The sequence below is a fragment of the Triticum dicoccoides genome, chromosome 7A, assembly GCF_002162155.2.
Source record: "Triticum dicoccoides isolate Atlit2015 ecotype Zavitan chromosome 7A, WEW_v2.0, whole genome shotgun sequence".
Classification (NCBI taxonomy): Eukaryota; Viridiplantae; Streptophyta; class Magnoliopsida; order Poales; family Poaceae; genus Triticum; species Triticum dicoccoides.
The window spans coordinates 392,578,992-392,704,354 of record NC_041392.1 but is presented as its reverse complement, the minus strand read 5'-3'; the positions used below and the strand labels follow the sequence as shown (position 1 = coordinate 392,704,354).

General features: G+C 44.7%; 1 protein-coding gene and 3 long non-coding RNA genes across 15 annotated transcripts; 3 read left to right on the top strand and 1 right to left on the bottom strand.

The window, feature by feature from the left end:
* The first annotated feature begins 51,225 nt into the window (after positions 1 to 51,225).
* On the top strand, positions 51,226 to 66,573 carry LOC119328573 (uncharacterized WD repeat-containing protein C2A9.03-like). Of its 5 annotated transcripts, none has more exons than XM_037601547.1 (10): positions 51,226 to 51,356; positions 51,553 to 51,730; positions 51,835 to 52,002; positions 62,514 to 62,600; positions 64,828 to 64,968; positions 65,064 to 65,168; positions 65,257 to 65,348; positions 65,430 to 65,535; positions 65,626 to 65,712; positions 65,803 to 66,573. In XM_037601547.1, exons 2-10 carry the CDS (start codon positions 51,590 to 51,592, stop codon positions 66,214 to 66,216), a joined length of 1,341 nt encoding a protein of 446 aa, XP_037457444.1. In that variant the 5' UTR covers positions 51,226 to 51,356; positions 51,553 to 51,589; the 3' UTR covers positions 66,217 to 66,573. The 5 variants fall into 5 exon arrangements, with proteins under 5 accessions (XP_037457444.1, XP_037457442.1, XP_037457441.1 ...); XM_037601545.1 differs by having other exon boundaries at positions 51,266 to 51,440; XM_037601544.1 differs by having other exon boundaries at positions 51,266 to 51,452.
* Positions 66,574 to 67,277: 704 nt separating this feature from the next.
* On the top strand, positions 67,278 to 70,387 carry LOC119330664. 8 transcript variants are annotated; one of them, XR_005160199.1, is made up of 6 exons: positions 67,278 to 67,509; positions 67,594 to 67,972; positions 68,167 to 68,262; positions 68,432 to 68,992; positions 69,065 to 69,221; positions 69,951 to 70,387. It is a non-coding gene; the product is annotated as an uncharacterized LOC119330664 (long non-coding RNA). The 8 variants fall into 8 exon arrangements; XR_005160197.1 differs by having other exon boundaries at positions 68,167 to 68,992; XR_005160198.1 differs by having other exon boundaries at positions 67,594 to 68,262.
* Positions 70,388 to 73,777: 3,390 nt separating this feature from the next.
* On the bottom strand, positions 73,778 to 77,314 carry LOC119332273. The gene is made up of 3 exons (XR_005160888.1): positions 76,644 to 77,314; positions 74,209 to 74,507; positions 73,778 to 74,110 (listed from the first exon to the last, which is right to left on the bottom strand). It is a non-coding gene; the product is annotated as an uncharacterized LOC119332273 (long non-coding RNA).
* A 1,451-nt stretch (positions 77,315 to 78,765) lies between these two features.
* LOC119327471 lies at positions 78,766 to 79,835 on the top strand. The gene is made up of 2 exons (XR_005158523.1): positions 78,766 to 79,207; positions 79,526 to 79,835. It is a non-coding gene; the product is annotated as an uncharacterized LOC119327471 (long non-coding RNA).
* The last annotated feature ends 45,528 nt before the right edge of the window (positions 79,836 to 125,363 follow it).

The following is a 125,363-nucleotide window of genomic DNA, read 5'->3' as shown; positions in this document are numbered from 1 at the left end:
ATGGAAATACTCCATGACAAGAGCAACATGAGGTTGAAAACCCTCCTCGCCAAGAGCAACACGAGTTTGACAATCATCAACAACATGGACGTCATCATCCCCGGCCCCAACACAATGAAGAGCAATGCTACGGCAAGCTAAAGTTCACCATGCCCAAGTTCAATGGAAGCAACGATCCCGAAGAGTATCTTTCATGGTCATTGAAGGTCGACAAAATCTTCCATTTGCACAACTATGAAGAAGATAAGAAGATCGCGATGGCATCCCTTGAGTTTCAAGACTATGTCCTCATTTGGTGGGAACAAGTTATCGAGCGCCGAGAGGCAAGAGGTGAACCACCCATCACTACTTGGGCGCAAATGAAGGATGTCATGAGAGCATGCTTTGTGCCTACCTACTACAACCGTGACCTCTTCAAGAAACTCCAACTACTCAAGCAAGGAACCAAGAGCGTTGAAGAGTACTACAAGGAGATGGAGATTGCCGTGATAAGAGCCAACGTCACGGAAGATATGAGCAAACTATGGCACGTTTATTGAATGGACTCAACCATCCTATCAAGAAGATCGCCGACTTCCAACCATACTCAAACCTCATCGAGCTTCTGCATCAAGCTACAAAAGCGGAACATCAAGTGCAAGACGATTACAAGTATGCCAAGTTCTCATCCAAGTCCTACGGCTTCTCCAACACCCAAGCTTCAATGACTCCAAAACCATCTACCAAGCCTTCTACAAGCAACATCGACAAGTCGAGTTCCAAGAAAGCTTCGTCAACTCCAAGTCATCCTCCTACAACGAGCAACTTCAAGCCGAGAGCTTCATCATCCTCAACCCCAACCAATGAGACCGTCAAGAAAAGTTCCTTCAAATGCTTCACATGCGGAGGCCGAGGCCACAAGTCCTATGAGTGCACCAACAAGCGGACCATGATCCTCAACGACGACTGCACCTACTAATCGATGAGTGAAGGAGAAATGGACACTCTTGAACAAGTCGCCATGCACCTGTTGGGGAACATAGTAATTTCAAAAAAAATCCTACACACATGCAAGATCATGGTGATGCACAGCAATGAGAGGGGAGAGTGTTGTCTACGTACCCTCGTAGACCGAAAGCGGAAGCGTTAGCACAACGCGGTTGATGTAGTCGTACGTCTTCACGATCCGGCCGATCAAGTACCGAACGCACGGCACCTCTGAGTTCTACATACGTTCAACTCCATGACGTCCCTCGAACTCCGATCCAGCCGAGTGTTGAGGGAGAGTTTCGTTAGCACGACGGCGTGGTGACAATGATGACGTTCTACCGATGCAGGGCTTTGCCTAAGCACCGCTACGATATGATTGCTACCTCTTGAGCTTGCGTTGGTTTTCCCCGAAGAGGAAGGGATGATGCAACAGAGTAGCGTAAGTATTTCCCTCAGTTTTTGAGAACCAAGGTATCAATCCAGTAGGAGGCCATGCTCAAGTCCCTCGTACATGCACAAAATGATAGCTACTCGCAACCAACGCGATTAGGGGTTGTCAATCCCTTCACGGTCACTTACGAGAGTGAGATCTGATAGATATAATATTTTTTGGTATTTTTGGTATAAAGATGCAAAGTAAAAAGTAAAGGCAAAGTAAAAAGCAAAGCAAGATTAAAGTGATGGAGATTGATATGATGAGAATAGACCCGGGGGCCATAGGTTTCACTAGTGGCTTCTCTCAAGATCATAAGTATTCTACAGTGGGTGAACAAATTACTGTTAAGCAATTGACAGAATTGAGCATAGTTATGAGAATATCTAGGGATGATCATGTATATAGGCATCACGTCTGTGACAAGTAAACCGAAATGATTCTACATCTACTACTATTACTCCACTCATCGACCGCTATCCAGCATGCATCTAGAGTATTAAGTTAAAAACAGAGTAACGCCTTAAGCAAGATGACATGATGTAGAGAGATAAATTCATGCAATATGAAATAAACCCCATCTTGTTATCCTCGATGGCAACGATACAATACGTGCCTTGCTGCCCCTTCTGTCACTGGAAAAGGACACCGCAAGATCGAACCCAAAGCTAAGCACTTCTCCCATGGCAAGAACTACCAATCTAGTTGGCCAAACCAAACGGATAATTCGAAGAGACTAGCAAAGATAACCAATCATACATAAAAGAATTCAGAGAAGATTCAAATATTATTCATAGATAGACTTGATCATAAACCCACAATTCAACGGTCTCAACAAACACAGTGCAAAAAGAAGATTACATCGAATAGATCTCCACGAGAGAGGGGGAGAACTTTGTATTGAGATCCAAAAAGAGAGAAGAAGCCATCTAGCTACTAACTATGGACCCGAAGGTCTGAGGTAAACTACTCACACTTCATCGGAGGGGCTATGATGATGTAGAAGCCCTTCCGTGATGACGGCCCTCTCCGGCGGAGCTCCGGAACAGGCCCCAAGATGGGATCTCGTGGATACAGAAACTTGCGGCGGTGGAATTAGGTTTTTGGCTCCGTATCTGTTTGTTTGGGGGTACGTAGGTATATATAGGAGGAAGGAGTACGTCGGTGGAGCATCGAGGGGCCCACGAGGCAGGGAGGCAAGCCCTAGAGGGGCGCCCCCCACCCTCGTGACCGCCTCTCTGATGCCTTGGCGTAGGGTCCAAGTCTCCTGGATCACGTTCGGTGAGAAAATGACGTTCCCGAAGGTTTCATTCCATTTGGACTCCGTTTGATATTTCGTTTCTTCGAAACACTGAAATAGGCAAAAAGCAGCAATTCTGGGTTGGGCCTCCGGTTAATAGGTTAGTCCCAAAAATAATATAAAAGTGGAAAATAAAGCCCAATAGAGTCCAAAACAGTAGATAATATGGCAAGGAGCAATCAAAAATTATAGATACATTGGAGACGTTCAGGCATCCCCAAGCTTAATTCCTGCTCGTCCTCGAGTAGGTAAATGATAAAAAAAGAATTTTTGATACGGAGTGCTACTTGGCATAATTTCAATGCAAATCTTCTTAATTGTGGTATGAATATTCAGATTAGGAAGATTCAAGACAAAAGTTCATATTGACATAAAGAATAATAATACTTCAAGCAAACCAACAAAGCAATTATGTTTTCTTAAAGTAACATGGCCAAAGAAAGTTCATCCCTACAAAATCATATAGTTTAGTCATGCTCCATTTTCGTCACACAAGAATGCTCTCATCATGCACAACCCCGATGATAAGCCAAGCAATTGTTTCATACCTTAATAATTTCAAACTCATAAACTTTCACGCAATACATGAGCGTGAGCCATGGATATAGCACTATGGGTGGAATAGAATGATGGTGGGGGTTATGTGGAGAAGACAAAAAAGGAGAAAGTCTCAAATCAACGAGGCTAATCAATGGGCTATGGAGATGCCCATCAATTGATGTTAATGCAAGGAGTAGGGATTGCCATGCAATGGATGCACTAGAGCTATAAATGTATGAAAGATCAGCAAAAGAAACTAAGTGGGTGTGCATCCAACTTGCTTGCTCACGAAGACCTAGGGCACTTGAGGAGGCCCATTGTTGGAATATATAAGCCAAGTTCTATAATGAAAATTCCCACTAGTATATGAAAGTGATAACTCAAGAGACTCTCTATATGAAGAACATGGTGCTACTTTGAAGCACGAGTGTGGAAAAAGGAATAGTAGCATTGCCCCTTTTTATTTATTTTCTTTTTTTGGGCCTTCTTTTTTTCTTTGGCCTTTCTCCTCTTTTTTTGGGACAATGATCTATTAAATGATGATCATCACACTTTTATTTATTTACAACTCAATGATTACAACTTGATTCTAAAACAAAGTATGACTCTATATGGATGCCTCTGGTGGTGTACCGGGATATGCAATGAATCAAGAGTGACAAGTATGAAAAAATTATGAACGGTGGCTTTGCCACAAATACTATGTCAACTACATGATCATGCTAAGCAATATGACAATGATGGATGTGTCATGATAAACTGGATGGTGGAAAGTTGCATGGCAATATATCTCGGAATGGCTATGGAAATGCCATAATAGGTAGGTATGGTGGCTGTTTTGAGGAAGATATAAGGAGGTTTATGTGTGAAAGAGCGTATCATATCACGGGGTTTGGATGCACCGGCGAAGTTTGCACCAACTCTCGATGTGAGAAAGGGCAATGCACGGTACCGTAGAGGCTAGCAATGATGGAAGGGTGAGAGTGCGTATAATCCATGGACTCAACATTAGTCATAAAGAACTCATATACTTATTGCAAAAATCTACAAGCCATCAAAAACCAAAGTATTACGCGCATGCTCCTAGGGGGATATATTGGTAGGAAAAGACCATCGCTCATCCCCGACCGCCACTCATAAGGAGGACAATCAAATAACACCTCATGTTTCAAATTTGTTGCATAACGTTTACCATATGTGCATGCTACGGGACTTGCAAACTTTAACTCAAGCACTTCTCAAATTCACAATTACTCTACTAGCATGACTTTGATATTACTACCTCCATATCTCAAAACAATTATCAAGCATCCAACTTTTCTTAGTATTCAACACACTCAAAAGAAAGTTTCACAAATCTTGAATACCAAGCATGTTATTATTAAGAAAATTACCATGCTATTAAGACTCTCAAAATAATTTAAGTGAAGCATGAGAGATCAATAGTTTCTTTAAAACAAATCCACCACCGTGCTCTAAAAGATCTAAGTGAAGCACATAGAGCAAAATTATATAGCTCAAAAGATATAAGTGAAGCACATAGAGCAAAACTACATAGCTCAAAAGATATAAGCGAAGCACATAGAGCAAAACTACATAGCTCAAAAGATATAAGTGAAGCACATAGAGTATTCTATCAAATTTTAATTCATGTATGGCTCTCTCAAAAGGTGTGTGCAGCAAGGATGATTGTGGCATACTAAAACAAAAAGACAAAAATAATACAAGACGCTCCAAGCAAAACACATATCATGTTGGTGAATAAAAATATAGCTCCAAGTAAATTACCGATGGAAGTGGACGAAAGAGGGGGTGCCTTCCGGGGCATCCCCAACCTTTGACTTTTTGGTGTCCTTTGATTATCTTGGGGGTGCCATGGGCATACCCAAGCTTAGGCTCTTGCCACTCCTTGTTCCATAATACATCAAAAGAATTCACCCAAAACTTGAAAACTTCACAACACAAAACTTAAAGTAGAAAACTCGTGAGCTCCGTTAGTGAAAGAAAACAAAAGACCACTTCGAGGTACTGTAATGAACTCATTCTTTATTTATATTGGTGTTAAACCTACTGTATTACAACTTCTATATGGATTATAAATATTTTACTAACCATAGATTCATCAAAATAAGCAAACAACACACGAAAAACAGAATCTGTCAAAAACAGAACAGTCTGTAGTAATCTGTATCTAGCGCAAGATATGGAACCCCAAAAATTCTAAAATAAATTGATGGACGTGAGGAATTTATCTATTAATCATATGCAAAAAGAATTAACTAAATATCACTCTTCAAATAAAAATTACAGCAGTTCTCGTGAGCGCTAAAGTTTCTGTTTTTTACAGCAAGTTCAACAAGACTTTCCCCAAGTCTTCCCAACGGTTCTACTTGGCACAAACACTAATTAAACACAAAAACACAACCAAAACAGAGGCTAGATAATGTATTTATTACTAAACAGGAGCAAAAAGTAAGGAATAAAAATAAAATTGGGTTGCCTCCCAACAAGCGCTATCGTTTAACGCCCCTAGCTAGGCATAAAAGCGAGGATAGATCTAGGTAGTGCCATCTTTGGTAGGCAATTCATAAGTGGATCTCATGATAGTTTCATATGGCAATCTTATTTTCTTTCTAGGAAAGTGTTCCATGCCCTTTTTTAATGGAAATTTAAATCTAATATTCCCTTCCTTCATATCAATAATCGCAACAACCGTTCTAAGGAAAGGTCTACCAAGAATAATAGGGCAAGAAGGATTGCAATCTATATCAAGAACAATGAAATCTACTGGCACATAATTCCTATTTGCAACAATAAGAACATCATTAATCCTTCCCATAGGTTTCTTAATAGTAGAATCCACAAGATGCAAGTTTAGAGAGCAATCATCAAAATTACGGAAATCTAGCAAATCACACAAAGTCTTGGGAATAGTAGAGACACTAGCACCCAAATCACACAAAGCATAAAACTCATGATCTTTAATTTTAATTTTAATAGTTGGTTCACTCATCATAGAGTTTTCTAGGGATATAAACTTTCAACTCAAGTTTTTCTTCATAAGATTGCATCAAGGCATCAACAATATGTTCGGTGAAGGCTTTATGTTGACTATAAGCATGTGGAGAATTTAGCACGGATTGCAACAAGGAAATACAATCAATTAAAGAGCAATTTTCATAATTAAATTCCTTGAAATCCAATATAGTGGGTTTAGCAACATCTAGATTTTTATTTCTTTCAATCCCACTTTCATCAAATTCATCATAAAGATCTAAATACTCCGAATTTTAAGAACGCCTTCTAGGTAAAGGAAGATCATATTCAGTTTCATCAAGATTCATATTGCAAAACAAAGATTTAATAGGTGACACATCAATAACTTTTAGATCTTCATCTTGATTTTCATAGGAATTCGGTTTAGCGACCATCTTATTGACTAGGGTGGCTTGCATATCTGAAATTTCAGCAGTCATTTTTTCTAGACGAGCAATTTGGGATCTTATACCATCAAATTCTTTAGACATATCATCAAGCTCTTTATTCATATAACTCATAAAACCTTTTTGTTCATTAAGATCGTTTCTAAAGAAATTATTATGCTCAAATTGCAAAACCATAAACTTCCTAACATTGGTTTCAATCTCCTCTAACCTTTTAAGGTGAAGATCACCAAATCTCGGTTGAGCCATCGCGACAAACAAGCAATCCAACACACGAGCAAACTAAAGGCAAGCGGGCAAGAGAGGGAGGATAGGGAGAGAGAGAGGGCGAATAAAAACGGCAAGGGTGAAGTGGGGGAGAGAAAAACGAGAGGTAAATGGCAAATAATGTAATGCGAGAGATAGGGGTTGTGATGGGTACATGGTATGTTGACTTTTTGCGTAGACTCCCCAGCAACGGCGCCAGAAATCCTTCTTTCTACCTCTTGAGCTTGCGTTGGTTTTCCCCGAAGAGGAAGGGATGACGCAGCAGAGTAGCGTAAGTATTTCCCTCAGTTTTTGAGAACCAAGGTATCAATCCAGTAGGAGGCCACGCTCAAGTCCCTCGTACCTGCACAAAACGATAGCTACTCACAACCAACGCAATTAGGGGTTGTCAATCCCTTCACGGTCACTTATGAGAGTAAGATCTAATAGATATAATATTTTTTGGTATTTTTGGTATAAATATGCAAAGTAAAAAGTAAAGGCAATGTAAAAAAGCAAAGCAAGATTAAAGTGATGAACATTGATATGATGAGAATAGACCCGGGGGCCATAGGTTTCACTAGTGGCTTCTCTCAAGAGCATGAGTATTCTATGGTGGGTGAACAAATTACTGTTGAGCAATTGACAGAATTGAGCATAGTTATGAGAATATCTAGGCATGATCATGTATATAGGCATCACGTCTGTGACAAGTAGACCGAAACGATTCTGCATCTACTACTATTACTCCACTCATCGACCGCTATCCAGCATGCATCTAGAGTATTAAGTTAAAAACAGAGTAACGCCTTAAGCAAGATGACATGATGTAGAGAGATAAATTCATGCAATATTAAATAAACCCCATCTTGTTATCCTCGATGGCAACGATACAATACGTGCCTTGCTGCCCCTTCTGTCACTAGAAAAGGACACTACAAGATCGAACCTAAAGCTAAGCACTTCTCCCATGGCAAGAACTACCAATCTAGTTAGCCAAACCAAACGGATAATTCGAAGAGACTTGCAAAGATAACCAATTATACATAAAAGAATTCAGAGAAGATTCAAATATTATTCATAGATAGACTTGATCATAAACCCACAATTCATCGGTCTCAACAAACACACCGCAAAAAGAAGATTACATCGGATAGATCTCCACGAGAGAGGGGGAGAACTTTGTATTGAGATCCAAAAAGAGAGAAGAAGCCATCTAGCTACTAACTATGGACCCAAAGGTTTGAGGTAAACTACTCACACTTCATCGTAGGGGCTATGATGATGTAGAAGCCCTTCCGTGATGACGGCCCTCTCCGGCGGAGCTCCGGAACAGGCCCCAAGATGGGATCTCGTGGATACAGAAAGTTGCGGCGGTGGAATTAGGTTTTTGGCTTCGTATCTGTTCGTTTGGGGGTATGTAGGTATATATAGGAGGAAGGAGTACGTCGGTGGAGCATCGACGGGCCCACGATGCAGGGGGCGCACCCTAGGGGGGCGCGCCCCACCCTCGTGACCGCCTCTCTGATTCCTTGGCGTAGGGTCCAAGTCTCCTAGATCACGTTCGGTGAGAAAATCACGTTCCCAAAGTTTTCATTCTGTTTGGACTCCGTTTGATATTCCGTTTCTTCGAAACACTGAAATAGGCAAAAAACAACAATTCTGGGCTGGGCCTCCGGTTAATAGGTTAGTCCCAAAAATAATATAAAAGTTGAAAATAAAGCCCAATATAGTCCAAAACAGTAGATAATATGGCAAGGAGCAATCAAAAATTATAGATACATTGGAGACATATCAATGATCGAGGTGGATTATGGTGGAGGGGGGCACTGCACACGGCTAAAAGATCAAGAGATCAATTGTTGTGTCTTTGGGGTGCCCCCTACCCCATATATAAAGGAGTGGAGGAGGGGGAGGGCCGGCCCTCTCTATGGCGCGCCCTAGGGGAGTCCTACTCCCATCGGGAGTAGGATTCCCCCTTTCCTAGTAGAACTAGGAGCCCTTCCAAGTAGTAGGAGTAGGAGGGAAGGGAAGGGAAGGGAAAAGGAGAAGGAAGGAAGGGGGCGCCCCCCTTCCCTAGTCCAATTCGGACCAGCCCATGAGGAGGGGTGCGGCCACCCTTTGAGGCCTTTCTCTCCTTTCCCGTATGGCCCATTAAGGCCCAATACGAATCCCTGTAACTCCTCGGTACTCCCGAAAATACCCGAATCACTCGGAACCTTTCCGATGTCCGAATATAGTCGTCCAATATATCGTTCTTTACGTCTCGACCATTTCGAGACTCCTCGTCATGTCCCCGATCTCATCCGGGACTCCGAACTCCTTCGGTACATCAAAACACATAAACTCATAATATAACCGTCATCGAACTGTAAGCGTGCGGACCCTATGGGTTCTAGAACTATGTAGACATGACCGAGACACGTCTCTGGTAAATAACCAATAGCGGAACCTGGATGCTCATATTGGCTCCTACATATTCTACGAAGATCTTTATCTCTCAAACCGCATAACAACATACGTTGTTCCCTTCGTCATCGGTATGTTACTTGCCCGAGATTCGATCGTTGGCATCTCAATACCTAGTTCAATCTCGTTACCGGCAAGTCTCTTTACTCGTTCCGTAACACATCATCCCACAACTAACTCATTAGTTGCAAGGCTTGCAAGGCTTATAGTGATGTGCATTACCGAGTGGGCCCAGAGATACCTCTCCGACAATCGGAGTGACAAATCCTAATCACGAAATACGCCAACCCAACAAGTACCTTCGGAGACACCTATAGAGCACCTTTATATTCACCCAATTACGTTGTGACGTTTGGTAGCACACAAAGTGTTCCTTCGGTAAACGTGAGTTGCATAATCTCATAGTCATAGGAACATGTATAAGTCATGAAGAAAGCAATAGCAACAAACTAAACGATCAAGTGCTATGCAAACGGAATGGGTCAAGTCAATCATATCATTCTCTAATGATGTGACCCTGATACGTCTCCGTTGTATCTACTTTTCCAAACACTTTTGCCCTTGTTTTGGACTCTATCTTGTATGATTTGAATGGTACTAACCCGGACTGACGTTGTTTTCAGCAGAATTACCATGATGTTGTTTTATGTGCAGAAAACAAATATTCTCGGAATGACCTGAAACTCCACGGGATGTCTTAGAAAAAACAATAAAAAATCCTCGCCAAATATGAAGACCAGGGGCCCCACACCCTTTCCACGAGGGTGGGGGGCGCCCCCCCCCCTAGGGCGCGCCCCCCTACCTCGTGGGCCCCCTGTTGACCCTCCGACGCCAACTCCAACTCTATATATTTGCTTTCGGAGAGAAAAAATCAGAGAGAAGAAATCATCGTGTTTTACGATACGAAGCCGCCGCCAAGCCCTAAAACCTCTCGGGAGGGCCGATCTGGAGTCCATTCGGGGCTCCGAAGAGGGGGATTCGTCGCCGTCGTCGTCATCAACCATCCTCCATCACCAATTTCATGATGCTCACCGCCGTGCATGAGTAATTGCATCATAGGCTTGCTGGACGGTGATGGGTTGGATGAGACTTATCATGTAATGGAGTTAGTTTTGTTAGGGTTTGATCCCTAGTATCCATTATGTTCTGAGATTGATGTTGCTATGACTTTGCTATGCCTAATGCTTGTCACTAGGGTCCGAGTGCCATGATTTCATATCTGAACCTATTATGTTTTCATCAATATATGAGAGTTCTAGATCCTATCTTGCAAGTCTATAGTCACCTACTATGTGTTATGATCCGGCAACCCCTAAGTGACAATAATCGGGACCACTCCCGGTGATGACCATAGTTTGAGGAGTTCATGTATTCACTATGTGCTAATGCTTTGTTCCGGTTCTGTATTAAAAGGAGGCCTTAATATCCCTTAGTTTCCAATAGGACCCCGCTGCCACGGGAGGGTAGGACAAAAGATGTCATGCAAGTTCTTTTCCATAAGGACGTATGACTATATACGGAGTACATGCCTACATTACATTGACGAACTGGAGCTAGTTCTGTGTCACCCTATGTTATGACTGTTACATGATGAACTGCATCCGGCATAATTATCCATCACTGATCCGGTGCCTACGAGTTTTCCATATACTGGTTTACGCTTATTTACTTTTCCGTTGCTACTGTTACAATCACTACAAAATACCAAAAACATTACTTTTGCTGTCTTTACTTTTGTTGCCGCTACCACCACTATCATATTACTTTGCTACTAAACACTTTGCTGCAGATACTAAGTTTCCAGGTGTGGTTGAATTGACAACTCAGCTGCTAATACTTGATAATATTCTTTGGCTCCCCTTGTGTCGAATCAATAAATTTGGGTTGAATACTCTACCCTCGAAAGTTGTTGCGATCCCCTATACTTGTGGGTTATCAAGACAAATTTCTGGCACCGTTGCCGGAGAGCATAGCTCTATTCTTTGAGTCACTTGGGATTTATATCTGCTGGACACCATGAAGAACTTGAGAGATCCAAAAACCAAGATCTATCCCTCAACTACGAGGGGAGGTAAGGAACTGCCATCTAGCTCTGCACTTGATTCACCTTTAGTTATGAGTAAGTTTGCGACACCTACATCTGCTTCTGCTATTCATTCTGATATGTCGCATGTTATTGATGATGCCACTTCTGCTATGCATGATACTTATGATGAAACTGCTTCTATGCCTGATACTACTGTGCCACTTAGTGATTTTCTAGAAGAATAAATTGCTAGGGCTAGAGAAAAAGAAATTATTGAATCTGAATTCGATGATGATAGTGATGATGAAAATATGCCTGTTATTCCTGAGGGTTATTTATTTGATCAAGATGCTTCTTTAGCTATTTTAGCTTGCAGAGATAGATATGAGCTTAAGAGGTTATTAATTAAATGGAACAAAGAATCACTTAGAGATAAAATGAAACCCGATCCTGCTTTGGCTACTTCACCTATATGTGTTCCTAATAAAGATTATGAATTCTCTGTTGATCCTGATATAATTGCTTTGGTTGAATTTGATCCGTTCTATGGCTATGAATCTGAAACTGTTGTGGCACATCTTACTAAGTTAAATGATATAGCTGCCCTGTTCACTAATAATGAGAGATCACGTTACCTCTATTTACTCAAAATATTTCCGTTCTCATTAAAGGGTGATGCTAAGATATGGTTTAATTCACTTGATCCTGGTTGTGTGCGTAGTCCCCAGGATATGATTTATTACTTCTCTGCTAAATATTCCCCTGCTCATAAGAAACAAGCTGCTTTGAGGGAAATATACAACTTTGTGCAAACTAAAGAAGAGAGTCTCCCACAAGCTTGGGGGAGGCTTCTCAAGTTACTTAATGCTTTGCCTGATCATCCTCTTAAGAAACCTGAAATACTTGATATCTTTTATAATGGACTAACCGATGCTTCCAGAGATTACCTGGATAGTTGTGCTGGTTCTCTTTTCAGGGAAAGAACACCGGATGAAGCTGAAATTCTATTGAATAATATGTTGACAAATGAAAATAATTGGGCACCTCCTGAGCTACCTCCTAAGCCAACTCCTGCTCCAATTACTGAGCCTATTCCTAAACCAACTCCGAAGAAGAGAGGTGTTCTATTTCTCAGTCCCGAAGATATGCAAGAGGCAAAGAAATCTATGAAAGAAAAAGGTATTAAAGCTGAAGACGTTAAGAATTTACCTCCAATTAAAGAAATACATGGTCTTAATTCACCGCCTGTTGAAGAAACTTATGATCTTAATTATTTATTTACTGAAGAACCTCTTGATCCCGATATCCCGACACAGGTAGTAAAGGTAAATTCTCTTTATATATATGGTAAAGCTGAAGTCCCTCCTACTAAAATTGCTAGTCAGTGCTTGGATGAGTTTGATAACTTTATGTATAAGCAAGATGACTTCAATGCTTATTTTGGTAGACAATTAAAAGAAAATGCTTATATGATTAGACGCTTGGGTGATTATATGGCTGATATTAAAGGTGAACTTAAACTTATTAGCAAACATGCTTCTACGGTCACCACCCAAGTAGAACAAGTACTTAAAGCTCAAAAAGAAGTGCTTAATGAAATGAATAGTAAGAAAAATAATTATGCTGTTAGAGTGGCTACTAGAACTGGTAGAATGACTCAGGAACCTTTGTATCCTAAAGGCCACCCTAAGAGAATCGAGCAAGATTCTCAAAGAAATAATATTGATGTTCCTAGTTCTTCTAAAAAGAAGAAGAAGAAAAATGATAGAACTGTGCAAACTTCTAGTGAACCTATTGCTGAACCACCTGATAATCCAAATGATATTTCTATGTCTGATGCTGAAACACAATCTGGTAATGAACATGAACCTAGTAAAAATATTAATGTTGATGTTCATAATGATGCTCAACCTAGTAATGACAATGATGTAGAAATTGAACCTGCTATTGATCTTGATAACCCACAATCAAAGAATCAACGTTATGATAAAAGAGACTTTGTTGCTAGGAAACATGGTAAAGAAAGAGAACCTTGGGTTCAGAAACCCATGCCTTTTCCTCCAAAAACATCTAAGAAAAAGGATGATGAGGATTTTGAGCGCTTTGCTGAAATGATCAGGCCTATCTTTTTGCATATGAGATTAACTGATGTGCTCAAAACGAATCCTTATGCTAAATATATGAAAGATATCATTACTAATAAAAGAAATATACCGGAAGCTAAGATTTCCACCATGCTTGCTAATTATACTTTTAAGGGTGGAATACCAAAGAACTTGGAGACCCCGGAGTACCTACTATACCTTGCTCCATTAAAAGAAATTATATTAAAACTGCTTTATGTGATCTTGGAGCCGGTGTTAGTGTTATGCCTCTCTCTTTATATCGTAGACTTGACTTGAATAAGCTGACACCTACTGAAATATCTTTGCAAATGGCTGATAAATTAACTGCTATACCTGTCGGTATTTGTGAGGATGTGCCTGTTGTGGTTGCAAACATTACTATTTTAACGGACTTTGTTATACTTGATATTCCCGAGGATGATAGTATGTCTATTATTCTTGGAAGACCTTTTCTTAATACTGCAGGGGCTGTTATTGATTGCAACAAAGGCAATGTCACTTTTCATGTTAATGGTAATGGGCATATGGTACACTTTCCGAGGAAACAACCTCAAGTTCATAGTATCAACTCTATTGGAAAAATTCCATCGATTATATTTGGAGGTTTTGAATTTCCTCTTCCTACTGTCAAGAAAAAATATGATATTCTTATTATTGGGGATGTGCATATCCCCGTTGAGGTAACTTAGTGTTATTCAAAATTTCTCCGGTTTCATGATTATCGAAATGAGTTTGTTAACAAGACTTGATCAACCTTGTTAGTGGATTCTTTTTGATGAGCATGAGAAGGACGAAACTAGAAGCACAAACTTCTATACCCTCTTTATATTTTCTGTTATTCATATTAAATAAAGTAAAAATATTATTTTTCTGTCTGTTATCTGATTATCCATGCAATATAAAAATATCCCGAAAATAAAAATCCTCAAAATGCCATGCCAATTTAATACGATTTTTTCGGGAATATTTGAGGATTTACTGTGCAAAAATTAACGCGGGAGGAGCTGCCACCTGGTCACGAGGGTAGTGGGCGCGCCCCCTGCCTCATGGGCCCACGGTGGCCCTCCTCCACTTATTCCAGTACCCATCTTCTTCCTCTATCTCACACAAACCTGAAAAACCAACTCAAGCACGAGTTCCAGCCACTTTTGCTGTGATTTTCGATCTCCTTGCTCAAAGCACCTCTCGCAAAACTGCTTGGGGAGATTGTTCCTTGGTATGTGACTCCTCCATTGGTCCAATTAGTTTTTGTTCTAGTGCTTTATTCATTGCAAATTTGTGCTGCATAGGTGACCATGTTCTTGAGCTTGCATGTTAAGTTTATATGGTTCCAAGTAGTTTTAATGCTTGATATAGGCTCTAGGCACTTGTAGGAGTAGTTACTATCAGTTTTATTGAGTTTGCTTACTTTTATTTTGAAGTTACTAAAAATTTCAGAATTTTTCAGAGATAAACAATATGTTTAGGAAGATGTTCCAAGGTGGTTCCTCTAAGAAGCAAGGACCCAGAATTGCTATGCGCGATGCTGACGAGGATCCACCAAGAGACGCTCCAGTATGGCCTTGCGAATGGCCATCGGAAAATTTTATGGACCATGCGGGAATTAAAGAATAATTCAAATCATATTTGCGCAATGCCGGTCTTGAGGATTTTGAGGCTAACAAATGTCCCCAGTATCATGATCTCACAAGTTCATTTGTGAGGAGGTTTGAGTATTCATCTTTGCGTAATTCTCCTTCAGTCATGTTTGATCTTTATGACAAATCTTATACCATGGACCTAGAGGATTGCACTTCTGCTTGCGAACTTCCATCATGGGGCAGTATTAGGGATCCCCCTAAATCTGAATTTAGAAACTTTCTTGCTAGTATAATTGTGGGGGAATCCAGAGATATAACGCAGGCTACCATAGGGAGCATTCACTTTCCTGCTATACATTATTTTGCTCTTTTCATCGGTAGATGCATAAATGCTAAGGATGAAGCATGTCACATGTGTGTCCCTGATCTCAGCATTCTTAGGAGTGCTGTGTTAGGAGACCAATCTTATCATATGGGAGCCATTGTAGCTCGTAGGTTGCATCATAATATACATAATGGAGATTTCTTTGGAGGAATTTATGCAACTCGCTTAGCTCATTTTCTTGAAATAGACATTCGTGAGGGTGATATGGAGCTGCCTCCTGCATATTTAGATTATAACTCTATGGCTTCGCACCAGTTTGTCGAGAGGCCTGAATCACCTCTCTTATATCGCTTAATTTTTGATAAATGACGTGTTTTCCGTATTACTCTCCCTGCTCCTGCCTTCTTTGATTCACAGACAAAAGGAAGATATGTTATTACTAGGGAGGAGGCAGAAGAGTATGAGAGGAGAGCGGAGGCAGCCCGACTCCGCGCTGCAGCTCAGCAGGCGATAACCGCTGCACATCAGTATGATCCCAACTATTCCTCCTCATCACAGTACGACCCCAACAACTATTATTATGGATATCCGCCAGGCCAGCCGTGGCCATAGACCAACTTAGGCCAAAAGCCTAAGCTTGGGGGAGTACGTATTTCTCACCGACATTACATTTATGTTCACACACACTCATTGCTAAATGTCAGTGCTCATACTTTTTCACTGTAATATCCATGCTAATTTATTTTCTTTTTCCTGCTTTCTTCTTGTGTGTTTGTTAAACCTTAAGAAAAAAACAAAAAAATTAGTAGTAGTATTATTTTGGTGTTGTAGTAGTAATAATTAAAAAGAAAACCCAAAAATATTTCCCATTCTTCTTTTACTTGTTGGGAGCTTTCCCGTGTAAATAGTTTTATTTCTTTTCTTTTCTTTGGGGGTCAGTAGGGGAAGACCATAATTAAATTGTTGAAGTGGCTCTTATATGCTTTATTGTTGATTTAACCAAGAGCTCATATTGCCTTGTCTTCTCCTGTTTATTGAATGCTCGTAGATTCCAGCTTAGTCCAATGCACGTGCACTCTTATTATTATTCACACCGTTCGGTCGTGCAAGTGAAAGGCAATTATGATGATATATGATGGACTGACTAAGATGAGAAAAGCTGGTATGAACTCGACCTCTTTTGTTTTTGTGAATATGATGAGCCCGTCATTTTTGATTCAGCTTATTATGAATAAACATGTTTGCAATGACAATTAGATATCATAGTTTCTTGTGCCATGCTTGATTAGCTATGAGTTATAATGATTTACCTTGTATGCCAACATGCTATTGAGATGATTATGATGTGGTATGATGGGGTGGTATCCTCCTTTGAATGATTTAAGTGACTTGACTTGGCACATGTTCACGCATGTAGTTGAAACAAAATCAACATAGCCTTCACGATATTTATGTTCATGGTGGATTATATCCTACTCATGCTTGCATCCAATGTTTATTAATTTTAATGCATGTACATGGCTGTTGTCGCTCTCTAGTTGGTCGCTTCCCAGTCTTTTGCTAGCCTTCACCTGTACTAAGCGGGAATACTGCTTGTGCATCCAATCCCTTAAACCCCAAAGTTATTCCAGATGAGTCCACCATACCTTCCTATATGCGGTATCTACCTGCCGTTCCAAGTAAATTTGTATGTGCCAAACTCTAAACCTTCAAATAAACATTCTGTTTTGTATGCTTGAATAGCTCATGTATCAACAAAGGTTGTCCTTATCTTCCGTGTTAGGCGGGTTATTCTCAAGAGGAGTGGACTCCGCTCCTCACTCACGAGAAAATGCTGGTCACCGGGATGCCCAGACCCATGCTTTATGCAAACTAAATCAAAATTAATTGCAAACAAAACTCCCCCTGGGACCTGATGTATGTTGGAGGCACTCGTTGTTTCGAGCAAGCCATGGATTGATGTTTGTTGTTGGAGGGGGAGTATAAACTTTAACATTCTGTTTGGGAACCGCCTATAATGTGTTTAGCATGGAAGATATCGCCATCTCTTAGTTGTTATGTTGACAATGAAAGTATACCGCTCAAAATACAATTTATCTCTATTTCAAAACCGAGCTCTGGCACCTCTACAAATCCATGCTTCCCTCTGCGAAGGGCCTATCCATTTACTTTTATGTTGAGTCATCACCCTCTTATTAAAAAGCACTAGCTGGAGAGCATAGCCGTCATTTGCATTCATCACTGTTAATTTATATTGGGTGTGACTATGATTGGATCTCTTTTACCATGAATTACAATGTCTAGTCACTCCTTGATCTTTAAAGGTGCTCTGCATTTATGTTTTGCAGTCTCAGAAAGGGCTAGTGAGATACCATCTTGTTATATCATATTATGATTGTTTTTGAGAAAGTGTTGTCATCTGAGATTTATTATTATGACTTGCTAGTTGATTATGCTATTGATATGAGTAATGATGAGACCTGAGAATTATTGCAAATATGGTTAATTATGATTTATGCTGAAAACTTGAATGCTGGCTTGACATAGTTACAACAACAAGAGCAAACAGAGTTTGTAAAAGTTTTTCTTTATTTCTTTCAGTTTGTCAACTGAATTGCTTGAGGACAAGAAAGGGTTTAACCTTGGGGGAGTTGATACGTCTCCGTCGTATCTACTTTTCCAAACACTTTTGCCCTTGTTTTGGACTCTATCTTGTATGATTTGAATGGAGCTAACTCGGACTGACGTTGTTTTCAGCAGAATTACCATGATGTTGTTTTATGTGCAGAAAACAAATATTCTCGAAATGACCTGAAACTCCACCGGAGGTCTTAGGAAAAACAATAAAAAATCCTCGCCAAATATGAAGACCAGGGGGCCCACACCCCTTCCACGAGGGTGGGGGCGCCCCCCTAGGGCGCGCTGCCCTACCTCGTGGGCCCCCTGTTGACCCTCCGACGCCAACTCCAACTCTATATATTTGCTTTCGGAGAGAAAAAAAATCAGAGAGAAGAAATCATCGCATTTTATGATACGGAGCCGCCGCCAAGCCCTAAAACCTCTCAGGAGGGCTGATCTGGAGTCCGTTCGGGGCTCCGGAGAGGGGGATTCGTCGCCGTTGTCATCATCAACCATCCTCCATCACCAATTTCATGATGCTCACCGCCGTGTGTGAGTAATTGCATCGTAGGCTTGCTGGACGGTGATGGGTTGGATGAGATTTATCATGTAATCGAGTTAGTTTTGTTAGGGTTTGATCCCTAGTATCCATTATGTTCTGAGATTGATGTTGCTATGACTTTGCTATGCCTAATGCTTGTCACTAGGGTCCGAGTGCCATGATTTCATATCTGGACCTATTATGTTTTCATCAATATATGAGAGTTCTAGATCCTATCTTGCAAGTCTATAGTCACCTACTATGTGTTATGATCCAGCAACCCCGAAGTGACAATAATCGGGACCACTCCCGATGATGACCATAGTTTGAGGAGTTCATGTATTCACTATGTGCTAATGCTTTGTTCCGGTTCTCTATTAAAAGGAAGCCTTAATATCCCTTAGTTTCCAATAGGACCCCGCTGCCACGGGAGGGTAGGACAAAAGATGTCATGCAAGTTCTTTTCCATAAGGACGTATGACTATATACGGAATACATGCCTACATTACATTGACGAACTGGAGCTAGTTCTGTGTCACCCTATGTTATAACTGTTACATGATGAACTGCATCCGGCATAATTATTCATCACTGATCCGATGCCTACGAGTTTTCCGTATACTGGTTTACGCTTATTTACTTTTCCGTTGCTACTGTTACAATCACTACAAAATACCAAAAACATTACTTTTGCTGTCTTTACTTTTGTTGCCGCTACCACCACTATCATATTACTTTTCTGCTAAACACTTTGCTGCAGATACTAAGTTTCTAGGTGTGGTTGAATTGACAACTCAGCTGCTAATACTTGATAATATTCTTTGGCTCCCCTTGTGTCGAATCAATAAATTTGGGTTGAATACTCTACCCTCGAAAGCTGTTGCGATCCCCTTTACTTATGGGTTATCAGACCCCGTTAATCAAATGACAACTCATGTCTATGGCTAGGAAACTTAACCATCTTTGATTCAACGAGCTAGTCAAGTAGAGGCATACTAGTGGCATACTATTTGTCTATGTATTCGCACATGTATTATGTTTCCGGTTAATACAATTCTAACATGAATAATAAACATTTATCATGATATAAGGAAATAAATAATAACTTTATTATTGCCTCTAGGGCATATTTCCTTCAGTCTCCCACTTGCACTAGAGTCAATAATCTAGTTCACATCGCCATGTGATTTAACATCATTAGTTCACATTACCATGTGATTAACACCCATAGTTCACATCGTCATGTGACCAACACACAAAGGGTTTACTAGAGTCAATAATCTAGTTCACATTGCTATGTGATTAATACCCAAAGAATACTAAGGTGTGATCATGTTTTGCTTGTGAGGGAAGTTTAGTCAATGGGTCTGCCACATTCAGATCCGTATGTATTTTGCAAATTTCTATGTCAACAATGCTCTGCACAGAGCTACTCTAGCTAATTGCTCCCACTTTCAATATGTATCCAGATTGAGACTTTGAGTCATCTGGATCAGTGTCAAAACTTGCATCGACGTAACCCTTTACGACGAACCTTTTGTCACCTCCATAATCGAGAAACATATCCTTATTCCACTAAGAATAATTTTGACCACTGTCCAGTGATCTTCTCCTAGATCACTATTGTACTCCCTTGCCAAGAACAGTGTAGGGTATACAATAGATCTGGTACATAGCATGGCATATTTTATAGAACCTATGGCCAAGGCATAGGGAATGACTTTCATTCTCTTTCTATCTTCTACCGTGGTCTGGCTTTGAGTCTTACTCAATTTCACACCTTGTAACACAGGCAAGAACTCTTTCTTTGACTGTTCCATTTTGAACTACTTCAAAATCTTGTCAAGGTATGTACTCATTGAAAAACTTATCAAGCGTCTTGATCTATATCTATAGATCTTGATGCTCAATATGTAAGCAGCTTCACCAAGGTCTTTCTTTGAAAAACTCCTTTCAAACACTCCTTTATGCTTCGCAGAATAATTCTACATTATTTCTGATCAACAATATGTCATTCACATATACTTATCAGAAATGCTTGTAGTGCTCCCACTCACTTTCTTGTAAATACAGGCTTCACCGCAAGTCTGTATAAAACTATATGCTTTGATCAACTTATCAAAGCGTATATTCCAACTCCGAGATGCTTGCGCCAGTCCATAGATGGATCGCTGGAGCTTGCATATTTTGTTAGCACCTTTAGGATTGACAAAACCTTTTGGTTGCATCATATACAACTCTTCTTTAAGAAATCCATTAAGGAATGTAGTTTCGACATCCATTTGCCAGATTTCATAAAATGTGGCAATTTGCTAACATGATTCGGACAGACTTAAGTATGGCTACGAGTGAGAAAATCTCATCGTAGTCAACACCTTGAACTTTGTCAAAAACCTTTTTCTGACAAGTCTAGCTTCGTAGACAGTAACACTACTATCAGCGTCCGTCTTCCTCTTGAAGATCCATTTATTTTCTATGGCTTGCCGATCACCGGGCAAGTCAACCAAAGTCAACACTTTGTTCTCATACATGGATCCCATCTCAGATTTCATGGTCTCAAGCCATTTTGAGGAATTTGGGCTCATCATCACTTCCTCATAGTTCATAGGTTCGTCATGGTCAAGTAACATGACCTCCAGAACAGGATTACCGTACTACTCTGGTGTGGATCTCACTCTGGTTTACCTACGAGGTTCGGTAGTAACTTGATCTGAAGTTACATGATCATCATCATTAGCTTCCTCACTAATTGGTGTACGAGTCACAGGAACAAATTTCTGTGATGAACTACTTTCCAATAAGGGAGTAGGTACAGTTACCTCATCAAGTTCTACTTTCCTCCCACTCACTTCTTTCGAGAGAAACTCCTTCTCTAGAAAGGATCCATTCTCATCAATGAATATCTTGCCTTCGGATCTGTGATAGAAGGTGTACCCAACATTTTATTTTGGGTATCCTATGAAGACGCACTTCTCCGATTTGGGTTTGAGCTTATCAGGTTGAAACTTTTTCACATAAGCATTGCAGCCTCAAACTTTAAGAAACGATAGCTTAGGTTTCTTGCCAAACCATAGTTCATACGGTGTCGTCTCAACGGATTTAGATGGTGCCCTATTTAACGTGAATGTAGCTGTCTCTAATGCATAACCCCAAAACGATAGTGGTAAATCGGTAAGAGACATCATAGATTGCACCATATCTAATAAAGTACGTTTACGACGTTCGGACACACCATTACACTGTGGTGTTCCAGGTGGCGTGAGTAGTGAAACTATTTCACATTGTTTTAACTGAAGGCCAAACTCGTAACTCAAATATTTTACTTCTGTGATCATATCGTAGAAACTTTTATTTTTGTTACGATGATTCTCCACTTCACTCTGAAATTCTTTGAACTTTTCAAATGTTTCAGACTTGTGTTTCATCAAGTAGATATACTCATATCTGCTCAAATCATCTGTGAAGATCAGAAAATAATGATACCTGCCGCGAGCCTCAATATTCATCGGACCACATACATCAGTATGTATGATTTCCAACAAATATTTTGCTCGCTCCATTGTTCCGTAGAACGGAGTCTTAGTCATCTTGCCCATGAGGCATGGTTCGCAAGCATCAACTAATTCATAATCAAGTGATTCCAAAATCCCATCAGCATGGATTTTCTTCATGCGCTTTACACCAATATGACCTAAACGGCAGTGCCACAAATAAGTTGCACTATCATTATTAAATTTGCATCTTTTGGCTTCAATATTATGAAAATGTGTATCACCACGATCGAGATCCAATAAACCATTTTCATTGGGTGTATGACCATAGAAGGTTTTATTCATGTAAAGAGAACAACAATTATTCTCTAACTTACATGAATAACCGTATTGCAATAAACATGATCCAATCATATTCATGCTCAACGCAAACACTAAATAACATTTATTTTAGGTTTAACACTAATCCCGAAAGTATAGGGAGTGTGTGATGATGACCATATCAATCAGGGAACCATTTCCAATACACATCGTCACTTCACCCTTAACTAGTCTCTGTTCATTCTGCAACTCCCGTTTCAAGTTACTATTCTTAGCAACTGAACTAGTATCAAATACTGAGGGGTTGCTATAAATATTAGTAAAGTACACATCAATAACATGTATATCAAATATACATATGTTCACTTTGCCATCCTTCTTATCCGTCAATTACTTGGGGTAGTTCTGCTTCCAGTGACCAGTCCCTTTGCAGTAGAAGCACTCAGTTTCAGGCTTAGATCCAGACTTGGGTTTTTTCACTTGAGCAGCAACTTGCTTGCCATTTTTCTTGAAGTTCCCCTTTCTTCCCTTTGTCCCTTTACTTGAAACTAGTGGTTTTGTTTACCATCAACACTTGATGCTTTTCTTGATTTCTACCTTCATCGATTTCAGCATCACGAAGAGCTTGGGAATCGTTTCCGTTATCCCTTGCATATTATAGTTCATCACGAAGTTCTACTAACTTGGTGATGGTGTCTAGAGAATTCTGTCAATCACTATTTTATCTGGAAGATTAACTCCCACTTGATTCAAGCGATTGTAGTACCCAGACAATCTGAGCACATGCTCACTGCTTGAGCTATTCTCCTCCATCTTTTAGCTATAGAACTTGTTGGAGACTTCATATCTCTCAACTCGGGTATTTATTTGAAATATTAACTTCAACTCCTGGAACATCTCATATGCTCCATGACGTTCAAAATGTTTTTGAAGTCCTGATTCTAAGCCGTTTTAGCATGGTGCACTAAACTATCAAGTAGTCATCATATTGAGCTAGCCAAACGTTCATAACATCTGCATCTGCTCCTGCAATAGGTTTGTCACCTAGCGGTGCATCAAGGACATAATTCTTCTGTGCAGCAATGAGGATAAACCTCAGATCACGGATCCAATTCGCATCATTGCCACTAACATCTTTCAACTTAGTTTTCTCTAGGAACATATCAAAAAATAAAACAGGGGAGCTAAACGCGAGCTATTGATCTACAACATAGATATGCTAATACTACCAGGACTAAGTTCATGATAAATTTAAGTTCAATTAATCATATTACTTAAGAACTCCCACTTAGAAAGACATCCCTCTAATCTTCTAAGTGATCACGTGATCCAAATCAACTAAACCATAACTGATCATCACGTGAAATGGAGTAGTTTTCAATGGTGAACATCACTATGTTGATCATATCTACTATATGATTCACGCTCGACCTTTCGGTCTCAGTGTTCCGAGGCCATATCTGCATATGCTAGGCTCGTCAAGTTTAACCTGAGTATTCTGCGTGTGCAAAACTGGCTTACACCCGTTGTAGATGGACGTAGAGCTTATCACCCCCGATCATCATGTGGTGTCTGGGCACGACGAACTTTGGCAACGGTGCATACTCAGGGAGAACACTTTTTATCTTGAAATTTAGTGAGAGATCATCTTATAATGCTACTGTCGGTGTCAAAACCGGCGGATCTCGGGTAGGGGGTCCCGAACTGTGCGTCTAGGCCGGATGGTAACAGGAGGCAGGGAACACAATGTTTTACCCAACTTCGGGCCCTCTTAATGGAGGTAAAACCCTACGTCCTGCTTGATTAATATTGATGATATGGGTAGTACAAGAGTAGATCTACCACGAGATCAAGGAGGCTAAACCCTAGAAGCTAGCCTATGGTATGATTGTTGTATATGGAGTTGATGTCCTACGGACTACCACCCTCCGGTTTATATAGACACCGGATAGGGTTAGGGTTACACCGAGTCGGTTACAATGGTAGGAGATCTCGAATATCCGCATCGCCAAGCTTGCCTTCCACGCCAAGGAAAGTCCCATCCGGACATGGGACGAAGTCTTCAATCTTGTATCTTCATAGTCCAGGAGTCCGGCTGAAGGTATAGTCCTGCTACCCGAACACCCCCTAATCCAGGACTCCCTCAGTAGCCCCCGAACCAGGCTTCAATGACGATGAGTCCGGCGCGCAGATTGTTCGGCATTGCAAGGTGGGTTCTTCTCCAAATCCTGTGTACCTGTAGAAATAATGTCCGATTGTTGTAATGTAGCGCTCCTCGACTCCCACGCCCAATAATGGCCGTCTTCCACGTGTCAAACGAATGCAAAAAAGCCAGGGGCTTTTTACATCCACGCCCCTAGCCGTATAAACGAGCCGCCTATTTAACGGGATGGGGATTTAGGTCCAAACCACATCTTCTCCTCTCCGCGAGTTATCATCAGAGCGCTTCCAGCAAAGGTCCATTCCAACATGAGCAGCCGTCGCAGCTCCTCCCCTCGCCCCTCCGGTCCCAAACCCGGGGACTGGGAGAGTTGCACCATCCCGCATAGCGAGTTAGTGTCACTTTAGGCCAAGGGATTTCTCCCTCAGGCATACATGGTCCCGGTCCGAGCCGGTCTCGCCACCTATAATGGCGGAAAACAAGCGGAGAGCACCCCCAATCCTTCTAAAGGAGAGCGGGTGTGCCTCGTCCCCTATCTAATAAGGGGACTGGGGTTTCCAATTCATCCATTTCTCCACGGGCTTCTGGAGTTCTACGGCCTCCAGCTGCACAATCTCACGCCCGCCTCCGTATTACATATTGCGGGTTTCGTCGCCCTTTGCGAGCTATTTTTAGGCGTTGAGGCTCATTTCGCGTTGTGGAAGAGGTTATTCTACCTAGTGCCCCGTTCTCGAGAGGGGTCTATATACCAAGTGGGCGGAGCCGAAGTATGGCGCATCGCCGGGACCGGATACCTATCCGGAACCCCAAAGAAGGCGTCCGAGGACTGGCCTTCAGAATGGTTTTACATAGATGGCGTCCCGCTATCGGACCCTATCCGGGTCGGTCTCCCTGAGTTCAACAGTGCCCCATTGAAGAAACGCTTGAGCTGGCGTCCGCGGAGCTCTCAGAAAGAAAGCGACAGAGACGTCCTTTACCTGATGTGCCGGATAAGACTGTTGGCTCATTCCGGACTAACCATGATTGGAGTCATGGCCGCATGCATTATGCCAGGGGTGCAGCCGCTTCAATATAGAGGCCACCCCATGTGGGATTTCAACGGGGAGGATGACACCACCCATTACGGTCGTAAGGGGCCGGCCTCAGCTGCCGCCCTAGTAAGGATCTTATCCTCTTTGTACAAGGGAGAAAAGGAGGAATTCCTCCGCGTCAATCCGCAGGCCGGATTTACTATGTACGATCCTCCAAGTTGGGTAAGTGAATAATTGCGCTTGCCCGTCTATTTTATACTCCCACGGTTAGATATGTAGTCTAACGACTTCAGTGCAGGAACTGCGACAGGAGGTAAAGGATATAAATAGCCGCCCTCCACAGCCTGAGGACCCAGAGCGGTCCCTCGATCCGGACTCCGAAGAGGACCCGGACATATCGGTGGAGCTTATCGACGGGGTGTTCCATCAGCTAAGCAAGGACAATACCTTGGTAGCCATCACGGATGATTACCCAGGGTTAATCCCGGCCTCCCAGGTGACAGAAACCGGAGTCTCATTCCCTTGAGAGAGATTCCACTCTCACGTATTCCGGTGTTTCTGACGATAACCGTGTTTTGCAGGGGAGATTCCCGAGGCAGGAGGCCGAACCTGCGGCGGCTAGCCAACGAGGGGCCGCAGGACCCCGTGGGGCAAAAAGGAATGCAGTCCAGACTGAGATGCCGGTGCAAAGGTATAGCGCACCCTCTGTTTCCCTGGTGTTATTCTGTCAGGGCATATTAATGTTCGTGCTATCTTTAGAACGAAGAGACCTCGCCGGACTACATCCGGAGAGGTTGCCAATCGCGCCCCCACCAGCCAGGCTCCAACGTCTGGCCAGGAAGCGGAGGCGAGCACAAGGCGCGCACCGGACGCTCCTCCGATAGAGGATGCAGATAGGTTGTGTGCCACAAATTCTGAAGTGGAGAGTGCCATGAACCACAGGCGTCGCCGGACAGTTCTACGCGATGCTTGTTTCTCCCAAGAGGCTTTAGATGCCTTTAATTCGGGAGATGCGTACCTCCGTGCCGCTCAAAATGGTTTAGCCAGAGCCATGGAGTAGTATGTAAAAGACATACGGGTAAGAAAATTTTGGTCAAATATAGATATACCAGTAGCCCCCGAGACTTGAAACAGTTAGAGCAACTGATTTAAGGATCATTTAATAAGCAGGTTCTTACAAAGAAGAATACCGTACTGTCCCAGGAGCTGGAAAAGTGCAAGGCCCAACTAGAGGCCGCAGCAGGGGAGCCCAAAGAGACCCCCTCAGGTAAGATACGCTTCGAAAGATTAGTATTGTGTGGTGTGGGTGCAAATATGATAAATCATGTGGCAGATGACGCCGGACTCGATCCGGAAAAGCAACAACTCTTACGCCGACTAAAGTCCGGTGAGAGTACGTTGACAAAGGTGAGGCGAGAGAAGAATGATCTTCAGGATGCCAACACCAGGCTGGACGTCGAACTTAAAGATGTTCGTGGCTAGCTGTCGAACTCCACGAGGGAGAATCAGCGGCTTCGACGCGGCATATTCAATAAGTGCTTGAACGAACTTTGAAAAAAAAGAGTTCGGCAAGGAAGTCGACTAACAGAGTAATGTCTGTAGGTATGCTCACAGGTCGTCCTGCAGAGGAGATGCCCGGTTCTACGGGTGACCTTCTTCTCGAACTCATGCAACTGCACGAGCGAATTCGGCAGGCGATGCGAGGTGTTGCCCAAGCCTTATGGCCTGCCCACTCCATGCCCGAGGGCCTTGGAGAGCTTGCTGAGAAGCTGAAGGGAGCTCGGTGGCGCTTCCGGTTTTGGAAGATATCGGCCTGCCGACAAGGCGCTAGGGAAGCCTGAGCCATGGTGAAGACCCGTTTTACGAAGTCTGACCCAAACCACATGGCCGAGGTCGGACCAGTGGGGCCTGACGGGAAGGAGATCCCTGTGAGCTTAGTATACGGCCAAGTAGAGTTGGCCGCGAAGTATTCCCAGCAGGACTGTAAATTAGACAGCCTGTTAGATGGTATAGAAGAGGAATACAATCAGTTAGAATGACTATGTAATTGTGAATTGACATGTGTAATGCCTTCTAGCCGGATTGTAGATCGTTTGTCGTTGCCGACCTTTTCGCTTCAACCTTGGGACCTGACGGTCCGGAGTGTGTCCGAATACCATAGCGGTTATATAAGAACCGTGGTATGCGTGGAGACCAGGCGTAGGGGTCATTAGTGCTTTATCAGACAAGTGCCCAACTGTTATGTTATATTACATGGTTAGTAAGAAACATCTTCCAGAGAGAATAGTTCCGTTAGGGGTTCCTTTCGCTGGGAGGCATGCCCTAAAGTGCATGTCCGAACTACGTAAAAAGACGCAGAAAAAGCATCTGGGGGCGCATAAAATGAGTAAAAAGATCATCTTTTATCTCACCAACCGAATATTCCCTTAAGAACGCTAGCTTTCGGCTTCACCCAGTCTGAGGTACACATCCGGCTGACCCGGCAGTAACAATCGCAGAGGTGCTCCCTTTATCGCCTAGCCGAACAATCGGGAACGTAGGGGTAAGCACAGGAGCCAGCCAACCCAGCTTGGCCAAAACTTAAGTCATATCGATGCATATAATGGTGAAGAAAAAGGTACATGCGGAAGTTTGACGCATGTGTTGGGCGTGAAGCCCGTATAAATAAGCTTCTGTTAAAGAAGCCCCCAGGTTTAATGAGCGCGAGTGGCGCGTCACTAGATGAGCCTTTAAGGGCTATAAAAGAAAAGAGGGGAAGGAGAGAAATGTAAGACAGAAAAATGCAAAAAATGGACAGAGGAAGGAGACGAACACAGAGTCCGGCGCTAGGCATAGAATCTTCGGAGACGGGTGGCGTTCCACGGGTTCGGCTCGAGTCGGTTATCTGATGCATCTCGCAGGCGGTACGCCCCGCCAGTCAGGACTTGGTCGATTATGAATGGACCTTCCCACTTGGGCTTCAGTTTGTCCTTTTTCTTATCCGGCAGGCGTAGAACTAGTTCGCCAACATTGTAATTTTTGGCCCGTACTTCTCTGCTTTGATATCTTCGGGCCTACTGTTGATAAAATGCGGAACGGGCTTTTGCCACGTCACGCTCCTCCTCCAGGGCGTCCAAGTTGTCCTGCCGATCGAGCTCGGCTTCTCTTTCTTCGTACATGTGCACTCTAGGTGAGTCATGAATTATGTCGCAGGGCAGAACTGCCTCTGCGCCGTACACCATAAAAAATGGTGTGTATCCGGTGGTGCGATTTGGCGTGGTCCGCAGCCCCCATAGCACGGAGTCGAGCTCCTCTACCCAGTGCATGTTAGATTCCTTGAGGGACCGCACCAGTCTGGGTTTAATGCCGCTCATGATAAGACCATTTGCACGTTCGACCTGGCCGTTGGTTTGTGGGTGATAGACGGAAGCATAATCGAGCTTGATGCCCATGTTTTTGCACCAGAGTTTTACCTCGTCGGCGGTAAAGTTTGTACCGCTATCGGTTATGATGCTGTGGGGGACGCCATAACGGTGTACAACCCCGGATATGAAGTCTATCACAGGTCCAGATTCGGCCAGTTTAACAGGCTTGGCTTCTATCCATTTGGTGAATTTATCCACCATGACCAGTAAGTATTTTTTCCTATCGGTCCCACCTTTAAGGGGTCCGACCATGTCAAGCCCTCAGACCGCAAAAGGCCAGGTGATGGGTATAGTTTGGAGTGCGGTGGGTGGCATGTGGCTTTGGTTGGCAAAAAGTTGGCAACCAGTGCATCGTTGGACTAGGTCCTGAGCGTCTGCCCGGGCCGTCGGCCAATAAAAGCCTGTACGGAAAGCCTTGCTAACGAGGGACCGAGCAGCGGCATGGTGATCACCAAGTCCGGCATGAATTTCAGCCAGAAGGTTCCGCCCTTCCTCTTCGAAGATGCACCTTTGAAGGACTCCGGTAGTGCTTTTATTATAAAGCTCTCCCTCATGGACTCTATAGGCTTTAGATCGCCGCACTATGCAGCGGGCCTCGTTTTGGTCCTCCGGGAGTTCCTGCCTAGTAAGGTAGGCTAGGAATGGTTCTGTCCATGGGGCGATAACCGCCATTATTACGTGGGCTGAAGGTGTAATTTCATTGGCAGAGCCTCCAATTGTGTCAGATTGTTCGGCGTCGAGTGGTGCGGCTGGGTCCGGGCTGTTATTTGCGGGTTCCCCCTCCCAAGCTACAGATGGCTTGAACAATCTTTCCAAAAAGATGTTGGGGGGACTGCATCGCGTTTTGCTCTGATGCGTGCCAAGACGTCCGCTGCTTGATTGTTTTCTACCAGATACAATGAAGCCCAAGAGCTTTCCGGCTGGAACGCTGAAGACGCATTTTTCCGGGTTGAGCTTGATGTCATATTTTTAGAGGTTATCGAATGTAAGCCTCAAGTCGTCTACTAGAGATTCGACATGTCTTGATTTGACGACCACATCATCAACATACGCCTCCATTGTTTTGCCGATCTGATTTGCCAGACATGTCTGGATCATGCGCTGATATGTTGCGCCAGCGTTTTTCAGCCCGAAGGGCATTGTGTTGAAGCAGAATGGGCCGTATGGTGTGATGAATGTTGTTGCGGCTTGGTCTGATTCTTCCATCTTGATTTGATGGTATCCAGAGTATGCGTCGAGGAAACACAACGAGTCGTGTCCTGCGGTGGCATCGATAATTTGATCGATACGGGGGAGGGGGAAGGGATCCTTTGGGCAAGCCTTGTTGAGGTCTTTAAAATCGACACACAGGCGCTAGGATTTGTCCTTCTTTGGTACCATCACCAAGTTTGCTAGCCAGTCCGGATGTTTTATGTCTCTAATGAATCCGGCCTCCAATAGCTTGGCTAGCTCCTCTCCCATAGCCTGTCTCTTGGGTTCGGAAAAACGCCGAAGGGCTTGTTTGACAGGTTTGAATCCTTTTAGGATATTTAAGCTGTGTTCGGCCAGCCTGCATGGGATCCCTGGCATGTCTGAAGGGTGCCAGGAGAAAATGTCCCAGTTCTCTCGTAGGAACTCTCGCAGTGCGGCGTCTACATCAGGGTTCAGTCGTGCCCCGATGGAAGCTGTTTTATTGGGGTCCGTTGGATGGACCTGGAATTTGACTATTTCGTCAGCTGGCTTGAAGGATGTGGATTTGGATCTCTTATCGAGTATCACATCATCCCTGTTAACCGTGGAGCGCAGCGCAGTCAGTTCCTCGGCCGCTAAGGCTTCGGATAGTGCCTCAAGGGCTAATGCGGCCGTCTTGTTTTTGGCGCGGAGTGCTACGTCCGGATCACTAGCTAGAGTGATAATTCCGTTTGGCCCGGGCATCTTAAGCTTCATGTACCCGTAATGGGGTATTGCTTGGAAGATTGAGAATGCTTCCCGTCCCAGTAAAGCGTGATATCCGCTTTTGAACGGGGCCACCTGAAACATGACTTCTTCGGACCTGTAATTATCTGGCGTGCCGAACACCACATCTAGTGTGTTTTTTCCTGTGTAGCGCGCTTCCCGACTGGGGATTATTCCTCTAAAGGTTGTGTTGCTTCGCTCGGTGCGGTTCCAGTCTATTTCCATTTTTTGAAGGGTTTCCTCATAAATGAGGTTCAGTCCGCTGCCTCCATCCATGAGCACCTTGGTGAGGCGAAAGCCGTCCACTATGGGAGTGAGGGCCAATGCGGCTGGTGCTCGGGCTGTTCGGAATCTAGGTTCATCACTTGCGTTGAAGGTAATAGCAGTGTCGCTCCATGGATTTATTGTTGCAACTTGATAGACTTCGGCGAGGCTGCGGAGTGTTCTTTTTCACATACTGTTTGATGCGAAAGTCTCAAAGACTGTGAGAATGGTACTGGTGTCCTCGGGCTGGCTTTCTGTGGCCTCCAGAATTAAGAGGTCCTCGCCAATTTTGGCCACCTGCCGGAGTATCCAACATGCTCTAAGGCTGTGAGTTGGTGTGGCGTCCTCTGTACTATGGATTCTACAGGGTCCATCAAGCCACCTTTCCAGTACGGTTCCATGCCCTGTAGAGGGTTTTGGCTTTTTGGTGTTTATCCCGGGTGTCCTATGAGGATGCACCCTCTTAGTTCGGACGGGATTACTATTCAAGGCCGGATTATCCCAAAATTTTATTTCTGTTTTCCAGGCGCTTTCCATCGCACAGCATTTTTGTACTATGGACGCCAAGTCAGCGAAGCGTGTAATATCACGACGACTTACGGCGTTAAGGATTCCCTCGTCCGAGCAATTACTGCAGAAAATTGAGATTGCATCTCCCTCGCGGCAATCCTTTATCCTGTTCATAACCAGGAGGAATCTGCCCAGTAATGATGTACTGTTTCCTCGGGCCTCTGCCTGATTTGGGAGAGATCGCTTATGTTCGGGTGGGTGGGTGTCGTTGAATCTGAAACCTCACCCAATCCAAGATTCGGAGGCCGAAGAGTTTCCGAACTCTGAAGTTCGGATTCTTGGATGTTGTCCAACGAATCTAGCCCGTTGTCTGATCCTAAGCTTAGGTCTTGAGTTACATTCTCCTCTCCGCGGGTATCCGGCTTGGAGGAGTCGGGAATTCAGACGTAGCTAGTCCTTAAAATAGATGAAGGGTCGCCGCATTGCGCCTCTACCACGGCAACGTGGTGGGTGACTTGGGGAGAGTTAATTTCTCTTAGATCGGGTTTAAGCCCAACCTGGTCGTAATCCGTAGCGACCCCCAGGGCGGCGATGCGATCCAAGAGCTCGTTTACGGAAGAGAGCTCCATTGGATCTAGCTGCTCGACGAGCTCCGAGCCGATGTGTAGGTTGCTTTTGATGACCCGAGAGGTCACCGTCGACGCAACAGCCGAACAGGCGGTCATGAGGAAACCACCTAGCCGGAGAGTTTGGCCGACAGCCAAGGCTCCCTTAGCAATGGTGCCGTCTTTAAAGACGGGAGGAGGCATCCTACCTGATTGCGATGGCACAGAGGAACCCTCAATGAAAGCACCAATGTCGGTGTCAAAACCGGCGGATCTCGGGTAGGGGGTCCCGAACTGTGCGTCTAGGCCGGATGGTAACAGGAGGCATGGAACACGATGTTTTACCCAGGTTCGGGCCCTCTTGATGGAGGTAAAACCCTACGTCCTGCTTGATTAATATTAATGATATGGGTAGTACAAGAGTAGATCTACCACGAGATCAAGGAGGCTAAACCCTAGAAGCTAGCCTATGGTATGATTGTTGTATATGGAGTTGATGTCCTATGGACTACCACCCTCCGGTTTATATAGACACCGGATAGGGTTAGGGTTACACAGAGTCGGTTACAATGGTAGGAGATCTCGAATATCCGCATCGCCAAGCTTGCCTTCCACGCCAAGGAAAGTCCCATCCGGACACGGGACGAAGTCTTCAATCTTGCATCTTCATAGTCCAGGAGTCCGGCTGAAGGTATAGTCCGGCTACCCGAACACCCCCTAATCCAGGACTCCCTCAGCTACCGTCAATCAAAGCAAGATAAGATGCATAAAAGATAAACATCACATGCAATCAAAATGTGTGACATGATATGGCCATCATCATCTTGTGTCTTTGATCTCCATCTCCAAAGCATTGTCATGATTTCCATCGTCACCGGCATGACACCATGATCTCCATCATCTTGATCTATATCAATGTGTCATCACATGGTCGTCTCGCCAACTATTGCTCTTGCAACTATTGCTATCGCATAGCGATAAAGTAAATCAATTATTTGGCGCTTGCATCTTATGCAATAAAGAGACAACCATAAGGCTTCTGCCAGTTGCCGATAACTTCAACAAAACATGATCATCTTATACAACAACCTATATCTCATCACGTCTTGACCATATCACATCACAACATGCCCTGCAAAAACAAGTTAGACGTCCTCTACTTTGTTGTTGCAAGTTTACGTGGCTGCTATGGGCTTAGCAAGAACCGTTCTTACCTACGCATCAAAACCACAACGATAGTTTGTCAAGTTGGTGTTGTTTTAACCTTCGCAAGGACTGGGCGTAGCCACACTCGGTTCAACTAAAGTTGGAGAAACTGACACCCGCTAGTCACCTGTGTGCATAGCATGGCGGTAAAACCAGTCTCGCGTAAGTGTACGCGTAATGTCGGTCCGGACCGCTTCAACCAACAATACCGCCGAACCAAAGTATGACATGTTGGTAAGCAGTATGACTTATATCGCCCATAACTCACTTGTGTTCTACTCGTGCATATGACATCTACGCATAAAACCAGGCTCTGATACCACTGTTGGGGAACGTAGTAATTTCAAAAAAAAATCCTACGCACACGCAAGATCATGGTGATGCACACGCAATTGTTGTGTCTTTGGGGTCTTTGGGGTGCATATGAGATCAATTGTTGTGTCTTTGGGGTGCCCCTGCCCCCGTATATAAAGGAGTGGAGGAGGGGGAGGGCCGGCCCTCTCTATGGCGCGCCCTAGGGGAGTCCTACTCCCACCGGGAGTAGGATTCCCCCTTTCCTAGTAGAACTAGGAGCCCTTCCAAGTAGTAGGAGTAGGAGGGAAGGAAAGGGAAGGGAAAAGGAGAAGGAAGGAAGGAAGGGGGCGCCCCCCTTCCCTAGTCCAATTCGGACCAGCCCATGGGGAGGGGTGCGGACACCCTTTGAGGCCTTTCTCTCCTTTCCCGTATGGCCCATTAAGGCCCAATATGAATTCCCGTAACTCCCTGATACTTCCGAAAATACCCGAATCACTCGGAACCTTTCCGATGTCCGAATATAGTCATCCAATATATCGATCTTTACGTCTCGACCATTTCGAGACTCCTCGTCATGTCCCCGATATCATCCGGGACTCCGAACTCCTTTGGTACATCAAAACACATAAACTCATAATATAACCGTCATCGAACTTTAAGCGTGCGGACCCTATGGGTTCGAGAATTATGTAGACATGACCGAGACACGTCTCCGGTCAATAACCAATAGCGGAACCTGGATGCTCATATTGGCTCCTACATATTCTATGAAGATCTTTATCGGTCAAACCGCATAACAACATACGTTGTTCCCTTTGTCATCGGTATGTTACTTGTCCGAGATTCGATCGTCGGCATCTCAATACCTAGTTCAATCTCGTTACCGGCAAGTCTCTTTACTCGTTCTGTAACACATCATCCCGCAACTAACTCATTAGTTGCAATGCTTGCAAGGCTTATAGTGATGTGCATTATCGAGCGGGCCTAGAGATAACTCTCCGACAATCGGAGTGACAAATCCTAATCTTGAAATACGCCAACCCAACAAGTACCTTCGGATACACCTGTAGAGCACCTATATAATCACTCAGTTACGTTGTAAAGTTTGGTATCACACAAAGTGTTCCTCTGGTAAACGTGAGTTGCATAATCTCATAGTCATAGGAACATGTATAAGTCATGAAGAAAGCAATAGCAACAAACTAAACGATCAAGTGCTATGCTAACGAAATGGGTCAAGTCAATCACATCATTCTCTAATGATGTGACCCCGTTAATCAAATGACAACTCATGTCTATGGCTAGGAAACTTAACCATCTTTGATTCAATGAGCTAGTCAAATAGAGGCATACTAGTGACATAATGTTTGTCTATGTATTCACACATGTATTATGTTTCCGGTTAATACAATTCTAGCATGAATAATAAACATTTATCATGATATAAGGAAATAAATAATAACTTTATTATTGCATCTAGGGCATATTTCCTTCAGCACCGGCAAGTGAACGATGAAGAGGAACAAGTCTTTTGCGATGAAGATTCAAGTCCCGCTCTTATTGTCTCCAAGGTCTTGACTCTCCAACATCACCAAGACGAAGACCAAAGATGCCACATATTCCACACCAAGGCCGGCATCAATGGAAGATCCGTCAAGGTCATCATCGACGGGGGGAGTTGTCATAATCTTGCAAGTGAAGAACTTTGCTCCAAGCTCCAATTGCCCAAGACGAAGCACCCATATCCATACAAAGTGCAATGGCTTAGCGACTCCAGCACTATCCAAGTTGAGCATCGAGTACAAATCTCCTTCAAAATTGGTGCCTATGAAGACACTTTGGAGTGTGACATCGTTTCAATGACCGTTTGCCACCTTCTCCTTGGACGCCCATGGAAATTTGATAGAGGAGTCATCCACAACGACTAAACGAACCACTACATCTTGAAGATGAAGGGAAAGGAGTACGTACTTCGTCCCATGTCTCCAAGCCAAGTGATCGCCGACAAGAAAGCCACCCATCGTGGAGAGAATAGTGAGAGAGCGAGCCACCAAAAAGAGAGTGAGCGCCACAAGCCCAAATTGAGCGCTTCCACGATGAGCGAAAAGAAGAACTTAGTCCTATTTGCCACCAAAAGTGAGATAAGAGGAGTGTGTGAGAACCCATCTAGTGTCCTACACTACGTCCTTTTGTGCAAGGACAATGAACCACAAGTTAACACCTCTCACACTCTTCCTCTAGTGTTGTCTTCTCTTTTGCAGGAATTTCAAGATGTTTTCCCCGACGAGCTACCTCCGGGACTACCTCCACTACGAGGCATCGAGCACCGCATCGACCTCATCCCCGGAGCACCTCTTCCGAACAAAGCTCCCTACCGTGTCAACCCCGAAGAAACCAAAGAAATACAAAGGCAAGTAAAGCATCTCATAGACCATGGACATGTGCGTGAAAGTTTGAGGCCTTGTGCCGTCCCGGTCATTCTTGTGCCAAAACGAGACGGTAGCTTTCGTATGTGCTCCGATTGTAGACCTATCAATGCTATCACCATTCGTTATAGGTATCCCATTCCACGCCTTGATGATATGCTTGATGAACTTAGTGGTGCCACATATGCTTGATGAACTTAGTGGTGCCACATATGCTTGATGAACTTAGTGGTGCCACTATCTTTTCAAAAATCGATCTTAAGAGTGGTTACTATCGAATCCGCATACAAGAGGGTGATGAATGGAAAACCGCTTTCAAAACCAAGTTCGGCTTGTATGAGTGGTTAGTCATGCCTATGGGTCTATCGGAAGCATCGAATACTTTTATGCGTCTTATGAATCATGTCTTTCGACCTTACATTGGTGTGTTTGTTGTGGTCTACTTTGATGATATCCTTGTTTTTAGCAAGTCTCTCAAAGAGCATGTCACCCATGTCCGAACCGTTTTACAAACTCTTCGAAAAGAGCATCTCTATGCTAATATGGAGAAATGCCTTTTTGGCGTTGATAAGCTTGTTTTCTTGGGTTTTGTTGTATCTTCTAAGGGTGTTCATGTTGATGATTCCAAGATCAATGCTATTAAGACTTGGCCACAACCAACCAACTTGCAACAAGTGCGTAGCTTTCTTGGCCTTGCGGGTTTCTATCATCGCTTTGTGAAAGATTTTAGCACCATTGCTTCTCCTTTGCATGCTTTGAGCAAGAAGAATGCGCCTTTTGTTTGGGGACCATCCCAAGATACCGCTTTCCATGAGCTTAAGAATTTGCTTACTCATGCTCCCCTGCTTGCATTACCCAACTTTGACAAACCCTTTGAGATTCATTGCAATGCTAGCGGTAATGGCATAGGAGGTGTGTTAACGCAAGAGAAGCGCCCCATAGCTTACTTCAGTGAGAAACCCTCTGGAGCGCAACTCAATTACCCCATGAATGACAAAGAGTTATATGCTTTAGTCCGTGTTTTACATGAATGGGAACACTATCTTCGCCCGCATGAATTCATCATTCATACCGATCATGAAATGCTCAAGTACCTCAGAGGTCAAACCAAGTTGAACAAGTGTCATGCTAAATGGAGTGAATTTATTGAATCTTTTCCTTGTGTCATCAAGTACATTAAGGGTAAGGAAAACATTGTGGCGGATGCCCTTTCCCGAATATGCATGCTTGTTACTCAATTTGAGTTGAATGTCATTGGCTTTGAGCACATAAAAGACTTGTATGAGCATGATCCTACTTTTGCTACTCCTTATGCTAAGTGCTTGATGCATACCCCTTGGGATCGCTATTACATCAAAGACGGATATCTTATGAGAGCTAACAAGCTTTGCATCCCCGAGTCTTCTCTTCGTTTGTTGCTTTTGTAGGAATCTCATGGAGGAGGCTTAAGGGAACATTTTGGACGCGACAAGACTTTTCCCACGCTCTCCAAGAACTACTATTGGCCCAAGATGTTTCGCGATGTCAACCGCTTCACCAACCGATGCTCTACATGTCACAAACCTAAGTCCAAAGCTCAATCCCATGGCCTTTACACGCCTTTACCAATTCCATATCAACCATGGGAAGACATTAGCATGGATTTTGTACTTGGATTGCCTAGGACTCGAAATGGAAAGGATTATGTATTTGTCGTTGTGGACCGTTTCTCTAAAATGGCACATTCCATTCCTTGCAACAAGATAGGCGATGCTTCACATGTTGCCAATCTATTTTGTAGGGAAATATTGCGTCTTCATGGAGTGCCAAAGACGATTGTCTCGGAACGCAACGTCAAGTTCCTAAGCTACTTTTGGAAGACCCTATGCGCCAAGCTCGGAATCAAGCTACTCTTCTCCACGGCTTACCATCCTCAAACCGACGGCCAAACGGAGGTGACCAACTGCATACTCTCCGCTCTACTTCGAGTACTCATCAAGAAGAACATCAAGGAGTGGGAGGAGTGTCTACCTATCGCCGAGTTCGCCTACAACTGAGCAAGACACTCAACAACCGGCAAGTCCCCATTCGAGGTCGTTTACGGATTCAACCCTTTGTCCCCATTGGACATTCTCCCTCTACCACTACAAGAGCGCATCAATATGGACGCAAGCGCACGCGTGAACCATCTCAATAAGGTGCATTAAGATACAAGGCACACCATCGAGCGCCAAGTACAATGACTTGCGACCAAGCTCAACATCAACAAGCACCCTAGGGTATTCAACATTGGAGATCTTGTGTGGCTACACCTTCGCAAGGACCGCTTCCCCCAAGAACGCAAGTCCAAACTTCGACCACGAGCGGATGGACCTTTCAAGGTGCTCGAACGCTACAACAACAACGCCTACAAGATTGACATCCCACGCGACAAGTACTCCGTGAGCGACATCTTCAATGTCAAAGATCTATCGCCCTACCATGGTGATGAGGATTTCGATCCGAGGTTGGATCTTCCCCAAGGGAGGGGAGATGATGCGGAGCATCCTACGGTCATCCCCATGGACCTACCATCGCCTCAACAAGAGCCAAGAGGACCCATGACACGAGCTAGAGCTAGAGCTCTCGAGAACGAGGTGACTTCCTTCCTTAGTGATATTACATATGATCCTCTCGAGACATGGCTACTACCTAAATCCGAGACATTGTGCATGATTAGGTACCAAGAGGACCCTCCCAAAGATGCATGTGAAGGTGTACAAGCCCCAAGTTCATGGATGAAGAGAACCCACGGAAGGAGTCAAGAACACCTCCCAGGACCCGGACATCCGGCCACAACCCCGGACGTCCGGCCCCTGGAGTGTCGTCCACCGCTAGCTACATAGCCTCCGAGCACCTACAGGCCCCGGACATCCGGCCCCGGCCCGGACATCCGGCCCTGCCTGGAAATCCGGCCTCAAGCCCGGATATCCGGACACCACCGAACCAGAGAGCAGCAAGGCCAGCGCCTCAAGCTCGGACATCCGGCCACCCAGCCCGGACATCCGGCCCGACGCCCGGACGTCCGGACTCCCTTGTTTGCGCACAGTGAAGGGTCGAGGCCCGTGTACCCCTTCAACCCCCTAGACTATATATACCCCCCCTCGTCCTACTTTCTAGGGTTAGCATTGGTTTAGCTCATTTTAGAGATAGAGCCTCATACACATCGGATCTACTCCATGAGAGAGACCGCGGCCCCTCTTCGGAGAAGATCCCTTTGGATTCAAGACCTCCTTGCAGAGAAGAACATCAAGACCTCCTCACGGAGAAGACTGGCTACCTTTGTATCGTCCCTAGTTGTCCATGAATCGTGTGATCTCTTATGTACTCGAGGATCTAGCACATTTGTGACTATTTCGTGTTGGTTTAGTGATTCTCTCCTATTTCCCCTTGTGTTTCCCCACGTGTTCTTCGTGTTCTTCGCGGGATCCGCTCCTTTCGTGAAAGATTGACCGATTATGGTTCTACCCTACATCAGGAACCCTAGGGGCCGATCTTTCATGAAAGGAGCGGATCCCATGACGAACACGAAGAAGACGAGGGGAGTCACGAGGGGGAATCACAAGGGGAACACACGAAAAACACTCAAACCAACAAGTATGATCACACATGTGCTAGATCCATGAACACAAAAGGAGATACAAGATCCAAAGTCAACAAGGGACGATACAAAGGGTAACCGGTTCTTCTCCATGAGGAGGTCTTGAATCCACGAGGGGATCTTCTCCACGAGGAGGTCTTGAATCCAAGTGGATCTTCTCCGAAGAGGGGTCGCGGTCTCTCTTGTGGAGTAGATCCGGATGGATGAGCGAAGCTCTATCTCACAAATGAGCTAACACAACGCTAACCCTAGAAAGAGGGAGGAGGAGGAGTATATATAGTCTAGGTGGGCGAAGGGGTACATGGGCCTCGGTCCAGATGCGCTGCACATAGGCAGGGGGCCAAATGTCCGGGTGTCGGGCCGGATGTCCGGGCCTTCCCGAGACGCAGGATGTCCGGGCGCTGGGGTCGGACGTCCGGGCTGGCAGGGTCCAGCTTCTGTGATGGGGCGCTGGGCCGGATGTCCGGTGGCTCGTGACGGGCCGGATGTCCGGGCCTGGGGGCCGGATGTCCGGGCTGACTTGGCCGACTCTGGTGCTCTCTGGATAGAAGGGAGCCGGATTTCCGGGCGTTGGGCCGGATGTACGGGTCATGGCCGGATGTCCGGCTGCTGTAGCAACAGACTCTTCTTCCTTCTCCTTCCTTCGCTCTTGCGCACACTTGGCCTTGGTCCTTGGGCTCTCCATGGTTTCCTCGGGTGTACCTTAGGTCCAATGGCATATGCTCGAGTGTACATGGGGATGATCGTGGGATGCTCCGCATCATCTCCCCTCCCTCGGGAAAGATCCAACCTCGGATCGTGATCCTCATCACCATGTAAACGGTAGTTGTGGATGAACTTGTAGTTGGACGGAGTTGAAGACATTGCGCAATCCAAGTACTCCAAGGTGTCGCCGGAGTGGTATACATGCAAAAAGAGCAAACACAAACAACACTCGAAAAGACAATAGTTAGCGCATACAAAGTGTCCATCATGTAAGAATGAGTCCGTGCGACAAGATTGATCATGACAAGGTGCATGAAGCTTATCCAAAAGATATGGAATGGTATGCAAAGCATTCATGGGAGCAAAAGCATTCATTGTGCACGCAAATGTATTGTGAATATGATCAATGCAACCACGGTGCAAAATGATGTCATAGTGAGACGGTGTATCAAAAGCATGAACATGGTAATTGGTTCTCAATGTGACTATGTGATCATGCAAATGATGGTGGGCAATATGATGATGATGTATGAATATGCCATCAAGGAAGATCACAACAAATTTGCTAAGGAAGTGCACAAGCTCATATATCACGGAAGACAAGGGAATACAAGATGCAATAAGGCAATCATAATGTGAGTCAATCCATGCATAAGATGCAAATTTGTTATGGGTGGTGGTGTACCATAGCTCAATGTCGTGGCACTCCTCAACTTGAAGGTGCATAGGGTCCATCTCCAATGTAGGTCCTCCATCCAATAGATGTATCATGTAGACAACAAGAAAGAGGCAACAATGAAAGAATGACCCATCCAATATGCGTATTTAAGGATGGCTCAAAGGGAATGAGTTCACCTTTATGAGAATGTCGAAAATGTTGGTGTCGCGCATCGTGTACGCCTTCACATGACCAAGTTATCTCATGATGGTACCGCCTTGTGAATCCCTCAAAATGAAAGAACATGACAAACACTCGGAAAAACAAATGAGGTTAGTGCAATTGAAACACCTATCATTCGAGTGGTGAGATACCCAACAAGTGTTTTCATCATTCTTGTCATAAGAAAGGACAAGGTGTGGTATGGTATGAAAGCATAAGATGCAACTACAACTAAAGACAATAGGCTCAATCAAACAAGTATGCATCACATGGAATATGTCCAAGTCTCCATGATCAATAAGCATAGCAAGTTCGCACTCAATACAAGGTGATATGAGGGATGCAACTAATGGAGACAAGAGACAATGATCAAGACAAATCATGTGAGAGGCAAGAGCATATATGTCATCAACCCAAGAAAGCGAGTAATAGTGGAACATGGGTGATGCAACAAAGCAAGAAATCAGGGTGATCAATTCAAGCAAGCTAGTAGTGCAAAAATGCAACGTATTAGAAGGAATCATGGCAAGCATGTCATGTGTGCAAATAGTGGGCATGAATAATGCATAAGACATAGCATAAGTATGGAAGCAAGATATGAGGAAGGTATCATCATTGTATCGGCAAGAGGTCATATGGAAATAGCAATGGAACATCATGGCTTTCCCAACACAACAAGCATCAATAGCATGAGGCACATGATAAACATGGCAATAGCAACAAGGATCTCCACCAAGCATGCAAATACACATAGAAGTAGCATAACGGTGAATCATGGGTAGATGCAAGCAAGGGTCACAATTGCATGGCAAAATCATAGAAATAGGCATAGCATGCAAAGTGAACACAAGGAAATGGGCATAACGTAACAAGTGATATATAGCCCAAAGCTGTGTGAGAGCCAAGTAAAAGAAATGCACAAAGTCGTTATGTGAAGAGAATGGTGGTAAGGATAGTCCACGGGGTCCCAAATCGTCGTTGCTCTCAAGAGCTCGTTTCATCAACTCTTGGGATTGAGAGGTTGACGAGTATACATGAGTACCTACACAAAACAAAGACAATGGGAAAATTGTGTGTGCGTGGTATATGTACACATCATCCATCATGATGCGCACGTGCCTGTGTTGGTTAGCACGAAATATCCAATGCTCAAAAAAATGAGATGTGTGATATAGAAACATGTCATCCATCATGAGAGGTTTGTTATTATGTATAGCATAATGGAGACTCAAATTGTGTAATGCATCATGAGAAATATGTAGAGCATTGTTATTCATGGAATGCATATGGTGCATGCAATTATGGGAATCATGCAAAGTATGGAATGCATCAAAATCTCCTAATATGTATGAGGAAACTATGGGGGTCGCCTAATGAGCATTAATGGAAACATCACTTGGATAATATTGACAACATCCAAAACAAAGCATATTTGGAACAATGTGATCATGGCATGGTATAGTAGATGAATTGCGCAAATCATGTAAAGGAAGCATGTCAATATCATCACATGAAAAACAAAAGCCAATGACCATCATCTCGTCATCTATGCCATAAGTGCAAATATGATTTATTTTAATGGGGCATGCATAGCTACTATGTTGAGATTGAAATGATGCAATATGGGAGATCTCACTCATAGCATATGACAAGTTCAATGGATTGTCAAACATGATGTGACCAAAAGAATTTTCACATGATATCCTATGGAGCATAACATTACAACTAGGCAACTTGACATGCTCGTCATCATATTCATCATAAATAGGTAAGTCATGACATGAGGAAGTCGCACTAGCATGAATCATGGGAATAGTTGTGTCAACATCATGCAAGCAATCATTCGTAAAATAGTCCACTAGTGGGACAATAGAAGCACCATCACCTATGTTACCTTTGGAGCATCGCTCATGTGTTGTAGGTGAGGTGTCAAAGACCAAGTCGTTGTCATATTCATCTTGATGGAACCATGTGGGGGTGCATCATCGTCCACCATGGTCATCGCCGTCTCCATTGGAGGTATGGACTCGTCGAGGATAGGCGTGTCGTCATGTAGGAGACCTAGCACCAAAGAAGAAAACACACTCGGAGTAGAGGTTAGGTCGGTAGAAATCATAGTGGCCTCACATGACGTGTCAACTACCTCACTAAGTGTTGTGGCTCACTCACTCCCTCTTGGATGCTCTCACTCATATGGTTGGTGGAGTCACTCAAATGGCTCTCAACCTCACATAGGATGTGTGGCATGCTCTTAAGTGTGGGGCTAGTGGTGGTCACACTCATCCTCTCATAGGAAATGCTCTCAATGTCACGTATGGTGGAGTCACTCATGTCACTCATGTGGTGGTGACTCTCCTCACATGACAATTGGGGCATCTAGTCATATGTGGGTGTCGGAGAGATGTAGGTGCAAATGTCTACATGCTCAATCATGTCGTGGTCGTAGCCATGGATGAAGGCCGAAGATGGCACATCATCACTCTCCTCCAAGACCAAAGATAAGGTCTCATGTGCAGTCTCGTAGCTTGACTCGGAGTATGAGTCCAATATGGGCGCCGTCTTCATGTTGTTGAAGAGGTTCGTGCTCGTCACCGTGGTCGAAGGGGATGGCCCTTGCTCGACCTTCTTGTTGTCGTCTTCTTGTTGGAAGCCCATATGATGTGGCACCTCGTGGCTCGTCTCCATGACCGAAGGGAAATTCCCATGCTCGGCCATCTTCTTGGAGGGGCTTCCGAAGATGGAAGTGTCGCCCTCGCTCGTAGGTGGTCGCCTCGTTGTTGAAGATGTCGATGTAGGTGAACTCACGGGAAGTAGGCGAAGATGTTGTACGTCCGAAGGTGAAGATGCTTTGATAGCACTTGGCGAAGATGCCGAAGTGGTCGTGGTAGTAGCCATAGCGTCCTCTTGGTGGTGCTTGTCTCGCCGTCTTCTCTTGTGCTCATGAAGTTTGGGCGTAGCTTGATGTCGAGCTTGTTGGGACTTGTAGGTAGGCGCATCTCGAACATCTTCATGTTGATGGTGTCGTTGTCGTACTTGAGCTCGATGGCGTTCATTGTCGCGCACATGTTGCTTGGAGGTGACTTGCTCTTCATGACGATCTGGATCACGGGCGTGATGATGGTCGCCATGGAGATGTGGACATGGACGACTTGCGCTTGCATCATTTTTGCCCTCCGAAGACTTGTGACTTGAACGTCGCCGCCTTGAGGATGATGAAGGGGAAGAACGGTTGATCAACAAGGTCCGAATCTCCTCCACCCTTGCATCTTGCTCCTCCTTTTGTGCAGAAAGCTTGTTGTCGATGTAGTCCCTTTTCCTTGCTTTGGAGTGACGAATGTCGATGGACAGGTTCTCGATGCGCTCTCGCAATCTTGATTGTGCGCCTTTCATTTGTCATTGTAGCTCGAAGATTGACGCTTTGGTGATGTAGTTGTTCACGCCGTCATTATTGTGGAAGACCCGAGATGAAATGCCTTGCCTATCCATCACAGTACTCTAGCAAATATGAGTGGAGAAAGGAGAAGAACTATACCAAATGTACCTTAACCAATGTTGAAGATGGATCAATGATCACTCAATGATGTAACATGGAAATAGCACAATGGTACCAATTCTTGTTGGTTTAAGGCTTATGGTGGAGCTCGGTGAAGATAGTGGCACAAAAATTTGATGCAAAATGTTAGCAAGAGTCAATAATGTTGAAAGAGATTCACAAATTCGCAATTGAAACAAGTAGACCAATAGCAATGAATGGCACACGGAAACGCACACACAGATAGATAAATGGGGTCATGCAACCAAGGAATGAGCTCAAAATGTGGAATCCACAGAAAATGCTCTTGTTGCACAACTCTAGGGAGATGCTAGCACGATTGCTCAATAGGCGGATATGACACTTGTGCACAACCTATAGGAGACAAAAATGCAATGACTTCTATCCCAAGTATGCTATATATGTATGATGTTCCGGTGTTATGATCCAAGATGATCGGATATGACAATCTTATATGCAATGGGGTATGATGCTATGGCACTTGCTTACAAGCTTCTTTGCTCTCTCTTTTTCTTTGCTTAAAAGCTTTTTTTATATGGCCACAATGTGAAATGCACAAACCAACATAGCAATTGGGTATATACGGGAACAATCTTGTGACACAAGGGATGATATGATACCAATATGATATTGTATGTATGCAATATATGGTGTAGATCACTAATGTGCACAAGTAACGTTGCCTGCAATCCTCAAATGGCTAGTCTCGATGGGCAAGTAACGCAAAATGGGCTAGGGGTTATCAATGCGATTGCAAGGGGAATATACAATGGAGGGATACCACGATACCAATATGCTATGGAGGTTACCGTCCGTGGCGATGATGAGTGGCGGTGTTCTTGATGTAGATACCAAGATAATGGAGACTCGTCCCTAAGTAGCCGAAACACCTTAGGAAACGGAAAAGTCGCAAACTCAAAATCTCAAATGTCAAATGTCAAATGGTGGTAGCGGGAATGCGGCAATGGTTGCGGAAGCTCAATGGGATTGCGGAAATGCAATGATGGGTTTTGAGACGCAATGCGAAAGTGGAGGGTAAGGTGGTGGACTATACACAGTGTCAGAGTTGGAAGCATGGTCCCTAAGTAGCCGAAACACCTTAGGAGACACAACTCACAACACTAATAAAATTGGGTTAAGTTGGGGTGGCAGAAGTGTGTGGTGGTCAAGCCTATGCGGAAGTTATGGTGGTGGTGGTGGTTGATGAAGAAGAAACCGTCCCTAAGTAGCCTAAACACCTTAGGAGACTCAAATCACAACTCAAACAACCACTAATTCTATGGGAAACAAATTGGGTTAGGTTGCGAAAGTCGGTGGTGGTTATGCGGATGCAATGGTGGAAGCCCTAGGCAAAGATGCCAAAGTTCCAAAATTTTGATGGAGTGAAATGGTGATGGTAGTATTTTTGTGGGATTGGGGATGTCAATAGCTTCAAAACGAGCTAAAGAACGTCAAAATCCCAGGGGCCGGACATCCGGGGTTGGGGGCCGGATATCCGGGGGCTGATGTCCAGAACCGTGTGGATTTTGTACTCCACGAGCCGGATGTCCGGCTTGGGGCCCGGATATCCGGCCCGATGATTCCAGATCTCGTTTGGGGCGGAAATTGATGATTTCAGAGGCAAAATTTGATGGATTTCGTGGATGGAAAATGGGGAAACTTGGGGGAAAGATAGATCTACTCAAGACACAACGAATCCGTGGATCAAAATCAACAAAACATCATCAAACCAACAAATCACAAAATAAATTTGGGGCTATTTTTGGTGGGGATTTTTCAAATTTAGGACAAAATCAACAAAATTAGGCTAGAAAACAAAGAGGAGAGGCTCCGAAATCATGATCAACATGGCTCATGATACCAAGATGATATCATGAGACAAGTTGGCTCTGATCCAAGATGATGTAGGGTGGGAACCCTAGGGGCCGAACTTTCATGAAAGGAGCGGATCCCGCGAAGAACACAAAGAACATGAGGGGAGTCATGAGGGGGAATCACAAGGGGAACACAAGAGAAACACTCAAACCAATAAGTATGATCACACATGTGCTAGATCCATGAACACAAAATGAGATACAAGATCCAAAGTCAACAAGGGACGATACAAAGGGTAACCGGTTCTTCTCCGTGAGGAGGTCTTGAATCCACGAGGGGATCTTCTCCGCGAGGAGGTCTTGAATCCAAGTGGATCTTCTTCGAAGAGGGGCCGCAGTCTCTCTCATGGAGTAGATCCGGATGGATGAGCGAAGCTCTATCTCACAAATGAGCTAACACAACGCTAACCCTAGAAAGAGGGAAGAGGAGGAGTATATATAGTCTAGGTGGGCGAAGGGGTACATGGGCCTCGGTCCAGATGCGCTACACACAGGTAGGGGGTCGGATGTCCGGGTGTCGGGCCGGATGTCCGGGCCTTCTCGAGACGCCGGATGTCCGAGCGCTGGGGCCGGATGTCCGGGCTGGCAGGGTCCAGTTTCTGTGATGGGGCGTCAGATTTTCCGGGCGCTGGGCCGGATGCCCGGCGGCTCGTGACAGGTCGGATGTCCGGGCTGACTTGGCCGACTCTGGTGCTCTCTGGATAGAAGGGAGCCGGATTTCCGGGCGTTGGGCCGGATGTCCGGGTCATGGCCGGATGTCCGGCTGCTGTAGCAGAAGACTCTTCTTCCTTCTCCTTCCTTCGCTCTCATGCACACTTGGCCTTGGTCCTTGGGCTCTCCATGGTTTCCTCGGGTGTACCTTAGGTCCAATGGCGTATGCTCGAGTGTACATGGGGATGATCGTAGGATGCTCCGCATCAATACATCTTCAATGTATATATAATTTTTTATCGTTTCATGCTGTTATATTATCACTTTTGTATACTTTATATGCCATTTTATATTGTTGTCATGGACTAGCGTATTAAATCAATGCCTAGTGCCAATTCCATTTTTTGCATGTTTTTGGTTTTTCGGTAAATCCATACAAACGAAGTCCAAACACGACAAAACTTTTTGACGATTTTTTATGGACATAAAGAGACCCTGGAAGCTTTGAGAGGAAACCAGAAGATGCACGAGGGAGCCATGAGGCAGGCCACGCCCTAGGGGTAGGGCGCACCTAGGTGCCGTGTGGCCCACTCATGGCTCTGATTGCCCTAATTATTGGCCTATAAATTCCCTAATATTTAGAATCCCAGAGCGAGTCCTGAAAAAAATTCTTTTTCCACCGCAAGCCTTTGTTCTGAAGTGATCACATCTGAAGGCCTCCGCTGGTACTCTGCCAGAGGGGGGAACAACTAGGGAGGCAATCTTCATCAACCTTGGTGCCTTCACGATGATATGTGAGTAGTTCCCACAGGACCTACGGGTCCATAGCAATAGCTAGATCTCTCTCTCTCTCTCCTGTTTGATCTTCAATACAATGATCTCATCTGAGCTCAATCCGATGTAAACTTCTGCAGTGCGTTTGATGTGATCCGATGAATTGTTGGTTTATGATCAGATTATTCACTAAAAGTATTTGAATCTCTTTAAAGTTTCTCTTATGTGTAATTTTATAGCTATCAATGCTTTTTGAACTATGAGTTTTTCTTTGGCCAAGTTAATGATTAGATCTTTAGAGGGAGTGGTAGGTTCAATCTTGTGTGTCCTTACTCTATGACAGGAGGAGTTGCAAGGCACATATTGTATTATTGCTACTAAGGATAAAAAGATGGGGTTCGAACATATTGCTTGGTCTTATTCTGTCTACATTATGTCATCTTGCTTAATGTGTTGCTCCGTTTGTCATGAACTTAATACTTTGAGATGCAAGCTGGGTAGCGGTCTTGTGGTGGAGTAATAGCAGCAGATGCAGTTGGATTATTGTCTACTTGTCGTAGACATAATGCCTATATATTAATTATGCCATGAATGATCATCATAACTATGCACTTTTCTGTCAATTGCCCAACAGTAATTTACTTACCCACCGATACTATTTATGATAGACCCCCGGGTCGATTCACCTCTATATTACAACAAATCTTATAATTCCTCACTATTTACTTTTACTTTTATTTTTCACTTTTATTTATTATATCTACCACTACCGGATTTGATACTTGCAACTGGCAAGAACAAGGGGAGTGACGCCCCCTTGCCTTTGTTGGGTGCAAGCATTTGTTTTGTCTTTGTGCATGTACTGTCAAAGTGGTTTGTGTGTCGTCTCCTTCTAATTCGACAAACATTGGTTCTTAACTGAGAAAAATACTATCTGCTACTATACTACATTATCCTTCCTTTCCACGGAATCCCAACACTATTATAAGTAGCAGTAGACTGCCCGGACGCTGAAGCAATAGCCACATTCAAGCACAACATTCATGATGAATGGCTAGCCAGAGAGCTCGGACAAGAGAAGCCGCGATCAATGTAGGCCCTCATCCACCTCACGACCCGGTTTTGCGCCGGTGAGGACAACTGGTTGGCTTGGAAGAGCAACCCCGGTGGCGATCTAGGCACCTCCAAGGTGCACGACGGTAATGGAAAACCTCAACGCAACAGAAACAACAAATGTCACAATAGAGGCAGTAGTAGTGATGCCGAGGAGATTGCAGTCAACGCAGTTTTTACCAACCGTCATGGCAGTAACAAGAGGAAGCGTTTTCATGGAGGCAAGAACGGTCCAAGTACATTGGACAAAATATTGGATAAACCATGTGCCATCGACGACACTCCAGACAAGCCAGCCATGCACACCAACCATAACTGTTAGGTGATTAAACATGCCAGCAAAATTGTGGCCGATACTCAAGGCAAGGGCCAACCTCGTAATGAGGATAGAGACCAGTCCAACGCCCGCCAAAAATAGTTTCCTCCTGAAGTTAAAGACGTTAACATGATATACGTCATGCACGTGGCATGAAGGAAAGGAAGCGTGCGCTCCACACGAGGTGTACGGCGTGGAGCTAGCTGTGCCGAAATATAACCATTGGTCGGAAATCTCAATCATTTTTGACAGAAGAGACCATCCGACCAACATCCGTCACGGAGGCACGACAACATTGTTACTCGACCCTATAGTTGATGGCTTTTATCTGACCCGAGTCTTCATGGACGACATTAGCCTCAACTTAATATATGCAGATACAGTTTAGAAGATGCATATAGACCCGACAAGGATTAAGCCGAGTACTACCACTTTTAAGGGTATCATACTTGGGATTAAAGCACATCGCTTGGGAGGGTGACCCTGGAATGTGTGCATACATCATCTTTGTACGCCGTCCCAAGCCACACAAGCTCCACACCTACTTCTTTTTTTGTTACTTGAGACGCACCAACTGCTCGAGAAAATGTACAATCGAGTGACAATGGGAAGGAAGAAGAAGATTGCCACCTGGGCGATGACTGGTTACAACCATTTCAAGTCAACACACAATTTGCTTTTGTTAAGTCCAAGGACTAAAGTAATCCAATTTAAAAAGTCGACGGACTAAGATTTGCCGGTTTTGAACTTGAGAGACCATTCCCATACTTTGAAGATTGTCCATGGGCATGAAATGTACCCTTTCCTTCTATAAACCCCGTGTTAATATTTGTTATCCAAATATGGTGGGTGAGATCAATGTTGAACGACTAAATGTAAATAGTGTTAAAGGTGAGTTGATTCCATCGCCTCCTTCCTTGGGTTTTTCCTCCCCACGACTCCCTCCTTTCTTAGTTTTCTGTCGATTTTTTATACTCCTAACGGACGCCGCACACAATTTAAACCGACACAAACTAGAGTGATTTGGAATAATCTAAACCAACTCGATACTTTCTCAAAATCACGTTCTGCATTAACTCAATCAAATTAAATAAATTCATTAAGAAATCACAACTAAATCTAATCTTTTCTTTTCTTACATATTCAAATCAAATTAAATCTTATCAAAATTTCAGTTAAATTAAAACTTTCTTTATACTTTTGTATTGTGTTTAAGAGAAAATATGAAAAATAATAAATCCAAACGTTCGGATTTTAAGCATGGCAACCCGAATGTTTTTTATGACAATTTTAGTTCAAGTGAGGTTGGTAAACATTGTAATTTTCTGACAAAAAACAAACTTGAACAAAGTTACCATGTTTTAACAACTAAAGTTACCACCTCGCGCCAACTAAAGTTGCCATGAAAAAACATTCGGGATGATATGATTAAAATCCAAACGTTTCGGGGTTTATCGGGGTAAAAACAAATGTGTATGCGGCAATTAACCCATTTAGTAGTACTCGCAATGGGCAATCCCGTTCTGCTGTGCAGCTCCGCCTGCGTCGTCTCGCCGCCTTCCATTCGAGCGTCCTCTTTTTAGTTCGCATTCACACCCCACAAAGGGTAAACAAATTCCCCAATCCCCCACGCTTTTCTGCTCCGCCACCTCTAAATCCGACTAATCGAGGCGACTTCTTGGAGAGATTGGTATTGATTCGGGTGATTCTTGGGTCGTCTGCCCCCCTGCCCCGAGTTTGTGGCCCGACTCCGAGTTGGATTCTTTGGGGCAAGATTGTTGATATTTTTTCCTGTCGTGCAGTGTGATTCTTTTTGGCTGGATTGGAGCGTGGAATAAGATGGACGAATTCGAGCTGGAGGATAACCTAGAGTTCATCCTCCAGAGCATCCAGGAGCTCATAGAGGATCAGGGGGACAACAATCCCTTCGGCGAGGTCAACCAGAATGAGCTCCTCGCCAACCTCGTCAACTATGACCAGGTACGCCCGCCTCTGGCTGACCCTTTCGATATTTGGTTGCTCCCCGTTGCCCATTCGATCCATCTGCGTTGCAAAACTTGTAACTTTTCTCTTTTGTTTTGCAGGATAACTTGATGCCGGACGTGTCCGCGGAGGACGTAGTGAACGGGAAGGACGTGCAGGGGATTCCGTGGGAAAAGATGCTGTTCCCGAGGGATCAGTACCGGGAGATGAAGATGAAGGGCTACAAGAACTATCAGAACCTCAGTTATGCCCGGGAGGACGCTTTGCAGGTACCGCTCTTGGTCAGTCACGCGTGTTATGCTCTTTTCATTTCCCCGTTCACTGCAGCGCAGAGGCAAACAATATTGAGCTCCCTGATGGACCATGAAAGTGTTCAGAATTCCAACTCTTAGGGTATCCGATTCACATTCTTATTGGCACATTCACCAATGGACGGAATGGAAGGTTGCATCCGCATGCACATGAACTACGAGATAACCAGACAGTGGCACAAGGACAGATTATTCTACTGAAATGGCCACTTTGGGTATTGTGGAGACATCACTATGCATGGCCACATGTTTTTTATGTGGGAGTTTTACATGCTGATTTTGCTGTAAACCAACGTGCTAGATGAAAGTATGGTAATATATGAGGGTTGATGCTCATGGATTAGCTGCAGGGTCGAGATGAACTTGTACTGTTCATGTACCAATTGATATGTAGAACTTCAGAGCATAATTAATTGGATTAAACTATATGTTAGACATCTAATTGGGACAATTGCAATACCTGTACTTCACCTTTATAATTTTGGTGACTTTGGGTACAATGATCAGCCCATACTAGCATAGCAGCTCAACTGACATTAAATAGTATCGCCTCTGCACCGGTTTACAGGGCCATCCAAAAAATAGGGGTAACCAAGGCAGCATCATGGCCAGGTTAAAATCTCTCGTCTCCATGTCCGTTTAATGTGCTAACCTTCGGCTTCTCTTCCTCAGGATGTTTCCTCTAGCACGTGCGCTAGTGCCCGTGCCTGTTGTCCCCTCTCTCTAACTAATCCATCGCCTCCCTGCGCTTTCTTCTTGCCCATGTGCGCATACCAGGCCTGCTCTCCTCTCTTTCTTTAATTAACTCCCATCGGTCCGGAGTAATGGTGCATGCCCAATCTTATCCAGGGGCGGACCTAGGACAAAAATGTCCCGGTGTCCCAGTTTAGTACTATCACATATGCGTGGATATCAAGTAATATTATATTGCCATGCATAAAAATTAGAACTCAATAGTTAAAAATGTTCAACAATGAAATGCTTACCAAGTGGGTAAAATAAATCGTTTCATTTGAGATACTAGTTGATTATGTACTGTAGAATAATAATAGTAGTAGAGCATAAAAGGCTCCAGACTATGAAAACAAAGATAATTGTTAAAATTAAAAAGTCACTCCAAAACAAAAAAATCACAGTAATCTAATTTGCAAATAGATGTGAACCGCTATAAAAATTGAGATCATAGAAATACAATTCTCAAACAAATGTGAATTACTCCAAAAATTAGAAACTCACAATTATCCAATTGGACGGCAATAATTAGATGGAATAGATGCATGAAGGGATGAGCGAGTTGCCTTTGCCTTAATGTTTCTCCAGCGATGTATAGCAGCGCCAGCATGCCGCGAGGTGTGTGGCGGGTTGCCGAACAGGAAGAAGGCGAGGCTATGGCCTTGGAGGAATCAGGCAGAGGAGGGGAGAAACCAGTAGGCAACAGGCCCACGACATGTCGTTCAATCAGATTTTTTTAGGGGCATTCAATCAATCAAATTGATCACGTATTACTTGACCACATGGGCCGTCAGATCAGATGGGCTTGCGCCTGCGCTCCGTCTTGTTCGTGGTTCCATCGATGCTTTTTACCGGTGTCACACGACTACTTGAGCTACTTATATACACGTAATCACAAAAATTACCTGGTGTCACAGGACACCGGTTGGGTGTACGTAGGCCTGCCCCAGATCTTATCACTTGTACTCGAGCATGCGTTGGCTGGGAAAGGTAAAGGGACATGCAAACTTTGTTTTGTGCACAAGTTTGCTAATTTGGATGATTATGAGCTGATATTAATGGTGCGCCAATTGGACTCCCAAGGAACAGCCACATCGCAACGCATACGAGGAATTAACGGTGGACAAGGTGCACAGAGGGATCGCTGACCCTTTATACTTGTCTATCCCCAGTTTTTTTCTCTAGCCTTTAAACCGATCCGCATGGAGTATCTGAACACAAGAAAGTGCATTACATATGCATCGCCTCTGAGATCATGAACAATTCAAATTCAACCAAGTTATTAGCTGCATATCATCCTATATACTCCATTGAGCTGGACGACTCCTTTGATGATACCAGCTGGCGTTTTATGCGACAAATCCGGGAGTCTAAGGTTAGGGAGGCTTTAGAAGGATGAAAGGAGGCAAGACCATGGGCCTTGATTGTATCCCCATTGAGTTGTGGAGAGGCCTTGGAGACATAGAGATAGTATGGCTAACTAAGTTTTCCAACCTCATTTTTTGGGCAAACAAAATGCTAGAAGAATGGAGGCGGATTATATTAGTACCAATCTTCAAGAACAAGGGGGATGTTCAAAGTTGTACTATTACCGTGGAATTAAGCCGACGAGCTATACAATGAAGCTATGGGAGAGAGTCATTGAGCACCACTTAGGAAGAATGACAAGTGTGATCAAAAATCAGTTTGGCTTCGTGCCTCGGAGGTCCACTATGGAAGCCATTTTCTTGGTACGACAACTTATGGAGAGATACAGGGAGCAAAAAAGGGACTTGCATATGGTGTTCATTGACTTGGAGAAGGCCTACGATAAGATACTGTGGAATGTCATGTGGTGGGCCTTGGAGAAACACAAAGTCCCAACAAAGTCATTACCCTCATTCAAGGACATGTACGATAATGTTGCGACAAATTTTCAAACAAGTGATGTCTGACACTAATGACTTCCTGATTAAAATAGGAGTGCGCCAAGGGTCAGCTTTGAGCCTTTATCTTTTTGCTTTGGTGATGTCTGATGTCACAAGGGATATACAATGAGATATCCCATGGTGTATGCTCTTCGTTGCCTTCCACAACAACGTGTGCAACCACAAGATGCGCGAGAAGATGAACATCCGACAAGTGAAAACCGTTGCCGATTTGTACCTTCTTGCATACAAATGTGCACGGGCTGAAGAAGGGAGGCAAATTCCTGAGGATGCCGTCATCGTCGACTGATGATGATGAGGTTTCCATTCCAAAGAAAACCAGCAGGAAGCGCCCCCGGAAACACAAGCACAAGGCTGTGTTGGCAGTTGAAGGCACGGTCGGCAAGAAGTCCAAGACAAGTGATATTGGCAAGCAAATTGCCGTCTGCACGTCTGGTCAAGTTGCTGCCGGAGAAAAAACCTGACGGTCCTTTCTGCAAGATCCACCGCACAGCTGGCTATGACCTCAACAATTGTCGCCAAGTAGAATTCCTTGCTGAGAAGCAAAAGTAGGAATACGAAAAGCGCGACAAGGAGAAGGCCCAAGATGGTGCTGCTGGTGCCGGGAAGAAAAACCGGGGCGTCCATGGAGCCTGTCGCGGGAAGGCCGGTAAGTAGAAGGAGAGGCCCGCTCGTGGCCGGGACAAGAAAGATGATGAAGAAGATGAAGATGAAGATGAGGATGACTCTGATCAAGGGTTCCAGAATGTAGTTGATTGTGCCTGCATTGATGGAGGGGCATCTTTGCACTCCTCTCACCGATAGCTCAAGCAATGGGCCTGGGAGATAAATGCAGCAGGGCCGACAATAGATGCCCAGAAGCCTTTGAAGTGGTCGCACACGTCCATCATTTTTGATGCCGAAGACCACCCAGATCGCACTACTGGTGTTGGTAGCTTGCCATTGTTGGTATTACCAACAATCCACAACATCAAGGTAACAAAGATGCCGGTAGATGGTGGTGCCGGTCTCAACTTGATCTCCCCTTCGGTGATTAAGAAGATGCAAATCCCCGATGAGGACCTCCAAGAAACAGGAACATTTCAAGGAGTGAACCCGGGGAGGACCAAGCCGAAGGGGTAGATCACTTTGCCGGTCACATTTGGTGATCCAATCAACTACCGAACCGAGAAGATCGTCTTTGACGTTGTCAAGCTGCCACTGCCCTGCAAGGCATTCTGGGTCATCCTGTCTTGGCCAAGTTCATGGCAACATCTCGTTATGCTTACAACATATTGAAGATGACAGGGCCCATGGAGGTGATCATGATCCATCCTGACAAGGATGCAGTGATCTGCGTTGGTAAGCTATACCGGGAAGCAGTTACAGCATTTGCCGGCAAATCGCTAGCTCTTGCTGACAAAGTTTTCGGGAAGCAAAGCAAGGAGCAGTGCGCGACTGATACTGGCAAGACCTTCGGGAAGCGCGTCGCAGAATGCAGCACGCCTAGAGAGGCGCGGCTTCCCGACAACCACTTCTGTACAAGTTGGCCTTTGTGGCATGTGATCTTTTGTTAAAAAGCCAGGCACAGATCCTGTGCGAAGTAAAAAGTTTAAGTGTTTCACAACCCTTGTGTATGTACATTTCTCTTATGTATGTTATACGTAATGTTGTATTGTGAATATAAATCCTTGCAAGGCTATGGCTAACATCCCGTCAGCATCCTAGCCGGCCTTGTCTTCTTTCTTTCTTAAAGACAGAAGAGCCCCTTCGTGTGCAAGTTTCCCGGGGGGGAGCAGAGGTGTGGGTACACCATTGATGTTCATGAAACCATTGGCCGCCCACTATGCAGGATGAACAGCAAAGAAAGCTAAGTTGCAAAACTTTGAAACAATTAAGTTTTCTTGATGTTTTCGCTTTCTTCCTTGAACAATTTTCATCCTTGTACATAAACCTGCACACAAAGGAGCCTTATCGGGATTGATGGCGCTCCTTGCAGTTTTGAGTCTGCTCAGCAACATAGGCAGCTAGCTGCACAAGTCTTTGGAAGGTTAATCTTCCCGGTAGGCGGCGTTCCCGGCAAGTTGCTAAGGACGCGTTTCCTCAAGCGCTATCGGCTAGAGCGTGTGCACCGGGAGGCTTTCCGGCAAGCGTAGGGTATAAGAAACATACAAGGGCAATATTACTCAAGAAAGGAAGCAGACGTTCATTTAAAGAAAAAGAGAGACATGTCATGCATACAACGAGACTGGCCTAATTAAAGAAAAAATGTTTCTTTACATGTGCCATGACAGGAGCAGGCATGCAGAAAAAGGCTTTAGTTTCCGTGGATGCCTTCTATCCGGTCGCACTTGTCAGCGACCTTGTTGGCAATCGGAGTTGCAGCTTGTGGGGCCATCTCCAGTTTGGCGCTCTGAGGGACCTTCTTGAAGACATGCCGCAGATCAGCATCAGGGTTATAATACAGGACTTTGGTGAACATCCTCAGGATCACATTGCGCACAAGGGTCTTTGCTTCAGTGGCAAAAGACTTCGCTCGATTGCTATGATAGGTGTCCAGTTCGGTGAGAAACCCTTCAAGGAAAAGATGTAAAGTTGTGTTCCTGGGCTGGCTGGCATCCATGCTAAGATCCAAGGCGTGCAACCCCATTGTCGCCATCTGTGTGCTGACGCGTTGGGCGATGCCGACAAGACGTGTGGTCCAATCAGCAATGGATTTCTCTTCCTGGGCCAACTTCTGCCCTGTCGCCTTCTGAAGACGTCTTGCCTCATCCAAGCTAGCCGTCAAAGTTTGGGTCTTGGTGTTGACGCGCTCAAGGATACTTTGCAAATAGGAAAGCTTGCCTTGCAGGTTAGATTTGGCGCCGGCAAGAGTTTGGAGTTCATTGTCCTTTGAAGCCAGAGAGGCGCAGAGCTCTGTCAACGCATCAGTGGCCTTCTATGCTAAATCCTTGAGAGCAACAATGTCTTTGTCCTTGGCAACAAACTCCCCCTCGAGCTACTTCACTTGAGACTTCAAGTTGGCCTTCGCGATGCCGGCAATACGAGCAGCGTCAAGGGCCTCCTTGATCTTCCTAGCATGTTCCACAACCTGGTCTTGGTGGGCTTCCTCATGCTTCTGTTCGAGCTCTTCGGTTCGTTTGGCCAGCAGGGCTTGGATCTCTTCGTCTTTGATGCGAAGAATGGCAGCCAACTTCTCCTCCTTGGTGGCAAGTTCCTCTTCATGAGTGTCGAGGTTAACCTTGCGCTGGGTTAGCTCGCTGTCAGCTATTGCAGCTTTCCTGGTGGCCTCGGCCTGGGCCATCTTAGCCGTTGCCTTTTCCAAGACGAAGGATTCCTTGGCGGCAACAAGTTGGGCCTCACGGCTCTTGATGTCTTGAAGCTTCTCGGCATACCAGACTTGCGCCTCATCAGCCCTCTGGAGGAGCTCTTGCTCTACCATCTCAACACACGACGTTGAAGTTTTTCCCAGCGCCTACTGTAGCGTTGCTGCATCTCCTTGAAGCCATTCTCCATGGACTTCAAGAAGAGAAGCGACGTCGTCATCAGCATTGCGCTCCTCGGTGGTCATGGTTGGAGGGATGATAAGCTCATCGTCCACACCCTCAAGTGCGTGCTCCCTGGCACCAGACGTGCCGGGAGCATCTGCTCCCCTTCGCGGACTCGAAAGCCTTAGAAACCCGCCTACTGGAGGGGCTTCATGTGTGGCAGGGGGTCGTCAACAACTCCCATCTCCACATCTGCGCCAACGCTTGCCGTTTTTGGAGCGGAGGTACTGCTGGCAGCCTCGGTAGCCTCCCTGGCTGCATCCACGGCAACCTTCGCGGCCTCCTCCGCGGCATCAGGGGTTGCCCTCTCTTCCGGAGGGGTCGGCTCTGCGATGCGTTCCCCCTCCGGCAACTTCAGTCGCCGTCGCTTGGTCTCTGGCAAGGTTCGTTGCCAGCATGTCCTCGACGCGGACAATATCTTCAGAAGCTTTCTCTCGGGAAGGACTCCCAAGAACCTCTTCGTTAATGGTCCTTCCTGGCGAGCTGCCTCCCGGAGGAACGGTTGTTGAAGGCACGCCTTGGGAATCCGCTTCCCGTGCCTCTGCTTCTTGGCGGTCGCTCTCCCCCCCTTGCCGGTGTCGGTCTTTGGGACGCCTTCGGTGGTGCTTGTCGGCAGGGTCTGGCCGGTCTCCTCTCCACACGGGTTGTTTTCAACAGCCCCTGGAGGAGTCGAGCTCTGTCCAGTGCCTGTTGCCGGCTCGCTCACTTCGGTGGTCCTTGCTTTCTTTCCGGACCTTGTGGATCAGGGATGCCTTGTCCCTGCAAGGCCAAGACAGAGCAAGCCGTCAGATCAGTGAAGCGGCCGCCAAGAAAAATTAAAGAGTAGAAGAAGGGATGGTGGTTTACTCCTCTTCCTCCTCGTTAAGGGTGCAAATGTCCCAGTGCGCTTGGTTCCCAGAACATGAAGTTTTTGTCGGAGGAGAAGGCACCCGGACACGCTTCGCTGTCGGCGGAACCTTTGGCCGCGAGGCCTCTGTTCTCTTCGTTGGCGGCGGAGCCTGTTGCGGGGAAGCCCCTGCTCCAGCCTTTGTGCCGACAAGTTCATCTTCAGCCGGTTTGGTGCGCCGCTGCTTCTTCGGAACAGGCTTCCGTGAAGCTTTGAGCGCTGCGATAGCCTTACTGGGAGCCGAGGAGCAGGGGCCTCCTCTGCCTCTTCTTCTTTGAGAAGACTCGACGCCTCATGCAGCTTCAGCCCTCCTGGCAATCCACTCTAGCTCATGCTCTTTGGTGGGATGAACCAGATCTTTCTCCTCCGTCTTAGGGATCACCACCAGCTCATCATGCCACTTTTCTTTGATGACACTCAGGCCTCACCCAGTTGGAGACAATACCTTGGGCATTGCATTCCGGCGTCATTGCCAAGATGGAGTCCCTGGCAGCATTATTACACAAGGGAAGCATCCGACAACTTGTGGGTGCATCCCTTATTGAAGATCTTGCGGATGACGTAGTCGTGCTCCAGCACCGTCAAAGTTGTTGGCTAGATCGGGACGAAGCCGCATCGTGTCGCCGGCATTCTTGTATTCCGAGGCTAGCCGGCGCATCCTTTGCAATGGGGCTATCCTGCGCCTGAGGAAATCGGCGCCTACCATCCCAAGAGTCAAGCCGACAGCATGGAGATCCTCTATCCGGCCCAGAACAAGACCAAAATCGTCATCTCGAGGGCCCATGTCTAACCAGCGAGGGTCCCTTTTGAGCTTTTTAGTGGCGGTGATGCAGTACTTCGGGAAGTCCTTCATCTTGATCCAACACCAATCTGCTCTCCATCCTGGCCATTTTTTTGTGCCAGGTCCCCTCAAGATACTCGTCCTTTCGTGCGGACCTCAGGATCCACGTCATGCTACCGGAGATGGCGTTGCCTCTATTCGCGGCGAGTAGAAGTGACGGAACATGGGAACATTTGGTACCACCCCCACGAAATTCTCGTAGAGATGGGCAAAAGCTGACATACAGGTGACGGCATTCGGATTGAAATCCCGAAGCCTGAACCCAAATGTCCGCATCAGCTCATCAAAGAACTCCAAGAAAGGGGGACCAGTCCACAGTAGAAGAACGGGGCGAAGAACGCGAACTTATCTACACCGGCAGGGCTTCTTGCGGGCAGCACTTCAACGAAGTCGTGGTCCTTCGTCTTCACCGACCACAGGAAAGAGTACCTGTACGTGAGCTCGGCGACCTCCAGTGCCGGAGGGAAGCAGGCATTCTCCCTCCGCATTTGTGCTAGCACGGCGGCCTTCTTCGACCCCTCTACCTCTTTCCTTGATTTCTCTGCCTCTTTGCTGACTCTTGTCTTTGGAGCCATGGCAATTGGCGAGAGCTTTGGCGGAAAGTGAGGGCGAAACGACGCGGAGAGGCGTAGCGGCGCGAGGAAGACGATGGCCCCAGCAATTGGGAAGGATGGAACGGAGTGTGAATCGAGCATCGCCCCTGCAGTTATCCTTTTATGGGGAAGGCGCGGGGGCTGGCCCTTCGCCGTGCGGCGTGGCGCACCTTTTTAGGCGCACGACTCTACTACCGTCTCATTTTGTTTCCCCCACTATCCCGCATTCAATGCGCGGTCAAAAGTAGTGGGTGGGAGTTACCCTTCGCCACGCGTATGCCGGTGCATGTTGATGGGCCTAGCCTAGACAAGCGTTGTGCATGCGTGTCCGGCCTAGGCCCGGGGGCTCCTGTCGGTGTAGTGAACAGCGGGTGTTCACCCCATGACGACGCACCGGCAAGTTGCAGCCTCCGTGCCGGGAAGGACATGGCCGAGGAGGAGTCCACCACAAGACACTCAAGACATGGTGAATAAATACTGTGAAGAAGGCCTCGAGGCAGGTCATCGTGAAGTACTGGAATCACCTCAAGGTCAAGACCAGGATCACCGGGAAGCAGGCCTTCCCGGGAACAAGCATCCCACGTTGCCGGCAAAGACAGAGCCGGCAAGCCAAGCTCCTTGCCACCGCTCCACTCGCACCTACCTGTCAGGAATCCGTTGACAGATGGCGGGCGCACAGGCGGGTAGGTAGAAGCTGTCGGGCTGCGTGGCAACCCACTGCTTGTAGTTTACCTTCATCGACACCCGTTCTTGCACGTGTCATGGTAATAAAAGGTAGCTGGGCCGATGGAACAGGTGGAACAGGACCTCCTTCCCGGCATCCAGCATATCAAGACACCTAGCAGATCATTAATTGCCTTTGTCCTACACCGTCAGTGTTACGTATGTTAGCACTGTAGCTATCATCGGCATGTAATTACCATTTTGCCATTGTTGGTGACCCCTTGAGCTATAAAAGGAGGCCCATGGCAACCTTTACAAAGGTCGAGACCCTGTCCATTTGCAGTAGCTAGCAGCACCCCGAGCACCTTGCCAGCAAGGTTGCTCTCTCTGTAATACAGGGCTCATAACACTTAATCCACCAAAGCAGGAGTAGGGTTTTACGCATCACTGCAGCCCGAACCTGGGTAAAATTCTTGTGTGCTGTGTGTGGTTGGTGCTGCTCTTTCTGTGCTGCATCCCTCTTCATCGAACCTGGGAAAGGGTCTGCCATGGTCCCATAGATTGTCGTACGCCAACACTTTGTTTCTTGGTAAGTGTAGAATCTTAGTAGTGTTACTTAAGCTGTAATCATAATGAGATGTAACTTCATGTAGAAACAGCTACTGTAATTCTGATGGAATTGGGGATGAAATTTTCAGACCCAGGTTTACAAGACTAGAAACGTGGTTGTTAAGAGCGAGAGATTCAGCACTTGCTACGATCGCTTCTGTTAGTATTGTAAATATGTGGGAAGTCAGATTATCTTGGTTGTAATAAATGGTTCAGCTTTATGATTGAAAGTTCACAGTAGAAGCAAATATTTGAAATGAAATATGTGGGAAATCACATTATCTTGTGGGAAATATGTGGGAAGCAATCTTGGTTAGTATTATAATATGTGGGAAGTCAGATTATCTTGGTTGGGGGAGTGGATGTATAACTGTACCATCCGGGTTCCTATTTATGTTGCACGTGCGCGCTTAGTGATTTGGTGAGATATACAGATGTCCATATTGCTTCTGTTAGTTGTAGGGCTTCTGTTATGATCTATTGTTTGTACTCATTAGAACACGATTGTATCAGTGCTACTTTTCTAGAAATTATGTTCATCGTGTCACTACTGATTAACATTATTATTATGGTCAAAGTCTAGTCTTTATGATTAAAAGTCCACAGTAGAAGCAAATATTAAGAGATGTATGTCGTATGCTTGGTTGCTGACCAGTTTGAATATGCTTTTCTTTATATTTCATCTTGCAGGATTGCAAACAAGTTGAGAGGGACGGCCCTTACTACGATTTTCAGTACAACACGAGGCGTGCGCGACCGTCAATTGTGCATTTTCAGGTTTGAACCTAATCTATTGTCATTTCAAACTTACAGTAGAATATATGGAGTTTAAATACAGCTAAGGATGATCTTTTTGAACTGATTGGATCATGTTGTCCAATAGAACTTGTTCATGTCCATGAATGAGAAACTTCTTCACAATGTCTTGCTTGTGGAGATAGAGTATGATTTGGTCAATTGGCGGAAAAGAAGTTATACAATGTAGAAGGAACTAAATCACAAGCTATAATCTAGAAGATTATTCTGAATGCCATCATGTATAGTATATTTTTGTTTGAAATCCTAGAGCGAAGTGAACCCCCATGGATTAGTATATTTAATATGAATTCGGCAAGAAGGGCTATTTCATAGTTGTTCTAGCACATTATTGTGGAGGAACAACTTCACCTTGCTGCTAAAAATTGTTGAAGCATCTACTTCAACTAGGGGGAGTTGACGCGCTCCGCCGCACTGAAAAATCAGGGCCTCGCACAAGTGATTCATTTGGAGCCGTGTTTTATTCCTTGTATGGTTGCATCAACAATATGCAATCAAAGCTGAACCAGGATGGAAAAGTGAGTAATTCTTAATAACCATTCAACAATTTATCATAGTAGAACAGTACCACTATCGTTTCAAAATACTTGCACATATTAGTTTTGTCTTGAGTTGAACTTTGTGAAGTTTGATCAAGTTTATAGAAAAAATATCAACATTCACAATAGCAAATCAATACCATTAGATTCATTATGCAATGTATTTCATATTGTATTTATTTTGTATTATAGATGTTGATATTTTTTTAATATAAATTTGGTCAAGCTTTACAATTTTTGACTTAAGACAAAACTAATATGCAAAGTATTTTGAAATAGAGGGACGTGGCATTAAGGGTCGTACCTCCATGTGGTAGCATTGGCCACACGTCTAGCCATTTATATCCATGCCGCGCTTATTAACTGCTGCAGTGGAGAACAGCCGAAAATAGCGTATTCAGGAGGCGAGTATTAACACCATACCGCGTATCATGCAGAAGGGGCACTGCCAGCACCCAACGACCCGGGCAGCTGCTGCCAGGCTTGGGGGTGCACTACCTGAAAGTAGCAATGACTGCACCAGGCGAGAAACCAACCTGCACATTTCCCAGGCAACGATTTTGTGGGGTGCAGTTACATGGTTGAATCAAAGACCTGTTTGCGATTCTCAAAATTTACACCATGCTTACAGGTTGCCCAGGCTAGAAATTATCTCTCTCGACAACCACCCCTGACAAACCATCTTCAAAACAACCCAATGACACATACTTGTTCACCTTACCACATCACTCCCTTCCCTATCATTGCGAGCTCTAGAGTACTTATCAGTGGAAAACTGGGTGACCGTATTTGGCATGCTCGGGGCCTGAGGCAGGGAGACCCCCTCTCCGCCCTCCTGTTCCTTCTGATTATGGATGTGCTGAATGCAATGGTGGACAAGACTGAGGCGGCTGGGTTTTTTGAGCCACTTGACAGATGGGGCGTGCGGCATCATGTTTCTCTCTGTGGACGACGCTGTGATATTCCTCAAACCTAAGGAGAGCGAGGTGATTGCAATCAAGGAGAGTCTGGCCTTATTTGGCGACACCTCTGGGCTTAAGGCCAACTTACAGAAGTGTGCGATTTCTCCAATCTGCTGTGATGGCTTGAACCTGGACGTGCTTGCTGTTCCCTCCCCTGCCAACCGACCCAATTTCCTTGTACATACTTGGACTTACCTTTGATACTGGTGGCGCTAACAAGAGGTGACTTTCAGTCGTTGGTTGACAGTATCGCCAGGAGATAGTCGATGTGGAGAACTTCTACGGTATACACTACAGGCAGGCTGTCCCTGATAAATTCAGTGCTGACCGCGATTACGATTTACCATATGCTCTCCCTTGAGCTTCCTCCATGGCTCTTCAAGACCATCACCAAACTATGTCCGTGTTTTTTCTGGAGGGCTAAGGGAATTTTTTCTGGAGGTGTTGCTTGTTCTTGGAAAAAAACGTTGCCTGATGAACTGCTGATTGTTGCATATACCAATTCCGCACTACTTTCCACTTTATTAGCTATATTGGCCTCCTAAATGCTAAATTGTCACCCATAAGTAGTCATAATTTCTCTTGTAAGTATACTGTGCAATTTCATTCTCTACATTGCATGGTTAAACTCTATGTCTTAGGTGGCACTAATAAATAAACGAAGTAGTTTTGATTCTGACATTCAAGTTGCAGTTGAGGAATTTGGTCTGGGCAACAACCAAGCATGATGTTTATACAGTACACAATCAATCAATGACACACTGGTCATCACTAAACCAGATAAGCACTGAGCTAATCAATGGTGATGATTGCATTATACCAAAACAGGTTTATACTTAATGACACGTCTTAACATTGTTTGTTTCCGCTTCATCTTCTGTTTGGGCTACAACATCCATCAGCATTTTGTTGTTGCTTAACAGAGAGGGCATGGTTCACAATCTGTCTCAATGGTCCAGTTCACAACTATGGCTGTAGATAATGATTTATTGGTAGTTGGTGGTTTCCATGGAGAGCTTATATGCAAGGTATGTTGATGGCAAGTAGAGCCTTCTACTCTGCAATAGTCTGACAAGTAACAATTCTGACCTGATAATTTGCTTTGGTTTTTATTAGCGTCTGGAGGATGATGGGATAGTTTTCAGCACGAGAGTTACAGATGATGAGAATGCTATAACCAACTCTTTAGAGATATACCAGGATCCCAAGTAAGATTTGGTGCTTTCAGAGTTGATATACAATACTTTCAAGTTGTTGTTAACAATATCTTAAAAAATGTATATTTTTAGTGGATCAAGACGGTTGGTGGTTGCTAATAATGACTGCTCTGTCAGAATTTTTGATACCAAGTATTTTGACCTACTTAATCACTATGTTTTCCCATGGTCTGTGAATGTAAGTACCTTGTGTTTTTCACCGAGAGCTCAGACATGTTTATTCCGGACTGCTGTCTTGTTTATTTGCTAATATCTTGTTTTCAAACAGAGTGTTTCGGTTAACCCTGATGGAACACTTTTTGCTGTCCTTGGTGATCACGAGGATGGCTTGGTAGTGGATCCCAAGTGTGGCAAGGTAAGTGCATGTGCATGTTTTCCTCAAGTTTTGAAGCGATTTATGTTTCTGGTTAACACTAACCAAGTAACATTTTCTGCTTTGCTTTAGCCGATTGGTAAAGTTAGAGGCCATCTGGATTACTCATTCTCATCTGCGTGGCACCCAGACGGCAATATATTGGCTACCGGGAGTCAAGACACAACATGTCGGCTGTGGGACATTAGAAACCTATCACAATCCTTGGCTATCCTTGGTGGAAGGCTAGGCTCAATACGTTGTATCAAATTCTCTTCAGATGGCCGCTTTTTGGCAACAGCAGAGCCTATAGATTTCGTTCACATCTATGATTGTTTTGCCGATTATGGCAAAGCTCATGAGATTGACTTTTTTGGTGAAATAGCTGGTTTGTCATTCAGCCCAGACACAGAGGCCTTCTATATTGGCGTAGCAGACCAAACATATGGAGGCCTCATGGAGTTCAAGAGGAGGCACCAGCATCATTACTTGAACTGCCTGTGGTGATGCCTTTTGGTTAGCACAGTTTGCTTTTGCAGTTCCTTTATTTGCGACTGATTGATCGTTTGACTGTGCTGCAAAAACTGCATGGTTTTAGTCAAGGCAACCGGTGGAGGAACTCATTGGGGCAACGTGATTAGTGATTTGCTGCTGCACCTTAAGCTCACTCCAGATAAATGGGCTGGAGCTGTATAAATTTCTGTTCTGTCTTGTTGCTGTCTAGGAACCGATGGGGATTGTGATAGTTAATGTGTAGTCTTGCATTCCATTTTATCAAATCAATGTACATAGTTGGGGCTTTAGCTGTACTATGCTTTTTTCTTTTTGAACGTGACTAGTAAGCATGCATGTGCTACACTCAAATGCTGACCAACCGAGTTCTTGAAAATACTCCCTCCGTTCCTAAATACTCCCTCCGTTCCAAATTACATGTCGCAGAAATGGATTTATCTAGACTTAAATACATCTAATACATCCATACCTGCGACAAATAATTCGGAACGGAGGAAGTATTTGGCTTTTTAAAGATTTCAAATGGACTACAATATACGTATATAGACATATTTTAGTGTAGATTTACTCATTTTGCTTCATATGTAGTCATTTGTTAAAATCTTTAGAAAGACAAATATTTAGGAACGGAGGGAGTATATAAATCAAATGAATACAGAAATCATGGTTGAATGTTTATGCGTTGCCATTGCCCTTTAGTTTTTTTTCTTGTTAAGACATAATACATGTCAAATTTCACAACCACTAACATTTGAAAAACAATTAAAATCCACATCACTTGAAATGTATTTTGATAAAAAAATGTCTTTTGAGGAAGTATATATCCATAGTGGTTGGTTCTTCCGTCCCAATATCTATTATTTACTACCACTATAAAAAGAAAAGAGTGGTAGATCCAAACAATCACATCCATCCATCGTCAAAATCTAATAGCCCTTAATTTTTTCATGTTTAACGCTACAAGCCACGCACTAAGCCACTACAATCAAACGCATGCCTCCATCAAGTCATCCATAAGAAAACCGCCCCTTGCACGCACGATACCCACTCGCCCAAATGCCACCGTCCTCGCTTGCCCACCCTCTACACGGCCGGCCGGCCGCCGCCGCCCACACCACCGCTCCTCCGCTCGGCCGCTGCCCCACAGATGCGATCGCCGTTGCCTCCGCAGCTCCTTCGCTAGGCTGCTCCCGCATGGATGCGGTCGCCGCCCCTCGTTCGGCTGATGTGTGATGTCCAGTCACCGCTTCCTCTGCTACGACGGGCCGCCGCCGACCTCCTCGGCCGGTTAGCCGTGCTAGCGCCCTCCTCCTCCCTTCTCTCTCCCTCTCCTCACTAATTTCTCTCCCTCTCCCCGTTCCCGTGCTGCAGAAAACCATAGCCATGGACCAAGCTCTGCCAGACCTTCTCTCGCGACTTCCGGCCTTCCTCTCGACCAGATCGACAACGGGATGCCCAGATCTGACACGACGCCGTTCGTTTCCGCCTTGCCTAGCCGCACTGAGCATCCGAACCACCTCCCCAGACAGCGCCGCCATCGTCGCCAAGGCGGCGCCGGTCTCGGCCACGGCGCAGGAGGTGCCGTCGTCACCCTCCATGTCGTCATCTGGCTGGGCCGTCGAGGATCTCCTGCAGTTCTCCCTACGGGCACCGTCAAGGGCACTGATCGTCTATCACAAATCAATCAGGCGAACCTTTAATTCAAATCAATCTGGTGATTTTTTTGGTGTGTTATTAATCAGCTTCCATGGTAAGTAGTAGAGTTGGAGGGATCCTCACGTTTTCAATTTTTTGGTGCTATAATCAATAAGATCTCCGTCTGATATAGTAGCTTATGAGCACACGTACCCCGCAGCATCAAACAAATACTCGGTTTCAGAGTTAATTTCTGTAAGTCTGGCTTACCTAAATACTCATTTGATTCACTGTTGGGTAATTGAATAGGGGTAAAAAAAGTGAGGTGCAACTCAAGCGAATAAACAGTAGAAGAATGAAGAAGTAAGCAGGGAGTGGATGTAGATCCTCCAAGGGAACATCAAGGTAAGGCATTAAACTGAATTTGTGGCACTACTGAATATATGAACTGGCTTGTTAGGACCAACTTATCTGAAACTAATGTGTGAAAAGCTGGACAGGGCGAAATAATTTGTAAGTATAGTACAAAACTGTACGGAAAATCTTATGGCAATTTTCCTATTGATGCTTCTAGGTACTGGTTGTGCCCACCTGTTGTGGGGTTGCTTCTACCTAAACCATGTGGATTACTCTTCGTACAATTTTCTTGCAGTTAGTGTCGGGAACTCTGTGTACTTGTGAAATGCATGCAGCAACAAGGTCTGCCAACCATTGTCATTGTTGCAAGATTACTTTTTTGAAAGTTGTAAAGAGAACGAGAGATAGAACTAAGTAAGTTGCTCTAGCTCTCACCAAGCTATGTCATTGAGCAGGTCACTAAGCTTTGCTATTCGGGTGCATATGACACTAATTATCCAGTGGGTTGGGCACAACATGGCACTCAGCAGCCCGTAGGAAAGAAATGGTTCTCTAAGTTGGGATGGTTTTGTGATTAATTGTTGGCTTGTTGCCATCAGATTTACTTACATGGTCAGCTTCCAGTGTTCAACTATTATATGTAGCACCGCAGATGCATATATTACTATTCAGTGTATACTAAAGTTTTACTTTGCAGAAGAAATGCATGGCACAGATGATGTTACTTGCTGTTCTAGGTGTGGTGATCTCAACATTTTTGCTTGGCGCTGCTATAAAGGTATGTATGTGCCTGGATTGATAACGGACATAGGCAATTCAGTTTAATGTTTTGATGCCTAATTTGTCGTAGCTTACTTTTCCGTATGATTGGAACTGGAAAACATCATTCTTGTTCGGCGGACGCTCAGTGCAACCGATCATGTTACTATGATTGCTCTTCTAAAAGACCTAGGCGCAAGCAAAAAGCTCAGTACGATAATCGAAGGAGAATCCTTAATGAACGATAGGTATGCTACTTTGACTCCCAAATTGTTCATCTTTTGATTTTTTAGAATGCGTGCTTTCCCCTTGTCTGCATGCCCATTCCTGTGTTTTATTGGGAGCAGTTCCATTATGATAATCAAAATGGAATGATTGACATAGTATACAGATTACAAGTCTATTTGGGCTTTAGAATGTATGTTTCACACTAAGAAGTAAAAGTATACATTATATTGGTAGACTTGTATGTGAAATTTAATACAAGTGTATTTTCACTTCATTTAAAATAAATCACACTATGTTGGAAAAAAGAGACCAGAGGGGTTTGGGATGGGGCAGGGTGGGATGTGTGTGGATGAAACTACTTTGCATATTCTTAAGAAGAAGCAACGGCCAACTCATATTTATTTGATCCGGGAAAATGTAGCCGACAATGATAATTCTGCCCACGACTGAACTTTGAAACATAGCCAACGCACACCCACCATTGGGTTATTGCATAGTTACCAAATTGCGCCATGTACAATTATAAGATTATTTTGTACTGTATTCTTACTAAATAACCTTGCATTCTACTGGACTGCTATTGTTGTCTATCAGTTATTTTATTGAACGGTTCTCGGAAAAACTTTCGGTGCAGGGTCCATAATAAAGTTTTTATCACAAGTTTCACTTGGAGCGTATGTGATTTACAAGTCCAAACTAGATGATACCAAACCATGCTACCAATGCTAATCTGTATCTTCTTTGACCAGTGTTGCTCTGGGCCTTGCATTTGGAATCGCATCTCTACTATGGCTGGGCTTTATTTTCGATGGTACAATCATACAGATTTCACTAACACTTGCAGTCAGATATATGGCTTTCTTCACTGTAAGATAATCAGATAACGGACATATCAAGGCTCTTATATTTCTATTTTTATCTCTAGAAGGACATGATTTTCTTAGTGTTTGGAAATGGTTTTAAGCTTGAGTAATAGAATGGTTGTCAAGCAACCCTTTTTGCAACACTGGGATGCTGTTTTAATGGCTTGTGATGGCAATCCAGGGTTATTTCTGGATACATTCATGTGTGCCAATGAGGTTTCCATGTACTGATGATGTAATATTAGATTTTTTATCTTGTCAATTTCTTACCCTGGCAGTACGACTATGTACTCAGACTGCTAGAAAAGTGTATTTTCTTTTAACTATTTCCCCATGAAAGTATGTACTCCCTCAGTAAAGAAATATAAGAGCGTTTAGATCATTATCTGAACGCTTTTATATTTTTTTACAGAAGGAGTACTATTTATATCTGATATTGTGTGTTGATCATTGAACAACTTAATAACTTTTAAGTAATGACTCAGGATAAAGATGATGAAGTAGAGAACGTAATCTTGGTGAAGGCATCTCAATGAAGATGAGACAATATCTATTCATTTATGTTATACTAGTAAACATGCCTGTGCGTTGTAATGGGAGAAAATAAATACGCACCTAACTCAGTAAGCATGTTGGAAGACAGCTCACACACATATGTGCACGTCCTCTATTTTAATACTATGAGGTATTCCCTTTGTCCGGAAATACTTGTCAAATAAATGAATATATCTAGATGTATTTTAGTTTTAGATACATTCATTTTTATGTATTTATGCGACGAATAATTCCGGACGACGAGTAATTCCAGACGAAGGGAGTACCGTATTTGTGTTGCCATTTATCCTCTATCCTCGGAAACAAAAGCTCACGGGGTTCACCTGATTAAATCTTGTTTAAATATTGCTAATCCCAAGGCGATTAGCTTCTTTCCCCGAATGACACACCTCTTTTTTTTAACACAATATAATGTAGATGCCCACACAAACATGCACATACACTCATCCTAGGCACGCCTGCTCGCGCACCCTACGCTTTTGGGCGCCTTGAGATACTGAGCCGACACTACATCTTGAGACTGACGAAGCCTGCACAGGCGATGTCGTAGTCGATGAGAACATCTTCTCCCACCGAATGAATATGGCCGGGATGCCTAAAATATATCCAGGACAATGCGAGTATCGGTGCCAAGTCTAGGAGTTGAACCATGATAAGTTGGTTCCACCACAAGAAATCTTTAGCATGACACACATATTATAAACAACGCCAACACAAAAAAATGTTTAAAACTTAAAAAGCTAATCTTATCCAGCTAGACGCGAGGACCACCCTCCGCAAGCAACTCCATCTGAAACGATTGGTGTATGCTTAAACCCCAACTATTTAAGAATGTATCAAATTCTTACCGAAATCTCGTAAGCAATTTAAATTAGATTCAAAATTAACCTGGCCCACCTACCCAACCGGCAAATGAAAAAAAACTACAATTACTCTGTGCAATTATTTATCCACTCCAATCCAGAAACGGCGTTAATGCTTTTGCGGTTCAGCCATCTTAGGCCGACTCCAATGCATGTACCTAATGGACACGGATTTTGTCCGCTTTTGTCGTTTGGGTATCCAAATGGACAGACGGACACATCCAGTGTAACCAACGCGGAGGACTCATTTGGAACGAACACAACATCAACGGGGCTCAGGGATGACACCGCCTGCCACCAGCGACGACGAAGATGGCGAGAGGCTACCGAATTCCACACGGACCAGCGTGCTGAGCGCCCGCAGTTCAATGGCCATGCAGCTACTATTCCTGGACGGCCACTGGGGCGAAAACCGCGACCATCGGTGCGGCCAGCGCGACCACCAGGGCGACCAACGTGACCACCAGGGGAATCAGTGCGGTCACTGGGACGGCAAGTGAGTACCCGCACGGCTCGCCAAAGAGCGGCCAAGGAGGTGAAGCGAAACCGCTCTTCGACATGGTGGGTGAACGGGGCCGGGGCGACGTGCGACGCCATGGTGAACCCCGCGTTGTCGTTCACACCGCCGGCCCAGAGAGATTTGCTCTGCACGCGCAGCGCCGCAACGTGGACCTCGACCTGGCCGCCACCAGCTGGAAGGGGCTCGTCAACGAGTTGGTTCGTTTGACGGAGCATCTTGAATGCACGACCTCTTGCTGCTGGGAGGCGGGGGTAGCGGGGCCGATGGCTCGAGAGAGAAAGGAGAAAGAAAAGAGGGGTAGGTGGGGAAAAGTTGAATTTGTTTCGCTGCCATAAGGGCCAGTGTGCGGACATGGATGGACAAATGGACATCCGGCATGTGTCCGCTTCGACCTAAATCTCCCTCAAATTTGAGTTAGAAATGAGTCTAGACAAACACAAAACAAACGGAAAAATAAAACAGATCTTGTGGAACTGTAGCGTTTGTTGTATTGGGGTAGTGTGTGGTAATGATGCTGGTGGAGTGCACATCCCATGAAATTTAGGTTAAATATAACCTAAGTATACAGTCCACAATCCCTCGGTTAAAATCTACCAACACCTCATGTGTTCTGGTGAGTGGCCGCCACGTACGTACAACCATCACGTGTACAGGCAGATTGAGGGAGTTATCCATTCACATTCTTGAACTCTCGCTTGTTCTATTCCTATCGTCCCCATATTTCTCTCTCTCTCTCTCTCGTTTCATCATCTGCCCGTTTCCTTGCCCGATGTAGCTAGCTAAGGGTGCGTTTGATTGTATTGCCCAGCTTGCCCATAGCTGAGCTAGCCTGGCTAGGTTAGCTCGGATGGGCTACCTTTGCCTTAGCTGCACGTTTAGTTCAATGCCATTGCTAGCAAGGGCCAACAGCTAGTCGTTTGGTTGTGTTGCGGGCAAAGTACAATATCTTCACAGTATTCAAATACATCTAGCTTATAACAAATGCATCAACAGTACAATATCGTTGAAAACAACTCCAGTGAAACAGAGAAATGACTACAAGAAGATCAAGTTGTAAATAGTCATGCAAAAATTCGACGCAACTTGATGATTATAAATTTAACACACTTTGCAAACACACTGACTGATAATTTTTTTGAGTAACAAGCTTATTTTCCAGGAATGAAAAACTGAATGACATCATTACATGCAAGTATGAGGCATGGGCATTATTTCCCTAGGAGACGACGCTGGAAGACATTCAAAATAATCCTAAAAATTTACAGCAAAATGAATCACACGTTAGGAGCAACATGAACGTGTTCATGAAAGTTATCACCGACCCAGCGCCGCACAAACTCTTGAATAGCAGTCATCGGCCTCCCTTTCAACATGGACGCCACTTGTTCATTGGTGGCCAAAGACGTCTGTTGATTGGAGATAATCAACGGAGATTTAATCGAGATTTGTTTGATGAATATGGTGGTGGCCAAAAAAACAATAAGGCAGAACTTTCAACATTACCGAATTGAGTGTCTTAATTATGTTATTGATTGGCAACTTCAACATCACCGAGATGTTGTCAAAAGAAAAGTTGTGCTACAAAATGGATGATCAGTTCATGAGTGATTGTCTATGTCGAGAAAGATAAATTTTCTACCATTACTAATAATGCAGTGTTTAATCTTTTTTAGGCGATGAAAGATCGGAAGGGGACACTCTAAAATGTGAGTGCCTTTACAAAATTCTTTTGCTTGATAGTATTTATTCCAAACTTGTCAAACTAACTTGCCATTTTTCCAATGTTCTAGGAAGATATAAGCTATAGCTGGAGCTACAAAGTTATTTCATACTACTCTATTTATAGTATGTAAATACGTGATTTTATAATTTTATTGAACCGGTATGTCTTGCACTTTTTAGTTTTTAATGCACCATTTTTTTATTCATTATATATTTTTGGGTGCAATAATTTTGTTGTAGGATAATTTAAAATTAGATTTTGCACGTCACATATTAGTACCAAGTTCTCACAACAAGTCATGGAGTGAACCCAATGGCCAAATTTTCTAGCTCCGCCCCTGGTTGGCAATAGGCACATTGATATATTTTGCCCTTTTGTCTTTGTTCTGGAAGAGAGAAGGAAGCATGAAACTGTTAGTTATAAAAGACAAAACATAATACAAGACGGAAATATAGTTTGACAAAATTTAGAAGTAGTGCTCACGTTCTTCATCCGAACAACTTCAGTTTCATCATATAATATTATCTTGTTGACATCATCAAAATTGGCACCACTTAAGTTCTTCGCCTCTAGTATGATCTTTCATTGACCTTTCAGCTTATGGAACTTGTGATAAACTTGCCTTTGTGTGAAGGCGGTGGTAAACTTTGCATTGATTTGTTTTGCACACTCCTCATGATGTGTCTCTTTGAAGACAAATTGTTTTCCCTCAGACTGAATCTTCTCTTTGTAGTAACGTAGCATTTCATCTACAACTTGGGGCTGCCACACCATGTTGTTACCTGCCATATCCCTATGGCATCAATTAAATTTTATAATTCAAAGACAGAATAACACCTCTGAGATGCATATCGCATTGCCACTCGTACCAAGGGAAATAAATCATAGTTACAAGTTGAACAAAGAAAACACACAAGTTGTTCTTCTAAGTGGTAATACAACTTAAAATCAAGAAACTCGTACATAAAGCTTGAAAAAAATCAACCACGTCTAACATTATGCCTATTTCTCCACATATTGGCTGCCATGGTATCCCTATCTCTAAGTACCTCCATTTGTTTCTCACGTAAATCCCGTTGGACACGGCCAGCTGATCTTGGATATTGCTCAAACCAGTTGTGCTCAATGTAGACTAGTTCATCAGGACCCCCGTTTAGTAATATCCAGTTGTGAAGGATACAACATGCTATGACGACTCATACTTGTGAAGGAAAGGGATAGTAAGGCCTAGTTGTCAGAACTTTGAAACGGTTCTTTAATGTTCCAAATGCCTTTCAACGGTAGTACGAAGGGATGAGTGCCTTAAGTTGAATAGCTCATTCTGGGTGCGGGGTCTATTATTACCCCTCCATTCACGCAAATGATATTGAGTTTGACGGAACGGTGGTAGGAATCCTCTCCTAGCTGCATAACCCGCATCCGCAAGATAGTATTTACCTAACATGACATTATCAACAACTAATCACTCATTCACTCTATATGTTCTATGTTCATATGTAACAAATGCAGGGGCCTACCTTCAGGGACTCTAAGGCCATTTGGATGCTCAAGAGAATGTCGTAAAACAGCTGAATCATGGGCCGAACCCTCCTAGCCCGCACAAACATAAGTGAATAACAAATCAAAGTCGACCGCCGCAAGAACATTTTGGGTAGGGAATGGTTTCCTGCCACGAAATCTGTCGACTATCCGAGTTGGAACGTTACATGGAACATGTGTACCATCAATAGCACCAATACAGTCCTAAACATCCAAGTAACAATTAATTAGTAATACACCTACTGCACTATGAAATTATTTTAAAATTTATGGGTAACTAGATGGACACTATACTATACCTTAAAATACGGATCAAATCGTGGGTTGCCTTCAATCTTTGATGGTGTATCAATTGTTCGATGCCTAAGCATTTCTGGTCCAAGTTTCCCAATTGCAAATAAAACTCTGTTGAAGTAATGACTCACTGTCTCACCTGACCTTGTGAAATACAAACTAATGTCGATATTTTTCTTATGATGCCCTACTGTAGTGAGGAACATGGCAACTTGCTCCTATACAGTACAATGCCATGTATCTTTAAGTGGACCCATACTCCGTAATTTATCACACAGTTTGAAGAACACTGATTTTCCCATGCGCAATTCGCCAATGCAGTGTTTCTCCTCACCGCAATACAATTTTCGTAGATACGCCATTCTTTATTTATTTCTCTCTAATAATGAGTATCTTGTAGGGTGACTAGAGTTGCTTAGATATATGATCAATGAACAATATGCCACTACAAAAGCATTGAAGAACGCAATTTTTCTGTTAATTTGCGCACTGTCGTCCATCTATAAATAAATCAAAGAAGATCAAATATTAATAACCCACACAACACGTAGTATATACACAGTCCAGGACTACCGTAGACAAACCTTTGTTGATATAAATGAAAATAAGATGCAGGCACTAGAAAATACATACGCAGAACTAATGAATCAGTTCAGATGCCTGCTATGTAGATAGCTCTGTATGCATATTCAGTACAAACCAAATTAAGGATTCAGATGCAGATGCATCATACATGTTCCAGTAAAATCAATTCCTGTCATGCACTCCTATAAGCTACTCAATTGGAGTCTGGTTTGGAATAAAAATCAAGAGCTGGGTGCCTGTCAACAACAGTATTCTTCCCAACCGCAACGCCACAGTGGCATTATACTACAGTTTGCTGTCACCTTAGCCGTACCAATCTAATCCCGAAGCCAGGTCACCCAACAAGAATCCAGCCTTGGATAAGATGACGGGGAGTATAGAAAGATAGTATTTACGATTTGTTGCTTCTAATACTAATCAATTTCTGAACCAGCTAATCTATTGTCAAGAAAAGTGCACACACATACACAGGAGAATCAAGAGATGAGGCGGACATAGACCTGAGCAAGGCGGATGGGGGAGGACGCAGACTTGAGCAAAGCGGATGTAAGCTTTCCCTGTCAAATCTGATGCGCCTTCAGCTAATCGTGGAAAGCAACTTGAGCCAACTCGCTCGATTTATCTCTGCAGCTTCGGAGGATTTCATTGGGATGAGCAAAAATCGGAGGGGAAAGTGGAGGAGGAGGTCGGAGTGGAGAACGTAGATTTAGGGATTTGTTGCAGACGGACTTATCCACCCGGAGAGTTCCGCCTAGATTTTTTCGCGCGTTCCGGCTTTGCCGTCGAGGGCGAGCCGAATCGGCTCTCCCCGCGAGCGAGGATTTTCTAGCCGAGCAAGGCTAGCTGCCTCCAAAATCTAGGATATATTTGCACTACCAAAGGGCAAGCCTAGCCTAGCAAGGCAAAAACGACTTTTGCTAAGAAACCAAACGCACCCTAAGTCTTCGGCGCCCCTGTCCCAGAACAGATCTGGACCCGCCGCCGTCGGATCCCATCTTTCTCGTATGTGCGTCAACGACTGCCCATCGGAACGCTGTGGCTCCTCGGACTCCCTTTGTCTCCAACGCTCCACTGCCCGAGTGAGTGCCCGTGTTGATTTTTCCAAAGGATTTGCGCCGCCGGATCCCGTCCCCTTTGTTACGTCCGTGCGTCAACGACCACCGCCGGATCCCTCCCCGGTTCCTCGGCTCGCTTCGTCTCCAAGGCTCCACTGTCCGAGCGAGTCCCGCATTGATTTTAACCAAGGATTTGTTCCTTCGTTCCTCGGGGCTGTGCCAATTTTCTAGCGAATCTTCATAATTTTTTGGCGTCAATTTTCTGGCAAATTCTGATTCAGATTTTGTGTCCGCCTCTCTCCTCTTTCCTCAAATTCACCTTCTCTCTCATTGCCTGGCTGTGGGTGCTCTCTCCTCTGTATTGGGCAGTCTGTTTGTAGTTCTTGAGGAGGTTGATTGATATTACTGATGATCTGCAAATGTATATAAATTGATAAGAACAAGCTTATGGGATTGAGGTGGGACTATTTAACACGAAATCCAGATAATTCTAAGCACAGGTGACAGCCTAGGTGAGCGACGAAAGCAACCACGTGAAGGCCCAGTCGATTGGCTTAAAAAAAAAAATCAAAATTACTCAAAGACGCTCAACAAGGGGGAGTTTGTGTGCCTGGCGGCTAGACGTACGGATAGAAACTCTGTTGTTTTTATGTAGGACACTTCGATGATGGTTATTGATTATACTATATCACACATACGTGTTCTGCATATGCCGATCTAAACTTATAAAAAGAAAATCTCCTCTCTTTTTTCCAATGTCTTATTCACGCACCTTTGTACGCGCCAGGTCCACATATAACTTTAGACACGTGTCAGGTCCACATATAACTTAGACATGTAACGTAATATATATGCTTCAAATCTCGGCCATCAATTTTTATGGTTAGCACACAATTAATGGATATAAAAGGATGACGTATGGAGAACTATGAAAGCCTCCGTCTTTTAATATTAGGTATAGATTCCTACCCAGTCTGTTCTGTGAGCAATTGTTTATCTTTTTAACAGTTTACCAAGGATGATGAATTAATATTAGTGATCTTGAATGCATGGTTTTTGTAGTTTACTTATGTGTGCATGATTGAGAGTAGGTGCTTCTCAGATAATAAAATTGATTGTCTCATCATTTCATTTGCTCATTATATTGTTTTTGTACTAATCGAGAGTGCACGTGCAAGCTTACTAGTGATGCTTAGGTCCTGAGGTTTGGCGTAACGTCTGTTTTACCGCCCTCAAGCCGGTAGTAATGCTAAAGGTGTGCTCCGCTAATTCCTTTGGGATTCCTGGCATAAAAGTACAGTTACTAAGCTCCCAAAAAATCGAGAGTTCTCATCGACTTGGGCTGTGGTGATGCCATAGTCCCCGATTGTCAGCCGGTGAGCATTATTTTCTAATCACACAGGTGTAAACGTGTCCATCCATGTGTTATCCAGCCACAGCCGACTATAGAGGATACGACTCTCTCAGGTCCTCTGTCGTTGATTTCTAGCCGCCATATGGGCCTCCCCCATAGTCGGTTTTGTTTTGGCGTGGGCTTTCCTTGCCCTCCCACGAAGCTCCCACACAAGCCTTCTCCAAAAAAAAGCACACGAGCGCTCCTCCTCCAGCCGCCAGCCGTGGTCCATGGCCTTCTCCTGCGTACCCCGTGTAGCCTCGTGTGCAGCGACCTAGGGATGAAAACCCTAGCCATCGTAGGTGCCATCCTCTCCTCTCTTCCCTCGCCGTCGTTACCGCCCACCTCGTCGAGGTTGCGGCGCCCCCTTCGATTTCGAAGGTGGCAGTGAGATCTTTACCGGCGGGGCCGGTTATGTGGCTGTGGACGTCGCAAGCACCCGGGCGGTGGCTAGCGACCTGAATTGTGGTCGGTGGTGTCTCGCGACATGGAGGGAGGCAACTGTGTGCACAAGCTCAACCCCTAGCCTCACTACTGCCATGGATTTTGGCATGGGTTGTCGCATCCGCCATGGATATAATTTCCCGTAGGCTGCATCAGCTATTGTTGGACTATGGTAGCCACCCACCACTTTCCTTCGAAGATGTTTCTTGCTTAAATTTGTGATGTTTCTTTGACCGTGGGTTGACTACACATCTAAGGTGCAAATTACAACAACTAGACTAGCTTTTAGCATCTAGCAGATGAGATGGTGAGGTTTATTTTTCCGCATCAAGCTTTATACTATTTGATGGTAGTTTCTTATTGCAACAATTTACTTGATTGAAAGATAAAGTATACAGATAAGTTATTTCTGTCCTTAGGTTGATAGATTTTGTTATTGGCATTTTTTACATTAAAACTCTAAAACTGACAACATATTCTTTTTTTGTAGACACCAGTTTGGAACCTTCATTAAGAGAAGAGGTACGTGGGCAACTCCTAGGTTAACAGGTTCTGAGAACAAGATACATGAGCTTGGCAAGCTTCTGAACAACTTAAAAGAAACTTCTTCCTCAGTGGTACACCGTAGCTACATCATGCTTAAGAAGGTGAAAGAAGAAATGATAGGCTGGTACTAAGGATTTAAATGAATCACCAAAGTTGGTCTTCTTACAGATTATATATATCTTGTTCATACGGTTGCAATATAAACAAATGGTTGATCTGCATTTTGATATAATTTTCCGGTGCTTTTGTGGGAATGGCATTTTCGTGCCCCCTTGCTGTGTGAGCAGACCGCACACATGGTCTTTTATCGCATTGACCATTTCAACTGAGCACATTAAAATAAGGGAAGATGTCACTAACAGATCATCACTATAATCATCGGCGCAACAAAGCGCGCGTATTCATCTAGTTAGATACATGTCAGGTAGAGGTATCCGAAATCTTGTGGAGGAACTTGTGGAACACGTTTCCTATTTGGGGTCCAGATCAATTCCCAGCGAGGTTATCAAAGACCGACCCTCCAGATGAACTTGAGGCTCGCCGATATTGCTACGGGAATTGCACAGAGTTGACTTGGAGCGCTTCGTGGGGCTCATGTTGTCTGTTTCGACCTTGCTTCCGGATAGATCCTCGGCAGCCAGGGCCTTCGCGGTGAAAGCCAAAGTTCGTTTCTCAATGCGGAGCAGTCGTTCTGCATCGCCATAGATAGTAATGACACCTTTTGGGCCTGGCATCTTTGATTTCATGTATGCGTAATGTGTCACGACGTGAAACGATGCAAACGTAGTTCGTCTGAGCAATGCATGATAGCCACTCCGGAAAGGGACTATGTTGAAGGTCAAAGTCTCGATACGATAGTTGTCGGGAGTTTTGAACACCACATAAAGTGTGACACTCCCTGTGCATTGGGTGCATTGGGCCTCCGTGCCTGGGATGATTATGCATTGGGGGCATTGGGCCTCCGTGCCTGGGATGATGCCCCTAAATTTGGTCTCACCAGGCTGGATGCGGGATGAGTCAAACTTCATCTTTTTCATTGTTGGTGTAAATAAGGTTGAGACTACTGCTGCCATCCATTATGATCCTCGTCACTTGTTGGGGGCTCCGACGATCGAACGTGATCAGAATTTTTGACCACGGGTTATACTTCAGTTCCTTGGGCTCCACGACGTACACTTCACAGAGCGCGCGATTCTATTCCCTTTTGGTGAAGTGGGATGCATAAATCATGTGGCATCCTTCACTTTGGAGGGAATTTTTCTGGCCAGCGTTGCATGGTCAAGGCTGCTACCTGTCTTCTTTATCATGATTATAGGGTTGACTTTCTTCCTAGGTTGTTGTTTCAGCTCACGAGGCTTGCTTGATGACCTAGCAATTCCGATTTGTGTGGGTGGCAGGCTTGTCTGTTGTACCTAGGTGTATGGCACATGGCTGATCCAGGATTTTCTCCAGCTCAGAGTCGCTACCCTTTCTCCCTGGAAGGCTTTCTTCTTTGTCCCGCCGCCATGGTGCTAGTTGCTAAACCCTACATTGACCTTGCCGCCCTCAGTGTCGCTGTCACTTCTGTTGCGATGCTTCTTCCTTCGGTTGCGTCGTGGATTTTCATTCCCGTCGTGTACCTCGGGTGGGCCAGGGGCTCCATTCTGCCCCTTGTTCTTGGCAAGCCAATTGTCCTCTCCGGCGCATAATTTGGTCATCATGACCATGAGTTTGGCCATGGTCCTCGGCTTATAATGACCGAAGTCTCTAGAAAGCCACTCATTGTTGATATTATTCCTGAATGCCGCAAGGGCTTCAGTGTCGTTACAATTGATGATTGCATTCTTCTTTTTAAGGAAATGATCCCAGAACTTGCGTATGGGCTCGCCCGACTTCTGCACTACAAGGGCCAGATCATTGATATCCATGGGCTTTTAACTTAGGTGCCCTGGAAATTTGACATGAACTCAGCCTCGAGTGCAGCCCATTAGTCGATCGACCCAGGTGGCAGAGTGTGCAGCCAGTGTGAGTTGAGCCCTTCAATTTAGCACCATGTATTTTATGGCGTGTAAATCATTGTTGTTTTTCATGTGAACCACAAGAATATAGTCCTCGATCCAAACCGAAGGGTCTGTCGAGCCGTCATATTTCTTGATGTTGACGATCTTGAAGCCCATCAGGAGCTTGTGAGCAATCACCCGATCTGAGAAGAAGTGCGGATGTGCTGCAGATGAGCTGCCTAGAGTATGGGCACTGTCGATTGTGTGACTAGCATCACAGCTTCCCACATATCTGTATTTGGAGTAGGCGTGCTGGTCCCTATTTTTCCATCAAAGCCATAGGTCCCGCTTACTCAACAAATGCTTTCGGGCAACGCCTAGGTCGGTAGATCATTCGAGGAGATGGGTCGTTAGGCGGAGGATGATGGCTGTCCTTGGTGCAGAACTAGAGATCGTTTTGGGCCACCCATGTCACTAGACATGGTGACGCAGGTATGCTGATGTTCCGACCCCCCGGGCGCACGCAAGTCGGTATCGTTCCTCCATGTGTCTCAGTGGTCTTTGGCCCACTGGCACTTGGATATTGCGTTGTGGTCGGCAACAGCATCCGGATCCTTTAGGAGGTTCTTGTAGTAGCTTGGTGGCGCTTTATTGGTTGTCACCTATTGCACCTTAGCTTTGAGAACCTCTTCGGTCTGGAAGAGCTCGTTTCAGCAGTCCTCCAAGTATTGTGCGCCTTCACGGAGGCATTGCTTCTCACTGGTTATCTTTCGGGCCGTGCCAGCCAATCTTAGCCTTAACGCATCATGATTCGAGTTGCCGAGTGACTCATTCAAAATGTCGTGGTTGCTGGGACCGAGATCGCTATGAGGCTCATCTGCGCTGTCATTGGGATTGACATTCTCGCCATTGTTGTTATTCCCCGCTTGTTGTCATCTTCATCCCTCGTTATTGTTTTTGTTGCCATTGCCACCTCCCCTGTTGTTGCGATCGGGGGTGCCTGCCATATAGTTGTCATAGCTTGAGGTCACCGTCCACTTGCCAGGAGGTGTGATGGCTATTGACGGGCTATCTGAGGAATCCCAATCTCCTGTTCCATATCTTCGACTTTGTTAGAGGCACTCTCGAGGACTTCGGTTAGGTCATCGATGAGATGGCTGGTGGGTGGGCCGGAAAAAATGACTTTTCCTGGGGATTCCTTGATCCGATTGTACATCGAGACTAGGTCGTCTAAAATTGCGAGCTTTTGAATTTGATCTAACATTGTTCAGAAGAAGTTTCCCACGTTGTCGTTCTATCACCGGGGCCAGAGGAAGTTTCTGTAAGATCCGACCTGACATGGGCCTCGACCCTTCCCCTTCCATCTTTTCCTGATCTGACATTAAGGTCACCAGAGGTGATGTCATGCTTCGAATCAAGGTCGAGTCTGATGAGGGATTTTCACGCTCAAACTGAGCCAGATTGAATGTCGGGTTCAAAGTCACCGGTTCAGGCTTAATCCTCGACTTGGTTTGATACCCAGCTCGTGATGACCAACTCTCCCTGGGAATCTGCGGTGTACTCTATGCTGCTGAATCTAATGATTTAGCCTGGAGCAAAGGTTTCGAACTGACCAAGGTGGCCGATCGAGTCGACGAAATGAGCGATGCTGCCAAAGACCACGTGAAGGGTATCTTTCTCTTGTTGAGTTTTAGATAACAAAATTTCAACCAATGTTCCTAGGTGCTCTTTTCAAGTCTAGTTTTGCCATCTTGCTTTTTTTCTCTGTTAAAATGGTCCTAAGTATCTACCTTTCCATCAATTGTTCCGGAAGCAACGTGTTGTTGCATTCTTTCAAAGTTTTTCAATATTCACAAGGTTCTCATGGTGTTCCTTGTTTCTGTTTTAAACCAGAGTGTTTCATGTTCTTTCGTCTCCCTTTGTGCCCTTTTCATGATTTTCAACCTACTAGGTTTTTTGTTCTCACTCTTTTGTCAAAGAAGCAAGTTATAGCATAACATCTTCCTCTTTATCTATCCAGATCACGAAATGAGATCTCTTGTTAGTGGGGGAGAGTTGTAACAGACCAGGACCATATATAAATATTATTTCCATAATAATTATTATAATGTTTGTTCTATATTATTTTGCTTGTCAGGTCAACATGCTTTAATTTTAAATTCGGTTGTCTAAACTCTTAATTGTATTTTATTAAAATTGCAACAAAACTAAAACTCAAAATAAATTGCATAGATCTTTTGATCTATTTAAATGGAGGGGTTTCACATGGTGGTTCTCATCATAACCCATGAACATATCCTCCCAATATTATTAGGGAGCAAGAATAAAATATTCCATTAATTTAGGATCACCCAAAAAACACACTTACAATCTATTCCAAATATTTGAATCCATGCTCTTTCTGCAATTACCCAAATTCAAGTTGTGGAGCTTTGAAATATTTTAGAGAGGCCCCATTTGAGTTTGCATGCCCTTGGAAATTGATTTGAAGCCCTGAATATTTTCCCAAGACCCCTTGCATATTTTTTCATGTGAAGGAATTTGGATCAACCTTTTCACACTAGGCCGGCCCAACTGGCCAGGCCGGCTCCCTCTCTTATTTTTCCCTTGCCAACCGGCCAGGCCGACTGATGTGGTCACCTATCACAGGTAGGGTCAAGGACCCATCATTTGGGACCCACATGGGGCCCATCACCATCATAGGTAGGTCCCTGGATCGTGCCAACATATTGATGCATACATCAAGAAGTTCACTCGAACGACTTTGCGGCACTCGGACGATCACACATCACTCGGCCGATGGTCCACCACTCGGACATCGAGGACAGGAGGACATCATGGGAGCTGCAGCGGTCGAGGAATCCTAAGTCATCCACTAATTAGACTTATAGCTACTGTTACATGTAACTGCTATAGTACAGGCTCATTACACTAGTAACTGACTCATTCAATGACATTTATTGCCTTAGCGGTGTGGGAAACATGGGGCTGAGGCCGCACCCCTCTTCATAGCCAGGCACGTTCACTCTCTATAACCATACCCATCAAATGAAAGCAAGCCTCAGGGCACGAGACGTACGGCTTTTACCTTCGCCGAGTGGGGCCTGAACTCGTTAAACACCGAGTGTTACACCTACGTCGTAGCTAGTCTCCGCCCCTTATTCGTACCCCTAGTACTCATTGTCAGGATCATAACCCCGATAGTTGGCGCCCACCGTTTGGTGGAGTGAATATTGTTGGTTAAACCCTGATTTTATACCTACTACTTGGGATGATTTAAAACTTGTCATGAGAGATAGATTCGTTGATGTTTATTATACTCGTGGCATGATTAAAAAATTACAACATTTCAAGCAAGGTAGTGACACCGTATCAAAATACTATGATGATTTAAAAACCACCTTGTTGCACTCATTTTTAGAAGAAAGTGAAGAAGATTTTGTGGATAGATTTTGGGGAGGATTAAACCGTGATATTCAGGAGATACTAATTCATGAAGAGTGTTGTCCTATGGACCATTTGTTTCATCTTGCTTGCAAAGCTCAACAGGAAATAAAACGACGTGTTCCCCACAAGGAGAACAAGCGCACGGTGCACATTCCAAGAGTTGATACGATTGTTTCGTCAACTACTGGGCATACTATGACAACCACATCCATTGTTGTGAGGAGTACATTACCTACAATATGTGACATATCACCACCGAGAGTGCCTACATCATCTGTGTTGATCATAAAAGGTAATGACAAAGGTACTGATCTTCCACCTCCACATGAGTATGATGAATGCCTTGTCAATTTCAATGCACCATGTGATGACCTACCCACTACTTTGATCACATCACCTATTTTAGAGGACTATGTTGATGATTTGACTTTGCCATGTGATCAAACAAATGCAATATCAGCAATGTTGAGTGCACCCATTGAATTAACTGTTGATGCAAAAGAACCATGTGAATCAGGGACTAAATCAGATTTGGATCAAATACATTTGAAAATAATTGTGCCAATGTTTAATCATTTTGATATGACCTCCAATCTTGGTGATGATTATGTGACCAATGACTTATTGCATGTTTGCTTATTTAAGCATGTTGTAGCATGTAAATTTGATGCAAGTAAGGTTTATTCACCAATGTTGGGATGGTTTAATGATGAACATTGTCAACCTTTTGAAATGAATAAGAGCTTCACTTATATGTGCAAACTGAGTTGCAATATTTTCATGCCTTCTACTTCTTGTGATAATATTTTGGCTTCAGATTTTATGAACTATGAAAGTTACTCATGTATACATGTATCATATGTGCAAAAACCAAGGGAAGTAAAAATGGATGACATATACATATACAACATGTACACCTTGTCTCTTTTGTTAGCCACATTTCTGATTAAGCAACACCAAGGAAGACTTTGTTTTAAAGAAGGGGAGGATAATGAGGACATGACTAGCTTGGATACGACCAAAAAATATTGCATACATGTATATTTGTGAGGTGATTTCTTATGCAAACTATGCAATAATTTATTTATGTCATCCAGGACAAATATACTTCACAAACTTTTGTGTCATGTTTAATTGCAGGTGTATGAGACGTTTGTACAATCCACATATGAAGATAAGGGAAAAAGAGAAGTTTATGTGTTGTTCAAAAAGTCTTCTCACGTCACTTTTGGGCCAAGAGAAGATAGAGTCCAAGTCTCTCACGTTCTGGACTCAGATTCGAACTGCACAGACATACCTGACAAAAAACGTCAATAACCTTTTCACCCAGACTCTGAATTGGGTGATTCTTTTTTTGTTGGAAAGTAGATTTCGTGCACTTTTTGACCCAATTAGATTCACCTTCAAATTCATCCGGAGCGTTGAGTTATGGATGAAACAATCTGATGCTGCAGCAGAATATGAGTCAAACTACAAGTCCAAAGGTGTTACATCACCTCCACTTGGGCCCATTGGCCTTGTACGGCCTAGGGTTGGTTTTAGGCTGCCTTGGGACGTCCTCCCACCTCCTTGACCGTCACCCCTTGCTCCTATATAAGTAGATCCATTTAGTAGCTTTTTCCTTGGGATTTGTTTAGCTAAAAGTTAGCCAACGCAACTTCGTGTACTTCGTTTGTGTCCAACGACCATACCAAGACCGCTTCTGGATCCCCACCATTATCAATACTTCATCTATATTTGCAATATTCAGATTGCTTTATCATATTCTTGCTTGTTCTTCGATTGCTTGCAGGAATAGACCTTCGTGGTCAGGTTGATCATGCTCTGGCGTGGTCAATAACCTCTCAGAGTTGGTTTAGCGATTGCTAAAGTGCAATGTCATGCACGTTTGTAGTCGGATCGTCAAAGTCGTCTCCACCAAATCGATAGTTATCATCTCATCGAAAGATCGGGACCCATGCCTCTATTAGGTAGAAGACGTCATGGCCACCTTCGGAAAAGCACTGGAGAGTATTGATGACGTTGAGAAGACAATTGACACCAAGTTGGACGCCAAGTTCGATGAAGTACTCGCGCGTCTTCCACAACCACCGTCCGTTGCACGTGTCGCACCTCTACATCATCATCAACAACAACAACATCGCCTTCCAAATCAAGTGGGACGAGCATTGCGCGTTCCCCTTGAGCCTGGTCAAAATTCCAGTGCTGCTGTACCTACTGTTGATGTTTCTGTGGCTATTGCTGCTACTGCAGAGGTGGAGGACCATTACGAGGATGAGGTTGATCAAAATCAAAACTACGTGCAACCACTAGCACCACCACCACCAGATCGTCCTCATGCATATCATCGCAACGGTAGGGCTGCACCACCACCCGAGGTACGAGATCTTGACCATCTTCCTAAACTAAAATTAAATATTCCACCATTTGAGGGTAGATATGTTCCTGATATATATCTTACTTGGGATTTAGAGACTGAACAACATTTTACATGTTTAAAATATCCTGAGGAGAGACGTGTTCTTGCTGCTGTTTGTGCTTTCACTAGTTTTGCATGTGTTTGGTGGTCTAAACATTGTAGATTATATCCTATTCCAGCTACTCGGTCTGCTTTAAAAATTGCTATACGTACTCGTTGGGTTCCACCATATTATCAAATGAATTACTTCAAAAATTGCAGCATTTAAGAGAAGGAAAAAATTATGTAGACGAATATTATCAGGAATTACAAACTGGCATGATTAGACGTGGTATTGTTGAGGATAATGAAGCTATGCTTGCACGTTTTATGGGTGGATTAAATAAAGAGATTCAGACCATTCTAGAGTATAAGGAATATAATAACATCACTTGTTTATTCCATCTTGCTTGCAAAGCTGAACGTGAAGTCTAGGATCGACAGACATTGGCGCGAACTAAATTTTCTGTAGGTCGACCTTCATCATGGACACCGCGTGCTTCCTCTACTTCCACATGTTCTGCTGCACCGACACCTCCGTCAGCTGCCACCTCCAACCGTGATACAAGAAAGCAGGCACAACCACCACTATCTACCAAGAGCACACCTTCTAGGCCTACACATAGCTCTTCTTCATCCATTGCATCAACATGGCAAACAAATGATGTTATTTGTCGGCATTGCAAGGGTGGAGGTCATTATGCGAGAGAATGCCCATCTAAGCGTGTGATGATTGCTACTGAGGATGGTGGGTATGAGTCCGCTAGTGACTATGATGAGGAGACTTTGGCTCTTATTACAAGTGAAGAACACATTGGAGATGATTCTGATCATGAGACGCAATACATGGCTCCTGAAGAGGCCGACAGGTATGAATGTTTAGTTTCTCAACGTGTTTTGATTGTGCAGGTCACACAAGCTGAGCAAAATCAGAGGCATAATTTGTTCCATACAAAGGGAGTTGTGAAGGAACGTTCTATTCGCGTCATCATAGATGGATGGAGCTGCAACAACTTGGCTAGCATGGAGATGGTGGAGAAGCTATCTCTCACCACAAGACCACATCCACATCCGTACTACATCTGATGGTTCAACAACAGCGGCAAGGTTAAGGTAACACGTACTGTTCGTGTGCATTTTAGTATCTCTACATATGCTGATTATGTTGATTGTGATGTGGTACCTATGCAAGCATGTTCCTTATTACTTGGTAGACCATGGCAATTTGATAAAAATTCTGTACACCATGGTAGAAACAATCAATATACTCTTGTTCATAAGGATAAAAATATTACTTTGCTTCCTATGACTCCTGATTCCATTTTGAAAGATGATATTAATAGAGCTAATAAAGCAAAACATGTGAAAAAATAAGAGTGAAAATCAGATTGTGGCAAACGAATTTGAGCAACAAATGATGCGTAATAATAAACCATCTAGTGTTTCTTCTGAAATTAAATTGAAAAGTGCATGTTTACTTGCCACCAAATCTGATATTGATGATCTAGATTTTAGCAAATCCGTTTGATATGCTTTTGTGTGCAAAGAGGCATTATTTTCTTTCGAGGATGTACCTTCCTTTTGCCTCTTGTTGTCACTAACATTTTGCAGGAGTTCGTTGACATCTTTCCACAAGACGTGCCACCGGGATTACCACCTACTCAAGGGATTGAGCATCAGATTGACTTAATTCCCGGTGCCTCGCTGCCAAACCATGCACCGTACCATACCAATCCAGAGGAGACGAAGGAGATTGTGCGTCAAGTACATGAGCTGCTCGATAAAGGTTATATACGCGAATCTCTTAGGCATTGTGCTGTTCCTATTATACTAGTGCCAAAAAAGGATGTTACGTCGCGTATGTGTATTTATTGTGGAGGCATTAATAATATTACTATTCGTTATTGTCATCCTATTCCTAGGTTAGATGACATGCTTGATGAATTGAGTGGCTCTACAATATTCTCCAAAGTTGATTTGCGTAGTGGATACCATCAAATTCATATGAAAGTGGGAGATGAATGGAAAAGAACATTTAAAACTAAGTTTGGATTACATGAGTGGTTAGTCATGCCTTGTGGGTTAACTAATGCACCTAGTAATTTCATGAGATTAATGAACGAAGTTTTACGTGCTTTCATTGGACAATTTGTGGTAGTCTATTTTGATGATATACTGATTTATAGCAGATCTTTGGAGGAACATTTGGAACATTTACGTGCTGTTTTTATTTCTCTAAATGATGCATGTTTGTTTGGCAACCTTGGGAAGTGCACAGGAAGAAGGATGTGCCTATTGTTTGGGGTACCGCACTGGAAGAAGCCTTCACGGTATTGAAAGATAAGTTAACACATGCTCCTTTACTCCAACTTCCTGATTTGAATTAGACTTTTGAGCTTGAATGTGATGCTAATGGAATTGGATTAGGAGGTGTGTTATTACAAGATGGCAAACCTGTTGCATAGTTTTCTGAAAAATTGAGTGGGCCTAGTTTGAATTATTCTACTTATGATAAAGAATTATATGCTCTTGTTCGGACTTTAGAGATATGGCAACATTATTTATGGCCCAAATAATTTGTTGATAGAGGCGAAGGTGTCCCGATGTTTCGATGGGATGGTGGCTATCATTTTATATGGGAGTCGACCTTGACGATCCGACTACGAACGTGCAAGACGTCGCGGCTTAGCAATCGCTAAACCAACTTCCGAGGGGTTATTGACCACGCCAGAGCACGATCAACCTGACGACGAGGGTATGTTTCCTGTAAGCAAACGAAGAACAAGCAAGAAACTGAGATTGCAATCTGGATATTGCGAATATAAGAGGAAAGCTTTATTAATGAAGGTAGGGTTCTATGACGCCTTTGTCAGGTCGTTGAACACAAACAAAGTACGTGAAGTTGCAGCTATGGCTAACTTTTAATCTAAACAAAACCCAAAGTCTGAACGATGCCCTAAGGGCTGTATATATGGAGGAGATAGGTGGGAATTTCGTGGCCCTTGGAGGAGGGGTCTGAAACCAACCCTAACTCTTGTTTCCCCACACACACGGACTCTAAAAACAACCTATAATCAAGTATTTCGAAATTACACGGGCCTGGCCCAAAAATAAGGTGATGCAGCACCTAGAATAGCCTATGGATGAAATTTATGAAGTGTCATATTGTATATTTCGTCCAAGGCTTCATACACTCATTATGGTGGCATCAAAGTCCTGGAATAATCACTTGTAACTCCGTTCTTGTTCCCCTTGGCATGCCATCATCTCCATGCTTGAACTTGCTCCAAGGTTCATCTTTCTTGTCCAAGCTAGGACCTTCATTTGTAAGCAAAACAAATGTATCCAATTTAGGCAGCATCATATTCTCATGAACATTAGAATCGTTACCAAGAAACAAAAGTACCTGGTAATTCAATTGGCGTGAGCGAGATCTAGTAATTGGTCTAGTATGTATAGCAGCAGGGGCTGTGGGTGTAACAATGGTATTGATGTCCTCATCATCTGTTATACATTCTGATCATGAATCATTGAAACATATTAAATGTCAAGCTAAACTGAATCATAGACATGCTAAATGGGTTGAATTCATTGAGACTTTCCCTTATGTCATTAAACACAAGAAGGGTAAAGAAAATGTTATTGCTGATGCATTATCTCGTCGCTATACTATGCTTTCACAACTTGAATTCAAAATATTTGGTTTGGAGACCATCAAAGATCAATATGTGCATGATGCTGATTTTAAAGATGTAATGCAAAATTGTAAAGAAGTAAGAACGTGGAACAAGTTCGCTGTTAATGATGGATTTGTGTTCCGTGCTAACAAGCTATGCATTCTAGCTAGATCCGTTCGTCTTTTGTTGTTGCAGGAGACGCATGGAGGAGGATTAATGGGACACTGTGGTGTGAAGAAGACGAGGACATACTTGCTACACATTTCTTTTGGCAAAAGATGAGACAGGATGTTGAGCGTTTTGTTTCTCGCTGCACTACATGTCAAAAAGCTAAGTCACGACTCAATCCTCATGGTTTATATATGCCTTTGCCTATACCTAGTGTTCCTTGGGAGGATATATCTATGGACTTTGTTTTAGGTTTACCTCAAACAAAGAAGGGGAGGGATAGCATATTTGTTGTCATGGATAGATTCTCGAAAATGGCACACTTTATACCATGTCATAAAAGCGATGATGCTGTTAATGTTGCTGATTTGTTCTTTCGTGAAATTATTCGCTTGCATGGTGTGCCAAATACTATTGTTTCAGATCGTGATACTAAATTTCTTAGCCACTTTTGGAGATGTTTATGGGCTAAGTTGGGGACTAAACTGCTTTTTAGTACTACTTGTCACCCCCAAACCGATGGACAAACTGAAGTAGTCAATAGAACATTGTGTACTATGCTTAGGGCTGTTTTGAAGAATAATAAGAAAATGTGGGAAGAATGCTTGCCTCATATTGAATTTGCTTATAATCGTTCATTGCATTCTACTACTAAGATGTGCCCTTTTGAAATTGTGTATGGTTTCCTACCTCATGCACCTATTGATTTGTTGACTCTTCCATCTTCGAAGAAGGTTAATTTTGATGCTAAACAACATGCTGAATTAGTTTTAAAAATGCATGTGTTAACTAAGGAATACATTGAGCGTATGAATGCTAAATATAAACTTGCTGGAGATAAGGGTAGAAAACATGTTGTGTTTGCACCTGGAGATCTTGTTTGGTTACATTTGCGTAATGATAGATTTCCTAATTTGCGCAAATCAAAGCTAATGCCACGTGCTGATGGTCCTTTTAAGGTGTTAGAGAAAATAAATGATAATGCATATAAACTTGAGCTGCCTGCAGAATTTGGGGTTAGTCCCACTTTTAAAATTGCATATTTGAAGCCTTATTTGGGTGAGGAAGATGACCTTCCGTCGAGGACGACTTTATTTCAAGAAGGGGAGGATGATGAGGACATCAATACCATTGTTACACCCATAGTCCGTGTTGCTATACATACTGGACCAATTACTAGAGCTCGCGCACGCCAATTGAATTACCAGGTACTTTCGTTTCTTGGTAACGATTCTAATGTTCATGAGAATATGATTCTACCTATATTGGATACATTTGTTTTGCTTACAAATGAAGGGCCTAGCTTGGACAAGAAAGCTGAACCTTGGAGCAAGTTCAAGCATGGAGATGATGGCATGTTCAAGGGGAACAAGAACAGAGTTACAAGTGATGATTCCAGGACTTTGATGCCACCATAATGAGTGCATGAAGCCTTGGACGAAATATACAAGATGCCACTTCATAAATTTCATCCAGAGGCTATTCTAGGTGTTGCATCACCTTATTTTTGGGCCAGGCCCATGTAATTTTGAAATACTTGAGTATAGGCTGTTTTTAGAGTCCGTATGTGTGGGTAAACAAGAGTTAGGGTTGGCTTCGGACCCCTCCTCCAAGGGCCACAAAATTCCCCCCTCTCTCCTTCATATATACAACCCTTAGGGCATCATTTAGACTTTGGGTTTTGTTTATATTAAAGGTTCGCCATAGCTGCAACTTCGCGTACTTCGTTTGTGTTCAGCGACCAGACAAAGGCGTCACAAAACCCCACCTTCATTAATAAAGCTTTCCTCTTATATTCACAATATCCATGTTGCAATCTCAGTTTCTTGCTTGTTCTTCGTTTGCTCGCAGGAAACAGACCCTGATGGTCAGGTCGATCGTGCTCCGGCGTGGTCAATAACCCCTCGGAAGTTGGTTTAGCGATTTCTAAGGCACGATGTCTTGCACGTTCATTGTCGGATTGTTAGGTTGACTCTCGCAGAAAATGATAGCCACCATCTCATCGGAACATCGTGACACCTTCGCCTCTATCAGATAGGCCAACTACTTCTTCGAATTCACTCTTCATCAAGCAAGATGACGACCCGAACAACCACGTCACCAAGAACCACCTCTTCAATGCACAAAGAGATTTGCATCAAGAGAATGAAGCATTGGGCGACCGCATCGACCTACTCACTATTGACTTGCGACAATTCAAGAAACGTACAAGAGACTACTTCGACACATCGATGGCTACTCTCAAGGAAGACATACGCGCCATGATGGTCAATCGCTCTTCTACCACTTTGTCCTATTCAAGACAGAGCGACTCAAGTCTACATTCTTCGCAATCATCTTCGGATGCAAGTCCTCCTCGAGCTCGTTCGCATCGTCGCCAAGACCATGAAGTTCATCAAGCTCCACAAAACCCATTCCATGCATGGCAATGGTTTATAAGGTTGTCTCCTCGAACATGCACGCCAATGGCAACAAGCTAATGAGAATCCGGTCCAAGAGCAAGCTCCAATATGCCATGATCGAGAAGAGCAACAAGATGGTGATGCCCTTCGATAAGAGAAACAACATCATGAGGAACAAGCCCTTGAAGCCCAACAAGCTATACGAGAATCAACTGAAGCCGTAAATGCACGAAACCATCAAGTACGTCTACCAAAAGAGGTGATGCGGAGCATCCTACGAACATCACCATGTCAAGAGTCCATTTGGAAAGTGATACATGCGACATCTACTTCACACACATAAAGGTGAATCATCTCCTTTACATGTGTTCACTTGACCGCTTCGAGGATGGTATACTACTTGACATTCCTCTCATGTGCATGCATAGGTATTACCGCAGCTTCACGGATGACGAGGAGGAGTGCAAGCACCAAGGAACACCTAAACCATCCGCGAGGGAAGCATGTAAGAGAACACGGAAGAAACGGAGCTGCTACAACTGATGCGTGCTACAGCGGTCGGACAACCGATGCCAACCGGACATCCGACAAGTCCCAGCGCCCGGACGTCCGACAACCTCCAAAAATCCGGTTCCGCTACACCCGAGAAGAATCAGCGGACTTCCGACACATGCCGGACGTCCGGACCTTCCTGAGCCACCGGACGTCCAACCCCCACTGGTCGTCCGGTAACTGCCCGTGCGCAACAACGGGCATTTGGCCTTGTAACCCTTCCCACTTACCCTTTCGCCCACTTAGACTATAAATACCCCCGTACCTCATCCTAGCTAGGGTCAGCAAAGTGATAGATCATTTGTATGTGAGCTTTGCTCCTACCTTCCTCTACTCTTGTGTGTGAGAGAGAGACCACCACTCCCATGGAGTTCAAGACCTCCATGTGAGAAGATCCTATGGGATATATCGTCAAGAACCCTAACGGGAAGATTCGTCTAGGATACCATCAAGACCTCCTGTTGGAGATGAACTTTACCTTGTATCTTTCCTTTTGTTGTTCATGTACCTTGTGGATCTTGTGTGTTTGATTGTCTAGTGGATGTGTGATTGGACTTGTTCTTGAGTGTTTCCTCTTGTGATTTCTCCCCGTTCTTCCCCGCGTTCTTCGTGTTCTTTGAGGGAATGCACTCCAATTGTGAAAGATCGGCCTACACTGGGTAAGCCCCTCATCATATGGTATCATGAGCCACGTTGATCAAGTATTTGGAGTCCCTCCAATCGTTTTCTAGCCTTGTTTTGCTTGATTTCGTTCTAAAATTCGAAAACCCCCACCAAAAATAGCCCCAATTTTTTTTGTGATTTGTTGGTTTGAAGTTGTTTTGTTGATTTTGATCCATGGATTTGCTTGGTTTCGAGTGGATCTAGCATCTCCCCAAGTTTCCCCACTTTCCATCCACGAAATCTCATCAATTTTGACCCCAAAATCCCCAATTTCCGCCCAAAAACGCGTCCCGAAACTCGCATCTCGCTTTGACCCAGACCCACCAGACGACCGACACTTTACTGGACGTCTGAAGCCCCAGGAACCAACGGATGTCCAAACTCCACCGGAAATCTGACATCCCGATCCCGAGCTGATATCACGGACTTCCGACCACTTTCGGACGTCCGACGACCAGACATCCGACACTTCTCGGACGTCCGACACCTGTAGATATCAACTTCGGCTGATTTTTGTTTCGGCCATAACTAATTCATCTGAACTCCGATTTTGACGTTTGTTAGCTTGTTTTGAAGCTATTGACATCCCCATCCCACAAAAATATGACCAACATCATTTGACTCCATCAATTTTTTTCAACTTTGGCATCTTTGCCTAGGGCTTCCACCACATCATCCGCTGCACCACTACCGGCTTCTACAACCTAACCCATTGTGATCCGTATAGCATTAGTGGTTACTTGAGTAGTGATTCGAGTGTCCTAAGGTGTTTCGGCTACTTAGGGATGATTTCTTCCTCATCAACCACTACCATCACTACTGCATAACCTCGTTGATCATACATTTCCATCACCTCAACTTAACCCAATTTTGTTTGAGCTTGTTTGAGTTGTGTGTTGTCTCTCATAAGGTGTTTCGGCTACTTAGGGACGGTGACCTCAACTTCAACATCGTGTATAGTACACCACCATAACCTCCACTTCCGCATTACCTACTCGCATAAACCATCATTCCACCACCGCATCCCGCTACCACCATTTGAAATTTGACATTTGACATTTGAGATTTTGAGTTCGCGGTTTTTCCGTTTCCTAAGGTGTTTCGGCTAATTAGGAATGGTCTGACACCGAGAACACCGCCACTCATCATTGCCATGAGGTCGTCATCATACATCATGGACCGTAACCTTGATGACATAATTGTATATTCCCCTTGCAATTGCATTGATAACCCCTAGCCCATTTTGCGTTACCTGCCTATCGAGACTAGCCATTTGAGTATTGCCGGCAACGTTACTTGTGCACATTAGTGATCATTGATCTACACCTTCCGTTGCATACATACCATATCATTTTGGTATCACATCATCCCTTGTGTCACAAAATTGTTCCCGCATATACACAATTGCTCTCTTGGTTTGTACATTTCGCATTGTGGCCATATAAAAAAAGAATAAGCTTTTAAGTAAAAGAGAAAGAGGAAAGAAGCTTGCAAGCAATAGCCATAGCATCATAGTGCATTACAATATATTGTATGGTATCATACTCGATCATCTTGGATCATCTTGTGCTAAAGCACCGGAACATACATACATAGCATACTTGGGATAGAAAGTTTATCCATTTTGCATCTTATAGGTTGTGCACAAGTGTAGTATCCGCATATTGAGCAATCGTGCTAGCGTCTCTCTCGAGTTGTGCAACACTAGATTTTTCCGTGGATTCCACATTTTGTGCTCATTCCTTGGTTGCACGACCCCATTTATCTATCCGTGTGTGCGTTTCCGTGTGCCATTCATTGCTATTGGTCTACTTTTTTCACTTGCGAATTTGTGAATCTCTTTCAACATTATTGACTCTTGCTAACATTTTTACATCAAAGTTTTGTGCCACTATCCTCACCGAGCTACTCCATAAGCTTTACTTGATAGGTGTGAGTGAACAAGTCCGGTACTAATTCCACTATTCTTTCATCTCACATTGAGTGAACGGGATACATCCTCAACTTTGGGAAAAGGTAACTTAGTATTGTTTATCTCATTTCCTACTCACCTCTACTTGAGTCTTGTGATGGATAGGCAAGGCATTTCACCTTCGGTCTACAACAACGACGACGAGTTCGATGCCACGAAAAACTCCACCAACGCCAAGATGCATGCTCAAATGGAGGAGATCAAAGCCCTCATCAAGGCCTACAAGCGGTCTTCCTCATATTCGAGTAGACGCTCAAGAGCACATGCTTCCGAGCTACCATCTCCGGCAAGATCACATCGGCATCGACACCATCACCAAGAAGAATGTGAAGGTCATGAGCTCAACACCAACTACCGCTCAACGACTTCACCATATCCCTTGGAATCTTCGCCAAGCGACTTCAAGGCATCTTTGACTACGGACGTACGACATCTTCGCCAACAAGCACTCCAAGACTACGCTCAAGAGAAGCTCCCCAAGCTCAAGTCCGCGACTTCCACGAGCTACTACGACCTCAACACCGACCGCGAGATTCCTTTCTATGGGACTCTAGAAACCGAGGAGTATCTTGAGTGGGAGCGCTTGATGGACGACTACCTCAAGCTACATCAAGTCCCTTCCAAAGAACAAGTGAAGTGCGCCACAAGAAACTTCCATGACTACGCATCGACATGGTGGCTTCACACACATTCGGAGAGGTATGACATGAGTTGGCCCAAGACAAAGAGAGCTTTGCGGCGAGAGTTTGTGCCACCAACCTACACAGAACAACTTCTACGCCAATTGGAGAACACCATCCAAGGATCCAAGTCCATCAACGCATACTTCAAGGAGATGAAGAATGCATTGCGACGAGTCGGCGTGCATGACCCCATTTTGATGAAGTTCCACTTCATGATGGGATTACACAACAACATATCCAAGACGATCCTCGAGAACTACAAGTCCCTCGACGACAACTACATTGGTGCTCTCAAGGCGGAACAAGAACTCATGAAGGCCAAGGCTTCTCCACCCGAAGCTCACTTCGCGATGACCAAGCTCCATGAGAACGAGCATGAGGATAACACCACCAAGATGTCCAAGCCCGACGAGCTCGAAAACGATGCTCACAATTTCGACTCCACCGCCATCCCTCTTAGTGGCATTGATGATGCCGAGTCTACCATGACTCTTTTTCAAGGCGGTACGGCGACGAGTACGACTACGGAGACCCTCAAGGACCAAGCTTTGGAGGCGATCAAGGATGATGCTTCCATCTTTGGAGGCGAGAGTGATGATGTGCCATCTTCGGCCTTCATTCGCAGCGACGACGACGAGATGGTTGAGCATGTGATTTTCCCTTCGACCACGGCGACGTATGATGACTTGAGTGACTTGTGCCACCATATTGAGAGTGAGAGTGACTTCACCACTAGCCCCATATATGATGTGTTGCCACAATTCCCATGTGAGGAGAGCCACACCCCCACCACTTCAGGGAGATGAGTGACTCCACCATATGTGAGTTAAGTGCACCAACTTTGAGGGAGTGATTGAACCACCACATAGAGAGAGTGAGGTAGTTGATAGGGCATGTGAGGCCACTATGATTTCTAATGACTTAACCTATACCTCTATTGTGTCTTCTCATTTGGTGCTAGGTCCCATATACGATGACGCGCCAATCATCGACGACTTCGTCCTCCCTTTGGACAAGATGATGGCCATGGTGGAATACGATGCACCCCCAACATGGTTCCATCATGTAACGCCCCGTGACCGATGTGCCAGGTGTCTTCCAGTTATTCGCTACTGTTGCCATGTCTTTTGCTTGCGTGTTGCATTTCATCATGTCATCATCCGCATTGCATCATCATGTTTTCAAAACTTGCATCCGTCCCAGTCTCCTCGTTCCGTCCGTTGTCCGTTCTGAGCTCAGGCACACTTGCACGCGCCCGCGGCATGTCCGAAATATTATTTTATAAGTGGCCGAAAAATGTTCTCGGAATGGGATGAAAGTTGGCGTGTGGTCTTATTATAGTGTAGATAGACCGCCTGTCAAGTTTCATCGCATTCGGAGTTCGTCTGATAGCCCAACCGTTAAACTATAGCGGCAATATAGCCGGTCAAACGTCTGATGATTTCGGTCTCCGGAAACAGTTGCCGGGCTGCACTCCTCCCCTCTCATCTCAGTCCAACCCATTTTTCACAACCCACCTGCAGCCCACCTAGTCCATCCTCTTTCCCCTCTTTGCTTCCGGAGTTGTCCGATGAGACCGGTCAGTCCGAAACCCTCTCTGCACAGTGCATCGAACCCCTCATGCGCGCGTCCGAAATTGTCCCGGACCCGACCCGGACTGTCGCCACCATTGTGTCCGGATCATCCCCAAACGTCTACAAAACGTCACCGTTTTCTTATTTGGAGTTCCTAGCTATTTTATTCGCGATCGTTCGATTGCGATCGGAGGGACGATATACCCCTAAGTCTAACCCACCTACTATATATAGCTAGTCTAACCCTAGACCAAATCCCAAGTTTCTAGGGATCCACCCCACCGCCGCCACTCCCTTCATCGGATTCCACAACAAACCACTCCCGATCCAAAATTCCTCCCAGTCTCGTTTTCCCCAACGAGCCAATCACCACAGCCTCGCCTGACCAACCCCTCGTCCCCATACACCGTCCTCCTTCGTGCCCGATCTGGACGCCCGCAGCTCCCGTGCGCTCCCTTGCCCGAGCAGCCTCCACGCCGACCCCATCGCCCTCCTCCCGTGCTTCCGCGCGCTGCCACAATCTGCAGCATCACGGAGTTCCCCTTGCTGTCGGGCACCACCACCAGTGCCGGTCGCCGCCATCCCGTTTGTATTCCAACGAGGCGAGGAACCGAGCTCCATCCACCGGAGCACCCTGCATCGCTCGAAGCCGCCCTTGTGCTCCCGTCGAACCTGCAGCCAACACCTCATTCTACAGCCATGGCGCCGCCGGCCTCTCTCGCGCCGTTGTGCCTCCTCTTCATCGAACCAGAAGGTTCACGTCGTGACCTGCTGCCTCCCTTCCCCTGCTGCCTCCTTTCCCTCCTCCTCCTTCTCTATTATCTCTCTGCTCTAAAACTCTCCTCTGTACCCGCAGGGAACGGCATGGCCGCTGTCGTAGTTCCGTCCGCAGTTGGATCTGGTGCCGCTGCACCTGCAGGTCGTCGCCTTGACAAGCTCCGCCGCCTGACCTCAGAACGGCCAGGTCCGGCCGGCCTCCGTCAGCTTCGCCGTGCGCCAAGTTCGTCGCCATCGTCCGAAGCCTCGCTGCCGGCCTCTACTTCTTCTGATTCGAGCGCGAGGAAGAGCAAGGCGTGTCCCTCGTTGACCCTCTGGTTCGATAACTGAGCCAACACACGCGTCGAACTCCGTCCTGCCGCGTGGGCCGCTTCCAGCGCCCCTGGCCTGCCTCCTACGCGCCGTGGGCCGTGCCTCCAGGCCCAGCGCGCCCCTTCGCGGCCAGCCAGGCCTCTCGTTCTACTGGGCCAGGCCCATGGCCAAAGTGAGCAGCCCCTCCAGCGCCCCCTTTCCTGTGCACTTCTGGGCCTGCCAGTTTTGGCCCGTGGTATCTTTTTTTAGTCCAACGATTTTCCATATTATCCTGAGACTGCAGATTTGCAAAAAAAACCTTGCTCAACATGCATATAATAACTCACAGACGATGCATCATATTAAAACAATTTATATATGAAATATGCTTAGTTTTTCATCTAGTTTCATAATATGTCTTTTTCATCCATGTTTAAAATATTTAAAATGTTGTTTGTTTAAATTTGCTCCTATGCCATGTTAAAATGATTTAATTCATAACTAAATAACCGTAACTCGAAATTTAATAAACTTTATATGTAAATGGGGTGGAAAAATGCCTAGTTTAACATGGTGGCCTTACTTTGCATGTTTAACAACTCTAAAATTATGTTTAGGGCAGAACAGTACCAAACCTAATATATGCATATGAGGAGTTTCCAGAATTGTTGTTCGTTGCTTCCTGTCTCATTTAAACTTGACTAGATAGGTAGTTTTATTTTGCTTCACCCTCTTGCCATGTTAATCAACATTTAATCTTGTTGGGTACATAAACGAGAGAGAACTAAATAAGTCATGTGGTGTTTTCTTCAATATGCAACTCCGTTGCATAATGAGCTCCACTTAATTTGTAGGATTGTTTGTGCATTTTGCCATGCCATGTATCACTAAACCGGACATGCATCATACTCGATTGTGCATCACGCCATGTTGATGTGTTGGTTGTTTACTATGTTGTGTGTTTCTTTCCGGTGTTGCTTCTTCGGGTTGATTCCGGTAACGTCGCGTTTGTGAGGAACCGTTCGACTACGTCCGTTTGTCTTCTTCATGGACTCGTTCTTCTTCCTTGCGGGATTTCAGGCAAGATGATCATACCCTCGAAATCACTTCTATTTTTGCTTGCTTAGTTGCTCGCTCTTTTGCTATGCCTATGCTGCGATACCTACCACTTGCTTATCATGCCTCCCATATTGTTGAACCAAGCCTCAAACCCACCTTGTCCTAGCAAACCGTTGTTTGGCCATGTTACCGCTTTGCTCAGCCCCTCTTATAGCGTTGTTAGTTGCAGGTGAAGATTGAAGTTTGTTCCTTGTTGGAACATGGAGATGTTGTTCCTTGTTGGAACATGTTTACTTATTGGGATATCACAATATATCTTATTTAATTAATGCATCTATATACTTGGTAAAGGGTGGAAGGCTCGGCCTTATGCCTGGTGTTTTGTTCCACTCTTGCCGCCCTAGTTTCCGTCATATCGGTGTTATGTTCTCGGATTTTGCGTTCCTTACGCGGTTGGGTTATAATGGGAACCCCTTGACAGTTCGCTTTGAATAAAACTCCTCCGGCAAGGCCGAACCTTGGTTTTACCATTTGCCACCTAGCCTCTTTTTCCCTTGGGTTAGGCCAGCCCAAGGGTCATCTTATTTTAACCCCCCCGGGCCAGTGCTCCTCTGAGTGTTGGTCCAACCCAGAGCACCATGCAGGGCCATCCCTTGGCAACTTGGGTTACGTCGGCTCCTGTACGCTCCCTTGGCAACGAGATATGTGCAGCTCCTATCGGGATTTGTCGGCACAGCGGGTGGTCTTGCTGGACTTGTTTTACCATTGTCGAGGATGTCTTGTAGAACCGAGATACCGAGGCTGATCGGAATGTCTCGGGAGGAGGTCTATTCCTTCGTTGACCGTGAGAGCTTGTCATGGGCTAAGTTGGGACACCCCTGCAGGGATTTGAACTTTTGAAAGCCGTGCTCGCGGTTATGGGCAGATGGGAATTTGTTAATGTCCGGTTGTAGAAAACCTGAAGTTGACCTTAATTAAATACATCAACCGCGTGTGTAACCGTGATGGTCTCTTTCCGGCGGAGTCCGGGAAGTGACCACGGTGTTGGAGTTATGCTTGACGTAGGTTGTTTTAGGATCACTTCTTGATCATACTTTTATCGACTATGCTTTGCCTTCTCTTCTCGCTCTCATTTGCCTATGTTTAGCCACCATATATGCTATTCTCTTGCTGCAGCTCCACCTCATACCTTTACCTTACCCATAAGCTTAAATAGTCTTGATCGCGAGGGTGCGAGATTGCTGAGTCCCCGTGACTCACAGATACTTCCAAAACCAGTTTGCAGGTGTCGTTGTACCAAGCAGGTGACGCAACCAAGCTCAGGAGGAGCTCGATGAAGATCTTGTCCTTTATGTTGTTTCGTTCTAGTCGATCAGTAGTGGAGCCCAGTTGGGGTCGATCGGGGACCTTTATCGCATTTGGGGTTCTTCTTTTATTTTGGTTCCGTAGTCGTACCTTGTGTGTAACTGGATGATGTAATGCTTTATTCATGTATTGTGTGAAGTGGCGATTGTAAGCCAACTATGTATCTCTTTTCTCTTATTGTATTACATGGGTTGTTTGCGAAGATTACCTCACTTGCGACATTGCTTTCAATGCGGTTATGCCTCTAAGTCGTGCTTCAACACGTGGGAGATATAGCCACATCGAGGGCGTTACAAGTTGGTTCAGAGCCTTCCCCGACCTTAGGAGCCCCATTGCTTGATCGTTTTTAGCGGCCGAGTTGTGTCTAGAAAAATGTTTTGAGTCATTTAGGAATTATATATCGGAGAGTTTTGGAATTCTTTTTACTTCCCAGTATCCTCATTGCTCTGGTAAGGCATCCTGACGTAGAGTTTTGACTCTTCTCTTCTCAAATTTCACTAATTTTTTTTTAGGATCACGCGGGTATCTTGGAATCGTTCCGATGGTTTTGTGATGAGAACATTGTCTTGGTGCCTCCTGTCAGGGGTTTTGTGGAAGTGTCCCGGGGAGTTGAGCTCCGAGGTGTTGTCGTCACAATTTTATCGTTGCAGTTCTGGAATACCTGAGTTTAGTTTGCCGACATCGAAAATCTCCTTTATGTAGTTGTTGGTGAGATAACCTCGACGCCACCCAGTACTGGGGCGGGAGTTCGGGAGTATTGCCATAACTCGTATAACGGATGCTTTTCGAAGGTTGAGGTAGACGATTTCCGAAGTTTTCTTGGTTATGTGTTGAAGGATGGATACAGCTGGATGTAGGATTTGTTAGTTTTGGGTGAGATATTATGCTTCCCCTGTATCCCCAACACCTGATTGCATAACCGGAAAATTTCGGGAGTTTATACGTGGGAATTCAAGTAGCTCTTAGGATATCTTTCCGACAGATGTATGATATGAAATTGGGGTTCGACATCTAGTGGTCCGCCTATCCACGGTTGGTTTTACAGTGGTCTCGTTGTGTCTTAAAGAGTCCTTGGCTATGCCGACTCGGGGACACTTCGTATGTCATGTGCACTGCCTTGTACATGATGGTGCTGTACGATCAAGCCCGTGTAGGCCCCACCACGAAAACTTCGGGCGAAATCTCTATCATATGTTTGTTCTGGCTTATTCTGCAAGCCAATCCTTTGTTTTTGTTTGGACTTGTGGTATTCGAGTTGCTTCAATGTCAAATGTTGATTCCATACCTTTCCTAAGTGGTGTTCTCACACTCCTATGTGAATACAAATCCTTCATGATAATCGAGATTGTCATGTCAATCCTTGTCAACCGGTGTGTTTCTCTTCAAGTGGATCCGATCATTTCAACATTCGCAAGATCAACTCAAGTCTTCTCAACGGTGTTTGTACCATCCGTTCCAAGTTGTCTTTGTTTTTCCCACCCACCCACCCTTCTTCTTCGAGGACTCAGATTTCTTATTCAAGTATCCTTTTATTATTGTGAAGTCTCTCCATTCCTTTTTCCGTCAATGTTCTTACCCGGTGTTTTCCTTGAAGATGTTCTACTAGCTCATCTTTCATCATTCTTTTTCTTCTCCGGTAGATTTAATTCAAGCTTTGGTATTGAGATTACTCCTTTTCTTTTCCCCAATGCCTATTTATGCCGGTGCACCTCTTAATTTTCCCCACTTGCTATTCAATTGTTCTGGAGTGCTCAAGATATCTAGAAGAATCGTGTTTCCACTCTGCTTTCATTCAAGCTCTTTCGAGGATGTTATCTCTTTTGAGCTATGTAATTCAACTGGTGCAATCTATCTTTTAAATACTTCAACGATGTTTCTTTTGAGTGGGCCCTAACCCACAGGTCTTTTCCCAGGATCTTACCTGACTCTTCTTATTTCCCAGAGATATCCTCATATTTCTTGTCAAAGTTTGACGTAAGAATGAATTATCATCAGTCAAATGTATTTCTCCAAGATCTTTCAAATTCTTTTCATCGTTGGTTCAACCTCTTCGCTTTTGATTCTTTCGGAGGGTTTAAATAATTCTTGGTGGTGTTTCTCGTCGTCATTCTCAACATTTGTAAACCGAAGAAGATTTTTCTCTCAATCTTGCTCCATTCTCTTCAAGATTCGCGATTCTATCTTGTTGCCATCCTCTCATAATTATTTGCGATTGTGAGATATTCTTTTCAAACATCCGGAGTAATTCAGAGTATTTTCAGTTTGATTCTCCGGAGCCCATCATCTCAGATTTATTTTTTTCTTAGCTTCCAGTTATCATTCTCCAATCTTACTGGTGTATCATTCAATATTCTCTAATCAGTTTGTGATCCCTTCATTCACTTGTATCTAAATTCTTCTCAAGTATCCTTGTTCATTTCATAATTCTTCCCGGTGTTTCTTTATCTTTCCTTTGGTCATTTTAATTCTTATGGTGGTTCGTGCAAGAGTTCTCGTCATTCGTTATCATATCAATTCATTCGTTGTTCCAATCCTACCGGTGGTTCGTTGAATACCTTCTCAAGTTTGCGCTATATCTCTCTTAATCCTTCCAACGGGAATAAGTTGTTTGCAATCCGTTGTTTGTCATCAATTTAAATTGGTAAAGGATACACATAATGTAATTCTTATTCCTGTTTCATCCTAATGATTAATTCTTATTCCGGAGGCCCTTCAAACTCTCGGTTTCATTTGTTTCATCTTCTCTTTTTCTCGGAGTCCAACCTCTTTCAATTATATTATCACGGAGATCTCTATCTAAATCATTACGAGGCTTCAATCTTATTCTTTTCATCATTCAATTATTTTGGATAATTCTTTTATTACCGGAGTTCTTAATGAAGGTTCTACATGATGTTTCATCAGGGATTTAATTCATTCTCGAAGTGTTCATCGACATTCTTTTCTAAGAAGCTCAAGCTTTCTTCATATTGTAATCCGGAGTGCGATTCTTTCTACCGTGTCATTGGAGGTGGTATTATGCCATTCTTGATAATTTGAGTTCATGTTTCATGATTCACATGGTGTTAACAATAAGGTATTTTAAATCCATCAATCTCGTCATTGGAGTTATCTGGGGTTATATTCCACCTAAAGCCTTCCCTAAGGATTATTGCTAATTATGGTGCTTATAAATGTCCCAAGTTCTTCATTTATCCTCCCGGTGAAATAAGTTTCTCGTCTCCTCGTTCATATCAATCCAATTCTTTTTTCCATTAGTGGCAGAATTTCACCTCATAGTTTTGAGATGTTCTCCATAAGCCCACTACAACCTTGTTCTTTTCGTTGTTGGTTTTCCAACAACTCCGTTCGACCTTTCTCCTAAGGATGCCTTCTCAACCTCTTTTGTGGCAGAAGTTGGCATTTTCTTCTCCATTCTCCTATTTCAATGACCTAACTTCTATTCTTTTCTTCATGAGACATTGTGATGTTTCATCTTTTCGTTTTTTCAGGATCATGTTATTTTCTTGGTTTATCCATTTAACCAGAGTGTTGTGCCCCTTTTGCTCAAGCTCTTTCATTTTATCAAGTCTTCATCTCTTTTCAACCGAAGTGCTACCCAAATCGGTTCTTTCTTATTCCTCTTTCTTAACGGAGTGCTTTCAACTTTGTTCTCCTCCGTTGCTTTGTTTCTTTCAATGTGCTCAACCTTTTCAAGGTTCTTCGGTTTCGCTCGTTTGTCAAAGAAGCAACTTAGTTTTACCTCTTCTCTTTCTCTTCTGTTTTCCCTCCAGTGCCATTCTAGATCTCGGGACGAGATCCTCTCGTAGTGGTGGAGTGTTGTAACGCCCCGTGACCGATGTGCCAGGTGTCTTCCAGTTATTCGCTGCTGTTGCCATGTCTTTTGCTTGCGTGTTGCATTTCATCATGTCATCATCCGCATTGCATCATCATGTTTTCAAAACTTGCATCCGTCCCGGTCTCCTCGTTCCGTCCGTTGTCCGTTCTGAGCCCAGGCACACTTGCACGCGCCCGCGGCATGTCCGAAATATTATTTTATAAGTGGCTGGAAAATGTTCTCGGAATGGGATGAAAGTTGGCGTGTGGTCTTATTATAGTGTAGATAGACCGCCTGTCAAGTTTCATCGCATTCGGAGTTCGTCTGATAGCCCAACCGTTAAACTATAGCGGCAATATAGCCGGTCAAACGTCGGATGTTTTTGGTCTCCGGAAACAGTTGCCGGGCTGCACTCCTCCCCTCTCATCTCAGTCCAACCCATTTTTCACAACCCACCTGCAGCCCACCTAGTCCATCCTCCTTCCCCTCTTCGCTTCCGGAGTTGTCCGATGCGACCGCTCGGTCCGAAACCCTCTCTGCACAGTGCATCGAACCCCTCACGCGCGCGTCCGAAATTGTCCCGGACTCGACCCGGACTGTCGCCACCGTTGTGTCCGGATCATCCCCAAACGTCTACAAAACGTCACCGTTTTCTTATTTGGGCTTCCTAGCTATTTTATTCGCGATCGTTCGATTGCGATCGGAGGGACGATATACCCCTAAGTCTAACCCACCTACTATATATAGCTAGTCTAACCCTAGACCAAATCCCAAATTTCTAGGGATCCACCCCACCGCCGCCACTCTCTTCATCGGATTCCACACGAAACCAGTCCCGATCCAAAATTCCTCCCAGTCTCGTTTTCCCCAACGAGCCAATCACCACAGCCCCGCCTGACCAACTCCTCGTCCCCGTACGCCGTCCTCCTTCGTGCCCGATCTGGATGCCCGCAGCTCCCGTGCGCTCCCCTGCCCGAGCAGCCTCCACGCCGACCCCATCGCCCTCCTCCCGTGCTTCCGCGCGCTGCCGCAATCTGCAGCACCATCGGAGTTCCCCTCGCCGTCGGGCACCACCACCAGCGCCGGTCGCCGCCGTCCCGTTCGTATTCCAGCGAGGCGAGGAACCGAGCTCCATCCGCCGCAGCGCCCTGCATCGCTCGAAGCCGCCGTTGTGCTCCCGTCGAACCTGCAGCCAACACCTCGTTCTACAGCCATGGCGCCGCCGGCCTCTCTCGCGCCGTTGTGCCTCCTCTTCATCGAACCAGAAGGTTCACATCGTGACCTGCTGCCTCCCTTCCCCTGCTGCCTCCTTTCCCTCCTCCTCCTTCTCTATTATCTCTCTGCTCTCAAACTCTCCTCTGTACCCGCAGGGAACGGCATGGCCGTTGTCGTAGTTCCGTCCGCAGTCGGATCTGGTGCCGCCGCACCTGCAGGTCGTCGCCTTGACAAGCTCCGCCGCCTGACCTCGAAACGGCCAGGTCCGGCCGGCCTCCGTCAGCTTCGCCGTGCGCCAAGTTCGTCGCCGTCATCTGAAGCCTTGCTGCCGGCCTCTACTTCTTCTGATTCGAGCGCGAGGAAGAGCAAGGCGTGTCCCTCATTGACCCTCTGGTTCGACGACCGAGCCAACGCACGCGTCGAACTCCATCCTGCCGCGTGGGCCGCTTCCGGCGCCCCTGGCCTGCCTCCTACGCGCCGTGGGCCGCGCCTCCAGGCCCAGCGCGCCCCTTCGCGGCCTGCCAGGCCTCTCGTTCTACTGGGCCAGGCCCATGGCCAAAGTGAGCAGCCCCTCCAGCGCCCCTTTCCTGTGCACTTCTGGGCCTGCCAGTTTTGGCCCGTGGTATATTTTTTTAGTCCAAAGATTTTCCATATTATCCTGAGACTGTAGATTTACAGAAAAACCCTTGCTCAACATGCATATAATAACTCACAGACGATGCATCATATTAAAACAATTTATATATGAAATATGCTTAGTTTTTCATCTAGTTTCATAATATGTCTTTTTCATCCATGTTTAAAATATTTAAAATGTTGTTTGTTTAAATTTGCTCCTATGCCATGTTAAAATGATTTAATTCATAACTAAATAACCGTAACTCGAAATTTAATAAACTTTATATGTAAATGGGGTGGAAAAATGCCTAGTTTAACATGGTGGCCTTACTTTGCATGTTTAACAACTCTAAAATTATGTTTAGGGCAGAACAGTACCAAACCTAATATATGCATATGAGGAGTTTCCGGAATTGTTGTTCGTTGCTTCCTGTCTCATTTAAACTTGACTAGATAGGTAGTTTTATTTTGCTTCACCCTCTTGCCATGTTAATCAACATTTAATCTTGTTGGGTACATAAACGAGAGAGAACTAAATAAGTCATGTGGTGTTTTCTTCAATATGCAACTCCGTTGCATAATGAGCTCCACTTAATTTGTAGGATTGTTTGTGCATTTTGCCATGCCATGTATCACTAAACCGGACATGCATCATACTCGATTGTGCATCACGCCATGTTGATGTGTTGGTTGTTTACTATGTTGTGTGTTTCTTTCCGGTGTTGCTTCTTCGGGTTGATTCCGGTAACGTCGCGTTTGTGAGGAACCGTTCGACTACGTCCGTTTGTCTTCTTCATGGACTCGTTCTTCTTCCTTGCGGGATTTCAGGCAAGATGATCATACCCTCGAAATCACTTCTATCTTTGCTTGCTTAGTTGCTCGCTCTTTTGCTATGCCTATGCTGCGATACCTACCACTTGCTTATCATGCCTCCCATATTGTTGAACCAAGCCTCAAACCCACCTTGTCCTAGCAAACCGTTGTTTGGCCATGTTACCGCTTTGCTCAGCCCCTCTTATAGCATTGTTAGTTGCAGGTGAAGATTGAAGTTTGTTCCTTGTTGGAACATGGAGATGTTGTTCCTTGTTGGAACATGTTTACTTATTGGGATATCACAATATATCTTATTTAATTAATGCATCTATATACTTGGTAAAGGGTGGAAGGCTCGGCCTTATGCCTGGTGTTTTGTTCCACTCTTGCCGCCCTAGTTTCCGTCATATCAGTGTTATGTTCCCGGATTTTGCGTTCCTTACGCGGTTGGGTTATAATGGGAACCCCTTGACAGTTTGCTTTGAATAAAGCTCCTCCGGCAAGGCCCAACCTTGGTTTTACCATTTGCCACCTAGCCTCTTTTTCCCTTGGGTTAGGCCAGCCCAAGGGTCATCTTATTTTAACCCCCCCGGGCCAGTGCTCCTCTGAGTGTTGGTCCAACCCAGAGCACCGTGCAGGGCCATCCCTTGGCAACTTGGGTTACGTCGGCTCCTGTACGCTCCCTTGGCAACGAGATATGTGCAGCTCCTATCGGGATTTGTCGGCACAGCGGGTGGTCTTGCTGGACTTGTTTTACCATTGTCGAGGATGTCTTGTAGAACCGGGATACCGAGGCTGATCGGAATGTCTCGGGAGGAGGTCTATTCCTTTGTTGACCGTGAGAGCTTGTCATGGGCTAAGGTGGGACACCCCTGCAGGGATTTGAACTTTCGAAAGCCGTGCCCGCGGTTATGGGCAGATGGGAATTTGTTAATGTCCGGTTGTAGAAAACCTGAAGTTGACCTTAATTAAATACATCAACCGCGTGTGTAACCGTGATGGTCTCTTTCCGGCGGAGTCCGGGAAGTGAACACGGTGTTGGAGTTATGCTTGACGTAGGTTGTTTTAGGATCACTTCTTGATCATACTTTTATCGACCGTGCTTTGCCTTCTCTTCTCGCTCTCATTTGCGTATGTTTAGCCACCATATATGCTAGTCGCTTGCTGCAGCTCCACCTCATACCTTTACCTTACCCATAAGCTTAAATAGTCTTGATCGCGAGGGTGCGAGATTGCTGAGTCCCCGTGACTCACAGATACTTCCAAAACCAGTTTGCAGGTGTCGTTGAACCGAGCAGGTGACGCAACCAAGCTCAGGAGGAGCTCGATGAAGATCTTGTCCTTTATGTTGTTTCGTTCTAGTCGATCAATAGTGGAGCCCAGTTGGGTCGATCGGGGACCTTTGTCGCATTTGGGGTTCTTCTTTTATTTTGGTTCCGTAGTCGGACCTTGTGTGTAACTGGATGATGTAATGCTTTATTCATGTATTGTGTGAAGTGGCGATTGTAAGCCAACTATGTATATCTTTTCTCTTATTGTATTACATGGGTTGTTTGCGAAGATTACCTCACTTGCGACATTGCTTTCAATGCGGTTATGCCTCTAAGTCGTGCTTCGACACGTGGGAGATATAGCCACATCGAGGGCGTTACACATCAATATGAAGATGACCACCTTTTGGTCTTTCCCACCTCACCTACACCACTTGAGTGGAATGAAAACAATACCATAGGTGAAGGTGACACCCTAATCCCACTAGTGTACATTGTTGACATTGATTGCTTGCATGATGTCGACCCACCTATTTACATGCTTCATGCTAGTGCGAATTCCTCATGTGATGATTTCTTGCCCATTTATGATGAGTATGATGATTCTCATGTGGAGTCTATTAGTTGTGATGCCATGTTACATAGGATTTCTTGTGATAATTCTTTAGGTCACATCATGTTTGACAACTCGCTTGACTTGTCCTATGCTATGCATGAGATCAATCATATGTCATATTTGCAATCTCTCCGTAGTAACTATGCATATGCCATTAAAATACACCCAATTTACACTTATGGCATAGATGACAAGCCCATGGTTATTGGCATTTGTTTTTCTTGTGATGATATTGATATGCTCCCTTTGCATCATTTATCTCATATGCCATGCCATGACCACCTAGCTTCGGATAAGCATTGTTTTGGATGTTGTCCATTTTCTCCATATGATGTTTCCAATATTGCTCATGAGGAGACCCCCGTAGTTTCCTCGTACATTTTAGGAGATTTTGATCCATCCCATCCATTGCATGATGTAGGGTGGAACCCTATATGGCCGATCTTTCATGAAAGGAGAGGATCCCGTGAAGAACATGAGGGAAACACAAGAGAATCACTCAAACCAACAAGAACGATCACACATATGCTAGATCCGAGTACACATAGAGATCACACGATCCAAAGTCAACAAGGGATGATACAAAGGGTAACTGGTTCTTCTCCGAAAGGAGGTCTTGATGGGGGCCACCCTAGAGGGGGTCTTGAATCCAACGTGCATCTTCTCCGAAGAGGGGCCGCGATCTCTCTCAAGGAGTAGATCCGTATGGATGAGCGAGGCTCTATCTCATAAATGAGCTATCACAGCGCTAACCCTAGAAAGAGGGAGGAGGAGGAGCATATATAGTCTAGGTGGGCGAAGGAGTACACCGGCCTCGGGCCCTTACACTGTGCGTAGACATGGGAGGCCGGATGTTCGAGCGTCGGGCCGAATGTCTGGGCTTTTGCGAGGGGCCGGATGTCCGGGCTGGGGTGGCCGGACATCCAGGCTAGAGGGGCTGGCCTTAATGCTCTCTGGATGGAGGGTGCCGAATTTCCGGGCTTCGGGCCTGATATCTGGGCTGGGCCGGATGTCCGGGGCCTGTAGGTACTTGGTGGCTGGGCGGCTGCTGCTCCAGGGGCCGGATGTCCAGTGTCATGGCCCGATTTCTGGGGCTTGGAAGCTGTTCTTGACTCCTTCCGTTGGTTCTCTTCATCTATGAACTTGGGGACTTGTCCATCTTCACGTGCATCTTCGGGAGGGTCCTCTTGGTACCCGATCATGCACACCATTCCATACTTACGTAGTAGCCATGTCTCGAGAGGATCATATGTGATATCACTAAGGAAGGAAGTCACCTCGGTCTTGAGAGCTCTAGCTCTAGCTCGTGCCATAGGTCCTCTTAGCACTTCGTGAGACGACGGTAGGTCCATGGAGATGACCGTAGGATGCTCCGCATCATCTCCCCTCCCTTGGGAAAGATCCGACCTCGAATCGAAATCTTCATCACCATGGTAGGGAGAGAGATCTTTGACGTTGAAGATGTCGCTCACGGAGTACTTGTCGTGTGGAATGTCGATCTTGTAGGCATTGTTGTTGTAGCGTTCAAGCACCTTGAAGGGTCCATCCGCTCGTGGTAGAAGTTTGGACTTGCGTTCGTGGGGGAAGCGGTCCTTGCGAAGGTGTAGCCACACAAGATCTCCAATGTTGAACACCATGGGGTGCTTGTTGAGATTGAGCTTGGTAGCGAGTTGTTGTACTTGGTGTTCAATGGTGTGCCTTGTATATTCATGCATCTTCTTGAGATAGTTGACTCAAGCACTTGCATCCATGTTTGTGCGCTCTTGTAGTGGTAGAGGAAGAATTTCCAATGGGGACAACGGGTTGAAACCGTAGACGACCTCGAAGGGGGACTTGCTGGTAGTCGAATGTCTTGCTCGGTTGTAGGCGTACTCGGTGATAGGTAGACACTCCTCCCACTCCTTGATGTTCTTCTTGATTAGCACACGAAGTAGAGTGGAGAGTGTGCGGTTGGTCACCTCCGTTTGGCCATCGGTTTGTGGATGGTATGCCGTGGGAAGAGTAGCTTGATTCCGAGCTTGGCGCATAAGGTTTTTCAAAAGTAGCTTAGGAACTTGATGTCGCTGTCCGAGACTATCATCTTTGGTACTCCATGGAGGCGCAATATTTCCCTACAAAAGAGATTGGCAACATGTGAAGCATCGTCTATCTTGTTGCAAGGAATGAAATGAGCCATCTTAGAGAATCGGTCCACAACAACAAATATGGAATCCTTTCCATTTCTAGTTCTAGGCAAACCAAGCAAAAAAATCCATGCTAATATCTTCCTATGATTGATACGGAATTGGAAGAGGCATATAGAGACCATGGGATTAAGCTTTAGACTTAGCTTTGCAGCATGTAGAGCATCGGTTGGTGAAACGGTTGACGTCGCGAAACATCTTAGGCCAATAATAGTTCTTGGAGAGCGTAGTGAATGACTTGTCGCGTCCAAAGTGTCCCATTAGTCCTCCTCCATGAGATTCTTGCAAAAGTAACAAACGAAGAGAAGACCCGGGGATGCCAAGTTTGTTAGCTCTCATAAGATAACCATATTTGATGTAATAGCGTTCCCAAGATGTGTGCGTCAAACATTTGGCATAAGGAATAGCAAAAGTAGGATCATGCGCATACAATTCTTTTATGTGCTCAAAGCCAATGGCATCCAATTCAAGTTTAGCAACAAGCATGCATATGCGGAAAAGTGCACTGCCACAACATTTTCCTTACCTTTAATGTACTTGATGACATAAGGAAAATATTCAATGAACTCACTCCATTTAGCATGACGCTTGTTCAACTTAGTTTGACCCTTAAGGTATTTAAGTGTTTCATGGTCGGTATGGATGATAAATTCATGAGGGCGAAGATAATGTTCCCATTCATGCAAAACTCGCACTAAAGCAGATAGCTCTTTGTCATAGATGGGGTAATTGAGTTGCACTCTGGAAAGTTTCTCACTAAAGTAAGCTATGGGACGCTTCTCTTACATTAACACACCTCCTACGCCATTACCACTAGCATCGCAATGAATCTCAAAGGGTTTATCAAAGTTGGGTAATGCAAGCACGGGAGCATGAGTAAGAAAATTCTTAAGCTCATTGAATGTGGTATCTTGGGATGGTCCCCAAACAAAGGGTGCATTCTTCTTACTCAAAGCATGCAAAGTTGAAGCAATGGCGTTAAAATCCTTCACAAATCTATGGTAGAAACCGGCTAAACCAAGGGAGCTATGCACTTGCTGCAAGTTGGTTGGTTGAGGCCAATTTTTAATAGCATTGATCTTAGATTCGTCAACATGAACACCCTTAGAAGACACAACGAAACCCAAGAAAACAAGCTTGTCAACACCGAAAAGGCATTTTTCCATATTAGAAAAAAAGTGCTCTTTTCTAAGAGTTTGTAGCACGGTATTAAGGTGGGTGACATAATCTTTCATCAAAGTAGATCACAACAAATACACCAATATAAGGTCGAAAAACAAAATGCATGAGTCACATGAAAGTACCGGGTGCTTCGGATAAACCCATTGGCATAGCAAGCCATTCATATAAGCCAAATTTGGTCTTAAATGCGGTTTTCCATTCATCACCTTCTTGGATGCGTATTTGATAGTAGCCACTCTTAAGATCAATCTTAGAGAAAATGGTAGCTCCGCTAAGCTCATCAAGCATATCATCTAGGTGTGGTATAGGGTAACGATAACACACGGTATAGCATTGATAGGACGGCAATCGGAACACATGCGATATGTACCATCTTTCTTGGGAACAAGGATTACCGGTACGGCACAAGGGATCAAACTTTCTCGTACATGGCCGTTGTCGATGAGTTGTTGTACTTGCCGTTGGATCTGCTTAGTTTCCTAGGGTTTGACGCGGTAGGGAGCCTTGTTAGGAAGTGGAGCTCCGGGGATGAGGTCGATTCGGTGCTCAATTCCTCGTAGAGGAGGCAGACCCGTAGATAGCTCGTGGGGGAAAACATCTTGGAATTCCTGCAATAGGGAAGATAGCACTAAAGGTAGATTGTGAGAAGTGTTAGCTTTTGGTGCCTCGTCCTTACACAAAAGGACATAGTGCATGACACTCGATGGGTTCTCACACACTTATATTATCTCACTTTTGGTGGCAAATAGAACTAAGTTATTCTTGTTGCTCATCGTGGAGGCACTCAATTTTGGCTTGTGGCTCTCACTCTCTTTTTGGGGGTTCGCTCTCTTGCTATTCTCTCCATGATGGGTGGCTTGCTTGTCGGTGATCACTTGGCTTGGAGACATAGGGCGAAGTACGTACTCCTTTCCTTTCACCTTGAAGATATAGTGATTCGTATGACCATTGTGGATGACACCTTGCCATGGTCGCCCAAGAAGAAGGCGGCAAACGGTCATTGGAACAACATCACACTCCAAAGTTTCTTCGTATGCTCCGATTTTGAAGGAGACTTGCACTGTATGCTCGACTTGGATAGTGCCGAAGTTGCTACGCCATTGAACTTTGTAGGGATGTGGGTGCTACATCTTGACCAATTGGATCTTGGATAATAGTTCTTCACTTGCTAATTTATGGCAACTCCCTCCATCGATGATGACCTTGATGGACCTTCCATTGATGCCGGCCTTGGTATGAAAGATATGGCATCTTTGGTCTTCTTCTTGTTGATGTTGAAGAGTCAAGACCTTGGAGACAATGAGAGCGGGGCTTGAATCTTCGTCACAAAATACTTGATCCTCTTCATCTTTGTTTACTTGCCACTGCATTGCCACTTGCTCAAGGGCTTCCATTTCTCCTTCACTCATGGAGTCGTATGTACCATCGTCGTTGAGGATCATGGTGTGCTTGTTGGTACACTCAAAGGACTTGTGGCCTCGGCCTCTGCATGTGAAGCATTTGAAAGAACTTGTCTTGATGGTATCATCGGTTGGGGTAGAGGATGATGAAGCTCCCGGCTTGAAATTTCTTGCAGTAGGAGGATGACTTGAGGTTGTTGAAGTTTTCTTGTAACTCGACTTGTCGGCATTGCTCGTAGATGGCTTGGTAGAGGTAGAAGGTGTTGGAGTCATTGAAGCTTGGGTGTTGGGTAGCCATAGGACTTGGATGGGAACTTGGCATAATTGAAGTCATCTTGCACTTGACATTCCGCTTTGGTAGCTTGATGCACTAGCTCGATGAGGTTCGAGTATGGTTGGAAGTCGGCGATCTTCTTGATAGGATGATTGAGTCCATTCAAGAAACGTGCCATAGTTTGCTCATCATCTTCCATGACATTAGCTCGTATCATGGCAATATCCATTTCCTTGTAGTATTCTTCAATGCTCTTGGTTCCTTGCTTGAGGAGTTGGAGTTTCTTGAAGAGGTCGCGATTGTAGTAGGTTGGCACGAAGCGTGCTCTCATGACATCCTTCATTTGCGCCCAAGTAGTGATGGGTGGTTCACCTCTTGCCGCTCGGCTCAATGACTTGTTCCCACCAAATGAGGCATAGTCTTGGAACTCAAGGGATGCCATCGTGATCTTCTTCTCCTCCTCATAGTTGTGCAAGCGGAAGATTTTGTCGACCTTCAATGCCCATGATAGGTACTCTTTGGGATCATTGCTTCCATTGAACTTGGGCATGGTGAACTTAAGCTTGCCGTATCTTTGTTCTTCGTTGTGTTGGGGTCGGGAGGATTTCCATTTTCTCCTTGTTCTTGGTGAACTTGGGGTTCTTGACGAGGAGGTCATGGAACTTGACGATGCACTTGAGCTTGATAGTTCCTCTCTTGAACTTCTTCGCGAAGCGCTTCTTGTTGTTCACGAGCTTGTCGGTTGCGGGTGGCTCGGAGGGCTTGTTGCGCCTCAAGTGCTTAAGCTTCTCACAATTGTTGTTCTTGACGTTGTGCCTCAGCATCTTGTGCATCTTGGTGTAGTCGCGCTCGCTGTTCCTCTTCGTGTTGGCGTTGGCGTTGCCGTTCTCGTGCTTGCACAAAAGTAGCTTGGTTTTGATGGTGTCGTTACTCTTGAGAGTTGTTGTCATGTAGAGGGTTGCGGTTTGCTTGACGATCTTGGCGCGCGGCACGTCAAAGAGTATTCGATGTCGGTGTACTTGAGCCGGAGATGGTGTAGTTGGAGTGTCGACTGGGGCGGCTCCGTCTTGAGGAGGACGAAGTGGAAGAAGAGCAGTTGAGCAACAAAGCACGAATCTCGTCCATTCTTGCATCATTCTCTTTCTTGTGGTCGTCGAGCTTGTTGTCAAAATAGTCTCTTGTACATTGCTTGGAAAGTCGCAAGTCGGTGCCGGGGTTATCGATGCGTTCGCTCATTGCTTGTTGCTCTTGATGCAAAGCACGTTGTGCATCTTGATGTTGTCTCGCTTGCTCTTCCTCTTCGTGTTGGCATTGGCGTTGCCGTTCTTGTGCTTGGGCAAAAGTAGCTTAGTTTTGACGATGTCGTTGTTGTCATGTAGAGGGTTGCGGTTTGCTTGACGATCTTGGCGCGCGGCACGTCGAAGAGTATTTGATGTTGGTGTACTTGAGTCGGATAAGGTGTAGTCGAAGTGTCGACTTGAGCGGCCCCGTCTTGATGAGCACGAAGTGGAAGAAGAGCGGTTGAGCAACAAAGCACGAATCTCGTCCATTCTTGCGTCATTCTCTTGCTTGTGGTTGTCGAACTTGTTGTCAAAATAGTCTCTTGTACATTGCTCGGAGAGTCGCAAGTAGGTAGCGAGGTTGTCGATGTATTCTCTCATTGCTTGTTGCTCTTGATGCAAAGCATGTTGTGCACCAAAGAGGTGGCTCTTTGTGACGTAGGAGGACATGTCATCGTCTTGCTCGATGAAGAGTGGGTTGGTAGAAGTACTTGGCCTATCCATCATTCCAACCAAATATGTGAGTTGAAGAAAGAGAAGAACTTATACCAAATGTACCTTGACCGATGTTGAGGATAAATCAATGATCACTCAAATGTGGAACAAGGAAATAACACAATTGATACCAATTCTTGTCGGTTTCTCACACCTACACATGTAAAAGCTTATAGTGGAGCTTGGTTAGGATGGTGGCACAAAACTTGATGCAAATGTTAGTGAGCTTCAATAATGTTGAAAAAGATTCGCAAATTTGCAATGCAACAAGTAGACCAATAGCAAAATATGGTATACAGAAACACACACGCGAAGAAATAAATGGGGTCGTGCAACCAAGGAATGAGCCAAAATGTGGAATCCACAAAAATGCTCTTGTTGCACAACACTAGAGAGACGCTAGCACGATTGCACCATAGGCGGATACGAAGACTTGTGCACAACCTACTAAGCAAAAATGCAACGGTTTCTATCCCAAGTATGCTCTATGTATTGTATTCTGATGATATGATCCAAGATGATCTAGTATGACAATCTTAATGTTGTATCCCAATTGTGTTTTCTAGCCTTGTTTTGTTGATTTTGTCCCTAATTCGAAAATTCCCCACAAAAATAGCCCCCCCCATTTTTTTTGTGATTTGTTGGTGTGATAAAGTTTTGTTGGATTTGATCCGTGGATCTCATGTGTTGCAGGTAGATCTAGCTTTCCCCCATCTTTTCCCCAATTCCCATCCACAAAATCTCTCGAATTTTGCCCGATTTTATCTCTTCCACGCGGAGTTCCTCGAGTTCGTCCATGGATCCAGAGCCCGGATATCCGGCCCGAACCCTCAGACATCCGGCCACCCCGGACATCCGCCCCCAAGCCCGGACATCCGGCCCCAGACAACATCTCTTCCATCCACCGCCCCGCTTTCCATCCAAACCTCACCAAATTTTGTCCCGGTGCCCACATCTACTTCCGCATACCACCACCACTTCCGCATAGCACCACCATTTTCCACATACACCACCATCGCTTACCCATAACCAATTTCGACAATTTTGACATGTTTTTCCTTGAGAATTTGAGTTGCGATTCCGTGTCCTATTGTGTTTCTGCTATTTAGGTACGGTTCAACATCAACATCACCGCCGCTCATCTTCGCCACGGATTCGTCTTCGACAACCACCAATTCACCATTTTGACACCGTACCATAAGCAAGAATGGTAACCTCTTCTTGGTATCGTGATATATCATTCTTGCCATGACATTGATAGCCATCATAGCCCAATTTTGTGTATCTTACCCATCGAGACGAACCTTTGAGTATTGCTGGCAACGTCACTTGTGCACATTAGTGATCATACTTCCCAAAGCATACATACCATATCATTGGTGCATATCTTGGTATCATCTCTTGTGTCACAAAGTTGTCATCACATACACAATTGCTATCTTGGTTCGTGAAGTATTGCATGAGAAAAGAGCTCAAAAGAGAAAGAGCCAAATAAGCTTTTAAGCAAAAAGGAAAGATAAGCAAAGAGCTTTTAACCAAGAACCATAGCATCATACAACATTAAGATTGTCATACTACATCATCTTGGTATCTAGAGTCACATTGATCACAATTTCGGAGCCTCCCCTTTGTGTTTTCCCCTTGTGTTCCTCGCGATTCTTCGCAGGATCCGCTCCTTTCATGAAAGATCAGCCATCTAGGGTTCCACCCTACATCATTGCATGATCCCAATACTTGTGTGCACCATATGCTCCCCATGAATAAACATGCTATTGATATACCTTATACTTGCATTCTCAATTTGTGTCCCCATCGTGTTATACACAATAACTATTCTTTCATGATGGATGGCATGTTCTTATACCATGCATCAAATTTCTTTGAGTGATGCTTATCTTGTGTTAACTCACACATGCACATGCACATCATGATGGATGATGTGTACATTTACCACGCACACAATTTCTTTGGTTTGTGTCTCTTTTGTGTAGGTACCCATGAATTCTTGTCAACCTCGCAATCCCACGAGTTGACAAAACGAGCTCTAAAGAGAAATGATGACTTGGGATCCTGTGGATTGTCATTCCCACCGCTCTCTTCGCGCAAAGACTTCACGCATTCATTCTACATGGCCCTCACTTGGTTATGGGTTATTGTCCATTACATATTATATGCCCATCTTGCCATGTTCACTTTGCATGATATGCTCATTACTATGCCTTTGCCATGCACTTGTGACCCATGCTTTGCATTACACATGATGATTGATTCTAGTACTTGTATGTGTATTTGCATGCTTGGTGGAGACATTGCTTGTTATTGCCATGTTTGCTTTGGGCACCATTCCTATGGTGATCCTTTCATCTTGCTTTGTGTTCGTGCTTACGATACGTCATGTGCATTGACTATGCCTATTATTTGCTCACATTACATGATTGCCATGATTTACTATAGTGTGTTGCATCTTTGCTCCACTAGTTTGCACGACTTCATTACTATGCTTGCTTATGTTGCATCACCGATGATTCATACTTGCTCATTTCATGCGGTTGATGGCATCTATTTCCGTGCTTTGCACATGATTCATATTGCTTCTTGTCATATATCTCCATGTGTTGCCTCTCTCGTGGTAGATGATTTTCCATGTATTGAGTGCAACAGTGCTTTTAGCCTTGATAATGAGATTGCCCCCATAGCATTCTCACATATGATTGGAGATTTTGACACATTTCTTGTGAAGCATGCTTGTCTACCCTCTTTGCATCATATACCTAGTGTCATGAATATCTCCATTGCCCCCATAGCATGCTTGTCCACTTGTGCTTCTAATGGTTATGTGCAAGAGAAGAGAACCATCATGATGGATGATGTGTTTATCTACCATGCACATACTTTCTTTGTTTTGTTTTGCACATGTGTAGGATACTTGGACATCGTGTCGACTTCCACTTCACGTGAGTTGACTATTCGAGCTCTTGAGAGCGAGCCACCTTCTACCACGACGTTTATACATCATACTTGCTTGTGCTTCGACATTGTGAAGGACGCACAAGGACATGCTTTCAAGGTGATATCCTTCTCTTTTGAGAATCCCAAAACCATGAGCATGAATATTGTGGATCATATGACTTATGTTGCTTGCCCCATGAGACTTATTAGTCATCTTGGACCATTTGACGCACATGTTAGAGATCTTGCTTCGACTTGCCATTTGCACATTTCCATGCATCATGATATATATGCCTTGTGTGTTGCATCCAATTCTTGGATTACTTGCTTCTATCAGATGCTTGGTTGCAACAATGTCATTTATTCACATATGCCATGTTCCATTACTTGTCACATGATTGACTTGATTGCCTCACACATGATGAACAATTGCTCTTTCTATTGTGTTAAGTGCCACACGATTTTCACTACACCCTATGCACGTTATGCTTGGATTGTCTTGCACTTGACCCTTGTGTTTAGACATTTCATTTTATTTGGTGTTGTGAATGATTCTTATGCCTACCATAGACCTTTCATTGAGCAATTTATGAATGCTTGCTATGAACTTTAGGTAGATGCTTATTCTCTTATCACACATATTTGCATCACTACCTCACACTTACATGCTTGTCCCCATGATTTCTTTGCTTATGCTCAATTTATGTGCTTACATGCCATGTCACAATCCTTTGTCAAACCATATGCTTTGCATGATGACGATACTTGTTGGGTGAATCACCACTTGAATGCTTGGTTTTGCACTAATGCTAACCACATTTGTTTTTCCAAGTGTTTGTTGTCTTTGCTCCTTTTGAAGGAATCACTAGACGGTGCGACATTGGAGTGCCCATTGCGAGCTTGAAGATGATGAGTACTTGGTGAACGTCCACTTCTACACGGCAAATCCATCTCTTTCCATGGTGATTTGGTTTTCGATCCAAGGTTGGATCTTTCCCAAGGGGGGAGATGAGGCAGAGCATCCTACGGACATCACCATGTCAATAGTCCGTTTGGCAAGTGACACGTGCGACATCTACTTCACACACATAAAGGTGAATCATCTCCTTTACACGTGTTCACTTGACCCCTTCGAGGATGGTATACTACTTGACATTCCTCTCGTGTGCATGCATAGGTATTACCGAAGCTTCACGAATGACGAGGAGGAGTGCAAGCGCCAAGGAACACCTACACCATCCGCGAGGCAAGCATGGAAGAGAAGATGGAAGAAACGGAGCTGCTACAAGCTAAAGCCACCGGACGTCGGGACGCCACCAGACATCCGGTACCTGACACATCCCAGACGACCAGAAGAACTACAACTGACACATGCTACAGCGGTCGGATGACCGATGCCAACCGAGCGTCCGACAACCTCCGGAAATCCGGTTCCGCTACACCTGAGAAGAATCAGCGGACTTCCAACACACACCGGACGTCCGGACTGTCCCGAGCGACCGGATGTCCGACCCCCACCGGTCGTCCGGTAACTGCCTATGCGCAGGCGCGGGCCTTTGGCCTTGTATCCCTTCCCACTTACCCTTTCGCCCACTTAGACTATAAATACCCCCTATCTCCTCCTAGCTAGGGCCAGCAAAGTGATAGCTCATTTGTATGTGAGCTTTGCTCCTACCTTCCTCTACTCTTGAGAGAAAGAGAGACCACCACTCCCATGGAGTTCAAGACCTCCATGTGAGAAGATCCTGCGGGATATATCGTCAAGATCCCTAACGAGAAGATCCGTCTAGGATACCATCAAGACCTCCTCTTGGAGATGAACTTTACCTTGTATCTTTCCTTTTGTTGTTCATGTACCTTGTGGATCTTGTGTGTTTGATTGTCTAGTGGATGTGTGATTGGACTTGTTCTTGAGTGTTTCCTCTTGTGATTTCTCCCCGTTCTTCCCCGCGTTCTTCGTGTTCTTCGAGGGAATCCACTCCAATCGTGAAAGATCGGCCTACACCGGATTAGCCCCGCATCAAGAGGCCTCCGCCGTGACGCCAAGAAGAAGCTGCTTGTCGTGAAGAGCTTCAAGAGATGAGAAACCATGCAAGAATTCCACATCCTCAACGTCAAGCTAACCAAGCAGAGCACGAGGAACAAGATGCTCAAGATCCTCCTCCACGGCAAGAGTGTCCTCAACATCACCATTAACCCCAACACAATGAAGAGCACTGCTACGACAAGCTGGCAAGATCTTTCATAATGCCCAAGTTCTCTGGAAGCAACGACCCCAAAGAGTACCTTTCATGGTCATTGAAGGTGGACAAGATCTTTCGTTTGCACAACTATGAAGAAGAAAAGAAGATCGCCATGGCACCCCTTGAGTTTTAAGACTACGTCCTCATTTGGTGGGAACAAGTCATTCAGCGCCATGCGGCAAGGGGTGAACCACCCGTCACAATAGGGAATCAAATGAAGAATGTCATGAGAGTGCGCTTTGTTCCAACATACTATATCTGCGACCTCTTCAAGAAGTTACAACTCCTAAAGCAAGGCACAAAGACCGTTGAAGAGTATTACAAGGAAATGGAGATTGCCATGATTCGAGCTAATGTCACAAAAGATGATGAGCAAACTATGGCATGTTTCTTTAATGGACTCAATCATCCTATCAAGAAGATTGCCGACTTCCAACCTTACTCCAACCTAATCGAGCTAGTGCATCAAGCTACCAAGGCGGAGCGACGAGCGCAAGATGACTACAAGTATGCCAAGTTCTCTTCCAAGTCCCACGGCTCCTCATACAATCAAGCTTCCTCGACTACAACGCCTCCTTCCGCGACAAAACCTTCTACAAGCAACGGCGACAAGTCAAGTTACAAGAAAACTTTGACATCATCAAGTCGTCCTCCTAATACAAGCAACTTCAAGTCGAGAGCTTCATCATCATCTACTGGAACCGATGAGACCGTCAAGACGAGTTCCATCAAATGCTTCACATGTGGAGGCCGAGGCCACAAGATATTCGAGTGCACAAACCGACGCACCATGATTTCCAATGGCGATGGAACATACGACTCCATGAGTGAAGAGGAAATGGAAGCCCTTGAGCAGGTGGCCATGTACCGGCAAGTGAATGAAGATGAAGATGACCAAGTATTTTGTGACAATGATTCAAGCCCCGCTCTCATTGTCTCCAAGGTCTTGACACTTCAGCACCAACAAGAGGAAGACCAACGAGGCCATATCTTCCATACCAAAGCGGGCATCAACGAACGTTCCATGAAGGTCATCATCGACGGAGGAAGTTGCCACAACTTGGCAAGTGAAGAGCTATGTTCCAAGCTGCAATTGATCAAGATGAAGCATCTTTGTCCCTACAAGGTCCAATGGCTTAGCGACTCCGGCATCATCCAAGTGGAGCACACCGTTCTAGTTTCCTTCAAGATTGGAGAATATGAAGATACCTTGGAGTGTGATGTGGTTCCTATGTCCGTTCGCCATCTCGTCCTTGGACGACCTTGGCAATTCGACAGCGGCGTCATCCACCATGGGCAAACCAATCACTATAGCTTCAAGTTGAAGGAAAAGGAGTACGTGCTACGACCTATGTCACCAAGTCAAGTGATCGCCGACATGCAGCAACCACTCATCGTGCAGAGAATAGTGAGAGAATGAGCCACCAAAAAGAGAGTGAGCGCCACAAGCAATTGAGTGCCTCCACGATGAGCTACAAGAAAAACTTAGTGCTATTTGCTACCAAAAGTGAGATGAGAGAAGTGTGTGAGAACCCATCAAGTGTTATGCACTATGTCATATTGTGCAAGGATGAAGCGACAAGGACTAACACCTCTCACCATCTACCTTTAGTATTGTCTTCTCTATTGCAAGAATTCAAGGACGTCTTCCCCGATGAGTGTAACATCCCAAATTTTCCATTTGGAATGTTATACATAGGTCATTCTTGCATATCATATTTTATTGCATTTTCGTTCTGCAATCCGCGAAATCCTAAGCAACTCAAGGACCCTCGGAGAGAGTTGGGGATTTCCCGGTTTTCATATTTGATTTTTATCAAATAATGAAACGAGGATTTTTGATTTTAATTATTTTCTCTCCGAAAAGTATTTCATATTAAAATATATGAGAGGAGATAATATGACTTCTCCAAAATAACTGAAATATTGGAGGAAAAATATTAAAATCATTTATTTGATTTTATTCGATTTTATTTGGATTTTATTTGCATTAGAAAAAAATTGCATGTTCTCAAAATTGTATTTTAGGGCCAAGAAAATGTTCATCTCATCCAAAATATTTTATTTAGACGGTGAAAATTTGTTTTGGCATTTTTAGATTTTTATTTTATTTTCTAGGATTTATTTTCCGTTCGGCAGAATTATGTTAAAAAAAACTTCCAGCCGACTGGGCCGAAACCCAGCCGGGCCGGCCCATCTCCCGCCGCCGCCGTCTCCCGCGTGGAGACCGCGCCGCCACCGCCGACTCGGAGGAGTCCGAGCCTGACTCCACCGTCGCCGCCGCCTTGGCCCCTCCTCCAAGCCGAGCCGCCCCCCTTTATATACTCCCCCCCGAGCCCGCCACCACCACCCCGCGCCG

Coding starts and splice junctions, on each gene's coding strand:
- LOC119328573 (XM_037601547.1), top strand. CDS start 51,590: ATGGACGAATTCGAGCTGGAGGATAACCTAGAGTTCATCCTCCAGAGC. Junction 64,969..65,063: donor ATTGCATTATACCAAAACAG/GTTTATACTTAA, acceptor GTTGCTTAACAG/AGAGGGCATGGTTCACAATC. Junction 65,169..65,256: donor ATGGAGAGCTTATATGCAAG/GTATGTTGATGG, acceptor GGTTTTTATTAG/CGTCTGGAGGATGATGGGAT.